Raw genomic sequence first — 131,670 nt, forward strand, 5'->3', positions numbered from 1 at the left:
ATGAGACACATGAGTAACTTTTTCAAAGTTTGGTTTTCTCAACTTCCGGATGAATATCGTCATAATATGTCCGTTTAGCGTTTTTACCGTATTATGTGGAACGTGTGCGCTGACAGCACATGACGATTTGTGTGCATAAATCAATCTTACGCACTGGGGACCCGTGCATGATGACGTACTTTAGAAAGTGGGTGTGTGACTGCGAGAGTTTAAATTCTTGCTTTAAGGCTAACCGACTGAGAACCACAGGAAAGAAACGCAAACGCGATTTACCATGAGGAGCAGCCAATGTGAAAGCGGATCATCTCACAACACGAGCGGCAGTCCGAGAGATCAGCACCACAGCGCAATGAGTCCGGTACACAGCTCCAGCCTGATGCTCGCACTTCTCTTCATCTCTTTGATACCAGTCACCAGTAGTAAGTAAACAAACATCTGGTTTTTATAACTTTTTGTGTGTTTTATCATCTCAGAAGTCTTTTTACAAATTTTCACTCAGAGAAACTTTAATCTAATCCAACCATTTTAAATAATGGTCATTCTAAACAACATAGTTTGTTAAATTGTAGTCTATTCTGTTTTTTATGAACAGGTAATTATGTTAAGCATTATGTCCTATTATTTTGCTGTAATTGAAAAACAGTACCTATTAAATGGTTAGAGGTGCAACATTGTAAAGGGTCGAAACATTACATTCAAAAGATTCTCAATATCACAAACGGTGTAAAAGACAATCAAATATGAACTGTATATATTTTTTAAAGGTTTGAAAAATTACGGAATTCAAACAGACAACTTTTGTTAGACAACCTAAAGCTTTGTATTTGTGTGAATGCATCTAAATGAATTGGTTTTAAGTCAATTTTAAATGATGTATTAAATAACATAAGATGCACTAACAAAAGACTTAAAATGGTTTAACATTTTATTAAAGCTGAGAAAAAAATGTGTTACAAAATGTGGGCTAACATCCTCATTTCCAATATGATACAGAAATATTTCTACAGATTTTTGATGATTTTGTGACCCTTTACTGCTGGCTCAGTCATTCAATTGGCTGTTTACTCATACAAAGGCTAAGTTTATCTGTCTATGGTTTCAACATGTGCTGCATCAATGTGTAGAGTACAAAATAGGCTTGGGATCTCATTCACATAATGCTTAAAACCAATTTAGGGCCAAGGCAGGAATGCATCACTGTGATGCATAAAACCAAAGTTTATGAACCATAGTGAGATTTGTTAAAATTTTTCTTTCTTCGATTATGGCGCATGCTCTCATTGTCATATAACCCTTAATGCAAATAAAAAAAGAGCAGGTCAAAATCTTTTGGAAGTATGTGAGAGTGGCAGAAAAAGCTGTCAAACCCTTATATTGAAACCAATGATCAAGAGATGTGTCCTACAATGAACTGCTGTGAGATTGTTTTGTGTGAGGCTTTGAAAAAGATTAAACAATACTTTCCAAAATGTCAGAATGAATTGGGGAATTATTTTATTGTTCTAGAACAAATTAAATGACAACTTGATTATCTGCAAAATGGCAATTAAGTGTTTGTTTTCAACACCCATTACTTATCACAAGAAAAATGAATTAAAGTGTTGCAGATTGTGATAGCACATTAATAATGAATTTTGATGACACTAAGGTGTTGAAAACTTTAATTGCTGTTTAAGAGTATCAAAAATGTCAAGAGAGATTTGTCAGATTAGCAGCCATGACAACTGTGACTCATTTGCTGTTAAAGAAATAGAATTATATTTTCACAACTGCTTTTAAAATGTCATTAGAGACCCAGAGGGTGAACCAGTTGATAGACGCAGCTCTTTAATAGCATGAACATTTGAAATACAACATATGTTTTTTTTTATTCTTATTTTAGTGCTGGTTTATAACCTAATACACTCTTTTCCACTAAATTTGTGACTAGTTGTATTTATTTGGTGAAGTAATGGAAGGTCTAATGACGGTGGTCCATAATTTAATCACATAAATCAATTACAGAACCTCCTTTTGGGAATACTGCTTTAAAAAGCTGGTTTGGTCAGGGCATCTACTCAATAATTCAATAAATGAACTTTAATGATAAATTACAGCTTGCTCCATTGAGAAATGCGGCTGAAAGCCAAAACAAGAAGTCTGACAAACACGAGTGATGAATTCAGAGCTGTAGAGCAAAACCTCGGCAGGATTACAGATTCAAGCCTCTCAGAATGATCTGTCTGTCTCGCAATTTCAAGAGACCTATGACAATGAAATATCTTTTGTCAATTGCATTTAAACCGAGAACTTTGGTAAACCTTTGATTTAATGAAATATTACTATTACACGCTAAAAATATACAAACAAAACTTTTGGGTTACATTATCTCAGGGACTGGTGTATATTTGACCCAACAATGGGTTGAAACAACCCAGCAAGGTTCATTTACAACCCAACGGTTGGGTTTGGCCAATGAAATAACCTGCAAATAACATTTTAAAACTGAAAAATTTACTGTATACCCTAAAAAATATCTGTAAATCTGTAAAAATATACTGTACTAATATAAAGGAATTTTCCTTTTTCATTTTAACAGTTGTTTTACCTGTATTATACATTTTGCACTGCATTAAATTACATTTTAGCATTAACGGAAATGTCCGTAAAATAAAATAAGATGTACTGGTTATTTTCTGCTGGTACTTTATCCGTTTATGACAGGGTTTTTTTCTACAGTTTATAGAATACAATGTCTCTAAATGAAACGGTTGTTTTATTTGTGTAATATATGATGCCAGTATCAATTGTTTGTAGATATTTTATTATGCCTACTTGCTAATAACATTTTTGCTGATTTAAATATAGTAACTTTTCCACATGAATTTCAGGTGCTCCAGTACTCTTGAATCCATCCTCAACAGAGGAAGACCAGTTACTTACCCAGGTGTGCATAATTCACTCACATGATTCCAAGTTGGCCAGGTATCGAGAATTTCTCAACAGTAAACCCTTTTAAGAGTTAACCCCTAAAGATCATAAATTATGTCTTTTTATTTAGATAACAACCCTCTGCTCATTCTACCTATCTGCAGACCCATCCTTTAGAGTGAGTAAAAGAGTATTGAAGTGTTGTTTCCATTTGCGTAAGAGCCACTCAACTATGTGCATGGCTTTGAGAAGGCAAAAGCATTTATTTGCTTAACTCATTTGGCTGAGTCTCAGACTTTTAAACTGTCTATTATCCATTTGCCTTTCTCTTAACCTCTGCCAGACATCTGAGGCCATGGAGGACCTGTGTATCCTAATGCTGGGATCACTGCAGAAATCTAAGGTGAGTTTCATTTGTATTGCCTGGTCTCCTTGTGTCTTTTAAGGCATTAAAGTATTATTCTGTGTTATTTGTAAAACATTACATATTACCATGCTACGATATTTCCATGATTTTTATGCTTTACTCTTTGTATCTGCAGGAGAGCACAGCTCGAGAGACCAGCAAAAGGGTGAGTATTCGACATCTACAGTCAAATGTGACGTCACCACAAAACACATTCATTTTAATGACAATTTGATCGCATCATAACATCAACATCCTTTATCTTTTTATCTGTTTATTCATGTATGTTCATTGTTATTGTTTCACTGCATTGTGTGATGAATCTGTTCTTTCTCACTGTGTGAATGTTGACGTATTTGTCTGTTGCGCTGTTTTGAATTCTTTGTTTTTTCTATATCTGTGTCTCTCTGTATCTGTTCATGTGAATTTTTCTGTGTTTGTGGATCTGGTTTTCTGTGTGTGTCCATGTGCGTGTAGTTTTTATTTCATTACACTAAACCGCATGGTGCTGGACTGTCAAATGGGATGGTAGGTTTGCTTAAGAGTTCATGTAGTAATGTCTGTTGCTTTGGAAACTCAACCACTCTTGCTGCGCCGCACCATCCTTAAATATGCGTTCTTTTTTAAGACTGAATACTGTAAAATGTCATTTTTTAATTTTATGTCGTTTCAAATTGAAGTCTGAGAGGTTTCCTTTAACGAATACAAACTAGATATAAATATGTACAAACACACACACATTTAGTTCCCAATTTATGCATGCTGACCTCTGACATCCTTTAATTCCATATTATTGACGGCATCCACACTGGGAAAATGAGGAGAACCAGATAAAAGGTGCATGAATGATTGTTTAGAGGAGTATCGTATGAGTACTAACATGTCTTCCTAAATTATTCATAACAAAACTTCCCTTTTAAAAACACTTTGCACTTGATATACCCCAGACACTTCCTCAGTCTCCATCTTCTCTAAATTAGAATTTCAGATATTTGGCACCGGCACAAATGAGAAGAAATCCTGACTTCATCTTAATATTTAATAAACCTTTCGTGTTGATGCTGTCAAAGGAATTTAACTATGGATTGTCTTTTCTTCATGTGAAGATCCTACTGTTTATTTCTTGCATGTTCACCACATAAAAACATCACCGCTTCAAACACGAAACACAAGCAACTTTTTGCTTATTTGCTGTTTAATCCTAAACTGACTTGCAATATTAAAATGCTCCATGTTTACAATTGATTGCTATGCTCCGAGACTGAACAAGACAATTCCAATACAAAATCCTACCTTAGCATTCCCTCTCATATGTTGTCTTGTGCTCTGGCATGGTCAGCATGTGATTGCAATTTTTTTGAACATTAGCGCTCATGTAAAAAAATGAACACTAAGTCACACTGAGGACAAACAAGTGTGTAATGGTCCGCTCTGCGACTGTGGTGTTCATGGTTTTCATATCTCTTCATGTCTGTCTTCATAATTTCTCTTTATATATATGTGTATGTGTCAGTCCACTGTGTTGCACCCTCTTCTGGAACTCATACCCCAGCTTAACAGAAGAAGAAGCAGGAGAATGAAATTAAATGTATGTATCCTGCATGCTTACAAAATTCATACTTCAGTAGTGCTGTGAGTATGACACCTGAGAAACAAGTGTATACACATGCAAGACATTTTGCATCAGTGTGTCACTTGAAAAACATTTAGTAATACAAAACAATTTGAAAGTCTAAAACTCAACTAAAATATAAATATATGTTATTAAATTCTATAAATTCTGAATAGGTGTCATTATAACATGTAAAATTGCAAAGCGGCTACATTACAACGTTAGGAATTTCAGTTCTCAGTTGAAATGATGATGTCACAAAATTTGACATTGTTATTTTATTTTTTCAAAGAGGTAAAACTGTATAGTCTTTCATGCAGACTGCAGATAAAGAATGAATGTTATTCACTGGAGACATTGTTCTCCACTCAGTTATCGTGTGCCTGCTTCATGAAATGCCATATGCTGTTTGATAACATCCCATCATGACTTGGCTCTGGGGGGCTTCTCTTCTGACCATCAGTAATTGTTAATTTAATTAAGTGTTAAGTGTGACCTATTAAAGTGATTAGTGTTAATTCATATTTAAAAAGAAAAAAATGTGTTTGCATAAATACCACACACATAAAAAATATATATACAGTACATACATTAGGGCTGTCACAATATCAGATTTTCACTACACGAAAGCATATAACACTATTTCTATTACAGTTTTTAAAACTAAATGATGGTAATTCATCTACATTTTTTATTTTTGCAGATTTTGTCAGATTCAAGAAGGTAATCTGATTATTTTTATGTGAGAAGACTAATGTTCATCCTTCCATTTTCCAAAGCAACTGCATGGGTTGATGCCTTTCCCAGCATCATGGGCCACAGTCAGGGTGCACTGGAAAGATGGCCAGTCCAGGGCATGGCAGTATACATTGTGTTTAAAAGCATTAATATTTGCACATGGAAAATCTCTGCATGCATGCGTTTGAAAATAGTTTGAGTGCATCTAATCCCATGTACACCATGTGAAATGGTTCAGCCTTAGTTTTATTAACGGCTCCTGTCCATTTGAGAGGTAATTGGACGCTAAAAATGCTATCGTGTTATAAGAGTTAAACACACAGCAGAACCACAGTAAATGATGGTTACATCATCCTGTCACAGGAAATGGACTTGACGTGGACTAGATAAAGCTTTTTAAACATTCACAACATAAAAGCCTTCACAAAACCTGCCATGGTGAACAGAATATATAGTGTGGGTCCATGATTTAGGAATTGTTCTGTAGGTCGCATTCAGTAGGAGTTTTGGTTTTTATTGTATTGTAGAAATCTATACCAATATTTTTTTTTAATGCACAGGAGAACCTTCAAGAGCAAGGGCGGATCCAGAACAGAGGGTACTTCCTTTATCGGGTATATTATATATGGCTTTTATTTAACACATACAGGAAAGTCAATTTCACACTTCCCATTACATTTCCAAGAATAGAATGTATTGTGTACACAGTGACGAAAATGGTTGGACAACACATGCTACAGTAAGGTCTATGTATTGAATAGGATATGTTACAGTATTTTCCGTGGGTTTTTCATGAGGGTATTTAAGCTTCCATGCTATGTTTAAACAAATATATCCTTCCGAAACCTCAGATGTTCAAATTTCCTGTTTTTCAGGAAATGGAAAAACACTGTATGATTAAATCCTGTATTGTCAAAATTGACAAGCACTTCTTATTACATTTTATTGGTAAGATATTTGCAAAACCTATAGAGTGAGAAACAAAAACGATGGCCAATAATAATGATTTATGGCAAATAATAAAAATCATGAAATATGGAGACACAAGGTTTCAGGACAGCAACAATATTTTACCTTAGAAGCTTTGCTTTAGAAGTATTTCTTTGTGGTAAAACACTATTTATATTGCAGCCACGAAATGGAAGAAGATCTGCTGAGTATGTGTAAAACAACAAAGAATTCAGGTATATCAGTTTTTGATCTCATATCCCATTTTGTTTTCTACAAATGGACTGGATCTGCATTTACATTCATTTATTTTTGTAGTTTGTAAACTAGAGGGTTTTGTATTTATTTAATACATTGTGATATCTAGAAAAAATTGTTTTTCCGAAGTTTAGAGTCTTTTCTTCCTTCATACTTTTAGTGCCAACAGACCCCATCCTACAGATGTGTGATCCAGAGCAAGATAACCTGAACGTCACTTCATGCAAATCCCTGCGACCTCCCTCTGTTCGAATCGTGATGTTGAATGTACAGTCTAAGTCCAAATAAACTCTTTGATTGGTCAAAATGTCCTGTTTGTGTCACCGTGCTGTGTCTTTTGAATTAAAAGCATAAGAAAATGTTTCCTCATTGTGGCATTGTGATTTTACTGTATATTTAAATTATTGTAGTACTACCAAAGAACAAATAATAAAAGGTTTTGTGCAGTTTTTCTTGAAATCATTGGGACATTGCTCTCTTGTTTCTGCATGAACTTGTGTGTTTGTCTTATCGTTGCATCTATGTTCAGTCCTATAGTATTAATTAGCCTTCACTTCCGACTACGCCTGTTTTAATATGATTGGTGTGTATAAATGAACCCATGGTTTGTTGACCACATCCTTTTCGATAAGCATCCTTTTTAGGGTTAGGGTTATTAGATTAGTAGAATGTTGCAAATGGTCCGTTGTTCTCATTAATACGCGTGTTTTCATTGAGCTGTAGTCATTCTGTTGATATGAATTGGGGCCTGTGAGAACTTCATTAAGTAGGTTAAGTCACTGATTCATCACAGTATTTCCGTTAAGAACCCATGAAACTTGTGACACGTGAAGCATGGGTAGACAGACAGACCTGGAGGGAATAACTCAAAACACATTAGTGCTGTAGTGGGTGTGTGTAAAAGGGGGCTGGGTGTGAAAAAGGCAGCTTCGGGGTTGTGAAAAGATGTCGAACACAATCAATCCAACATTATGAGAAAAGTTACAGAGTGGAAACCTAATACTCGGTCAAAGAGTATGAATAGCTTGTTAATGCTAGATTGTATCATAATACAACCGTTACCTTGTTAAATGGACGGTTAAAATGTGTTTTGTGCCAGGCAAGGGAAAACAGGTAGCTGATCCAAATGCAGTATATAATTCCTTAAAATAGTCCACAGAATAATATAACATTCGCAGAATGACAAGTAATCCACACACAAGCATGTGAAACATGAGAGCGTAACATTCAACAATGATCGACAACCAGGAACTGAACACAAAGGCAATGTATACAAGGCAGGAGGAGACCAGGGCTGAGCTGAAGGGAGAGACCAGGTGGGAACTCGAGGCAGAGCTGGAGCCAACTGAGCTGGAGGCAGAGTAGGAGGCGGAGCCGGCAGAGTAGGAGGCAGCGGCCATGGTGGTGGAGGCAGAGCATAGCGTCCAGAGCAGAGACAGAGCAGGCAGAGTGGGTGGAGTAGACTTTCCACCAGATGGTACCGCAGATGGTATTCTGGGTGGAGGCCCTGGTGGCTTCAGCGGAACAGACTCTTGGACTTGACCAGACTCTGGAACGAAGTTGTGGACTGGACTTGGTTCAGGGACTGATTCATTGTCTGGACATGGTACAGGAACGGGATCTTTGACTTGAATACATGTACAGTTAGTCATTTAGCAGATGCTTATCCAAATCGACCTACAGTTGAGGTAAACAATGGAAGCAACTGGGAAACAAAGCATAAGTGCAGTAAAACTGGTCTCATATAGCCTTCCACTGTATAAAAAAGCTTAGGTATTTTTTATTATTTGTGTTTTTATGGATAGAAAGGGCATTTACGAGATAGAAGTCAGAACTAGTCAGTCAGGTGCTGATCGGAAGAGATGAGAATTCAGCTGATTCTTAAAGATGGCAACAGAATCTCCTGATCTTGTAGCAGCGGGAATATCATTCCACAAATATGGAACAGATCCAGAGAAGGTACGAGAGAGTGATTTTTTCCCTTTTTGGGATGGCACTACAAGTAATCGTTCAATTGCAGACCGTAGGGATTTGGCAGGTACATAAGTCTGTATTAGCGAGTGAAGATATGGGGTTGCCGAACCATTGGTTTTCTTGTAGACCACGAGCAGAGCTTTGAATTTGATGCTAGCGACTATAGGGAGCCAATGTAACTTAATGAAGAGAGGAGTGACATGTGCTCACTTCAGTTCATTGAAGACCAATCTTGCCGCTGCATTCTGGATCATCTGTAGAGGTTTGGTTGTGCAAGCTTGAAGTCCAGCCAGTACCACATTGCAATAGTCCAGTCTGGACAGAACAGGAGGCTGGACTAGGACTTGCGTAGCAAGCTTTGACAGGAAAGGTCTATTTTTCCTAATGTTGTAGAGGATGAATCTACAGGACCGGGTGGTGCTGACAACATGATCCATGAAGTTTAGCTGATCATCGATCATCATTCCCAGGTTTCTGGCTGTTCTGTTTTTCAGTAGGGGGGTAATACAGGACTCTTTGAAGACTGTGGGAAATGTACCAGTGGGGAGATTTGAGTGGATAATGTGGGTCAGAGCAGGAGCCACCGCTGGAGAGATGGCCTGGAGGAAAGGATGGGATCTATGGGGCAGGTAGTCAAGTGGTTAGAAGAAATTACCTAGGAAACGTCACTTTCAGGTAGGAGAGCGAGAGTATGTGTTAGGGGTTTGGGTGTGTTCAGGAGATGGCAGCGCAGAGAACTGACTGCTGATGGTAGTTGTTTTCTTTATGAAGAAAGAGTTTTCGCAGAGAAAGAAGAGAGGAGAGACTGATAGAGACAGAGGTCAGTAGGATCTTTAGATTTGCGCCATTTTCTCTCAGCAGACCTGAGAGTACCACGATGCTCACGGAGAACATTAGATAACCAGGGGGCAGAAGGTAAGAGGCTAGGTTGTAAGAGGACATAAACTGTCTAAACAGGAAGTTAGTGAGGAGCAAAGAGTGTTGGTGGCACTGTTAGTATTCAACAGGGAGAGCTATTTAGAGGGAGGGAGAGTGGCGGAGACCGCAGAGAATAAGCGGGAGGGAGAGAGTGATCGTAGAGTGGAGCAGTAGCGTGTGTAGATAAGATTCTCTTAATAGGACTAGTTGTTATAATCCCACTATTTCAACACAGTTGAATTGCCCAATAGGATATTTCCCACGCCCTATGAAAGGGGAAGCAGTCAAGAATATGAACTGAGGAAAGGAGGTCTGAGGTTTCACTGGTTTGTTAGGTAAGCATCCTTTGTGTTTTGGGGGGATAAATTATTTTAGAAATACATAGCATAGTTGATTACCCGACTTATTGGATGCTGAAGTTGAAACTCGATTGAGGTCAAACAACGCGGTCAGGTTGTTGAAGTCTGCAGCCAGAGTTATTTCAAGGCAGACTCAGGAGCGGACTCTTGGGTTTGACTGGACTCAGGAGTGGATTCTTAGGCTTTACTTGGCTCAGGAACAGACTCTTGGACTTGACTTGGTTCAGGAATGGACTCATGAACTTGACTTTGCTCAAGAGCAGATTCTTGGACTTGACTTATCTCTGGAGAGGAGTCAGGGACTGGACTTGGTTCTGGAACGGGCTCTTGGACCTGAAATGCCACAGGAGTTGACTCTTGGCTTAAACTAGACTCAGGAGCAGATTCATGGGCTTGACTAGACTCGGGAACATACTCTTAGACTGGACCTGGTTCAGGTTCGTGGACTGCAGCATCCTCTGGGAAGACCGAGTAACAGAGTGTAGACCACACACACCACAGAGCTGTTGCCACAACAGGAAACACAGTACACAGGGGACACACCTCTACAATCTTGACTGCTGGAAGCCCTGGGATGCCCGCTGCCCTCACCGACCTCATAGGTGGGTCTGACAAGCTGGAAGACAGCCTTAAACGCCTCACATGCAACACTCAAGACAACTGGAATCTCTTGTTTCGTGTCCATGATGAATGGAAAATCTAAAGTCATCCATGACACCCGGGAATGCTGGTGTGATGTCCATGGTGGCTGAAGACCTTGGCATGGCTTTCGTGACGACAGGAGGCTCTGATGCGGGGGCCAACTTAATGGCCCCCTTTTAAAAACATTCTGGAGAAGCTTCCTCCTCCACCTTGCCCACAGTGAAGGGAGATCCACTCTGTGCCAGGGGCTACTCAACAAAGTTCAGAAATTGTATTTGAGGATCAAAACTGGTAAGCCGAGTTCTGAGATGTTCATTGAGTGACTTATCTGGGAAGTGAGTTTGGTGGGCTAGGTCCAAGAAGTCCCGTGTGTGATCCTCAAGGGAGCAGCAGCCCTGGCGAAGCATGAGTAGTCGGCCTCCTGGGGGAAGGGGATCTGCTGGATCCTTAGTTGGTTAATCGCTCGGTTACGTGCCAGGCAAGGGAAAACATGGAGCTGATCCAAATCCAGTATATAATCCTTTAATAAGATACATCCAAAGAATGACAAGGAATCCAAAACCACGACAGCGTAACATTCGACAACAGAGAACTGAACACAAAGACGATATACACAAATACAGGGACAAACAGGAAATGGGACACAGGTGAAACGAATAGACCATCAGAGGACATAATGATTGCCCAAAACATAGGCAGAAACACTGAGCAATATCTGCCCCCTCAGGTGGAGAGCCTAGCCGCCAACCACAGGACGTGACACAATGCTATAATTTTCCATTCTTCATTTATATTAATTATGTTTATAAACAATACCACTAGACTTGGCATGGACTTTGTGTAAAACCGAATAAAAATATTCCAAAAAGCATTTTGTGTGCTACAACGGAAGCAAGGCAATCTTACTTTTCATATAAAGTATATGGTCAATACGAGACTTTGCAAATTTAATTAGTGACTATGAAATAAAACAATATCTTATTTCTTCATCATTTATGTATGCCAAACTTCTTTAAAAAAAAATTACAAACGCCAAAAAGTTGTTTATAATTTTTATATCTTTATTTAAAGAGGATGCAGACTTTTGAACAGGTTAAAAGCTTTATAACCTTTTTTTATTTTGAAAAATAAAGCAACCACTTTCAACAAGATGAAGACTTCTCAGTTAAATTACATGCCTACTTTTTAGTATGAAATATTTTATTTTATCACACCAATCTTAGTGCTAATAAGGAATAGTTTTTCAATGCAACAATAAATCAATTCTATCACGGAAGGTGTATTTAGTGTGGTCATAGCGCCACCACGTGGTTACTTTATATCTTATGAGCTTTGTTCGCTTTTCAAAGCCACTAGATGTCAGAAGCTCTCCACTAATATGAAACCCATCAGAAATTTGATTTGTGTCATCAGAAAATGCGCGAGGTAAAAATATCACAGTATGTTATACAATTTTTTTTCTTGTGTTATTATTATTATTATTATTATCACTGTTTTAAAATTAATATAGCAGAAATACAGTAGAAAAGAGAAGCAATTAATACATACTGAAAAATACATGTTTAATAAATTCTTCTCAATTCTTCTGCGAGAGCTGCATTTACATAGTATACTCTAAACTAAACGCAAATAATTGATTGACTTTAAAAAAGATCGTTGTAAAAGCACACTTGACATGTCTCGTTCAAAATATAGTTAACTTTTTCTTCCACGATACAGAACAATCCCGTAACTTCTACAAATATTTTTGTCTTGCCTCCTCATATAAGCTCCTGGGAATGGAGAACAATTTACACTTGCATTTTTCTGAAGAGCTCTGCAGCAAGTCGTGCACACGCATCGTCTTTCTATTGGTCAGGAGAACTGTCATCCAAAGCGTCACGCCCAAAACTTTTCGCGCGCACTCTCACGCAATCAAGTTTGGCTGTAGCGCGTATTTGACCTAATTGGCATTCCGCCAAGAAAAGAGTGTCACATGTGGGGCAAAGATTGGGAACGTTTGTATAACATACAATTCGCACCGAAGCGCGCCCATTAAAAGATAGCAACGTATTTGCCGTTTTAACGTTACATGTATATTTGTAACGTGTTGGCAGCAGTGACAATTATAATTATTAATTAATTTTAATTTGTGGAAATGCTACAATATTAGAATATAGACCACATGCACATAGAATGATTTCAGACGATAAATGTCAATGTCATATGTCGATGTCATTTGTCGCTGTTTATTCCCATTAAAGTTATTCTTACGTCGAGGCACACACGACAAACAACAATGCACAGTGTTCAGGTAGCCTGCTCTCGTTGTGTTGCCAGATTGTGTGGGATTCTGCTCCAGCGCTACCGCGCATGCGCTTGGGAAGCCTGGGGTAGGCCCTGCTGTTTTTCTAACTCTAGTTCAATCCTACACTGCCATCTCAACCAAAACAAGGAGCAAGAAAATCCCCCTCTTGGACGGCAGATAAACGAGGTAAGGCTACAAGCGGGCTTGTAAAACAGCGTTATTCTGATTAAGAGATGCGCGACCGTAGTGTCGTATTTGGTTCCGATTTGACACGAGCGTACTTGCGGTGAATGTACACTGGTGGTTTTTTTTAGTGCTTGCTTGGGAAGAATCCGGAGGCCCGGTGACCCACATTTGTTCTACCCTAGTGAGACAAGGGGAGTGTACGATGTTGTGCTGCCAAATGTTTGCAACCGATTTAAAGCCAGCACATCTCTCGTGCCATGCATGATTTACTCGGTGCATAAACTAAATATCTTTGCGGTGCGCCTTCTTAAACTTTGTTTCTAAATGTATCACCAATGCACTTGGTTATGCCGGTGACTCGCGTCTGTCCGACTGTAAACTCGCGGTTCTTCGGGTCATGTTTTACCCTGTTTTATAAGAACGTCCATAGAATAAATAGGTCCGGTCGGGGATTTCAACCGTGATGCAGAATTCGCTTGTTTGTAATAATATGCAGCCGCTTGCTTTCGCTGGAATCGCGTCTGCGAGGATGGGAATTAAATCCCATTTAACCTGCCCGTTTTACCGCGGCTCTGGCAGAGCAACCTGTAGCGGGCTGGTCTGAATACACAATGTCCTGCTACTGAACACAACCTGGAGAATGAGTTAACATCTCGCGGACGTCGTGTAGTCGGAGATTTGACATGTATCGCCGCATTACGCGTTGCGCGGCTCGCTCTGTTTAATTATAACGCGACCGAGGACTGCGCGACAAAATAAGAAGATAACACCGGCATTCCACGTTTCATTTAAACGGGTGACAGTCTATGTTGTTTCACCTGCGGGGGTTTGAACCGTGCAAACACACAAAGGTAAATAATCTACGTTTTGACTCGAGTGAGAAATGTTTCGGTTTCAAGAAGAGGTGAAATGAGGCTTGGCTTCGAAGCTGGTGAAGCCTTTCTGGTCGCCCCCGTTTCATTTGATATTTTACATGTCGGTCTGTCCATAGGCGATTATGGATTTTTTTGTCGCCAAAAGCATATGTTGACAGTATGACGCGGTCTGTGTGAGCCGTCTGCGGAGTATTTTGGGCATCACAGGCGCGTGCGCGTTTATGGGAACGCACCGATAATAGATAAAATGTTGTCTTGGTATGCACTTGGTCTTGGGGTTGTCATTTGGCACGTCACATTGACTAGTGTTCTTTCTCAATGAGTTGGTCTCTTAAGCTTCTTTCTCTATTTTGAGAGTCCGTGTTACGCGTACATGTTTATTCTTGTTACATTATATCGCAACTAATGAACTGATTTAAATCGTTGCATGATGGACACTGCTGTCTAGAATAAAGTGTAACCTCCGCCGAGATAAGGCGTGTTTATCACCCACGTGAGTGTAAGTAACTCCCTGTAAATAAATTAAACGCCCCATTTAATTCCTATTAAAGGAAGCCATGAAAACAAGTTTTTTGGCATATCAGTTGTTGATTCACATCAGTTCTTCAGTTTAAAAACTGCACAAGAATGTTTTTTCTCTCGCAGGATGTAATTTCCCACAGGATCTTGTTCTAAAAACAGCTGTTTGCCAACACATTATTCCCTACATTACTTTCATTTGTTATCATGTTATGTCATTGGTTGCTGTTAGCAAGTTACTACATTATAGTGTAGTGTGTTAGTTTGGTTAATTATGGCTATTGAAGTTTTGTTGTAAAGATAAAGGATCCTGTGATGAACCTATAGGAGCATCAAATGTCCAATTTGCCTGGTTATATTGTTTACTTGGCCCTATTGTTGGTGTGGCTTGAGCCCTATCGGTAAATAAATCGATAATGCCTTTTGCCACATCCAAAATCATGCCCATCTGACTTAACAGGTTTGTCAATTATTGCTTTTGATTGCTTGTGTAAATGTATACCAACCTTGCATGCCTTGCTATGTTTGAAAGTGGGTCAGTGTATCACATATCCCTTGATTCTGATCCAATGGCTATTTTACAGGCAATCCCCTGCTGCACTTTTGTTAAATTTATTAAAAGTATGTTTGACATATGGTGACTGTGTACACTAATACGAGTCAAGATTATTATAAGAAGTAAAGGATGCGTGTGTGTATATATAGTTGAACTGTAAATTTGGATAAAAACATGACAATCTGTGCGGAGAGAGATGAGTCATTGAGTGCGTTATCATGCACTAAATAAACAGATATCTATCAAAAATAAGCTTCAAAAGAAGCCTGTTTACATGCATGGTAAGAAACCGGCTAAGCAGAAAACCGCGTTTACATGGAAGTTGGAGACTTGCCGGGTTTCTTGCATGCAGTGACGTCATTGTCGATAGTCTGTTTAGTTATAAAAAATGAAGCGGGAAAACAGTCAGCAGCTGTATTTTATACCTCTTCTCATGTCCGCAGTACCTGCATATGCAACAATAGTTCTTCATTTTGACGTTTCTAAATCAACTTGATGTTTCGAGAGCGGACCTTTATGCGTTATTTTACCATTACTTTCGTTTGGGACTTTTACTATTGCGCTGACATTCATGCGCACATTAACGAAACAGAGGAAAAAATGGTAAAGGCGTTTACATGCACGATGTAAAATATCGTATTTTATATTTCAAATGTATATTTTACATAAAAATATGGAGTAATGGGCAAAAAACTACCTCTGCCGAGCGGGTTTTGGTTACGCTGTTTATTAGCTTTCGTTTACATGACCTTACACGTTATTAGCTTATTAAGCATAATCAGAGTAAGATTGTGCATGTTTACACACTCATTGGTCTGAGGTCTCGCATCTAAAATGTGAAATATGTAAAGCTTTACATTGTTCTGCGTAGTACTATACCCGCATGAACCTATTTGACATTGTTGGCTGAAGTCATTTTAGAACCCTAGAGGTAGATCTCTAGAAGAGAGAGAGTGGTTCTCTTTAAATTGCCTTATACACAGCTTCTATTTAACTTATCAGTGAAGATTAAGTGGAGTTTATGGAGATTTTATAGTGGTACTATAGCAAAAGGAAACAAAAGATACGTTGGTCAGTGTTGGTGTTTACCGTGCTCCAGCTTATTGCCATGACACTTGTTGTACCACTCAGCTGGGGTTGACAGAAAAATGTCACGCATTGTAATGTACTGTATAAATTGCAACTCTTTGGTTAAATAAAAAAACAAAACACTGCTGTTTAATGATATGATTTAAATGACAGTCAGATATGTTAATAAACTGATAATACGATTGTAACTAAACGAAAGAAATGTAGAGATCTTGTTAATGCATATTGATTTGTTAAATGAAGATAAAACATAAAAAAACTTACTGAAGTAATTTCTCTTTCAGACCTAACACATACTCCTACTAGGGATGCTTATTTTGGTTAATTTCGCTAACCGAGATCCGACACTCCGAACATTTACCGATAAGATTGTAATAATAAATTGGAATAAAAAAATACATGTTGCATCTTATTTCGAAGGCTGCGTCATCCTTCGAAATGAGAACACAGCTACAGTCGACGAGGGTCCGTGACACGTTAAAAATACAAACATTTATTTCACAGATTTATTTTAACATGCAAACAGCAGGATAACGAATACATCATCAACAGCACCTGCATTCAAGTTTTATTACGTTTTGAACAATGGAGAAAAACTAAAATAATATAAATCTAAAGCATAAAATAAACAGGCAAGAAAAAAACTGAAATAATTAACAAATTATGACAAAATGAAAACACAGAAGGTTTTCCGTCAGAAAGTTTTTTCATCACATAAAATTAGCAGGCCTACCTCAATCAAAAGCTTGAAGTTTTTATTTAATAAAGTAACATTTTTACGTGTTGTGGTGACAGTCTGGAGCTTGTTAGACACAATTAGACCCGCGGCAGAAAACACCCTTTCAGAGGGCACGGATGTCCCGGGATGTAGAAATAACTCCTCGGCAAGCACGTCACATTTGCTTTCCACCAGCCAGTCTTAGCTGCTAATATATAAATCCGACCTGCTATACCACCCAAAATACAAACATTATTTTTTACTTATTCATATTTCACATTCGTATTTTTAAGTCATGTTTAAAAGAAGGCAGGGAAACCACCGGTCGCGCCATCTTCTTCTCCTTTCCAAAGTGCACGGGCAGCCAATGCTAAGCGTACATGAGATAAGTTTATGTAAAGGATAAATTTATGGCTTGTAACGATAGGTTAACGGTGAAACGGTCAATGTGAGCATCCTTAACATACGGTATACCTCTGTATTAACTTGCATAGCTTTATATTTTGCTTTCATTGAATACCAGTTTCCTTAAAAAGGCTAATTAACTGCTAATCAATCAATGAGCAAAACCAAAGAAAACTCTAAATTTGGACTTTGACCTATCCTAAATTTTCAATGACACCTTAATGTAAGGCATTTTTGAAAAGACAGCCAATGGCTTGATGTCATATTGACCTTGTTAGCTGTGTTCAATGTCAAGCTTTTTGATTAAAGTGTGTTTATGGGGCTGTTTACATCTGAGCAGGACTGTGATCTGATCTGTAAATTGTTTATTGCAGAAAAACATTTCTGAAAACAGATGATAGTACATGAAGGCCTATACAATTAAGCAACACTATGCCCCTTACATCCTCAGATTGTGCAAATAGCTTTTTGAAGTTGTTGAGGTTCTGAGAAATGGGGCCTGGCCAGTTCTTAGATAAAGTGTCATAAACCACTTTCACACAGACCACTGATCCCAGAAAACTGCTGTAAAATTGCCAGAGTGCCTTCTGTGGGAACACAAAGCATCCCGGATTGATCCGAAATCTGATTCCGGACCTAGTGATATTAAAGGTATCAGTCCTGGAAAGCGCCCTGTGTGAACAAAAGGCAGAAACAATGCTGTAAAAGCCGTGTAGTCATGACGCACATCTATAATAAATTGTAAATAATTGGACTCTGAAAACAAATATAGTTACGCGAGTAATGTTAATTTTAGTTTGTTAGAAAATTGAAAACAAAAAATAGGCCTACTCAGGGCTCGACATTAACGCTTGTCCGGGACAAATGTTTTGTACGGGCAAGTTCGAGAGAATTTTACCTGCCCGACTGGAAAACTAACTTGAAAAATTATCCAGTGCGACATATATGTAGAATAATAGGAATATGTGCATTAGACCGAGCTGCGTGTTTGTAGTGGTTGTGCTTGTTTGTGTTCGACAAAAATGAGTCCATGCGTCATTTGGCTGTTCTGCGTGAATTATGTGCACAGTTTAACTTACAACATGAGTGATGGTCGAGGTTTTATCTGCGTTTGCACTGTATGAAGTTATAAACACATGAACTTCATCTCCAGAGTTGTTCTGATAGTTTATTTTACGATCGTTTTAATGTTTGAGTGAAGCTATCTTTAAACAAGCGTCTTCCTGAAGACCCGTCAAAATAAAAGACCAGTTGAATTGAACACTCAGACAAAAAATACTGTAGTGTAGTATTTGTTTTTGAAAATGGAAGTGCCCTTGTAGTAAATTGATAAACACTATATACTATAATAAAGTTCAAAAACAATATAGTAAGAATTTTACTGCAGTTTACTATAGTATACTACAGTCATTTGTGTGGAAAAATATGAAAGTGACCTATTTGTTGGTGACCCATACACGAAATGTGACCTCTGCTTTTAACACATCCAGAGAGAAAGTGAACACACGTACCCGGAGCAGTGGGCACCTATCATTGCAGCGCCCGGGGAGCAAGTAGAGGTAAGGTGGCTTGCTTAAGGGCACCTCAGTTCTTACCCGCCGGCCCTGAGAATCGAACCAGCAACCTTCTGGTCACAAGTCTGACTCTCTAACCATTAGGCCACGACTGCCCCTAAATATACCACTATTGTATAGTAAAAAAGGAAAATCACAGAACTTAGAAATATAAAAAAAATAGGTAATCTAAAAATGATATGACCCTAATTTATCCTATGTATGTAACATTAATGTCTTTTGTTTAGCGTTGTCTGCTTCTAAACACAGTTTAAACTTGAAATTACTTAAATCAAAACTATTAACACGAAAATACACAGCGCTTCAATAAAATGCTTATCAACCTTTAAATAACGGCTGTGTGCACCTGCTGTGCTCGTGCTGCGGAGAGTTTCTTTGCAGACACTGTTAACAGACTATATCTCCAAACTTTTATGTGCTTATTTTTCATAACAATAACATTGTAAACAACATAAACATGATGATCATATACCGACTTAAGTGTTTATTTATGTTTTTTATAGCATTATGTACAATATGCTTTTTAAAGGGTTTTTCATTTGATATCGGTTACAAAATCTACATGCTTAAAAAACTTTTCTCAAACTTTTTTTTTTTAACTCCCATCTTTGTTCATCATATTACTGAAAAATCATTATACCGTGCCTTTTGTATTGCAGTTAGGCTATGTTGCAAAAATACTGGCTAATTTTTACTTTGCAGCATACTTTGTTTTTTCATTAAGGCTGTGAAAATTTGCACCGAACAAGCCTGAAATATGTGCATTTATTTGTTTTCATATGAATTTTAGCTCAATCTCGTTGGGCTATAGCCTACCTTGTGCCGCATTCATCTTCAATGTTTTGCATTTACCAATAAAAAATATAAATAAAAACGTTTGTTTTAAAAATGACGACTATTGCAAAAGGCAATAATATATGCTACAGAATAATAACCTCAAAAAAGAGAGATTATTTAGTCCTATTTGGCACTAAATAACGGAAGGCATTAATAATGGCAGTATACGGCATGGCAGTATATTATGTCACGTGTCTTAACAGGATGTGTGAAGGCACGCATAGATTCCAGAAAATCACTTGCAGTGTGAATGAACAAAATCTAACGATCCCTTGACGAATTCCTGGACACATTTATACTGACTCTAATGGGATGGTTTATTGCAGCAACCAATGCAGTGTTTCTGCTAGGATTTTGTGAAACTGGCACTTGATGACGTCACGAAATAACAAATTCGAAACTTCTTCATGTAGTTTTAAAACTGCGTTCAAGACACCTCTGAATTGGGATATTTCCCACCACAAACGTGGAAGTAACGTTGGATTTAGTATAATCAAAGTATTTAGTAACATTAATGTTACTAATGATTTAGAAGCATTTAAACATTACAAGTATCTTTTAACATTAAAAGAGCACCGTTATTTATGGTGGGAATTATCGAATTTCCGAGAGCATCTGAAGACTAAGAAGTTTCAACTCTAGTTTTTTTTATTCGCTTTCCTGTAGCTCAGTGGTAAGAGAATTGCGTTAACAACGTAAGGTTGTGGGTTCGATACCATGGGATTGCACATACCGATGTTAAATGTAAAGGATAATGCAATGGAAGTCACTTTGGATAAAAGCGTCTGACAAATGCGTAAATGTGATTACTATATTTTAGTTTGTGTAATTTGGCTTCTTTTTAGCATTGTTATTTGTGGAATATTTATGTCTGACTTAACATCCTCTGTAAGGTCAGTAACCAGTCTCATATGTTTGATTTTCATTTGAGAATGCTTTTGGGTCATAGGGCCATCGGAGCTGTTTTCTTTAGCAAGCCACCATTTCAAAAGAGTCTAAAGAGTGATTTGCTTTCCTGCCTGCCAAACGACATTCTGTTTAGCCCACACAGATGGAAAACAAAACAGCTCATGGACCTCAATTGAGAATTAATTTTCCATTTAGAGTGCTTTAAATGTCTATCGGCGATAAACAATCTGCTTATTTCAGTCAGAGAGAGGCTGCGATGATGTGAAGTAATTTCCATATAAACTTAGTTTTTAATGGCATGTGACAGTAACGCAGGAGGTTTGTCCTGTGTGCTAAGAGCTTCACACTGCTTCTCACACTGCAGCCGATGCATTTCATTCATTACTGATCTGTAATTGTTTAGATAGGTGGAATTTCCACTCTTGATGCTCAGATGATCCAAAGAAAACGAAAATTCCTTGGCATTTTCGTTTTTTCCATAATTATCCTACATCTCTTCCCTGTTGCTTTTAGTGACCAGACCTGATTTTGTTTCGGTTTGGGAACTAACAAATGCTGGGTTCCAGCTCTGTGTCCAGAGGGACACATGACTGCATTGTGGCTGTGTGGGTTGGAATGATGAATCTTTTTTGATGCCCAGAGCTCTTATCATCCTCCCACTCCACCCAACCCGGCATGCATTCGTCCATCTGTTCGCTCTACACTACCTTCTGCACTGGACTCTACGTCAGGGGACCGTGCCCGTGCCATGTGTGGAATATGAAGTGTGTTAGTAACTCAGAAGACCAGGTTTTTTTTAAAGGTAAAGTGTGTAGTTTCTTCAGCACTCGTTGGATTTGCACTCTGCGTTGGCCGGCGATATAGCAAGCAACATTGGCTCAACCATTGGCATGCAATTGGTGAATGGGTTTCCATTGGTCTCACCAATGACAGTTGGGAGTGTTTGAAAAAATCCAATTCATTTTGTGTTTACTGGCTACATTTTGTATTACAGAAATGTTAGTGTTGGATCTGAACAGCATAGACATGGTATTGTTAGAAGTGTTGTAAATGTTTTCCAATGAAGACTAGCAGACATGATGACCACAGAATGATCAGATTTTTGTGGTCAATATCTACTCAAAGTATTTTCTGTTTTTGTTGTGGCAATGTAGTGTATATATATATTTTAAAAAAATGCACTGTGCACTACTAATGCGTAACGGAAGTGACCATTGTTATCTAGATGTACATTGTGGTTGTCACAGATCACACACTCATAAATATAACACACATAAAACTCCGGAACTAGAGCACGAGCACAATACATCATCGCATTGATTCACTAAGGATGGATTAAGCGTGGGCTAGCTTTTCCGGCAGAATTGTCCAATAAGAGACTAAGAACCTAAGAACCAATAAGGGACTGGAACTAAGTACTAAGCTAGCACGTTTAACCATTTTAAGAATTCAGAATGCATGAATTGGTATGTAACCATAAGAGCCTCAGCTGGGGCATAACGTGAAATGAAACCTAAGCCAAAAAAAACCAGCGCTGTCCTTCTCAGATTAGAGATGAGATGAAATTAGTTAGATTGTACATCAAAATATTGAACCATGTATTTGTAACAATGAAGGAATGCGAGATGTCTATTTGATAGATTTATTGGGGTTCACTGAACGCATTGAATCTTCCTACTTGAGAAAGACATTGCAGCGCATTAAAACCGAAGGCTAGTGCAGCTCTTCTCTTCAAAGAGAAGTGAGCCAATAGTGTTTGAGTGTAAACTGTGACGGAGAATTTTTATTGGTTGAATTTACTGAACGAATACGCCCTTTTCAGAAGTCCATTGAGGCAAAACGAGATTGAATGAACTGGCCATTCTAATGGTCTAATATCATCTGTGCTGCAATAGTGCCCTGTCTAATTGGGTCACATTGTTGACATGGTTTAATTTAATGCCGACAGTTTTGAAAGTTAACTGTTAGTCTGTTTTTGTTAATAAATTGTATTTTAAAATATAATTAATGAACCCACTGGTTAATTTAGATTTTTGACATATCTCCCAGCCCTAGATGGAAATCCGTTCAGTACTGTTTCAATATGGGTGAGACCTTAAGAAGCTGTCTGATAAAATGCCAAGGTTATCATTTTGCAATTTTTAGGCAAAGTGGTAACTATGTTATAGATGCCAGAATATGACAGTTTTAATTTCTTTCAAATGCTTTGTCACAATTTACTTCCAACGGTTACAATTGTCCTACTCCATAGTTTTGTTAAGTTTACTATTATTCTTAAAGGTGGAAAATGTACAAATCCATTTTTATGTGGAAATCTGAGGTGTGGTTGCCTATGCAACACTTTTAAACTTTAATTTGTTGTTGTCTGCTAGAGTATCGTAGCTGGATTTTAGCGTTATTTCTAGAAAGAAGCATTTTTAGGTGCTTGCTTACCGAGCCAAGTCAACCACCTAAAATATATGTGTTCTCACTAATATGAGTACTTATACTTTCACTTCACTACATTTGAAAGACAAATATCATACTTTTTACTCCACTACATTTATAAAAAGGTCCAAACGTAGAAATTGGTTTCTTTGCAGCGGGTTTTCCTGTGTCAGGACCTTTTACTGGTGCCAAGCGTTTCCGTTTTTCTAAGCTCGCGGTTTTCCGGCAAGCTTTGAATGGCCATTTGGCAGATTTTTTTACGAAAATCTGCCAACTCTTAGATTTTTCCCTGCTTAACTAATGTAAACGTAGGCGCTGATACACCGTTTATAGTGCTCTAAAAAGGCAAATAGAACAATCAAAGAAAAAGGCACATGTTAAAGTGTGGTGTAATCATCTGTGGGTTACGATCATCCAAAGATCCTAGAAATATTGTCATGAAAATGATCAGCACAACGGCTAAACAGTAAATAAGCATAACATACACCTTGAGCTACGCGTGGGTGCTAACTTCTGATATGCTGCTATATTATTTAAAGCGATTTGGAAAATTAGTGATGTTTTAACTGAAGTAACTATAGTTAAGTATTCTCTTGAAATAAAAACAAAAGAACCCTGCCCAAAATACAACATAACAGGTAATGGATTTAATGGTTATAATGGGAATTGTACAATGGATACTTGTTGTCTGCTTGTATGTGATGGATTCTATTGGTGGGATGGTAAATCCTATTGGAATAAAACCCAAAACACACCACATAGAGGAATTTGATGTGAAAATCACATTCGAATTAAAAAGTTCATTGTTTTTGTCAGCAGGGATGGTATTTGCAGTAAAACCACAGTATCCACAAATTTACCATTTTCTATATATAGGAACCAGACTACAATTAATAATCTTTAGTAAAACCACAGTACTACAATAGTATCATTATACTAGCCATAGTTTATGTTTGTAGGTAAATTATGGTAATACAAATGGTAATGAATCCAACAAACACATGGCTTCTACACTTTACTATTCACAAGAACCTTACTACTTACTGGAAATTGCTGCTAAAACTGGTAAAGGGATTATACAAAATCATAAATACATATAGGCCTAGGGGGCTTATGAGTTTAATAGGCTAAATGATCATACAGCATTATATCTAAACTAAACGTATATGTGCTAAACATATAATGCTCTTGAAGGAGTTGCTCACTACCAAATTTGCCCCCATTGACTTTCCATAGTAGGAAAAAAAAATATTATGGAAAGTCAATGGGGGCAAATTTTGAAGGGAACTAATACAACTGATACTGTGAGCTACTCTGTGTATTCAGTAGGTTGCTTCAGAGGCATAAGGTATACGCCAATAAAAGAATGCCCAACTGACATAAAGGAAATTTACTTTTAATACTCAAGTACTTTTAAAAGCACGTATTTCTGTACTTTTACTTCAGTAAGAATCTGTCTTTACAACTTTTTCTTGTAGTGGAGTTAAATTTGAGCAGTAGTATCTGTACTTTCACTCAAGTAAGGAAGTTGTGTACTTTGTCTACCTCTGCCCCACACACACTGACATGTTTTTGGCAATATCCCAGATAGCACAATCCATCTGGTTTACGTCTATTTGTCGTCTGGATTTACATCTGCAAGACATCTGCAATACATAGTTTGCTCAGGTGTAGTCTGATTGTCAACTACGCTGGACTGCGGGTTTAAACTGTTGCAGCCATTAAAATAGTTTAGTTTTGTTTCAATGGTAAATTAGATACATTTCGTTTCCTTTCTTATTACATTAGTTTAGAGAAATCTTTAGAGTATTTCTTGTTTGTTGCACAAGCACAGAACCCAGTTTGATTTCATACCGTCCGAGACGTAGATTTAAACGCATGACGGGCATGAGTCTGTTTAAATTCCTCATTCAGCTTCAGCTGTCATCATAAGAAAAAAACTTTGGATAGATGCGACATAGTGACATGCAACCTGTGTCCTCAGAGGGTCTCAAACAGGTCCAAAAATTAGGTTTGTCGGACATATTGCAGCGCTGCGCAGAGCAAACAGCACACAGCATCTTTCATGAATTGCTCTCGTGTTGTCTTGATAACATAAGGAGATCTGCTCAACTCACACATGTATTCGAACACATAATAAATCACAAAGCATTTTTATAGACGTACTACTTACAGAACTCATGTGATTTTGGTAGGCCAGTTTCAAATCGCATATTTGGCACTCTGCCTCTGCCTTGTCCTTTAAAGTGTTCCCACACACCTGAGGTCTTCAGCATTTTTGTCTTCTCTTCCAGATGAACTTAATCATGACGTTCACTCATGGGCGATTCGTATTCAAACGTGGATGAGAATCGCTTCGCCGGGTGTTAGAAAAATCTTAAAATTAAGAAAATCGAATGCCAACCCACCGAACGAATATTTGAATAATCGAATATTTTGGTGCACAATGCACATTTAAAGCACGACCTGGTTCGTTGACACATTTTTGTGCAGAAAATTTCACTCAGCAAAATTGTGAAAAATGAGAAGCATGCCGATATAATGTTGTTACACAAGCCCAAAATCCTTACAGCAGGACCGCAAGGGATATTGTGTACAGCATTTTTGTACGTTTTTTTTCCCCTTTTGCTTTCATTCCTTCACTCTTCTTGCTGTTCAGATTTATTTTTGAAGTGTCAGAATGGCATAACAAAATATCTTATCCATGATACTATGTTTGTGACTTTTCCATGCAAGTAGGAAAAAGTGCCTAAAAATTCCTTTTTGCATCCACAGGGTGTTCATTACCATCGACTTGACTTTTCTGTTTGGACTTAAACGCTCAATGACAATCTACAGGCACTCTTTAAGACCCTTCCCGACCTAAAGAAGGTAAGACATACTTGTGATGCAAACATAATGAGTAACTGCATGCTGTTTATGTTAACTTATGTTCAATGTGTAGGACTGACTAAAGAAGAATATTCTGTTTATAAAGAAAGGCTTTAACATTTTAGATCATTCCCATTCTTCTGCTGTATACAGAATTAAGTGGCATTGGGAGCTGCAAAATATAAACAGTAGTAACTTGCTGACGATTTTTTGAACTAGCGCTGAACATGGAAATTGTGAATAAAATTACTGAACAGACTTGATTAAAAAAAGCAGCTGAACTAAAAACCTGTAACCTGCATGAAACATCTCAGAAATGATTGTGGTTACTTAGCTTTTCAATGAATAAGGGTTGAATTGTAGGTTGAATTGTTATTCCAATTTTGCCCTGTCGGTTTGCATAGTCTGTTTTTTCACACCTATTTTGCATGAAGAAGCTGTGGCTTATGTGTAGTAAGTGTTTTTTGAGCACAAAATATGCGTGTGTGTATATATTTTACTTGCAGATAATGAAAACCCAAAACTAGAATATTACATAAGATCGATTAAAAAAAGGATATTTTAAACAGAAATGTCAGGCTTCTGAAAACTATTTTCATTTCTATGCTCTTTTTTTATTTCTATTACTGCATCAATGTGGTGTGGCATGGAGGTAATCAGCCTGTGGCACTGCTCATGAGTAATGGAAGCCCAGGTTCCTTTCAAAGCGGCCTTCAGGTCATTTGCATTGTTGGGTCTGGTGTCTCTCATCTTCCTCTTAACAATACCCCATAGATTCTCTGCGGGGTTCAGGTCAGGCGGGTTTGCTGGCCAATCAAACACAGTACCACCATGGTCATTGAACCATCTTTTGGTACCTTTGGGAGTGTGGGCAGGTGCCAACTCCTGCTGAAATCAGCATCTCCATAAAGCTTGTCAGCAGAAGGAAGCATGAAGTGCTCTTACATTTTCTGGTAGATGACTGCGTTGACTGTAGACAAAAAACACAGTGGACCAAAGGCCTCTTTTCAGGTGAAAGTCAATTTTGCCTTTCGTTTGGAAATCAAGGTCCCAGAGTCTGGAGGAAGAGTGGAGAGGCACAGAATCCATGTTGCTTGAAGTCCAGTGTGAAGTTTACGGTCCGCTTAAGATTCAGGCTGCCGTGTCATCTGCTGGTGTTGGTCCACTGTGTTTTCTGAAGTCCACAGTCAACGCAGCCATCTACCAGGAAATTTTAGAGCACTTTTTAATTTATAACTTGTACTATGTAGATCTAACAGAGCATGAAACGGGCGAATATAACAATTCATAGTTATAAAATCTACTTAAAAAGTGCTTTGATGAAGTTCTGGAAGGCTTTTTGCTCATTGATGTATTTAAATAACGGAATGAGAAATTGCATTGTTGTACTGTGGTACCCAGGCAGCGCGGTGCACAGTGCATACACTGCCGGTGTGAAAGGACTATTGGCACAAACTGCTCACGCGTGCAGTTTGAAACGGACGTTAGACTCTCCGTTTCCACTGATCTCAGTGTCTTGGCTTTAGACCCCCTCACGTCTCATTACATGTCTGTGTTGACTTAGTGAAAGGAAAAATGACAAATGTGCACCAGGGAAACGTGAGGAATAAGCTGTATGCTCTTTGTATAAATGCCACGTCATTTCCTTGAAAATCACAGTTTTGGCATGTTTTGTTTAGAAGTCTTCATCATATTTTCTTTAAGCTGATTCTAGTTTTATTTCGTTGACAGTAACATGGATATTTACACTTTATTCACTATTTACATCATCTAAATGCATCTCTTATTGTATTTCATATCATATTGTCATGTCATTTAACTAGGAAAAATTGAAGCTAGTTGCACTAGAAATGATATTTTGCTTAACAAAACTTGACTTCACTTGATGAGGATTTTTATGATGAGTCAATTTGATATTTTTTGTTTACTGTATTATTCTTGTCTCAGATGAACATTCACTGCGCTACAAATGTGATAAGTTGACAATATGATAAATTTGTGTAATTTTATGTTTCCTAGAACGCAATCTTTACTTCTGATAAAGAGGCCACCTTTCACTTATTACAAAAGACTTGAACTAAACAAACACACCTCGGTAATGGTGACTGTAAACAAACCTCATGATGTAAAAGACTTCTGACTTGACCACAAAAACAATACCAGCCGTGATAACGAAAACAATTACAGTAGTTGAAGGAAGACAACAAACAGCAAAACAACAGCCGTAAAGCAGTATCAGTACAATTTATGTGAAGATGGATTGATTTACGGTTAATAGCTGAATGACAAAAATTAAACTCCAAAGACGTTTTCTGGTCACGTTAGGGACCCATTTATTCATTTTGGGGTAAATCAGAAATTTTGTGTTGATATTTCTAGAAAGAAAAATTTGCTTTAACATTTTAATGATTTGATTAAGCAAAAATATAGATTTTTCTTGCCTAGCCAGTTATATAAAAGAAGCTAAAACATGACTGATTTATATCAACTATTTATTTTACGGTTTCTCTGAAGTAGATGCTTTCATGAAGATTGCCACAAGAATGTTTTTATATGTGCTTTCATGTTTTAAGTCAAATATTATGACATTATTCTTATTTACTGTTTCCGCCTTTTGAGTTCTTTGTGATCTAGGGCATTTTTTTTAAGGCAAGTCTGATTCTGAATTTGCTCAACATTTGAAGGGCTGAGCTATGTGGCATTAAAAACAGCTTGAGGCTATTTCTGTTTTTTTTTTGTTACTATGTGCGTAGACTTTAAAGGAAGCCAAGGTTACTTCGATGTTAAATAAAAATTAAGTTGAAATATTTTAAATACCAAAGTTTGTTAAAATATTAAATATTTACTCTTATAGTCAGTATATAGTTTTGCTCATCAATTACACGCAGAATCTAAATATATTTAACATTTTGTTACCATCATTATTTTGGGGAGTGTGTGTAACAGCTTTCTATGTGGCATGGATTTAAGATCTGTTGGTCAAAAAAATCTGTTCAAGCTTTCGTTACTAATTGCAAAACGTCATGTGTGAACAACCAATGGTGGTTACTGGAGTAATAAAACAGGATTTACAGAGTGACTGAGTGTGGGATTACCTTTGTCCTGCCTAGACATGTCTGGTGAGGAAATGGATAACCTTGGCATATTATCTTAATGCTTTAAAGGAAAAAATGTCTATTGCATATATTTTATGCAATTATTTGGTTTCCTTCCATGTTCTGCACTTTGAGGCTTTAGCTTTGCTGGATCAATGAGATCTTGGTTTGCCGCTGATCACTAAAGCTACACAGGCAACACGTAACCAAGTGTGTGTAAACAACGGTATATTTTGAATGTGTCATTTTGATGGTACTTTGGCTTATGTGCTTAAATATATCTGAAATGCAGCTTATTCAGAGCAGTACATCTGCTTTTTTTCAACTATTTCAACTTTACAACATCACTCATGTAATGGTGTATGGTTCAAACCCTTGACTGATACCATCACTGCACCATCTGACCTTTTTCTTTTTTGGATTTGTTCCTGGAAAAGGTGGTTCTGATGAAAGAGGGAGGATGACAGTGTATCATAACTCTCATCCTGGTGCTTGTAAATCTTGCTTTATCATGGTTGGGTTCCATGAAATTGCTTATAAATGGAGCTTAGTTGTTTTTTAACAAGTTCAACACACAATAAATGAATGATTAGTGGCTAGTCTGTTGTGGATGTGTTTGCAGGCTTGTTCAGTTTTCACGTGTTTGTTTTCTATGAATCATACAGGTGTAACAGGCGAGTTAGAGAAAATGAGATACTTTTGAACTGTGAACAGTCACCTTAGACTGGGAGAGGCTCACGTGAGCTCTGTTAAAACGACATATAAAGGGCGGCACGTGAGGCGTTCTGACTGAATAACACAATGAGTCTACACATCAAACACACATCATCATGAACGGTAATGTGATATTCAACAATCTCAAAATTAGAAAATGTATTTTAGCTATTTCCATGTTTTTTATAGTGTTAAGAACAATGGTTCTGTGATGCTATGAAAACTAACTGAATGTTTTTTTGGCCGTCTTGACACACGGCAACATTGGCTCAACCAATAGCATATGCTGGTTTGGAGCGGGATCTTCACTTCTTTACTTTTCTTTTGGTTGCTGGTTCTTAACAAATCAAAATTTTCAGACATGCTCATAGAGTTAAATCAGACTATCTACTTTCTTAGTTAGTACAACCAGATCAGTTTTAAATGGCATTTTAACATGTATGTTTAACAAAAATGAAAAGTCTGTCATGAAATACTCATTACTCGGCTATATGGATGTTAGCAACTTAGATTTCTGGTGCACCATTGACCACCATAGTAGAAATAATTATTGGATTTTTTTTGTTCTGTCGAAAACAAAAGAAAATATTTTGAAGGATTTAGGAAAACAAACAGTTCTGGGGCACATTTTATAACCATTTTAGTAGTAATCTGTGCTGCCCCGGAAATCTCAGTTGCTTACATTCTTCCAAATATCTTTCTCACTGTTCACTAGAGCAAAGACATTTATACAGGTTTGGAACAACTTAACAATAGTAATTCATGACATTATTTTTATATATGGGTCAACTATCCCTTTAAGTGAAGTGCACACAAACATTTTTATTCATAGTGCATCAACTAGCCTATTTTCCTCCCCGACTCTACCTACAATCCCAAAATACAATCTCAAACTCGAGCGCATAGAACATTTATTTTATTATTGATCTCCACAGAACAAGTTTGAAATTGTTTGTAGTGTCTCTTATCATCTGCAGTGTTACTATAACACCTGTTGCATTCTGCGCCTTATTGCTGTTGAAAACTTCAAAGAGCTTGAGTACTATAGTGTGTGCTTGAGCCCAAAGTATAGTCCGGCTGTCCGCATCCTCTCGCCACCCGCATGACCTTATTTTCATCATCTTATTTTCGTCCTCATACCCCGTCAGCGTGCAACCCAATTTTTGAGACCCTGTGGACGGAACGTGTACAAATGAGCAAAGCAATGTTGAATTGGCCACTATGTCCTACTGCGCATGTGTCGAACTCGTCTATCCACGCTTAACTGCGATTGAGTATGCCCAAGAAACTGTGTGGAAATTTGTGCAAGAGTCGGACACAGATACGGAAGATCAAGTATACCCCGCTTAAGTCGTCTACATTTGCTTCTAATCCTTACATACTCCTGTGCTCTCTGTCTCCCTCTGGCTGATATCATGACTGACCCACTTGGCGCGAGGCAGTGGTTGGCTCCTTGCCGTTCCTCCGAAAGAGCATGCCAACAGCCGCAGCAACTTCACCACGGGGCCTCCTGCCAGCTGCTCCATGGGGCCCTGCCAGTAGAAAGCCGTATTGCACAGACATTTTCCTGTCTGTAGACCGCTGGATGTTAAGGGGGAACAAATGGAGCTTTTGTGAGACCCAGGCATAGGGGCTCGAGGCTGAGTACAAGCACACGGAAGGGGCGGTCAACCTGGGAAATCAGGACACAGTGATATAAAGCGTCCCAGAGGACAAAGTGACCTTTACTTTGTTATCATTATACACAAATAATAGACATTACTGATTAGCACGAGTACCCAGAAGTGACAGCAATAAGAGAGATAATGTGGTGTCGTTCATTTTCCACGAAGTTAGTCAGCTATACATGATCTTGCTGAAATGAACTTGTTTTAAAGTTGGATTGGTTACAATGGGATTCTGGGTTTAAAGTCTGTTTGGTAAGAAGGGGTGTGCTTAAACCATACACTTAGTCCAACAAAAGAAAAGCAATGCTCAACACTGTATGGTAGAGACAGTAATAAGGTTTTGTTAACTATGAGTTTTTATTAATCTTGGTTAATGTTACTTAATGGCAATAAAATGGTTCATGCTTTTGTGCATAACTAATGTTAAAGTGATAGTTCACCCTAAAATGAAAATGTTGTCATCATTTATTTACCATCTTGTCATTTTAAACCTTTATGAGTTTCTTTTTTCCGCAGAACACAAAAGAAGATATTTTGAAGAAAGTTGGTAACCAGACAGCACTGGCCCCCATTCACTTTTATTGTATTGACACAAAACCAGTGCAGTTAACAACATTCTACAAAATATATTTTTTGTTTTCTGCAGAAGAAAGAAAGTCATACAGGTTCGACATTATAAGAGGGTGAGGAAATAACAGAATTTTATTTTAGATAAACTATCGCTGTAACATACAACTTTTGATTTGAAAAATGTATTCGTAAAGGTTGAATTTAACATGAACTTAGATTTAAAATAGTTATCCCAGAAATGGAAATCAGTTATTCATGTCATACCAAACCATTGACTTTTATTCATCTACAGAACGCAAATGAAGATATTCTGAAGAACGTTCATAACCAAACAACATTGGTTCCCATTGACTTCCTTTGGATGGAACATTCCATTGTATAGCGTTTCGCAAAGTATCTTCATTTGTGTGCCATTGAAGAAAGTCAAATACAGATGTTGATTCACATGAGGATAAATAAATTGTCTTTTTTTGGAAGTGATCTATCCCTTTTATTAACAATGATGTTCATTGTAAGTATATTTTAGCTAATGCATTAATACTCTTTTTGTGAAGTGTTACACATAAAACAACAAAGGCGAACGTAAGGGTCTGTTAAAAAAACAACACAATTCTCATGCAATAAGACTAATATGAATAGATGGTGTAATGGCTTAACGGCTTGTCACTTATGCACATACCATCAATAAATAAAAAACAACAAAAAACAGAACTCGGCCCCTCCTCAATACTCAAATTTATCTGTTTAAGTACTCCAGTCATAACCAGAATCTACATCTCTAATACAGATAAGCTTGTCTTCCTATTCCTGTCATTTCAGAAGTGCGTTTGGCACAAACTCAACCCTTCTTATGAGTTCTTATGAAACTGTACTGGATTAATGGATAGTGGCATTTCAGTTATGTCAAGTTTTTGCTTTCCATTTAAATGTGAAAGATGTTTTTACTGCTCTGCCCTTATGGGTTTTGTCTCTCCTAACCTCTTACTGAACTTTATTGTCTGAAATTATTTATTGAATGCAGTGTGATTAAAATTGGCCACAGGTTTATGGGTGTGACCTTGCCTTGTTTTATGGCTACTGTCAGTGTTTATTTAAATGCCGGTCTCACATTTACACCCCTGCGCTCTGTGTGGATATTAGGGAACTCATTAGATAAATGTGTTTACTGCTTATGTCTACTGAACCGTTTCACTGCACTATGCCACCATGAGGTTTGTGTATGTGTGTAATTAAAATGAATTAAAATGTGAGCACTAATGATATCTGTATATTAAACATGCTTTCTTTGTGTTTTTCGACCTGAACTGCTATGCGTCCATTTAGCACTTATATTCATCTATTTTTAGTCTTTTTATGTGTCTTTGCCAAGTGTGAGCGAAAATGACTTTGTGCATTTTGACTACGCTTGTAAAGTTGACTTGGTTTGTAAACACAAATCTTTGCCCAGTTTTGAGTCAAAACAGGCAGGTTTTGCACACTATACTTGGTTAAAATTTGCCTAGTTGGTAAGTATCCTCACCACCAAGCCTTTGCTGGTTTTAAATATCGAATGTGGTTGCTTATAGATCGATCGTCATGGTAATGGTGACGCAGTCATCCACACCCCAGCCCTGTGCGTGACACTCGACAGCAGACTGCAGTCCCGGCTTTTCTCTGGAGTGCCACTTTTGCATTGTCACTATCATCACTATTGCAAGTGCCACTCCCGTCAACCATATTTGTAAAAGCTTTCAGATAGAATCCTTTAGTTTAATGGGCAAAAAAGAAAAGTTTTACACGAATAACCACATTAATAATCAGGGATGTTTTATTTAAACTTGGAAGTTAAATTGTGCTGGTGTATTGGAGATATCATAAGTTGTGTGTTGTTTCTATGTAGCTAATCAAATTTAAGCTTATTTTTTTGCCATTGTTCACGATAACTTAACTGTAGGGGTGTGCGATATTGAGGAAATATTCAATATGCGATACCATATTTATTTTTCTAAAATCAATTTAAATTGTATTGAAATATATTTAAAAAAGTATATAACCAACAAATGTTTCACATTATTTTAGGAAAAAGAAAGCATCACTACAACTTCTGAATGATTGCTGAAAAATACTGCCTTATTTTTGCGGTGCTTCTTCGTTTTGGCACTAAATCATCAGCAGCAGCTGCGGATGTCTCTGGATTGCTCATCGTTGCTTGCTATGAAAGCTTTGCGACGCCTATTGTTGATTGATTTGCGTCAGAGTACATGCACGCTAGCATTCGCACGCACGTATATCCCAACTAACATCGCTTGCCAGATAGATACTACTATCCCCTAAAACTTTGACCATACATAACTTTTCGAAGAATTGAATAGCTTATTTGTTGCAAAGCATTGTGATATGCACATTTGAGATAATTCGATATATTTCACAGCCCTACTTATCTGTGACGGGTCAAGTTTCTTTACATACGATGCTTTTAGATCATTCAAATCATGCGTAACATGTTTGAATTCATGCCAGATCCAGTACAATCTGTCAGAAAAGCAAATGATAAGCAACGTTTCAGATAAGAATTATAGCTATTTATATCACGCTATATTACAGTGTGGTGACATTTTGACCAGTGTTATCTATAGCGTAAGGGAACTACCCATGAAGATTACACATAAGTCATCTATTTATGAAGAACGTTTACATTGGTTCTAGTGAGAATGATTTTGCTGAGAACTATGAGGGGAAGAGGGGGAGGAGTTATAAATAGACACAGTCTTTATACCCAAGCATAGGAATCACAGGGCAGCACATTCGGGCACAAGGGGATTCCTTTGCCTGAGATGTATTTGGTGTACAGTAGCCATCTCTTTTTATAAGATGAGAATATATTGAACACAGATTTCTTTATTGGCTGAAAAATAGTTTCAGATTGATCGGGTTGGGTATCGTTTGGGTTTTTTCGGTACCGGTGCTAAATCAATACCTTTAAAATGGTACCGGTGCCTAAATTGATACGTTTAAAAGGAGCCAAAAAACACTGGTGGATGACATTGAAGAACCATATATTTTTATTAAAAACACAACACAACAAATTCACGATTAAGGCTTTATGTGAATGTGAAAAGAGCATGGACACTAATATTGCTAGAAAGATGTTCTAGTGTTTACCTTGTTTACCCGATAAATTTTAAACAAAATGTTTATATGCTTTCCAACTTATAAGTCGCTTTGGATAAAAGCGTCTGACAAATGAATAAATGTAAATGCTCACCATAGTTGTATGAAATGTGGGCAGAAAAGTCAATTTACAGAGAGCCTTCTAGGCTACATTATATGTGCAATATTAAAAAAAATATATTTATTGAATATGTAATTATATATGCCTAAACAAACATGCAGTCAGAGTTAAAAGCTTGACAGACTGATGTCTAAAGCAGTTTCACTGCTGTGTCTCGCTTGTCTTTCTTGTCAAATGCATTACTGTGTTAAAGAGTAAATATTTTGTGATTTTAAGGTCCTACTTTTGTTTATGGAATGTCGAACAACAACCTTACGCAGATCCAAGTTGTAAAAACACTTTAATTGTCTAAAAATAAGCAGTTATTGTTACCTTACTTGTAAAATGATTTGTTCGGCGATTCATCTGTCTAATCCACTCCTTTCTGTCAGCCTACTCTGCTCTGATTGGTCAGATGATCTAGTCTGCTGTGATTGGTCTACCGCGTTTGGTAACAAACAGCAGCCGAACGCCATGACGTCAGCGTCTGTGCATGAGGACAGCCCAGATAGGCAGCGTAACGGAAGTCTTTTTAAAAACAGAGACCGTCTTTGCAAAAACTAATCACATATTTCAAAACTATTATACTAATTTCTCGATAGAAATGCAATCAAAAGTTATTAAAAGTGAAAGCTCAACTTACATTTATACAAAACTATGCTCCAACAGGCATTTTGGCCGCCATTTTTACCATCACCTCAGTCGCATGTTGTTATGGAAACAACTCGCTACTCACTTGTCATTGGTTAGCTGTAAAAAAGGAGCTTGACGTAGGGCTCTTTTTCCCGAAAAGTTTTTTCAACTTAAAAAGAGCTGAGCTGCCGAAAATGACACTGGTGCTGGCGTTTAAAAAAGCCCTCAGGATTTTTTTGAAAACACTGTTTACACCATACACCGAAGTCAAGTCTGAAACATATTAAGGACATTGCAATAGTTACTCATTAAGAATATGCTCCACGACACACAACATGCGTTTCGTTGATTTTAAATACGTGCAACAGTTTAATTGTGATCGCTTGCATTACAGACGCGTCATGAGCGTGTCGAACGTTAGTTTCACTTAAAAACTTGCTTTACGTGGCTGTTTAAGTTAAAGACTGCGCCCGGTGATGAATGCTGAACTTGATGGAGGGAGAGAGAGAGGGAACGCGCACTAAAACAGTTTTTCACAAAGATCAATCCACGGGTCATGCGTGTTCTGATCCGTGGAGCGTGCGCGATCAATGCCCATCACAGATCATTCGCGACCCCTTTAACCATTATATATGATGTGTTGGATTTGTATTATCCGAGCTTTCCGACTTTCGTTCACTTTAGGGCCAATGTCTCAATCAACCGCTCAGTCAGCATTTAAGTGGCACAGGATTTCGGTAACCAATTATAGAGATGGAACACATTGAACATAATTCAATACAGTAAAAAACCTTTCCTGAGTACATACATTTTCTTTTCCTTTTTTTTAAGATTTGTTTTTGGCGTTTTTGCCTTTATTTGTGCAGTAACGGGGAGAGGAGAGGAAAGGAAGTGGGTGAGAGAGGGGAGGGGATGGGATCGGGAAAGGAGCCGGGGTAACCCGGAACGCAACAGCACCATATGTAGGAGCACTAACCATAAGGCTCTGACACATACATTTTCTTTAAAATATAATTATTTGCACTGCATAAAATGCTTGTATTACCTGTAAAATGTAATTTAAAATGACTCGACTATTGGACTTCCCGTGCATAGAGATCAGTTTAATCTAATTGAGAATGAAAATGATTGTCGATTATAGTTTTTACATTTTTAATAGATGTTACGGGATCATTTACCGATAGCCGTTTGCTTTGCATCTCTTCGCAAAGGGCTTTTCTGGTCGATTGTGTAGATTGCCGCATGAGTAATGGAGAAAATGCTGAAAGGGAATATGAGAGGGAAACTCTGCAGCCGAGAAATTCAGCACATCTATTTTTATCCTGCTTGGTGAGAGTGGTTGCTATGGTATTGCCAATGGGCACCGTTGTCACGGCGTCTCTGTGCGTGCAGAGCAGCACCGAAGATCCACGCTGGAGTGACTCACATCCTCCAAGCTTTACTGACCTACATCTAAGAAAACGCACACACGCTGTGTGTCTGTAGAGACTCCATCTGAGTGGGAATGTGTTGGCACCTTGCAAGAATCTATTAAAGATGGAAAGCATGTATGTGGACAGGAAGAGAAAATCTGCGTTTGGTTACCACTTCAGTTATGTTTGTGTTACTGTGTGACCAAGTTTGTATTGAGATTTTTGGAGACATTGAAGATGTTTGGTATATGCGATGCGGAAATCACAAGAAATAAAGTTGAAAATCACAATAACGTTTTTATAGTTTTGTTAAATTTTATTTTCATTTGTAGTTAAAAAAAAATGTATGTGCTTTTGTCATTTTCTTTCTTATTGATATATAGACAATTTCATCGGACATACTTGCCTGGCTCGCAGTTAACTTACAGTCTGCGTTTGGTTATAATATAACAATTTATTTTATATTTTATTTATCTTCATATTAATTTATGTAAACATTTAATTTTATATTAATTGTATCAAATTAAATGAAAACTACTCAACAGTTATTGATTCTTTGCGAAGGTCTTACGGAAGTTAAGTGTGGACCGCATTATATTTATTTATGTTGTTGCCGCTGAAACCTATTATAGATTTATTTTGTTTTAGTTTTTTAGTTTATAATATTATTTCTTTATATTATATTGTTATGGCAACCTTTCTCATTTTAATTCAAGTTTTTCAAATAATATTTATACTGGTATTTTGATTTCAATTAACAGAGGTTTTTTGAGGGTGCTTTATATACATTTTATACATTAAATGTACACCTTTTGCTAAATTTCTACCCTCAGTTTTAATATAAAGCACCGTTTTCTTTTTGGACAAATAGGGCAACCTGCTTGTATATTGGGGGTGTATAAAACCGAGCAAACCTTTTTTAGGGGAAGAAGTTATTGGTCATGAGCTTGTTGTATTTTAACCTGGCGCTTACAGGGCACAACTGTTTTGGCTCACTTGCAAATCTGAAAATGTTTCAGTCTTAGGAGCCAATGTCACTCGAGTTTCACGCCTGCTTCTGTGGTTTTGTTTAAACTCATGTCCTTCTGAGACACACAGACGTGTTTCGTTTTCATCCCCTCCCTGAGCTCTTCAATGCAAACTTCATCCTGCTCTTCTTTCTTTACACCCCCAGATTGCAGTCTTTCTTTCTCAGCATGATATTGGCTGGTGGTTACTTATGGTGAGCCAATCCTGACTCTCTGATTTGCTGCTAGCGAGTGTGTGGTGAGTAATGCCGCCATGAGATTGGCTGCAGCTGTGGCTGCCTGTTGAGCTGTGATTAAGTCGCTGTGGAGAAGGAACAGAGAGAGCTAGAAGCAAAAGTAGGTCACTGGGTCAACAGGTCAGTGAAGCATCTACTGACATCACGGTTACAAAACCATTGCTCACCCTACTGAGAACGACACAACTGCTGGACCGGAAATGCTAGGGACTGTCGTATTTCCTTTTTCTTTACTCTTACGCTTTTATGTCTGCTTTTCTTCCCCTTTTTCACAAGTACTCCCCCTGTTTTTTCTTCCTGCGCGCCGGTTTATTAATTTTTTTCATACCTTCTTAGTCTTGCTTTTTTCAAAGTTTATTTTCTAAAATTACTCATTTTAATTTACAGAAATAAAGGTAACAATTTCCTTGAAGCATATATGAATGATGCATTACATAAGTAATTTTAAAGCATTGTAATGCACCTTTTAATGCATTGTTATGTCTTATAAATAATTGTTATTACAGTTAATACATTATAACACTTAGCAATTCATTGTTACCCTACACATTTTAAATTGTTTTTAATTCTTTACAACTACATATCATTCATTACAACACACATTTTGAAGAATTATAATGCATTTTACCCTTCGATAACTCTTTATAATGTATTATACATACAGGCTCCAAGGAAAGGGTTACCAAAATAAATTATTTGTCTTTCCTGCATGCTTCCCCCTGAAGCCCCCCCTCTCTCCACATGTGCCCTTCTCGTGTTTTTTTCCTAGAATTCACCCCACCTTCTACTTCAAACATTTTTACCCGTTCTCCTCCCCATACCCAGAAATCCTCAAACTGGATTCTCAGTATTGTATGGACAAATGGCATGTTTACGTATTCATTGCAGAAAGGAATGTTAGGGGTTCACGTCCCTGAATGTTGCAGTGTGAGCTTGTTGAAGTAAACCTGTTACATTACAATTCATATGATTCCTATCTGGAAAGTGTCTTAATGCCAAAAATCTCAAAATCAGAGCACATGGTATTTGTAAAGGATTTCAATCCTAATTTGTAACCAAACCAACAGATGCTAATGGAATCAAATGGGAATATGATTTTACTAGATGAACTGAAACGTTTTAAAGTTTTCTTCTCTTTTCTTCAAAGGCCTTTGTAAAGTATTGAAAGTGAAAAAGTGAAAGTTCCCTATTAGTCAGATATGGTAACCCATACCCAAAATGTTACCTCTGATTTTAACCCATCCTGAGTAGTGAGCACACACACAGCAAGTCGTGAACACACGTACACCCGGAGCAGTGGGCAGTTATCTATGCAGCGCTGGGGGAGCAAGTAGGGTTGAGGTGCTTTGCTCAAGGGCACCTCAGTCGTTACCCGCCGGCCCTGAGAATCGAACCGGCAACCTTCTGGTCACAAGTCTGACTCTCTAACCATTAGGCCACGACTGCCCATTGCATTGAAATAATGTCTTGATAAAATGTGTGTATGACATGTCCTTTTAAAGGGATAGTTCCCCCCAAAATGATAAAATTCTGAATTATTATACTCACTCTCTAGTTGTTCTGTATGTTTCTGGTGTATATGTTTTTGACGTTTCCGGTTGATCCAATTTTGGATGGCGAATCGTGGTTGTGATGTTTATTTGAACTTCAAAGAATGTGTGGGTGCATTGAGGAATTTATGTTCATGCATTTTTATAGATACATTTTTTTTTAGAAAATGAACCGCGCCAGAACTGTTGCTCATAGCATGTGGTAGCGAAAAAGGCATGTAAACTTCTGCCATTAGGAAAACCTCTGTGATATTAGTTTCTTTACATATGTCTGAAATGGCCTTGAAGTATAAGCTTGTAAACAAGTTCAACTGCCAGCTTCTGGCAAGAGGGCAAAGATGGTTATGTGCTCTATCATTTTATGAGTAGTAATGAAATCATGTGTTCTTCTGTCGGAAGGCTTTTCTTATTGCACCGGTCAAAGACAAACAATGCTGTGATTACAGCAATTTTATCAGTGGTGTTGTGGGAGACACGGCACATTTGTGAAGCCTTAGCCAATGGACATTAGACTTTCTTTGACCTTTTGATTGAATATCTTCAGACATGCACTTTGAGCCATGTTCGTCTTATAAGACTGAACTTTGTTGAGCTCAGCTGGTGGTGCATGTCACTAGCAACACCATGAATGTGGGTTCGATTCTCAGGAAATACATGAATGAATAAAATTTGTTGGAATACAAATGCTTTTTAGTGGCTTTGTATAAAATCCTATGCTAAATGGAAATCGAAATAAACCAGCACATCCGCATGGAAACATAAAGGAATTTAATGAAAAGACCACACCACTATTGATATATATAGATTCAGGGGGTTGATCCTGTGACATGTACACTTCTTTGGACATGTCTTGGATATGGTCAGCGAGACATCATCTCCCATACATTCTCGTTTACTTTCTTTCCTTGTTCTTCACCATGTGTAACATCACATGAATATTTTCCACATCACACTGCTTATTCTTAAATCTGAATTCTGAAATGCACCAGACAAAGAGGAGCCGAGCCACACACTTCTTTTCCCATCAGATTAGTGAACCAAAACCCATTGTGGTAATGAATTTGATTTAGACCCTGAATATGATGCAATATTGTAGATTATTTCTTAAGGTAGAACAGTTTTGGCATAAGGTGATGTTTTGGTTAAATATTTTCACATGGTGTCAGATTTTTCTGACACAATGGAGACAAATTTTCTTGTTTTTAATTTAAGATAAATCATCATGTTTGGAATGGAAGTGGTTGTAAGACTTTGTGGTTTTGGGATTGCAGGTTTTGCTCTACTTTCCCAGGTTTTAGGTATTAGGTGGCATGTTCTCCTAAAACTAGAAAAACTAGCTTTGCATATTCTGATGCTCTTTATTTTTTATAAGATCTGTTTTGATAATCATTTTAATGTCATTGGAGCAATGTTTTGATAAAACCGTATGTTTCAAGAGAAGAGTTCTGTTGTTTAAAGGGCATTGCAGCTAAAACAGAAATCATGTCTTGAGTCAGCTTTGTTTCTTATGTCCAGTAGCCCACAAGAAAACTGTTCATGCGCAGATCTTCACAGGAACACATTTCTGAAACCCATTTGCAATGAATTCCGCAAAATCGTTTATTTGAAATATTAGTGCAAAAAACACAAAACTGAATTTTTTGCTGGTAATAAACCATATTTTAAGAACACTTGATAGGTCTCTCATAATACGTTTTATGCATGTTCAGTACCCTAGGGTGAAATCACCACATAATGACTGTACTCACATTTATGCTCAAGGGAAGTATTCCTAATGTCATTTTTCCTAACAGGTTTCCATTTTTGTTTTAGAACAGAGATTCAGCATGCATGATGTTTTACCACTTCCAGGCATAATTTCTTATTAAATTATAAATGTTCATGAAAAGTATTTATATCATATTCATATTATATCATATAAATATGTCATATAGGAGGCATACAAAAAATAAGCATAGAAATGATCAAATGTAAAATATGTGATCCTGATGAGCATCGATCTGTTTTATTTGCAGGCGGCTACTGCTAACATGTGGTACCTTCAGTCTCGCACCCGACGGAAATCACATGCACCCCACTGGGGACCACAGCAGTATTTCAAAACTTGACATTCAGGTGCTCCCAGAGACCTCTGACTGAACGCATACAACAATATTGATATTCCAACACATCTATCTAGTCCACCTGCCGACCCTACATCCCGTGACCTTACAACTCCTTATATAAAGAAAGCAGACCTGGAGGTAAGTTTGCTTTGGAATGGATCAGTAAATTGTGCTCACAGCACACTCATGCATCTTTATTCCTTTATTGATTTATTAGACATTAATATTCAAAGTGACCTATAAATGAGGACATGCAATAGCAATTTATCATAGCGGAGCCAATGGTACTAACAATACCACAGTGCAGAATACAGTAGTGTAAAAATCTTTTAATATGTGATCATGAGTGCCTTTCAAGTAAAATGCATTTATAGTTGATGAATTAAAGGCTGGTTCCTTTTGTCTCTTTGTGTCTAGGTTAATTTACAAATGTCTACCTCACGCTTAAAGGTCCTCTCTCTACATCTGCAACCTTGAACACGCTACAAAAATGACCTCCAGCATAGACCGGTGAGCACTCAACTAACCCTATACACTTCGTGTGAAATTTTTTAGGCTAATCCTGGGATTACCTCCAGTCTGAACAGAGCCGGAGCTCCATTTTCCTCTCTCGCAGGATTCAAAGTGAAGTAAATGGAGACAGCACCACCGGTCAAGAACAGGGATTTAAGGCACAGCCATATGGTGCTTTCACAATCTGTATTTGTGATGAATCTTTATATGAAACACTCATCTCTAAGGTTATGTGAACTGGCATGGGTCACACGGTCGTGTTTAGGAACGGCTAGGTGGAGCTCAATGGTTTAGTGCTTTTCAGTTTTGTTTACGCTTGACATGGCTTCCAAAACATGCATTGTGTTGTGATATGACCGAAGACGTGCATTTGGACAAAGACCAACGATTCTCCAAAAAGGCAGTAAATCCCCAGGACGGTTATAAAAACTGCTCCGTATTGATTTAACGGTCATGCAATTATAGTACATTTTATAGTAAACTGTAATTTTCATAAGTGCTATGTAATTATAATTGAAATCTGTGTTTACTTTCAAAAGTTTATTATAAGGTTAGTAATTATGCACTTATTTCTGCCCCTGCTGAAGGTGATGGGACTGGTCTTACCTGCTGTACAGTTAACCAAAGGCAAAACTACCAAACCCTTGATGTGCCATCAGATATATTTAGACTTCATATACGGTAGCTTTGGCACTTGATGTGATTGCATTTAATATCTGCAAAGACAGTCATAGTTTTAAAGTCAAAATTTAATTTCCATCACGTTTTAGTTACGGGATCGGGGTTGCCAGATCTGCATCATAAAAAACAGCCCAATGGTCAATCAAAACTAATTCAAACTAGTCCAATGTCCTTACTATACATGTTGAAACATGCCACTACTATTCTTAAAGGTCCAATGTGTATTTTATGAAGGATCTATTGACAGAAATGCAATATAATATACATAGCTATGTTTTCAGAGCTATATAAAGACCTCACATAATGAAGCGTTATATTTGTATTATCTTAGGAGCAATTTCCATCTACCGCGTGGCCCCATAACATGGAATTCGACATGTTGATTCTACAGTAGCCCAAGCGGACAAACTGCTCTACAAAGCGTTTCATAAATATGTTCTCTCCTTCAGCAAAGAAGAGAAAACATGATGACATCTTATTCCTGTGTCAGCCACCGTAGTGCTTCAAAAAAGAGGGAGGTGTGGAGTGAGCCGTTGGTTGCAATTCGCAACCTCATGACTAGATGGCGTTAAATTTAACATATTGGACCTTTAAAATAAACATAAAATTAAAATAAAATAATATTGTTTCATTAAAATGATCATTGATAAACCAAATATAATTCACTTGTAACCCACAAAGATAAAAAAAAACTTACAGACACAGTACAAAAGTAACCCAATTGTGAGGGTGCACCGTGGACCTGGCAACCCTTACAGAGTTTGATTGGGAAGTTCCAAGTTGGGTCGTTTATAGTGTTATTAATAAAACTGCCCAAAAATGCTTTAAATTTCCACATTTTGAGGTTATAATTTTTGGTGTTACTTCCAAATATGTCATTATGGGATTTAGTTAAGTCACATTTTTCCATCCTCTCAGTCTCCGCACACACATTTGACACTTTCCAAACACCATCTGACAGCAAGTTGGGCGAAGCTCCGCCTGTAACAGCGTGGCTCATTTTGAGTAATTATAGTTATAAATCTAAATCTTATTACTTACGTTTGCCAAGTCAAGCAACAAGACGTCAATATTGTGACTTGAGTCTCAAGTCCGCGTTTCTGATATCCACTGATAAACATTTCTTTGAGCATATCTAGGCCAAGCATGTCTTCAACAGTTCAGGGCTGCTTTAAAAGCCCTGGAATACAAGGTAGAACTATGCTTTGGCTTAGCAAACACATCTTTAATGGGCCATGCTGCAGCTCAATTGTTTTCTCTCGATAATTTTCAACCAGTAATTCACTTCTGTTTGTAATCCGAATTGACGTCCGAATCATCATCATTATTGCATTGTTTTGGTCACACTGTGTGTGTGTTTGCCCCACAGAAATAAAGAAGATACCGGGATAAAAAGAAAAAACTGTTTTCAGTTTTTCTCTCACAACACAAACACTATTAAAGTTAATGATAAGCCATCGATTGCCTTTGCACATCCTCTCTCCGTGCGTGTCAAAGAGAGCTGTGACACTGTAACCGATAAGCGCTGCATTGTTTCCATTGCATAAATGACACTGTAGGTGAGGTCCTTATAAAATGACACATTTTGTGTAATTTTATTTTATATAGTTGAATGTTGAGCTGTTACGGCGTAAGAGGCGTAAAGTAGTCAGATGGAGGTTAGAAGGTGTACTCTGTAGGCAGAAAGAAAATACCACGCTCCGCGTTTGTGGTGACTAATAGACCTGTTTGTGCCTTCACATCAGTCAAAGGCCTTCTTTTTCATTTTAACAGTAAATGTGCGAGTTTGTGCTTTATAACCCTGCGGAGGGTCCCTTAAATATAACTACTTTAAGCTGCAGGGCAGGTGTGAAATGGGGTCATTCGAGGTTGTTAGCCGATACGTGTGCTTTTATGGTGGCAGCTTGTCACGCACGAGGCTACCACGGATGATGCGGTGACGCATTTGGAGGACATTTATTAAACTCTGAAACTGCGACTAAATCAATGGTTGATTTGTGCGTAATTGGATGGTAGCTTCAGAGGGGACAAAGATGCAACGAATCTGTGCTCAAAGAATATTTGAACTCTTTTTGTTTGTGACTATGAATGGAGAGATTAGAACATGATACACATTTACTTCTCCATATTATCCATTATTAATGGTAAACTTCATGGGGTCAATCTTTACTTTTATGTAATTTTCTTGTCACTTATTCAGTTCATATTCCATAGTGCAGGGGTCTTCAACCGGTGGCCCGCGGCCCATAGGGGGGTCTGCTTATTTCTGTAAAGCATGGTTACAGACATATTACAACCAATGTTCTCTTTAAACTGCCGTGTGGACTCATTAAAGCTCCCGGGCATTGCAATGTTAACCTGCGTGCGTGCCTACAAAAACATCCATTCAGGCAGCGATAACAAGCAATGGAAAAAACGTTACATCTGCATCATGAAAACCGGTAGGGTAAGAATCAGTGCATTCTTTGTCTCCATTCCGATAAAAGTACGCTTGAAAAAAGTTGCGTGCAAATTAAGTGCATTCTCATATGTTTCAGAACTTCTGTTCAAATTTGTTAAAGCTGTAAAGTGCTAAGTTGACCGCCAAATGACACCACACCGCTTCTGCTTTGTAAACTCGGACAGAACTATCGTATGTGTTTAAATCAATGAAATCCGCACCGTGTAGTACTGATGGTGCAAGTTAAACAAATTGCCCCGAAAATAACGTGGACTCCTTACTTTATGTTGCTCTCCTTAGTCTGATATGATGCTCTGCAGAGAAAAATTGTGTTAATTTTGGACAATGCTGATCGACGAGAAAGACAACGGAGCTCAGATTTATGAAATAGGGGTGTGTTCTGCAACACACAGAGAAGTGGAACAAAGAATGACACTTAAAAAACAGACAGCCAAAATTCAAAGACAACCTCTACTAGAATAGTCTTTGTGCCATTCACCAGGGTCAATCATCTCATTGAAACCTTAATAAAAACTAAGGTTCAAATAAATGTTTAATTGTCCATCTCACAGAAAAATTAACATGTTTGATGCTGCAAATCCCTTAAAATAATCAAGCAATCTATATTAAAATCAAAAAAATACACAGAAAGTATTGCTATATACTGCTTATAGTGCTAATGTAATGTCTTAACATAATATTGCTGTGACAATAGGGTTGTTTCTATTTAAAGAGCTCTGTTAACACATTTAGTATAAGGGGGTCCCTGCGCCATACATCTCTTATCTATGGAGTCCTTGCCCTGAGAAACGTCGAAGACCCCTGCTATAGTGAATGTGAAAATACACTGATGTGAGAATTCCTTGTATTCCCAGCTAACAGGAACATTCTCAGGATTTTTGTTAATGATAGCTGTATCTGTATTCTTGTGTAAGGTGGCAATTTCCCTAGCACAACACATGAAACTTATAAAAAATAAAATGGCTTCTACCTTACTAACAACTAAAAAAGGCAAATCGCAAACTTTCAAAGCACAAATTTCTGTCAGGTATGTCACGTAAGGTCTCTGTCTTTGGTATCGGTGCATATTTGCGAGGACGATACGGGTACATTAGCATGGTATCGGGCCCGATACCGGTTGCATAAATCTTTTATCAACATTATATGATTGCAAATGTTACAAAAAACATAAGTATTAAAACATTTTACTTACAATGTTAGTGGAATGTTTAAATAATGTAGTGGGAACCCAGCTAGCACATGTACGTCTGTAAGATGTCTGCTGGAGATCTGTGTAAAAATATATCGGATAAACACAGTTTTACATCTTACAGACGTCTTCTAGATGTCTATATGACATCTGACAGCAGACGTCTCTGAGACTTATTGCAGATGAGCATAGTATGTTTTGCAGATGTGAATGCAGACGTCAAATAGGCGTTTGGCAGTTGGAGTGTCCTATCGTGGAATGTTTGCCAAGCGTTCTTGGAACATATTTTCGTTAGCCGGGTTTGTCCAGTTAATCGGCCGATCCTCCTCACATTGTACCGTTTCAAGCAGATGGCTGTGAATGTCACAGAGCATATATAAATATCTTTGTTCTCTAGCCAAATCAGCTGACGTCAAAATATTTCTGAACAGACATGCAGCATTTACTGTATATCTACAAAAAGCAGCTCAAACACATACTCGCACTGTCACACCATTTGCAAATGCAAATGGAGTAGAATAAATGCTATAATGTTATGTAAAAATGTTGGTAATGGACATCCAGTAGCAAAACAAAATGCACATTCATTTATTTGCCCAGGCTGATGTTTGCTCTCATTATCACTCATAACTTTGCAAATACTGTAAGTTTGACTTGCATGTAAACATTCATTTGTGCCTCAAGGTAACTGTTAGTCTGGTGTGATCTCTGCAGTTGGGACATACTTGGACCCGTGCAGAAGACGCATTATCTCAAGGCTAAATATAAAAAGACTTAATTGTCATGCAGTGTTACTATAACCTTTTAAGAACCTTGATGACTAAAATGGACATTTAATAAGAGAACATATTCATAGCAACTGTTTCTCTCTCCAGTGCAAATTGTTGACTAAAGAGAATATTCTAATGCACTCGGGTACATGTTATTGACCACCCGTGACCTGAGATGACGTCATGACATCATTCCTCTGAAATCAAATCCCAATCACAACCACCACAGTCTGTTCTCAGATCAGAACACTGGATCTAAATATAAACCTCACAGGCTTTTATTTTCAAATCACGGCATATCTCCTGCTGATCTTTTGCCAGTTTATTCTGTGATTTATCAAATGACATGATTCTGATTGAAAATGTGTGGCATTGAAGACAGTCTTCAGTTTGGAAACTTTCTGGCTCGAAAGGAAAGCATTTTGGGGTAAAATTTTACTCGCCCTCATGTCATTTCAAGACTTCTTTGTGTGCAGCACAAAGGATATTTTTATTCAAAAAAGTTATTTCATTTCATTGAAGACATTTAAAGGTGTAGAGAAGGAAGCTGGCTCTGATTGGCCTATTGTTGGTTCAGTTTATCTAATCTGTTTCGGTTTGGTTTGTTTTCAGGGATGACAGCAGTATCTTTGATGGGTTGATGGAAGAAGATGAGAAGGACAAAGCGAAAAGGTGATGATGCTAACAAAATCATGATCCTGGAGATTTTTTTTACCAAAATTCATACTTGAAGTCAAATTGAATCATGAGTCAGACATGTTTAGGTTAATTCTGAAGGTTTGTAAAGACTATTTTCCCGGTTTTCTCAAAAATGTTTCTGCGCCCAGTATTTATGCTTAACTTTAAACTCATATTGTGTATGATCACAGGATTTAATCTTTTCGTTATCACTTTGATAATTGTAAGCTGTATAGTTTTACATCAAAAAGTGTACGGCTGAGTACCATGAAGTATAAAGTTGTTCAGCTGTGATTCAGTACTTTCTCAAAGTTCAGTAAAAGAATATCGATGATCTCCGTTGGAGTTTAAAGAAAGCACCTATTCATTTTTCCGTCTACAGAGTTTCTAGGAACAAGTCGGAAAAGAAGAGGCGAGACCAGTTCAATGTGCTCATCAAGGAACTGGGCACCATGTTGCCGGGTAACACCCGCAAGATGGACAAGTCTACCATCCTCCAAAAGAGCATCGACTTCCTGCGGAAGCACAAAGGTGACTGTACTTCCAGACCAACAGTTTAATGCTTCTCTTATGCTGGGGCCACACCAAAAGATTTAAAAAAATCTTATAAGAGTTTTAAACGGTGAGAGATCACAATCATGAACAGAAAAAATCCTAGATTTGATCATTTCACTCCTATAATGTGTGGAACGCCATGATGTGACAAAGAAAGCACACCACACACCAACATTCAAACATAGTCCTGACTGTGAACACATGAAATCTCGCAAATTCTCTCGAGATTTCAGAATAAGTTATTTATTATTTCACTGTATGCTTTGTTTATTATATATGTGTTCAATATAAACAAATGTGTACATATAACTTTTTATGTCATTTATTCATCGTTGAGAAATTGCTCAGCAGAGTTCTTGGGCGTTTATGCTCGGGGTTTCCCCCACACATCAGGATTTCTGATCGGAAATATTTAAGATTTGCAATCGGGGCGGCTCCGATGTTCTTCCGATTAGGTTCATTCACTCTTAACACACATCACCCCTCAGGGAAATCTGATAAGATAATCTTTAGAGATGGTTAAGATCATCGGGACTTTACCTAGGACTGTCGGAAGGGGAGAGATCGGGCCGATTATCTTTTGGTGTGGCCCCAGCATTATTCGCTGTAAGCGTAGCCTTATTGTCTGTTTCGCATACCTTAAAACAATGCTCGTGGGAGGTATGGTTTATGTTAGGCTTGCAAGTCAGGTTTTTTACTGTTTGTGTATTATGACCGAGAGCAGCTGACATGGAAAGGAATGTCTTGCGACACGTATAACTGCCAACCGTTTACTCTTCAAACAACATATAGAAGCAGATGTTGCATCCATGCGATGCCCTTTCATTTCTGTTGTCAATGCCGTTTTGTTTAAATCGAATGATTAAATATAAGGATTATCTTGAGTTTGTTTATTTTCAGATATGGAACAATTTAATGCAATGCTGGAAGAAAACGCATTTAATGCATTTACTGAAGTAGATGAACGGAAAAGGAAATGAAACTAGTGTTTTCGTAGGATATAAATAACAATGAAATGAAGAATTTAATTTAAAATCAAAATATCAAACAAAACCCAGAAATGCTGTATCATATTTTGGAAACTCTGTTTTTGCCGAAAGGCTAATACCTCTCGTTCACGACTCTTTTGAATGCTTCATTCTGATTGGCCAGTCGCGACAATTGCAGGATTGTTATTCCCAGATAACAACCTCTTAAAACTGACAACACACGGTACACAACCTGTATGCAGCAAATCATTTTGATGAAAAATTTAACTTAAATATGTATTTTATTAACATATATGACATTATATGTACAGATGATGAAACCAAATTGCCTGTTCGTGACATTTGAACTTCATTTCTTACCTTAAAACCAAAAGTAAACGGCTTTTCCTCATGGAGGGTCTTCAATCGGTAAAAATTTGCTTAGGAAATATTTCAAATTCACATTTTAGTCCAGTTTTATTCCCATGTGCCCAGTATCCGTTTAATAAGCAGGAAAATGTTAACCAATTAATCAACATAATGTTGTTAAATTGAGAACTATAATTGAATTATAGAAATTAAACGTTATTCTGTATTGGAAGAAGAATCTTATTATTTGTGCTATATTCCTGTTAGAAATCGCTGCACAGTCTGAGTCCAGTGAAATCCGTCAGGACTGGAAACCTCCTTTTCTCAGCAACGAAGAGTTCACACAGCTCATGCTGGAGGTGAGAGAGGACTTGACATGCACATACATGCTATAACTTTATTTTCCATCTGTAGTGAAGTAAAGGCTTTAGTCAAGTCAATCCTACATTTTGTATTGATCTCAAACTCCGATAAATAAAGTTCCTGCTTTGTTTTATTTTTCTTAGGCACTGGATGGCTTCTTTCTGGCTATCATGACAGACGGCAATATAATCTACGTCTCAGAAAGCGTCACGTCTTTATTAGAACATCTACCTGTGAGTTTAAGCCCACTCCTGTTTAACGTGTACATTTGTCTATTTAGATAACGGTTACAATGTTTTTTGTTGTATTTTCAGTCTGATCTTGTGGATCAGAACCTGTTGAACTTCCTTCCGCTGGGTGAGCACTCTGAGGTGTATAAAGCCCTGTCCACACACAATCTAGAGGGGGAGACCCTCACCCCAGACTACCTGAAGAGTGAGGACACTTGTATTTTAAGTCTTCTTCATTGTCTAAAAATATTTAAAAAGGGAATATGGAGGATACGTTTTCTTTCTTTTCTGTTCATTTAAATGCAATTGCGAGATGTAGCGTTTTTAGCTGCTTGTTAAATTACGGATGAGTTTACTCATCAAATAAGATTCTCCACCAGATCTATCAAGATCAAACATATATGAAATGAGTTGTTAAAACGTCAAATTCAGTCAAGGAATTAGTTTAGCTCAAAGGCAAATATGTATAATAATCGTCATTACACATACATATTTTACAATTCTGATTAGCAGTATAGTGATACAAATCCTATATGTATTCGTCCAGCAAATGCATCAATGATTTATACACTAACGTTATCTCATGACCATAAGTAACGTGACTTTACCAAACAAAATTTAAGAGCAGAGGTAGCATAGATCGAAACACAGTTTAAGTGACCAAGTTTGTGAGCGTGAACAAAGAGAACCCATCACAAATGCCTTTATGGGTTTTTATTAAACTCTACTCTACATGGTAAACAAAATGAAGACAAACAAATACATGAAACACAAATGCGCTAGGATGCGCAGAGAGAGAGAGAGAGAGAGAGAGAGAGTGAGAGGGCATGGCCGCGAGGCCGGTAAAACATGTCTGAAAACCATTAAAATCATCTTTAACAAAGAGGCACGATCTTAACGCAGCTAATCTATATTTAGAAACGGATACTTGCAATATTGTTGTTGGACCAATATCTGTATGCGCGTTGATGGAAATCTTGAATGGTTTCAGAGTGCAGTCCTGTTGAAACGCTGAGTTTGGGTTCTGAGTCCAAAGTTCCATGGCCTAAACGGACTCCCCAGAGGGGAGTCCCTTGGAGTGTCTTCTCGTCCTCTTTCTTTTCCTTTTGTGATTCCAAAAGTTCCCCTCAAAACATGGTTCGGTGATGCTATTTTAAATGCATACCTGCCCTGCCCCCAGATGGTCTGCGGGCCAATGCCATGAAAGTGAAAAGGGGGCCTAAGAAAGATCCTTTGTTTCTCATGGCACCTCATTTGCATAGCTCTGACAGTTTGGTCAGTTTGCGTTTAATACCTAAACTTAGTTATGGGCATAGTATGATGTGTGCTATGTTTTTTATAACATAGCTCATCATATAGGGAATTCAAAGATGTGTAGTTACATATGAAACATGCAAGGCATTGAACTGTGAACGTATGAATACGTCAAATGAACCCTGAATCAAAACTTGCATATCTAACAAATACAGAGTATATAAAATAGCACGAGCGACAACACACAACCTAGACATTTAGATACATTTACAGAGAAGAATAGTTTAAATCAAATAAGTTCCTATTTGTCAGAGAAGTTTCTCTGCTTGGTCTCATGTCTTAAGTAAGAGATGAGACAGAGACTTATCAACAATGCTTTGAAGCGAAGGAGTCGTAAATATCCAACAGAGGAACCAAATGGTTATAACACTCTCTGTGAGAGTTCAACCTAAAACCAGACCCCATGGAGCTAGGTTTCCTTTGGTCTTTGAAGATGTTATCTTAATACCTAGACAAAAGGGAGTGAGAGGTTGAATGGCTTGATCCAGACACTACAGAGATTTTAGACCTTATCAGCTGATATTATTACATTTTTACATGGATAGCATTATTATTAATAATAAAAATATATAATTTACCAAAGTAAGCTTAAGGATCAATAAAAAAATATATTTGTTACTATTTTAAACGTTTAACAATATGATTACTAATAATAATGATAATAACAATTATTATAATATAATTTACCAAATTTAATTTAGGTAATTTATTTGTTTATTATGTTATATCAAATGTTAAGTAATATAAAAAACACTGTTAATAATAATAGTATTATTATTATAATATAATTTGCCAAATTTAGCTTAAGGAATTTGTTTGTTATTATATAATATATATATATTGCTTTTTAATTTTAGGAAACAAAATATCAAAAAGCTTATCCGCTTGATTCATCAATCAGAAACAAATATCCCAGATAACCATTAGTCTGCCAAATGGATAAATGTAAATGTGACTGGAGAAACTGTATCTTTCTTATTATTATGCCTCTGGCCTCTCTCTTTTCCTGTCTCTCTATTATTTCGTCTACATTACTGTTAGCACACAGACCCCAAAGGTTGGCTGAGACTAAAGCTCATAAATGTTGTTTTCTTGTTTTTGTTTTGTTTCCCTTTAGCAAAAAACCAGTTAGAGTTTTGTTGCCACATGCTCCGAGGCACCATCGACCCAAAAGAGCCGCCCGTTTATGAGTATGTCAAGTTCATCGGAAACTTTAAGTCCCTCAACACTGGTGAGTGTGTGAACGATCGCCTGCAGCCTCAGCCGGAGTCTTTCAAATAAACCTGTTTTATTGAATTATCCAGTCAAGTGCCTGATTGCTTAGCTTCTTTGTAGAGTAGATGGAGCCGGGGTCATTATTTCAGCAGGAAGTGGTGGGAAAAATGGCAGAGAAGGAGCTTTTAACCTAGATTTCAAGTTTTGGAAAGTTTGTGGGTAAAAGTTGTAGTAATTTCTGCCTGTGGGGAGTCAAACAGAAAGTCCCGCCCCAAACTTTCACCATTTAATGATTTAATAACGAATGGCATGCCTAGCTGTCACTGCATATTAAGTCAGTGGATCTCAACCTTTTTGGTTTTAAGGACCCCACCATTGACCACAACAATATTTAAAGCCCCCCACAGCTCGGCATAGCTGGAAAATGTACATTTAAGATCAAGCTGACCAAACGCTTAGTATTCATATTTTGAATTTACTTGAATTTGTGTTTAATTTAATTTGGTCTTAATTGTTTTACATATTAATATTTAGTCCTTTTGGTATGTGCTTTTTTAACTATATTGCTATATGTTTATCTTTTTAATTTTTTTATTGCAGTTTTAAATATTTTCAGCATAAATATATTTCACCTCACGGCAACATTTCTGATTGAATTCAACATTTTTCAAATATTATTTCAAATACGTTTATTTCATTTAAAATAAAAGGAATATTTTAAAAGTTTTAGTTGTAGTTAACAACAATAACAGTGGGCATATCTTTGTTTTTATTTGAGCTAATTTTCATACTTGTTTGTCGTCTTGAGGACTCAATCCCCTAAGAAATTCTGGATTCAGTGTGACATTAGAAAGCATTGGAGAGTATTACTAATTTAAGATTTATTACCCATTTTCTAGTAAAACGGCTTTGAAACACTATTGTATTATAAATAGCACTATACAAAGAAATGACTTTACTTGAATTATCATGTAATTGTCCATAATTTCAACGTGGGTGCTGCTCCCTAGTGGTAGGCCAAAAAAACAAGCTTATGGTAGCACAATTTGTATTTTCATTTAAAAGCCTTTATTTATTAGCATTTACTAATCGGTCAATTCATCTTTTATTGTCTGCAGTGCCTAACTCGACGCGTAACGGCTTCGAGGGAGTGATCCAGCGATCGCTAAGACCGGCTTTCGAAGACAGAGTATGTTTCATAGCAACTGTGAGGTTAGCCAAACCTCAGTTTATCAAGGTAGGCTGAGCTCATGCTTACTTGGCAGCGTCCCATTGGTCCTCCGACTCTTATCATTAGCCTAAAAGACAGTGAAAGTCTCCGCTTTGTAAATTTTCATCATGACATTGAGTTTACATGAGCTTGAGAGAGTCTGTGTGGGTGTTGATAGCTAATTCTTGTACAAACATGTTTTGCATCTCTGTTTTGGAGACTGATAAAATTACCAGCATGCAAAACAGTCTGTGTTGAGAACTAGGTCACTTGGTTTTTGTTTGTTTTTGTATGGTGGGAGTGCTTATAAGTACTTTAAGAAAGGTTATGTTTATAACCTCTACTCTGCAGGAAATGTGTACTGTGGAGGAGCCCAATGAAGAATTCACCTCCAGACACAGTTTAGAATGGAAATTCCTGTTTTTGGACCACAGGTACAAACTTAATTTATGATGTGTTTAGTGTTGCTGTTAGCTTATTTTTATGGACACACATAAGGTTCCTATTTATCTCTCCTACTGATTTTTTTCTTGTGGACTGTGTTTACACCTGAAGTGAATTAGTTTCGCTCTGGTGGTCAGACAAAAGTGCAGAACTTGTTCTTATTTGTGTTCTTAGTGGATTTTATCATTAAAAACACATGAGTAAAATAAGCAAAATAAATGTTAAAAGAACATTTAAACATTTCTCCCAAATTAACCAATAATAATTTAAAGTCATAGTTCACCCAAAAACGAAAAATTATGTCTTCATTTACTAGAGTGTCGGGTAAACTATCCCTGCAAGCACAAACTAGAAAAAAACAGTTTTTATAAAAGTTATTATTGGTTTGTTTTACAATTTTTTGCAGCTTTATTAATACTTGGAATTCGCTTAATGAAGAAAACACTGAAAATAAAAAAAAATATTATATATATGTTCATTTTAGTTTACTTTTTAGTTTTTTCAATTAATAAATAAACAATTTAAAAAAATATATATTTAGGCGTATATTTTATCTCAATTAACAGAAAATATTTATTAATTTTAATTATTTATTATAACATTGGCACAAACCTGATGTTTTTAACTAGGATTTCAAAAGTATATTTGCCAAGACAAAAAACTGTTCAAAAAATGACCCTGTTTTATAAATAACCACGAGTTTTGAAAAATAAAGTTATCTGTTTTTGTAAATGAACTCTTCATTTCTCTTATTTTGGTTCAACACTGTATTAAATGCTCCAGATCTTGTTTGTAACTGCATGATAATATCAGGTCTGTTATAAGTCTTGTGTATGTATTTATGACCTTTCCAAATCTTCCTGTCGATTGTAAACAGGGACATAGTGATTCTGTTACAACCCTCTACCTTTCGTCCTATTCACTCTCTGTTCATAAACTCATGATACATATTACATACGTAAATATTACAATCCTTTGTTTTGAAAAAGTCCTACACCTCTGGCTCTGTGAGTCTGTAACAGTCTCATCTCGATTAGCCGCGTGTTTACAGTACATGAGTCAGCTGACCCCTAAGGGTCTGTAGTGGAAGCATCTTGCATTTTGTTAGCGCACATGGTGTCGCTGAGCGTTCGATCAAATCTTTAGCCAACATGCTCAAATACATATACTGAAGTGGCGTGTTATATTCTGCAGGGCGCCCCCAATCATAGGTTACCTGCCCTTTGAAGTTCTGGGTACGTCGGGGTACGACTACTATCACGTGGATGACCTGGAGACCTTGGCCAAATGCCACGAGCATTGTGAGTTTAGTTTTTTGTGTGTGTGTGTGTGTGTGTGTGTGTGTGCACGCGCGCAAGCGTGGATCTGGGTTTAATTGATTGTGTCTTTGAGTCAAGTTACATTTTACAAAAACTACATTCATGCTTTTTTTAAGGAAATGATTCGGTGAATTGTTCATTTAATCAATGAATCATTTATTTACATGAACTATACAAATGGGTCAAACAAGTAGTGAACTTTGCAAGTGACATACAGTATAAGAGAGAGGAGCACGTTTAATATTGTGTCAATGTGTTTTTGTATTTCACGTCTTGTGTTTTAATGTGTCTCTTGGCAGTGATGCAGTATGGGAAGGGGAAGTCATGCTATTATCGATTTTTAACTAAAGGTCAACAGTGGATTTGGCTCCAGACCCACTACTACATCACCTACCACCAGTGGAACTCACGACCAGAGTTTATTGTCTGCACACACACTGTGGTCAGGTGAGACTTGCAGCATGTGTCGTACACACTGGACCAACTGTACACAGTAAAGAAACTAAACAGAAAAAAACAAGAGAACAAGCTTCATACGGGTAACCCTGCCCCTCATAAAATCTTACTAGTCCATTTAACTGTACGTTTAAACTTGAAATATTGTTCTATTGTTTGTGGATATGGTGCGCAGTACAACATTTCATATTTAGTACATTTATAGAGAATTGCATTTATACATTTTTCATTCCCCTGTTGTTAACAAGTAAATAACTGTTGCCTGTCAGTTATGCTGAAGTAAGAGCTGAACAGCGTCGAGAACTGGGCATCGAGGAGTCGCCTCCTGAGATCTCAGCAGACAAGGTGAGACATTACTAAATTGACTTTGAAGTCCAAATCCAATTTTATTTCTGTGGTGATCAGTATGCCACAGACGCTAATGGTAGATCTTCGCTCACATTGAACCCAGAGTATTTCTTGAATCACCTGTTTTCCTTCATTTCAGTCTCAAGACTCCGGCTCTGAATCTCAGTTGAACACCTCCAGCCTGAAGGAGGCGCTAGAGCGCTTTGATCACAGCCGCACACCCTCTGCCTCCTCACGGAGCTCACGCAAGTCCTCCACACACACAGCTGTCTCGGACCCCACGTGTGCGTATTACATACCGAAGGCAGAAGTCATAATTATGTATGTTTAAATATATTCTCAATGTATAGAAATGAATGCATGTGTGTCTTTCTTCAGCCACACAGACAAAGCCACAGACAGACCATATCACACCACCCCGCCAATCAGTCTCAGCCATTGAGATGGCATCACAGCGGAGGTCGTCCATTAGCAGTCAGGTTAGAAACTTTTATTATTACTCTCAAACTATACCTAGACCACTTCGGAAGATGTAAACAATGCGGGTCCACCTTCCTGTATTGATTTTTTTAACACACAACTAGCAGAACAAATTTTATTAAAGATTTTATATCTAAGCAAGATAAATAACAAATAAAAACTGAAACCGGAAGTGTTTACATCTAGCAAAGTGGTCTATAAGATACACTGGGGTCATAAAGTGTGAGAACACTTTCATGCATAGAGAGGTAACTACAGAGGACATAAAAGAAAAATGACAATAGTGTAAAAAATAATACAATTTGCATGCCATAAAATTAATATCTTTTTACATCATTACTTCAAAATCATTATCAAGGTCACTAACCAAATGTAGGCAAATTTGTGATGTTGACTATGCAACATCACAAATCCAGGAAGCCAGCATTGGCAAACGACATAAAACGGTCAACGAAGAACAACCAGACAAGATTAAAGGTGAAAAACAAGAAGAAAACAACAGACAAAAAGACAACAGCTTGTCCAGTAAATGTTTTCAAAGATTGGCTTAAAACAAAAAATATGTCTGCTGAAGAGGTAGAAAGACAGGGGGCAAACACTTTAAACAGCCCCCTGCGAGCTGTCTATGCAACTGTGAGAACTCCAGCTGGCACGGAATACTCTGTATCAAGTTTCTTCCTGTAAGAGGTGGTCTGAACAGTCATTAGAGAGTTATTCGGCTTACCCAAAGGTACACCAACCATTCCCAAAGAAGCACCGCAGTTCAACGCTGTCAGAGGCAGGGCTGGAGAGCAGGCAGATCAAGTCTGTCACAGGACACAAGAGCGAAACAAGCCTAAGAATCTACTGGGCACCTTCGGCAAAGGAACATAAGAAATGGAGCTTGATCCTGACGGATAACATTTCAGATGACACCAAAAACGAAGCCAAAGATCACAGATCAGAAGCAACAAACTTCAATGATCAGCACACTGCAATTGATCTGCCGTTTTCTATGTCCAACGTCACAATTAATGGAAACGTGCAGTTAAACCTTAACAAATAAAACAGAAATAATTAAACAAACTGAAAAGAATTAATAAATAAAGAATTGAATAGAAAACCGAATTAACAGAATAATTAAATACCACATGAATTTATTTGTAGCAGTACTAAACATTGATCTGCTTTTTTCACCTCATGCAAAGAAGAAAAACTAAATGAATAAATAAACATTGATTGAGTACTTGTTCCGTTTTTTTTTTACATCATGCTTATAACTATAAAAAATCAACAAAAAGTAATTTATACATTTTGACAAGCCTGCTTGTTCAAAGGTTTTTGTCATTACTGCAATCACATCTGCATGCACACTCTCTCTCTCTCTCGCCTTTAAAATGACGTCTTGGAATTACCATCAGCTTCGGATGAGAAAAAACTACCCCCACTCACAGAAGCATTATAAGCGCTTCAAACATAACAAATGTCTTGAGATAAAACACCTGCAATATTACTTGTAATGTGGTAGCGGAATAATTGACTCTACCCTCTATACCCGAGGTGGTGTGCGTTAGCTTTCTATAATTGAACAGCCCGTCGTCATTTATATATATATAGAGAGGGAAATAATTATTTGTTTATTTGATTTTGTAAGTTTACCTGCTTACAAAGAAATGAAGGAAATGAAGAATATCCTTTTTATGGTAGGTTTATTTGAACTGATAGAGATAAAATATAAAAAATCTGGGGAACAAATGTTCTATAAAGGTTATAAATAGATTTGCATTTCAGTCAGCGAAATAAGTATTTGATGCCCGAGCAAAACATAACTTTGTACCTGGTGGAGAAACTCTGTTGGGAAGCACAGAGGTCAGACATTTCTGGTAGTTGGTCACCAGGTTTGTGTCCGGATACATTTAAGTCCACTCCTCTGTCAATCTTTAAGGTTTCTTGGCTGTCGCTCAGCAAATTGGAGTTTTATCCTCCTTCACAGATTTTCTATAGGACTAGGGTCTAGAGACTGGGTAGGACATGTAGTATGCTTCTCCTTAAGCCACTCTTTGGTTGTCTTGGCAATATGTTTTGGGTCTTTGTCATGTTAAAGGCACATCCACGACCCATCTTCAGTGATCTAGTTAACGGGAGGAAGTTCTCGTCCAAGATTTTACGGTACAAGGGCCCGTCCCTCAGCCCCTCAATGTGGTGAAGTCATCCTGTACCCGTAGCAGAGAAAAGCCCTAAAGAATAATGTTTCCAACACTGTGCTTCTCTGTGGGATTTGTTTTACTTGGGGTCATAGTCAGCATTTCTCTCCCTTCAAAAACATGAGTCAATTTTGGTCTGAATCCTCTTGATATGCTTTCCTGTAGCTCAGTGGTAAGAGCATTGTGGGTTCGATCCCAGGGGATTGCAAATTTCTATGTATAAATGTATAGGATAAAGCAATGTAAGTCGCTTTGGATAAAAGCGTCTGCTAAATGCCTAAATGTAATGTAAATGTGATGTTTGTTGTCAAATTTCAGTTGAGCAAGGCAGGTATTCTTGGGGATTTCAATCAATTGTGGCACAGCGTGTTACCATTGGTTTGCTTGCTAACTGTGGTCACAACTGTCTAGAAATCATTAAAGAGTATCTTGCAAATGTTTTTTTAGGAACCTTTTGCTCATCAATGAAATAAAATATTACTTTTTTCTTAAAATACTGTTAATTCGTCAATAATACTATTATTTCGTCTTAACTGTGCGTTGTCATGGTACATAGAGCATTTCAGAAAGTCGACGTTATTAAAAATGATTGTAGTTTCACCCAAATATATCTATATAGGTGCACGTGCGGCAAATGTGTCAAAATGCAAAGTTGTTACAAACTGTAACACCCCAGAAATAACGGTACATGCTAATGTTAGCGTTATATGCATTAGCTAAACACAGACATAAGGTACAAAACTATTTCTTGAAGTTAAGACAAAAATGAAAAGTCACACTTACAGTGTGGAGCTGGTGGAGCTTACAGGTCCAAATAGAGTTGGTATTGCCCACTCTTTTTTTTGAATTGTAACCATTTTTCCCTCAGACGTTCTTCCTTTGGTAGTTGAAATAAGACGGTCTCAGTGTCAGACCGTAGAACACATGCTATAGACATGATACACACGCATCACGAACGAGCGACAGTGTTTGTGGGAAGAGAAATAAGTTAAATGAATGGTATTGACTTTGTGGGTAGCACTGAATGTTTCTATCTATTGTAATAGTTGTGTATGAGTCTCTTGATTGTTCTCAATGTAAAAAGAGGAGTCTCAACATCATACAGTTACTGCTGGACATGAGTCAGATATCCAGAAATGCTGAAAAAGCAAAGATTGTGGAGGACCTGGATATTTTTTCTCAAGATCAGCGGACAGTCTATATACTGTATATATATTGAAAAATAGCTCAACATTTGACATTCAGTATAATTTGTGATAATACATAATTAACTTATGGACCTCATTGAATACATCCTCCTCCTATTCAAGCCAGTTATCTGGAATTAAGTGTGATTTAAAAGCACATCTTTAGTACTGCTGTATTTTCATATCATTTCTACATGTTGCATATACTTTTATGTGTATACATGTGAGTATTAAACCGATGTGTGTTATCGCTTTCAGTCGATGAGCTCTCAGAACACGGCACAGACGATGGCAACGTCCCTCGTGTCGCAGCCTCAGCCACTTCAGCCCAATGTGCAGGTAATTCAACATCACAATGACTCAAGAGTGGAGGGGTCCTGATAACTGCTTTCAAATGCTCTTGTATAATAATGTTACACGCGTATGATGCTCTTTGAAGGTCGGATACATATTTCAGCCTTTTGTATTGTGCTGATGCTGTGTAATGTTGTGTACCCGGTGCGTCCATTTTCTACGCAGATGGATGCCATGCAGCATCTTAAGGAGCAGCTGGAGCAGCGCACGCACATGATCGAGGCCAACATTCAGAGACAACAAGATGAGCTGCGACAAATTCAGGAAGAACTGAATAGGGTGCAAGGACAAGGCTTACAGGTGAGAGAGCCCCCTAGCGTTGGAATATAAGCAAGCGGTTCTGTGTTTGTAAAAACGGCGAATTAAGAATGGAGAATTAAGATGAAACTGGGTAGGAATAATTCTATTAAGCTTGCGTGTTTTTTATTTAGACTGTTTAGGTCAAACAAATCAGACATTTCCTTGTATTTTAAAGGGATAGTTCCCCCCAAATTAAAAAAATCTTGCACTGTTAACTCTCCCTCAAGTTGTTTAAAAAAAATGAAAGGTATTTGGAAGAATGTTTGTAATCAAACAGTTCTGGGTCACTATTGACTACTATAGTAGGAAAACAATCTACTATGATAGTCAATGGCGACCCAAAACTGTGTAGTTTCCAACATTGTTTAAAATGTCTTCTTTTGTCAAAGAAATCTCTTCTGGTTTTAAACAACTTGTGGGTGAGAGAATGATGACGGAATTTTCATGTTTGGGTGAACTGTTCCTTTAAGATTTGAACTTTTGCTAGGTATTGAAATTTTAAAGGGATAATTTACACAAAAAACAAATTCTGTCATCGTTTATTCCACCTGTTGTTTTTCTGAAGCCTGTAAGATTGACCTTCTTCTGTTAAACACAAATGGGTGGAAGTTTAGTTACTGACAATCTGAGTCTCCATTTACTTTCATTGTTAGAAAAAAGTTGATTTTGTGTTCCAGATGTAAGTTTAAGTATGAAGCAATGTAAGTGGAAATAAATGATAACAGCGTTAGCATCTTTGGATAAACTAGCCTAGAAACACCTGCAACTACTTTGTCAGACTTGTTACATTATTAATACCATAGAAACACTGGGTTTGATTGAGTCAAAAGATTGTTGCTCACATTGACGCTCTTTTGTGTGTGTTCATGTAGATGTTCTTACAGCCAGGAGGGGGAGGTCTCAACCTCGGCTCAGTGCAGCTGACACAGGGAGCATCCGTGCAGGCAGGGGGCGCTCTTTCCATGCAGGGGGCGGTGGTGCCGACAGGGAGCCTGCAGAGTGGCTTACAGTCCACACATACAGCGACACAACTCGCCGTCACACAACAACATTCTCAGCAGGCACCACCACAACAGCAGACCCTTCTCAGAGATCAGAGCGCCACATTAACGCAGGTACACAAACGTGTAGAAGTCAGTTGACCTTATAATAAAAAATTATTAGAATCCCAAAAATGTCAAAGATCAGTTGCCTTTTAATAACTCTCTTCTCTTTTTCTCAGTCCCAGAGGTCGTCTCACACACTGCAGTCTCCTCAGACAGCACTGCCAGCATCTCTGTATAACACCATGATGATCTCTCAGCCCAGCCAGGGCAACGTCGTGCAGATCGCCACCAGCCTGGCCCAGAGCAGTAGCTCCAGCGGTGCCGCCGTCGCCACTTTCTCACAAGACCGACAGATAAGGTGCCTCCCTACAGCATCTCCGTCTACTGTACACAACATTCAAATCCATCACTCACCAAACTACCAAAACTAACTGTCCTGCCTCCCACAGGTTTCCTACTGCTCCACAGCTTCTTACTAAACTTGTAACCGGTCCAATGGCGTGTGGCGCAGTTATGGTGCCCACCACTATGTTCATGGGGCAGGTGGTGACTGCGTTTGCCCCACAGCAGGGCCAGCCTCAAACAATCAGCATCACCCAGCAGCCGTCTGCGCAGACGCAGGAACAGCAGCAGGCCCAGACGCAGTCCCAGACGGCTGCGGGAACGGCCCAACAGCAAGGCCAGGCCCAAACTCAGCTTGCCCAGCAACAAACACAATTCTTACAGGTAGAGTTCGGAGTACCGGGATCCTGTTAGCAATAAACTCAGAAAGAATGTGTTCATTATAAGGGGGGAGAGGTGGAGTGAGTCGTTGGTTGCAATTCGCAACCTCACCACTAGATGCCGCTACATTTCATACACTGGACCTTTAAATGACGTTTACTTTTTTATTTTTTACTTTAACATTACTAGGCTCCTCGACTTTTACACGGCAACCAGTCGACCCAGCTGATTCTTCAGGCAGCGTTCCCCGTGCAGCAGCAGCAAGGCACCTTCACGACCACGCCGCAACAACAGCAGCAGCAACAACAACTCCAACAGCAACAACAGCTGCAGCAACAACAACTGCATCAACAACATCAACAACAACAGCAGCAGCTGCAACAACAACATCAACAACAACAGCAGCAACTCCAACAGCAACAGCAGCAACAAATGGCAGCTCACAGATCCGACAACTTGTCGGACCGCTCCAAAGCGGCACCTCAGTAGCAGCGGTGGATGAATTCAAGGCGTGGACTGAACCGAATCTCTATCAAGCAGCTTTGCAAGAGGTTGTGCGATGGGAGTTATATGACAAATGGCAGTATTTGTACTGTACCCTCTCATATCCTTCTACTGAGGTTCAGGTGGGAGGCAAGACCTAAAGGGGGGTGTATTGATCTGCCCCATGCCCTCTCCAACCTAAATGTTGCTTGCACTGGATTCTGGTCTGACCACATGTCGCCGAACGTTTCGTTGGCAAGGGAAGACGCAAGGGGACCTGGTTTGTCTTCTTAAAGCCGTGAACTATCTCCACATCTACCTTCGCCACAGTAAGAAGAAAGAGAACTCAAATTCTCGCGTTCCTTCGTGTCGTACTGCCACCCCTTTTTAATTTATGCGGAACGCTCTGGTAAAAAAGGAAAACGAGACTTCAAAGAAGTCCGGCAGAACAAACAGCATCTTCGGTCTCCATCTCTTTTTTCCCCTCGATTGCTCTTTCCGTTTCGTTTGGCTTGTGGAAGTAATTATGGGTCATAAAATATTTTTAAGAATTTCACGCGGATTCAACTTTTACTGTACAGTTCACCTGTAAGATAATGTGTAAATATATGGACAAAAGGAAAGAGAAACAAATATTTTATATGATGCATGAGATGAAAAGCGTAGTCTGTTATTTGTAGCTTTGAATATACTTTTTTTTCTAATATTCAAAGGTAAAACGCAAACTTAGTATACATAATGGCTGATCTCTTCACAGACTTCCTTTTTCCAGTGGGATGGGGTGAGCGTGAGCGTGTGCGTGTGCGTGTGTGTGTATATATATATGTTTGTATGTATGTGTGTCTGCCGAGCAGGCAATGCTGGATCCAGTTTGTCACAGTTGGTTTAAAAACGACCTTCATGTTTTAGAAGAACTTATTAGAGCTTAAATACATATTGCTTTATGTTACACAGTAATTATACAGCTTTTGCACACATGAAAACATAGTTATATTTGGAGAGATATTCTACATTTGTAAATACTTTAAGAAGTTATATTCTATCCTTATATAGTATAAGGATATCAGTATCTTGGTTAGGCAAAATATCCAAATGGTGCTATGACTGTAAGGTGCATTTGTAAAATGGCAGTCAAATGACATCCGCTTCAAAAACTCAAGCTGATGTTTTTCAAAACTTAGACTGATGAGGACAAATATATTCACATAGAGTTGCATATTAGGGTAAAGATTGCTTAGGCCTAAGCCATAGTGCTCTCTAGTTTTCTAGTTGTTTTGCCCTTCCACAGAGAGTTACGATAAACAGAAATATATAAATATAATATAACTTCCCCAAACCTATTTGATATTAATCACATTTGCACAATCGTATGAAAATAAGCTTGGTCTTGATAAACATTTAAATTTATCTTCCAGGGCCTGATTTTGCTGTCTTCCAGACATCTCTGGAGAAGCAGGAATGTATAGGTTCACTGAATTACCTCTAACACTGACACATGTCAACAGCTGCAAGGAAATTATATTAAATGTCCCAAAAGAGGATACGTAAACTCTGTTAGGCGTGTAAGATCCGACAGAGCTTATAAGACGAAGCGAATGATCAAATAAAGGTCTACACCCAAAGCAATAGATTTTTTATAATGAAAACTCCAGTGTTGACAATCTGATTCTAGTTCAATTTAACTCAATTGAAAATATGTTGATGCTTATTTATGCCACTAATGTGGCTACTAGAATAAAAGTCTGCTTTAGCGAATCGGTTACAAAGGAAATTTCACCATGGTGAATTTTCAAATTCAAGAGATAGGTTTTTCTATATTTAAAATAGTTCCCTGTACTTAGTAAATAATCTGTAACTGTATATAGCAATGTAGACAAAAATGTTTTTTGAAAGCTGAAAAGCAAAATCGACAGATAGCACTTATGATCTTGCGACGAAGTATCATGTTATTGTTTTATTTTTTGTAATTGTCACTGAAAGTAAATTTCACCAACAGATAGCACTTACCGTGGTCTTGTGAGGAAAATATCACATTATCAGTTGTTTTAATTATTTTAAAAGTTCACCCAAAAATTCTGTCATCATCACTGACTTTCTTTCTTCCGCAGAATACCAAAGATGATATTTTGATGAAAGTTTGTAACCGCACAGCAGTGGCTCCATTCACTTCTATTGTCCGGACACAAAACCAATGCAAGTGAAAGGGGCCAGTTAACAACATTATTCAAAATATCTTCTTTCGTGTTCCTCAGAAGAAAGTCATATGAATGAGTTTAAAATGAGAAGAGGGTGTGTAAATGATTGCAGAATATTTACTTTTGGGTGAACTATACCTTTTACTGTCTGAACTTTATGTTAGTAAGCAATATTGCCTTTTTCAGGTCAGTACAAATAAACAGGTTTCATTAAAGGATCATTTACCTCCAAAAAATTACAATTCACTCATCATTTACTTGCCGTCATTTCATTTCAAACCCTTTTGATTTTTTTTAATGTGTACTGGTTGCTTTTCTTCATGCAACGGGGCATTTTACCCTCAAAATGATGCCATAGAAACTTGGAAAATAAAAAGGTCTTATCCACTAGTCCAACAGTGCTAAAGCTATACAATAGCTTAATAAAAGAAACCAACCAAAAATTTGAGTGTTTTTTCACTGTGACTTTGTTCTAGTACATTTATAAAAGAATTTAGTACGAGTATGAAAACTCACGACTGTGGGTAAAACATTTTTATATTTTTATTTCTGAGTGAAATAATCCTTTAACAGGATACTCCACCCAAAAAAATAAATGTGCTCATCCTAAAGTTGTTCCGAATCTGTATACATTTCTTTGTTCAGTTGAACACAAAGAAATATATTTGGAAGAATGTTAGCAACCAACCAGTTTTTGGCCATCCTTGACTACCATAGTAGGAAACAAAAATGTATTTTTTGTTCTGTTGAACACAAAAGAAGATATTTTGAGGATTTAGGAAATCTAGATGGCGAGTTATTCATGACAGAATTTTCCTATTTGAGTGGAGTATCCCTTTACTGTATTCATATCAGACCTTCCTATGTATATATTACGAAGCAAGTCAGAATTTCTGGCTTGCTTGAGAAAAGCCAACCACACTCATCCAATCAGAGTTCATATTGCAGTTTCCCCCCAATAGCGGAGGACCCCCTTAATCTTTAATAATGCAGTATGTCATCAGTGCCATCAGGTTTCTTTGATTCAATCCACTTAGCCCAAGCCAGCAAATCAATCAGAATATGAATCCATGCCTTTCATGCGCTGGTTTTGCTTTATGTGGTCACTTGTTTAGATATAATCTTATTTATCCAAAAAAAATAGCTGTTTAAATCCCACTAAAATTTAATGTAGATTATGTCTCAGACGTAACCCAACAATATGGCTAAAAATGGGAAAAGCAGGATCACTGACTGAATGTAAAACCCTCATTAAGCTTTATTATACAGTAACAGGTACTGTATGCTGACGCACACATAATAAACATTTGAATGAGGAATATATATATATATATAGAGAGAGAGAGATAGATAGATAGATAGATAGATAGATAGATAGATAGATAGATAGATCGGAATTAGATTTTATTATTTTTCTACAGCAAAACAGAGTTTATGAAAATATAATTATTGTTTAAAATATCTATGATTCTTTTGCTAGGAAGGCATATAGACGATAATGTTTACTCCATATAACCTCAGATGAAGGGTTTTTATACAAACTGTGACGCACTGGTGGACCAGTTGAACATTCACCCCACATTTGGATTCAGGAAATGGTTAAGGTCTTGACTGTTTGAAAGAGACCTCAGTGATGTATGTGCTTTAGGCCCCCACTTAAGTTATTAGGTATGTTAGGTATTTTGGAGTTAATTTTTTTTTTTAAGAATTACCTATACAGTTTCAGGCTGGGTCGAGAATGACCTCATCTCCAATGCTTAGTATCGATGCCAGTGTGCGACAGTGGTTATGTTTTGGAGTATAAGGGGGTTGATTTTTTTCCTGCACTGATTTGTATCGTCAGCCCCAAAGTAACATTGGCTTCCTCAGGTTGGATCGGAATATTCACAACCCGCATCACTTTATACCTCTCTTCTGTCTTCACTCTGCTTTATCTTGTGATAGTGATATCTTCAATAATTTATGTTCTTCTGCACTCAATGTAAACACAATAAACAACTGTTTTCCCCAGATTACCGTTACAATATTCTGCTCCTCTGAAGGGTCTTTGTCATTCAATGAAACCTCAACGGGTGTTTGGTGTTTATCCCAAAAAGCCAAAGGCAAAGATGAGAAATGTTGATGAAACTTTTAATGCTCGGCTTCGCAACATGCCCATTGGAAAAGGTGGTGAACCATATTAAATGTTTTGTAGTTCTGTATGCACTAGAAGTTCAGAATGTCTACCAGTGTTCTCTCTTGCTATCATTTAATCTCTGTACGTGTGATGTTCTCTAAAGAGTACTTGCCTTTGGCTCACGAATTTGATCTGGTCATCAAACGTTAGATACAAATATTAGACGCATACGTCGGTTTGAACACACACTATTTGTTATATTCGTTCAGAGCTCTCTGGGGTTACTAGAGCATTCTGGATTTTTCTAAAGCTAAATTCAAGAATATCAAGAAACACAAAGTGTGCTGTATTGGGTTGATTTTGTGAGCCGGGCCATTCATACAGTTAAAGAACCTTTTTAAACAAAACAATGCTGTTAACTCCCCTTATTCAGTTTTGAAAATAAACATAAAAATACTCTGGTTTAATGTTTCTTTGTGTTTGTTTAGTGTGGTTGATAAAAAACATGTATACTTGTATTTATAATATGTGGTTATTTCAACATCGCATGTTCCGACATTGACACAATATTGCCCTTTCATGCCCCCACAATTATTGCATATGCCTTTTGGTTTTACATAGCCTAGTAACATGAATAACCACCACAATGTAGAGACTGGCTTACATTTTTATTCAATATTTACAGGAATCATGGTTTTGTCATTAATTCCTCTTCAACGGGTTTTCCTAAGTTGAGGAACCGCTGTCAAATATTGACAAAGTCACCCTGACAATGTTACAAAAAACCAGCACATCACCCCCTTTGATTTACAAACAAATAAAAATCTTCAACTTTGACAAAATCAGGTTTTTGTGCCTGAAAGGAAATAATAGAATAAATGCTAACATTTTACAATAAGGTTCAATTCGTTAACATTAATTAATGCAATACAATAAAGAACTATAGCTGTACAGGATTTCTGTATATTTACATCTGCTAATACTTCTCACTTCACATTTCAAGTTAATGTACAAACAAGCGAGTTAATAAATGCTTTAAAACAATGGTCATTGATTGTTCATGACACATTAGGCATTAATGTTAGCGAATGTAACCTTATCATAAAGTGTAACCCAATAAATAAAATCTGCTTAGAAAAGGCAAAACTAATCAAGATTAGACATATTTTGAGGGAATTTGTGAAAACATCTTACAAGTCAAATCATTCTAAACATCCCATGCTATAGAGGGTCTAAAATTACACAAATGTGGACTTCTGGTTAAAAGCTGCAAATCTTCATGTCATTGTTTGTAATTGATGAAGATCTTGTGGGTGTTTTATTACTAAATTCTCCTGAGATTGACTGCTGTGAAAGATGAAGGGCTGCTTTTTGTGGCTGTTCTAGCCTTAGTTTTACAGCCGTTCTTGAAATGAGAATACGATGGACTGGATCACTCAAGTCCAAAGGGACAGGATTTACCCATAATGCACCATTTAATCAGTGTAAAATGATATAGAAAAATGGTTCATTGTTAATTAAAATATCACTCTGGACCATGACATGATCTGAGCAAGTTCAATTAAACTGTTTAGTGGCATACTGGAGAAACATGGTGAATGTCTAAAAACAGAAGATTGGGTCTGGTTGAAAGTAAAGAGAAAACAATTAAAGGATTAAGCCAAAATGAAACGCTCATTATGTCATGAGCTGTGAATTGTCCTCATTCATTCATAGTTTCACTCACACAAATAAACCACACACCCAAAACAAGCCATCCACGATTCACAGTATCTCTTTAAACCAACTCGTCTGGGCTTGTACTGTCGTGATTGTATGTACAAAAGAATACCAAACGTCACTTCAAAATCAGAATCCAGAGTCTGGGTTGATAAAGAGGGCGGAGAACGCAAAGGCCAGGAACACGATCCCTCCGATTATTGTAACTGTAGAGATCAAAGAAAAAGCATATCATTAACAATCAGATTATGCCTTGAGTAAGAAACAAAGCATATGTTAATAATTCTCACCGGTTCTGACAGAGATCTTCTGAGCTACCATCCTTCCTCCAATCACAGCCAATCCTGTACACAGGCAGTGTCCCAATGTTCCACCAACTGCTACTCCACATGGATCCTTCAGCACATAACGTTCCAGTTATTCCAGGTGAATTACACTTAAGTTAGATTCATACAGCTATTAACGTTAAAGATCGGGTCTCATGCTATGTCATGCATTCTGACTTCTTATCACTGTTGAACGTGCTGGCTTGTCATCCTTAACATGGTCAATTTATTTAAAAACGAGTTGGACGTGTTACGCAGTATTTCTGTACTTTATACACCCCCCCCCCAGCACTCCAACTTGTTTCATACAAAGTGTTTTATAATTCTGGATCCCTGTGACGTGATTCCATTTATAGGACATTCTCCTGGAAAAGAGCGGCAAAGTGGAAGAAAGAGCCCGTCTACGAGCCAACCCACAATCGAGACCCGCTAACCATCGAGATTATCTCCACTGCGTCAAGATGGGCTGCGCTGCAGCTCTTTACTCTTGCGATAGTGAAGTTTAGGTGTGTCTGTTTGTTCACGGCATTTCAGTGATGGATGTTTTATAAACGGTTGACATATCTGGATTTGGAGATGGTGCGGTCCAAGTGCTAAAAGATGCCGGACATGAACTACACGGAGTAAGTCAAACCAAGTCAAATGTATGTGTTTTGTTGGCAATATGTGCATGCATAACGCACAAAACACGAAGGGATTAATGTGATAATGTGTTGCTTGCTTGTGCAGTAGTTGCATTCCACTTTCCTCACTAGTCTCACCTCTAAAAGCTCATGTTTTTCTGGAAAAATCATACAGCTGTATCTCTCTTATATACATTTGATCAAACTAAATACACTTCGACGATACGACGTATGCAATACCACTGTATAGGCACTCAAGATTAATATATGATTGACAGAAACTGCCTGTGATACGTGATCTGTAAAGAGAACTGAATTATTACAATCAATTTGAAAGCCAGCAGTAAAATGACATGATTAAGTTGCCCACGATTTTACACAACATCTACCATACCTCTCTTGCAGCCAGCACAATGGTGGCGAGCTGAGAACGGTCACCCCACTCAGCAAGGAAAGTTAGTGTGAGCGCCTGTATGAATATGGGTGAAATCACGCTGTGCCACTTCCTCTGAGGCAACATGGTCGCACCCGCTTCCACATCGGATGCGCCGTTGGCCATCTTATAGCGTTGAAGCTGCAGGTGAAGAGAGAATCCATCCAATCAGAGGACAAATGCTTGAATAATACATGAGGTGTAATATAACCTCACCACTACTGAAATAAATGTGGGCGTATCTGCGTCTCCTCACCTCCTCGTCTTTCTTCTTTATATCGGCTTGAACCTCCTCCAGCTCCTCCTGACCTTCATCAGGACTCATCCTCATCCCCTCTCTCAGCATTCTCAAACCAAAGATGGCAAACAGCGCGGTTGATATGTAGTAGGTGTAGATACGTGGGATAATGGTGGTGGCATAACCAAACAGGACTAATGGGAAGAGAAATGTGTCATAGGTCTTTCAAGCATTCTTCAAGCATTAAATTGAATGAAAGACAGCAGAAAAGCACTCGCTACAAACACATTAAGAACTTTGTGGTTTTCTTTACAAGTGAAAAAACAACAACGACGTCTACAACCAGCTGTTGATTCTCACAAAAGTCATTGCATGCCTCTTCTCTTGCATTTTAATGACGGTTGAAAATAGCGCGTGCCTCAAGGTGCATTATGGGTTATTGCGGTGCATTATCGGATTGAATGAGTGCACTCAACAATGTCCTCTATAATTTCAGCAACCACTACAAGTGTCCCCTCAAATAGTCCACAATATTGGGGTTTAGGGGGCTATTTCGGACACAGCCAGTCACTATAAGACTTTTAAAGCAGCTGGTTAGACATTGATATGATAAGACTGTTTACTTCAGACAGTCAAATTATAGCACAACAAATTAAATATTTATATCTAGTATATAACAGAAACACAGTGAATATTAATGGCAGGTAAGAAAAGAACTAAAATGGAAAAGCTTAGCGAAATGTAGCAAAGCTAAGCGAAATGTAGCACATAAACAAGATCATATAAAAAAAACCTAGTTTGATAGTGGCAATCTCTGATTTGATATTGTGGGTTATATCCAATAAGACTATTTGTCATATTAGTAAGACTGAACTACGTAACAGAGACACAAGATAACATTAGACTAGTTTCCTTCAGAAACCAATGTTAGAAACTAGGTCAAGACTAGGTGTGGGGTATGGCAAAAGCCTTATTTTTTGGGGGAGTGTTCTCACCGAGAATATTTTTTTTGATACAGATGCTTTAAAAGAAAAAAAGTGAAAAGTGCTGTTTCGCTGGAAAGTGTTGGGTGTGGTTTATCTGAATCTTCACTGAATTTGACAAACAAGTTCCACTTACCTGACAGGCACGTCATGAGTCCTAAAGCCAACATGGCTCCCACCAAAACCGTGAGACGATTGTAGCGCATGGCCATGATGGCTGCGATGAAGAACGTCTTGTCTCCCAATTCCGAGACGATAATGACAGAAATAGCTGCCACGAAAGCATGAATGAAACCCATGTTTCCTTTATTGGGCTCCGTTTCACTGATCGCCGGGCCGGGTGCATGACCGGTGGATGCCTTCTGGAGCTGGACAAGTGTTTCAATATCAGAAATAGTGACAAGTGTATATTTCTTCATAGGCAAAACAATTCATGTAGAATTTGGAGAATAAGGTTGGAGGTTTCAAGGTTAACAAACACACGATTTGAGCTATTGCTTAGACTTAGAGAATCCTTAGTTGGACATATTCAAACTAATAAAATCATAATGTGTCAAGGGCAGTTGTGTTTTGATGTCTGAAATATACAGAACAAAATGTGTGAAATATTAAATGTCTAGTCTACAAACAAAATACTAAATGTATGGATCACTGTTTTGGAGGCCAACGTACACTCTAGAAAGATTAATAACAATAATGTAATGCTTCCCATCAATATTCAGCCATTTTCATAATTATTTACCAATTATTTAGGCAATGTATTAAACGAATGAATGCAAGTTTGAAGCCTAAGACCACAATATCACGTTACATATGTAAAGAACATGAAGCACAATGTAAATGAATGGGACATATTCTTATTCGTTTGTCCTGCAAATGAGCACAGGAATGTGAATAATTCACTGAGGTTATTGTTCAACCTTCTAATACCTACTTTCTTCCTCACAGGCTTTGAGAAAACACAAGTTAAACCCTTCATTTTATCTACTCAAACACGTGGCAATAACGCGGGTGACTCAATGTTTCGTTCCAGTGCCACAGTGACTCATAAAACAGGAGAAGAAGGAGTCTGTTTTAGTATTATCATCATATAAAATACACATCAACACACCCAGCATGAAGAAGAGTATCAGTGTGTATGATTGTAATTCGTAGGTTCGGCTTTATTTATCAACACGAGTACGGTTAACGCATCAAATAAACACAAGACTGTCTACATCCAAGTCTCAGCATCCCCTCTGCTGTGTGCGTTTAGTGACCACTTGTCAAATCACCTGGGTGTTATTATATGAGAGAGAACAGTTAACCTAGTTTTCCTTAAAGGATAGCAATATGACCGGATACGTCCACCACTAGTCGTGTTTCACGAGTAGGTCATATTACACGTGTGTTTATTGTAGAAAAGTACACTGAATGTTTGATATGTACCTCCACGGGCTGTTCTTCATTGGCGAGGACTTTATTCTCTTCTTGAGTTGCTGTAACTCCAGCTGAGAACAACACGACGTTCAGCAGAATAAGGAAGCATATAGACCTGCCTCCGGCATGCCACTCGCCGGCCCGGAAAGCCATCTTAAAGGCTGCCTTACGCGGCTATAGTACGGTTTTACTATGCAAAGTTAGATGAAAAAGTTAGAAAAAGGTTCATTTAAATACATCCGCGTTTCCTTGTTTAAGTCTGACTAGCCCACCGTGGTCATCTTCGTGAAGCGGCTGATCCGAAGGCGAATAGGAACCTTGGTTTCAAAAACTTTCTGTGATTGGTCAGTTGAAGGATCAAGGCGTGACAAAGAGCAGTACGTCACTTCATTAGTGGAACACCATTGGTTGCGATGTCGCTTCCTTTGACGTATTACGGACTGCTTTCAAGGTAGGTTGAGCTGCAAAGCGACAGTTTATCTGTTGCAAGTGTCAAAAATAACCGCAGCTGACTTGTTAACACCCGGTTCACATTCGCCGCTTTTCCGGGCGCATATTCTTTATATTAAATGAAGACGCGCGGAAATACTACACCAGAGTGCCGTTTGGACGAGGGGCGGGACGACACGTTAGGCGGAAAGACTGTCGCCCCGCCAACTTCATCTTTCATTGGTTCATGATTAGGAACAGCTTATTGGGTTAGACAAGTGTGACGCTTTGGACGGGTTGAAACGAGGAAGTAGACAACAGCGATAATATACAACATAATAACAATAAGAGAACGAACGAGGATAATATATGGAAAGTTCAATTTAGTATAAAATGTCAATAAAGCAAAGTTTGGGTTCCTAGCAAAAATTTTAGAAATTCATGCGCACGAACACAAACAGTGATCTGGTTATATCAACGAGCTACCGCAACGAAATTGCTAATAGACCATTCTGTATATATATATTAATTAAAAAAATCATGTTTTTAAATTGTGTTAGTTAGCTGTATTTTCTGAGTTATTATGGCTCAAATTTAAAACAAACCAACTGCAGTTGTATTCATCCATCCATCCATCCATTTTCTACCGCTTATCCGAACTACCTCGGGTCACGGGGAGCCTGCGCCTATCTCAGGAGTCATCGGGCATCAAGGCAGGATACACCCTGGATGGAGTGCCAACCCATCGCAGGGCACACACACACACTCACTCATTCACTCACACACTCACACCCTACGGACAATTTTTCCAGAGATGCCAATCAACCTACCATGCATGTCTTTGGACCAGGGGAGGAAACCGGAGTACCCGGAGGAAACCCCCGAGGCACGGGGAGAACATGCAAACTCCACACACACAGGTCGGAAGCGGGAATCGAACCCCCAACTCTGGAGGTGTGAGGCGAGTTGTATTCATATTAATTGAAATGAAAAATAAAAAACATGAATTTAGATTTTTTTTAAGTTCCAAACCATGCATATGTTCTCCATCTGCATTTGACAGCAACTTCTGCTTTGTGTCCAGACATGGTTCAGTTTTTGGCTCAATGCGTTATAATAGACGAATAAAAAGATGCAGAATTTAAATAGTTGTTTAAATAGCTATTATTTGTGATAGACATCATGAATAACACAGATATTGCAGGATATGTTGTTCATAATGTACATGCATAGTTAACAGGATTTGTGTGATACCGTTGCACAGTGGTTGAGAAAAAGATCGTGGGGTTCGGTTCCACGAACTCACAAACTGATAAAAACGCATAGCTTGGATAAGCTTTGGATTCTGCTAAGTGCGTACATTTAAATGTTAAAAATGTAAATAGCTTATAACAACACATATTATAAATAGGCACAGCATACGGTCACAATGTTGTCAATAAATGTAATGTCCTAATCAGGAGTAATGTGAAGAGAACGTAAACAAAAAAAGTGGGTGTAAAATTAAAGAAGGTGATGTTTTCTCCGTCTTTTACAGATTTGTTATTTTCAAACAATCTGCAAACATGAGACACTGTTGTAAAATGACAAAAGGGCACCGGGCACAATTTAATTGATTTAAAAAAAACAATCTGTGGTTTATATGGTGTGGTGCTTCTTCTTGTTTGCTGGAGGTAGTGGACATTTTAGAAAGTGGAAAAACAAAGAACATTTTAATCTTATATGTTAAGAGAGACTGATGTATGAGCTGTGACGCTGCGGTATGAGCTTCGTCCTGTTGCTTTGCTGCCCTCCTGTCACCCAAAGACTTTGGAGAAAGTGTATGTTAAGTAACTGGCTAAGCCACATTACATTCTCGAACATCATGCTAAACGTTAAAATATAAAGTTAAATAAATAAAGTTAAAAGCATCAAACTTCTCTATACTAGTAAGCACCTTCTGATCATGTACCAATGAAAGGTGAAGTGGGCGGGGCGACATGTGGCGCTCCTTCCAAATTTGTTGCATCTCTGCACTAGTGATGGGAAGTTCGGATCATTTTATTGACTCGGACCTTTGAGTCTCGATCAGCAAAATGAACGAATCTTTTTTCGAGTCATATCGTTCCTTTCGTTCATTTTAGCAAAGTATAATTAAAATGTTACAAGTCACTTTCCTAACAAATCTACTACTTATGCAAACGTTGATCACATTACATCCAATACAAAACTATAATGCTATAATAAACAGAAAAGATGAATTACTTGTTTACCTTGGTATTTAGTCTATGATTAGCTCACCTCACATCTTGATTAATTTGTCATTTCAATGTCTTTGTCTATCAATAAACAAACACTCGGACTAGGCTATACACCCGTTTGTTAGGAAGGTTGTAAATTAGCTAATTTGCGTGTCCAAAGCTGTCACGTCACATTACAAAAGACCGAACGACTCGAACCCGAAGACTCGAGAGGTGAACTAATCAATTCTCTTTCCGGCTCTGATTTTCCGGCTCTGATTGGATTGGTTAAACGTCCGGAGCATGTTGCGCAATGCGCATGCGCGACTGAACGAATCACGTCCCATGACGACTCTTCTTCACGAGTCACATTTAAGATTCGAATCGTTCACGAACGACCCATCACTACTCTGCACACTATTTTTCAGGTGCCGCATCCCCATGCAAAAATCTCAATTTTTCATTAAAGCACAAGTGCGCCGCAGGTCAAGTGACAAGAATCAACCAGCCAATATAGACAAGCTCAATGAAGATGAATACATAGATGATCACAGCATAACTAAATCTAGTAGCAGTTATTGCAAGGTATTTTCAGTGCATACAATCCATACATCCTTTGTTTATACCTCCTAGTCTCAGCGGCTATCGTGGCCCATGTTTACTTAGCCAAGAGAGTGCAAAGTCCAGGTGCTTTGGAAAAAGGAGAACGCAATGCAGCTCCCGTTTTCAGACACGAAATGTGAATCGCGCCTTACACTAATCTAAATAATGGATGCATGAAAAGGATCTTTAGGAAGGAGGTACAAACCACTCTTGTTGTTTTCTCACCTTCTGAGGTCAGTCTGTCAGGTCAACAAGCTGGTCAATTCAATAGCTTTATTCATGTAGTTCCATATAAAAGAGATTTTGCATTAAAAAAAATTACAGGATAAAAGGAATAAAAGCTTTCCGATGACGTGGATAGGTTTCAAACTTGCTCCTGTAGTAATCGTGACAGAGCTGGGCAGCCAGTGCCTGGTTACAGAGTACATACAGTACCACCAGCCAACAGGTAAATGAGCTGCAACCACAACAAACACTCATGGCAGTGTAAATCAGAAGCTCGGCCAGGTAATGTGGACAGGAGACCCGCTCAAACCAGCCCCCCTGTGGCATCTTGTGGGCCAAGGTCTCCACTTTACCTATACAGCATACAGAAACAGAATGGATATGGTTCAATGGCTGTTGTTGCATAACTAAAAAGACCCGTTTTGTACTTGTACTCACATACAGATAGCAATTTGAGTTGTTGTCTTTCATGGATATGCATGTTTTATTATTTTCTACTTACTATACTTTATATTATGTAAATAGAAAAGTGCTAAAGACCACATGTAAGGGGAAGATTTCAGCTGCAATATAAGATTTGTGGGTGGCTTAATTCTCTTCCCAGAAAACTCCAAGATTCTTACCCGAGTGGTCAATCCTCAGGTTTGCCAGCAGGGAGAGGGACCGGTGTTGGAGGAGTGATGCCCAAACAAAAAGTAGAGTCCCAATGACATGATGCCACGTGAGCTGATAAAAGAACCCAACTGATTTGACCCCTGGCATGCGGAGGGACAAATAAACAAACAACATAGTTAGTACATTCAAATGACATCATCTGGACACATTTGAGTTGCTTTGCTTTGTATTGTAGACAAACATAGTTAACAGAAGACTATACTAACCTTCTTGTGTTGAAGAGGGATTTATGCACAGGACGGTTAGACCAAGTAGGACATAGTAGGCCAAACCAAAAGCATATTGTAGAACATGGATCACACCATTAGAAAAGACACTGACAAACAAGCACTCCAAAAGCCGTCTAAGGGAATGGATCCATAGTAGGACTTGTAATAGTAGAACAGAAAACTGTAACTCTGAAAAACAAATAAATATTGATATTAATGACAATGATGGTTACTAATTTGTCAGATCTGTACATATTTTATAAAACAAATGTTTTAATTTAGTAATACAACTTATTTAAACAACCTTTCCATGCATCTCTTGATCTGCCAGTCAAACACCAAAGCAAGTCCATCAGCCAATCAGGAAACATCTCGCCAATGACGATAGACCGGAGGGAGAAGAGTAGGAGGAGTCCATTCCACATGACCGACACCGCATAGAAATGATAGAAACATCTACAGAGATACAAAGATGTATTTAATAACAATGCAAAACCGCAGATACATGCACAAACTGTAAGACCTTTACAAAACATCGTACGACATATTTAGCCCTCAATCACCTCTTAGACACGTCAAAAACGAGCTGCCAGCTTTGGCGCTTGATGTTGTCTTTAGTTTTTCCATATCGAATTAAGTCCTGAAACACGCGATCGAGTTTGTAAGGTAGTTTTAATGGAAATTTATAGAGGCAAAAAGCTACCATAAAACATAACGCTAACGAAAACCATATGATATTAACTGTTAGGATAATGTCAAACATAACAGCATCATAATAGGTCCGCCCATTTAAAATACCGGGGGAAACCAAATACTGGATGTTTTAGGTTCCGCTTACAGCAGTCGACCCCAGAGGCTCTGGTCACACAACGCAAAATCCAAATAAAATATATCAATGAACGCTCATGATAACGTCACCGTTTTAAGAATGCTTGAAATAAATGCAGATGTGCAACTTGAGATCTACATATAAACACTTAGGGGCAAAACACTTACTTTTGACTTTGAAATTAAATGTTTTGCTGATTTATTAGATAGATTTCAGTCCATTTCGTCTACTTATATACACTATGAGGGAATTATCTGTCAGAATGGGTTATTACAAAGCACTTCTTTGCTTTCATACAGACATTTACCATCGAATTACTTAAAATTTAAATTCTGTACCATCAAAATTAGCTAAAGATTATAAAGTGTTAATAGCACGTAATTAAGTTTAAATAGCAGTTTGTGTTTTCTGTGCTTAAAGTACATTGTTTGGGTAGCTGGCATGACATTTTTAAGCAGAAAAAACTTCAAGCAGGATAGTTCTTCTAGAATCCTAAATTTTGATCTCATTTTAACAAACCTTTTCTAATTCTTGTACAAATGTTGTCTGTTTTTTATGTAGCATTGCATCTAAGACATGCAAGTAGCTGAGTAAAACACTTTAAGAATGTGACACTATGGTAATCACAGATCTAATCTTATCAGGTTTTACTGCCACTTTAAATTTTGTTCACTTCAAACTATATCAAAACACCCAGATACATCCTTTGCTACATCCATCCATCCATCCATTTTCTACCGCTTATCCGAACTACCTCGGGTCACGGGGAGCCTGCGCCTATCTCAGGAGTCTTCGGGCATCAAGGCAGGATACACCCTGGATGGAGTGCCAACCCATCGCAGGGCACACACACTCACTCATTCACTCATTCACTCACACCCTACGGACAATTTTTCCAGAGATGCCAATCAACCTACCATGCATGTCTTTGGACCAGGGGAGGAAACCGGAGTACCCGGAGGAAACCCCCGAGGCACGGGGAGAACATGCAAACTCCACACACACACAAGTCGGAAGCGGGAATCGAACCCCCAACCTTGGAGGTGTGAGGCGAACGTGCTAACCACTAAGCCACCGTGCCCCCCTCCTTTGCTACAGTACATGTAAATTTTATTTTATTTTATTCTTCAGTACATGTTCATTTAGTCCTGATGTGCATAAGTTCCCAAGGACCTGTGGGGCATGTATTGATTCATGACTTAGCTTAACTTTTTGTTTATTTGGGCTCATCTTCTGTCATCTTAAATAGGAACCGTGAGACTGTATGCACACTGAAGGATCTAGCTGTATGTGTTTTTTAGAACTAAGGAAGACATAATCTCACACAAGACTTAACAAACAACGTCATTAAAACCCCCTATTCACAACCAGGGAAACTGTAAACACTTTAATTAATTGTTGCATGAATGATTGAAAAATGACTGATTCCCCATTTTTCTTGTAAATTTCCTGCAATTTTACAGTTTTTGACTGTATTTTCAAAAATACATGAAATCTGTAAAAAATAGTAAAATAACATAAAATTACAGTTTTTGAGATTATATGTAGAAAAACGGTAAAAAAATGAAAAAATCAGTAAAACATGTCTTACATGCGTGGCTTATTCTCTGCACTAAATCCCCTTTTTTCAATGAATTGACGAAAGCAAGGTTTTCAGGCTTATAAAAATCTTACCGTAATTCACTTTAAATAATAAAGCCGTAATGGGTTTCTGATTTACAACAGGAAGTAAAGTAATAACCAGACCGCACAGTATGTGTTTGTCTCTTTGTCTGCCAATGTAAGGATATCTCATTCCCCACCTGAGCTATTAACTTTACCATTATTGTTCAGTCAGTAAAAGAGAGCATGTGTGTTAAACCTCTGAAGTATTTGACTCCAGGATGTTTCATAGAAGAGTCAGGTTTCCTATCTGGATGTGAGCATAGTTTCCTGCCCCCTCCCGATTCCCCTCTGAAAATCTCATTGTCCCTCCTCCCCTCTTTCCATCCTTTTATTCCCCTGTCTCTCCATATACCATTCCTCTCCACCCATTTCTCCATGGCCTTAGCTGGATGTTCTGTTTTGTGATCCCCAAACACTAAAAAACACATTTTATACGCTGGCTTTATTTTTCATTGTTCTTCACTCCTTTACTGTACTGCTACACACACACCTTGTGAATCTGCAGAATTTTAGATATTGCCTCTCATAATTGTATGTAAATGAAGGTGGTTAAAAGGTTCTTCACAGCGATGCAATAGAAGAACCATTCTTGATTCTTCAAGGAACCATCTCTTTCTTATGTAATAACCTTTTTCCACCACAAGAACCTTATGTGCTACAGAAAGGTTCTTCGGATGTTAGAGGTTGTTTATGCAACCTTTAGAAACTTTGAAGCAACTTTTTTTAGAGTGTTATGTTTTGTTTATCTAACTGTAATCTAGCCCTCTATCCAAAGAACCACTGCTGGAAAATTGAAATTAAGATGTTACCAAAAAATATAAAAATGATTTCATCATTTTCAACAGCACTTCCTTTTATGCATTAATTTGATGCGTTTTTCCGAAGTGACCAATAGTGCATTCAAGTTTACTTGCTATGTACATTTTTGGAACTTAAACCCCTAAACTATACATGCAGCTTTAGAATTACTTCTGAAGTCACAATGCATTAATAACTCTCCAAACGTAGGCTACATTTTTTCAAATGTGCAAAAGTTACAATGTCTAATTGTGCTATTTTAGCTCTGTTTGAAAACTGTATGAACCAAACCATTTATCAGACTTGCTCTCTTATAAAAAGTGCTACAAAAGGTTCATCACAATGTCATCAGAACCATTTTTACACACAACAAATAACTATAGATAATCAAGATTCTTTATGGAACCATTCAGACAAAAATAGTTATTCATTGGCAGTGTGGAGAACCTTTTGTTGATTGTCAACTGTCAACTTCGTAATACATGATATAACATAATAATTATTGTGCATTTGATTTTATTATATTGAATGTGTCTCATGATTTTAAGTTCACGTGTGGCTAGAGTATATTGGTCATGATCTATTGTCTTGTGCTGGCTGTTCGTTTTCCATGGTGTTCACTGTTTTCTTTTCCAGCATCCAGCCCTGATGACAGAGCAGGAACTGACACACCTTGACTAGGACCATTGGGATGTGGGTCTCAATAGTGAGGTATTCTTATCATACAGTTTAAAATAAGAAAATGAAAAAAAATGTTATTTTATATTAAAGAGTACCTAGCATATGGTTTTTTATGCCCTACTTTGGTTTATGGAGTGTCCAACAACAGGTTTATGTTAATACAATGTGTTTAAACACTTTAATGTCGTAATAATAGGCAGTTATTCGTACCTTACTTCTTAACTGACTCTCAAATGATTCGTTCCGCGATTCATCCGTCTAGGCCCCGCCTACCCGCTAACCTTGTGTCATGTGATTGGTCAGATGGTGTAGTCTGTTGTTATTGGTCAAACGCGTTCCCAAATAATTTGGCGCAAATGGATCCCCACCACCTTCATTACAGGATTACGGTTTACATGTGGTTGGATGTCATGTATATTATATGTGTAGCTAGAGATGGCGGCGATTTAACCGTACCAATTTGAGCCCGAGTCTGACGAGGAAAAAGACGCTAATCCACAACAAACTCCACCACGACTGGAGCAGGATGTTTGTCAGTGGCAAGTGTGAACTCTTGTCATAAAAAACTCCCAGTGTGACAACATGCATGTTGTGCTTTTGCTCATCAATGTAATAAAATATTTTTTTTCTTAAAATACTGTTAACACGTTAGTAATACTATTATTTCGTCTTAACTGTGCGTTGTCATGGTACATAGAGCATTTCAGAAAGTCGACGTTATGAAAAATGATTGTAGTTTCACCCAAATATTTATATATAGGTGCACGTGCGGCAAATGTGTCAAAATGCAAACTTAATAGCAAGATAAACAAACTGTAACACCCCAGAAATAACGGTACATGCTAATGTTAGCGTTATATGCATTAGCTAAACACAGACATAAGGTACGAAAATATTTCTTGAAGTTAAGACAAAAATCAAAAGTCACACTTACAGGTTGTGATTCCGTGGAGCTAACAGGTCCAAATAGAGTTTGTATTCCCCCTCTTTCAAGGATCGTCGTTTCACATACCCTGCAGTGAACGGGCCAAGATTATTAAAGAAATCTTCGGTAAAATGACGCGTGCAGTTTTCGCGTTAGTCTCCGCAAATCGTAGGCGGGGACTATGTATAGTGACGTAGATACGCGGGTGTACTAGTCCACGTCTCCTTTGTGTGATTCAGAGTCGACTCCCATTTTTACAAGCAAATAACTTTGTTATTTATTCACCTTCGGACTTAAAACTTGGCAGACAACTTACTTTAAACACGGCAACAGAACAGACTGCATGAAATGTCATTTTCATGATCTCATGCTACCTACTCTTTAAAGCATATTTACACTCACCTAAAGGATTATTAGGAACAGTGTTCGGTATAACTAGTTACTTAGTAATTAGTTACTGTAATTTAATTACTTTTCCCTTGAAAAAGTAAAGTAAGGGATTACTCGTATGTTTTCTGTAATTTAAATACTGTTACTTTTGATGTAATTAAACTAAATACTTTGTTAAATATATGCGTGTGCAATAGCCTAATGACTTCAAAATTCAAAGTCTTACTTTAAAATCTGTGCTTTAATGTATAATTCTCACATTTGTAATACTTTGGTCAGTTAATAATATTATTTGAATGAATTCAATAAGCCGTTTCATGTATATTCTTGAATCACTTAACTAATCAAGGTTGATGTAGGATATAGAAAGTAATTAGTAATGAGTAACTAAATACTTTTTAGACAGAGTAATTTGGACAGTAATCTAATTACATTATTGAATATGTAATGAGTAACTAGTAATTAATTACTTTTTCAGAGTAACTTACCCAACACGCATTAGGAACACCATACTAATACTGTGTTTGACCCCCTTTCGCCTTCAGAACTGCCTTAATTCTACGTGGTATTGATTCAACAAGGTGCTGAAAGCATTCCTTAGAAATGTTGGCCCATATTGATAGGATAGCATCTTGCAGTTGATGGAGATTTGTGGGATGCACGAAGCTCCCGTTCCACCACATCCCAAAGATGCTCTATTGGGTTGAAATCTGGTGAATGTGGGGGCCACTTTAGTAAAGTGAACTCATTGTCATGTTCAAGAAACCAATTTGAAATGATTCAAGCTTTGTGACATGGTGCATTATCCTGCTGAAAGTAGCCATCAGAGGATGGGTACATGGTGGTCATAAAGGGATGGACATGGACAGAAACAATGCTCAGGTAGGCCGTGGCATTTAAACAATGCCCAATTGGCACTAAGGGGCCTACAGTGTGCCAAGAAAACATCCCCCACACCATTACACCACCACCATAATTGCATTAGTGAGAAATTGAACAGGTGTTCCTAATAATCCTTTAGGTGTGTGTATAACACCAACAATCTTAGAGGCCACCTACAGTATCTACAATTTGATGTATTAAACTATTCTATATTTCGTATTGAATTACTAATGTGTCAAAGAGAAATTTTATTGTTCAGAAGTTGATTTTTTTGATTCAGGAGATTCACTATGTCTTTATATTCATTATGTCTGTATATTTCAATATGAAGTCTCATGTGATTTGATGCGATGTGTAAAAACAGCCGTTGCATTTTGAAGTGGAACTGGCAGCAGACTGACAGTTAAAGGGCAGGAGTTGCTCCGTCCAAGCCGTCTATCATAGTCATCTAAGATGTCACTTCAGGACGGAAGTCCATTTTCACATTTTAAAGGACCCATTCTTTAGCAAATTTTGAGGCTTTGATTATGTTTTTTGGGTGTTTAACATGGATGTTGATGTTTCTAATAAAAAAAACCCGCTTTATATTTCACATATTTCAAGTCTATTGTTAAATTATTAAAATACTCTGCTCCAATAAAGGGAATGCATATGCAATAAGGTTAAACTACAAATATCCCTATCGATGCCTTTTCATCACATCTTCAGTAAACCCAGCTAGTATTTCTTTAAAGGGCCGCAATCCCAGAAAATGCACTTTTAAATGTTTATCTACAAGAAATTGAGTCGGCAACATGAGTGCAGAAACACCCTGTAAGTATACAAATACATCTATTCTTCTTTTTGTAATCTCCTTTAAACCACAAAAGTGACACAAAACAGGCTGTTGGTGATCCACTAACATTCGGATGTCATATTGATTTATGCTTGCCCGTGACCGCCTTATGAGCGCATAGTTCCACCAGAGACAAGCTGTCAGCCATTTTCAGGCAAGAGTAGATGTAGCCTAGTGGCTTGTGCCAGAGACAAAAATGTAAAAATTATTGGATCTAAAAAGAAAATGACATCACTGTCTTACACATCATGTCTGTTTTGTCTGTTAGTAATATGCACGCACATGATTAATCATCAATGGCCAACATTTCATAGAGTAAATGGTCAGCAAATGTTTTTTTATCTATGTTTTTGTTTTTTCCATTTAATTCGTATTTATGAACGAGGCATTAAGGTGATTTTTATTGCAGTTAGTGTATGGTTTTGGTTGGGCAAGGCTTAACAGATCTAATTGCTCTGTCCACCATATTACTTGTCTTGATGTCATCCAAAGCACATGTGGAAGAACTTTACCTCCTATTATGCAAACGGGGAGGGGAGCAGAAGCTAATTTGCATTTAAAGAGACATACACAAAAACGGCTTGTTTTCCATTGCAGCCACAAATAGCCATGTTCAACATATTGTAATGAATGATATGTGGTGTATTTTGAGCTGAAACTTTACAGAGAGGTTACCTGTGGATACCACTGACTATTTTTACATTGCAGAAAAACTCCTGGATTAGCGGCCCTTTAAAACTTGGGCTAAGGTAAAGCCAGGACTAGTCCTTAGTAAAATTTAGATGTTTAAGCATCTTTTAAAAACATGCATTGGGAAAAGAAGAAACTAGTTTATATCTTCACATAAATCAATGGCACTGGCTTAATTTTACATCTCTCAGCAGAAACATGTGTCTTAGTCTAGGACTAGCCTTAAGCGTTTTCTATGAAACCCAGGTAAAGAGAGTTTGCACTGCCACATGTATATACTGTTTTCATGCCATAAGCCATTTTAAGTTAATGTATTTCTTTACAAAAATATACCTATCTTAGTTAACTGGTATTTTCAAAGTATTCTCTATGTGCACTTCAACAGCGTGACAGTAATACTGCTATAAATCAATCAATGCAAATCCTAATTAAAAAGCAATTTTAATGTACCTTTACAAAATACATCCAAAAATCAAGGCAACATGCTTGAATAACATTTCCTAGGAAAAGTCATTATTCAGAACTCTTAAAAATAAATAAAAAAATAACACTGGGCCTGGATACTGATTATCCTGAACACGTCGCCGGGGAATACAAATACTTTTTAAGGAACAAAAAAAGTCTGTCCTATTCTTCATGAAAGATGTTTCTGATTTGCAACATTCAGCCAAATTTTCTACACTTTTCTGAATGGCGAAATCTGTGGGGACACAAACAGTTATAATAAATACAAATAAAAAGAAGGGCAGAAACAAGAACAGGCATTTACCCCACAGTTCACACAGTCACAGTTTATAAACCTAACACTTAAATCACATGTATTCTAGTTCCTCATAAAAATATTTACATTTGGTGCAGTTTATCAGCAAGTAATGCTAAACACGTGAAATTAAGCAAACCACTGCTATGTATACGAGACAACATAGAGCTTTGATGAAAGCTATTGATGTTGCACCGGGCTGAGCAAAGAGTTTTGACATCTCCTGAGGAAAAGTCTCAAAGCAGGCACAACATGGTGCTTTGGCATTCCACACTCCCATACTCCACTCCCTGGCTCTGTCAGTCAGAAGGGTCAAGACGTAAGTCACCTTTGCCTTATCCTCAGTTTAGCGCCATGGCTGGAGCAATAAGACCAGAGCCTTGGGATCCCCATCATAAGCTGGCGGATAAATGGCATGGGGTTCAGGCTCAAGAGACAGGGAGCGGCTCTACGACCAGTGGCCATCAGCTGAAGTTGTTCAAGATGGGCCATGAGCTCGACGACTCGAGAGTTAAGGGCTCCTGTTTCCTGGGCAGTGGCATTGAGTGGATAAGTCTGATGTCCCAGCATGGCACCCTGGTGCTGCCGTGCAGAACAGAGGGGGTCCACCACCGCTGAGTCCATAGTGTGGTCGAATTGTTCTGTCATGAAGGAGATCGGACTCAACTATGCGGGTCAATGAAAACGTCTTGGTAACGTCTTTAACCTCAGTTTCCTGATGGAGGGAAGGCGATGTTGTGTCGAGACGACAGATGGGGTTCGCCCTTGAGAAACCAATCAACTCTGACAACGATAGAAGAGGCCAATGAAATTTGCCGAATGAAATTTGCATGCCGGTCTCCGCCCCCGGATATCCGGTATAAAAGGAAGGCGGCGTGCAGCATTCATTTACCTTTTGTTCTGAAGAGCCTGAGAGCCTCTCATGACTACAGCACGCTGTATCGTGTCACAATCTCTAGCGAAGCGACGGTAACAGGCCTGGGCGTGTCAGCACAAGGCTATCGTGAAACTGTAACCTACCAGTGTGATGGTCGGGGGGTCCCAGTGCTTTCTTGGAGAAAGATGGGTACAGCCCTGACCAGTAACCTTTCACGGACGGAGGCCATAGCTCTATACTGACGAGACGCCATCCGGATCGGGTTTACACCGGGTAAGCGCAACTTCCTTCTTATGGGTATGGAGCGGAGACGAGGCGGATTCCGCCTTCTTGCGCCCTTTAGGAACCTGGTGACCAGGTCGTGCTGCCTTAGAGACTTTCCATCAACTGAGTCGTGACGAGTGGCGATGGCGGCTACATACACTTTCAGTATGGAGGGGGAGATGTTTTGTGTCGAACGACACCCGATCGAGCACCTCCGTGGGTCTATTCGTTGAGAGAGACACCAGGACGAGAAGAGGCACCATTTATAGGCGTCTAACCTTCTAGTTGATGGAGCCCTTGCCTGAGCAATGGTTTCCCCCACAGAGGGGGGTAGCCTGCTCAGGATCTCCTCTTCCTGTCTAGAGACCAGACATGGAGGTTCCAGAGGTTGGAGGTTCCCCTCTCTCAGGGGAATGGGCCAGGGGGGAGTTGTTATCAAGAGCATCAGCTCCGAGAACCAAGTGCGGTTGGGCCAATGTGGCACAACCAGTAACACTTGGTGCTCCTCTTCCCTGACCTTGAACAGTGTCTTTGCAAGGAGGCTCACTGGGGGGAAGGCGTACTTCCGCTTGTACCGCGGCTAGCTGTGCGCAAGGGCATCCGTGCCGAGGGGGGCCTCGGACAGGGAGTACCAAAGCTGGCAATGGGTGGTGTCGAGGGAGGTGAACAGGTCTACCTGGGCCTGCCCGAACAGCATCCAAATGAGCTTGACTGCGTGGGGGTGGAGTCGCCACTCTCCGCGAAGCGTATACTGACGCGCGTCAGCTGTCTGGTTCAGTTCGCCTGGGATGTGTGTGGCCCGCAGGGAGCGTATCACCTGCTGACTACACAGGAGGAGGCGTCAGGCAAGTCCTGTTAGCTGTCGTGAGTGTACGCCACCCTGGTGATTGATGTACGCCACGGCTGTAGTGCTGTCCAGGCGGACCAGCACATGCTGGTCTTGCATGAGAGGCTGTAGCCTCCTCAGTGCAAGTAGCACAGCCCACAACTCTAGGCAATTGACATGCCAGCGCAGGTGGGGGCACGTCTAGCGTCCCGCTACTGCGTGCCCGTTGCACACTGCACCCCACCCCTGCAGGGAGGCCTCCGTCATCACCACGACGTGCCTCGTAACCTGCCCAAGAGGGACCCAAGTCCGGAGAAAGGCCATGGAAGACCAAGGGATTAGGGTGCGTCTGCAGAGGGGCGTTATCACCATGCGCCTGCTGCCGGTGTGCCACGCTGTCCTCGGAAATCGACTCTGTAGCCAGTGTTGGAGCGGTCTCATGTGCATCAACCCGAGGGGTATCAACCCCACCGAGGATGCCATGTGTCCCAAGAGCCTCTGAAATTGTTTCAGGGGGACTGCTGGCTGCCTGAAATGTTACAGGCAGTTCAACACCGACTGGGCGCATACTGCGGACAGTAGCGCCGACATGGTAACAGAGTTGAGTTCCATACCGAGAAAGAGGATGCTCTGCACGGGGGAGAGCTTGCTCTTTTCTCAGTTGACCTGTAGTCCCAATCAATCTAGGTAACAGAGCACCAGGTCCCTTTGTGTATACAACAGATCTCGTGAGTGTGCCAAGATAAGCCAGTCGTCGAGATAGTTTAGTACCCGCACACCTTTCTCCCTGAGGGGAAGACCCGTGGAGACAGGGACAGACCGAAAGGGAGGACTCTGTACTGATATGCCTGCCCCTCGAACGCGAACCGTAGGAACGGCCGGTGTCGAGGGAGGATCGAGACATGAAGTAAGCGTCCTTCAGGTCGATTGCCACGAACCAATCCTGACACCTGATAGATGTCAGGATTCGCCTCTGCGTGAGCATCCTGAACGGCAGCTTGTGTAGGTGCTTGTTCAGGTCACGCAGAAGAAACAAGTGTCTTCTACCATCACAAGTAAGTGGTCTTGGTCATTTTTGAAATGGGCAAGCAGCAACATCACTGCCCCACAAACATGACCTCCTCAAGCTCTAATCTTTGTGAGGATTCTCCATGCTCTGTAGCTTTGTTCTGTACATTGAAAGTGAAAGTACTCTCATATTCTTCTGAACTTATTGGTAGTGGCTTCTTCAAAGCTGTCGTTCATGTCAATGCCAGGGAGCTCTTTTAAGTGTGCTTTCATTCCTGCTGGCAGAAAAAGATATGACCACTTATCAAGTGACTCTTTGGTTTCCTTTCCAGTCTGGATGTCGTTTCTTTTGGATGTGTAAGTAGAAATCATTAAGTTGTTGATTGTCTTCACATTGCTTTCATTATTTTGAAACATTTCTACCAATTGCTTTTTTTCTGCCAGCTGCCAGCTTCATTTCTCTAACTGGCAGCTGTGGATCAGAATTTATACAACCATAATCCACTTTTCATTTCTTTGTTGATACTTCTAGTCTAGTAGCATTTGTTCTGTTCAAATGATCAATTTTTCACACCAGTTGCTTAAGGAGAGATCATATCCACTTCCTATGACCTGGGAATTAATCTCATCTCTGAAGAAAAGTCAGTAACCATAATATTCCGTATTTATTTTCCGTATATATATCTTTCTTTGTTGGACATTTACTGACTTCCAGGAACAACGAAAGCTTAATGACAGTCATTGTCATACATCAAAGTTTCAGAGCAAGTGTCACCCATAAAATTAACCAATGTAAACAGGTTACAGGGTGTACACTTTCATGCACCATTCAGTTCTCAACTTTTCAGTTACCTACCAATTAGCTAGCTGCAACAGTCAGCACTACTGCTTTCTCACTAACTGAGAATTGCTAAACAAATGTCTTCTTCTTAATTTTACAGCCTGCCTGTCAACCAAACAGTGCAGTTCAGTTGCATTTCACAATTCGTTGTCAGAATGGAAAAAGCTGATGGCCTATTATAGTTTGCTAAATGGCCTCATTACTTTGTTCACGAAAACGGCCCTCGTTGTGGCATGTTCTTGTTCCACTGTATTGAGGATGCATCAAGAGTGATGCACAAAGTTGTTTGTCGTCCCAGCATTCAAAGCGACTGTAGGGCCACAGTGCAACAAATCACCAGCAGCTAAAACAGTTGATATAGCAATAGCCAACATCGCATGAAATGGGCCCCAGATCTTCAAGACTGGAGCAAAGATGACTGGAAGTAATTGGAAGTCTGACAAATCCAGATTGATCTCGAAGATCATGGGCCCATGTCATGTGTTGCTGGAGATTTGTTGCATTGTGGACATTCGGTTGCCTTTAACAACGTGCAACAATCTCCGGTCTCCACTGGCATTAAATGACCTGAATTTATGTTATTAGTTTAATGTCAGATTAATTTATATCCCCATATTCTGACTGCCACCAAAATGCAGGCAGGGGAAGGGTTAACCAAAAGACTTCATTATTATAAAACACAAAAACAAACCCCCTCGATGGGGAAAAGCATGATAAATAATAAAAGACTTCAAACTGATATACTTCCCGCAAGGGGAACAAAAACCAACCAGGCAAAACGGTAATCCAAATGATAAATCCAAAAACACGAAGGGAACAGGAACAAGGTAATCCAACATGTAGACACGATGAGGCTTAGATAACAAACAATGAACCGACACAGGACTAGGAACACACAGGGCTTTTGAAGGGGAACACTAATGAGGGATAATGACACAGGGAGAGCGACGGGCAGGTGACAAGACTTAACATTAAGGGATTTTGGCGGGAAGAAGAATGGACAGGTTAGGGAGATGAAACACCAATGGGACACAAACGGAGAAACAAGGGTGCAGAGCTAAACCAAAGACAGGAGGACACGCGGCGAAATGTCAAAATGCCATGTGTCTCCACACAAGACGAAACACACACACAAGACATGGTATTGTCATGGCCCTGTCCCCAAGGCACGAAATCTTAAGACAGGGAGGACAGGACCCTGACAGGTAATCTTGGGAGCATACACTAGCTCAACCAGTTATTTCAATTTAACAGTCAGTTGCCATACAGGGTCTTGTGAATCTACTTTGTGTCATATTATGACAGGAAGAAATCTAAGGAGAAACCAGTTCTCAGCAGCTTGACCACCCAACTTTCTGCCTTTTTCACATATCTGTGAGGGGCCAGAACCAGCATCAGGATCCAGATATTTAAACTGTGTAATTCTTCTGATCAGCTATGTATAGGAAATCCGTTTCCTTCTTACAAAGTATGGCAAGAAAATGGCAAGATCAACAGTTACAATGCCTTCAAACAAGTCGTGGCCAATGGATGGAGGAAGCACGGGCTGAGCAACGTGAAAATTTTAAGCGAAAATGCAGTCACACCTCAACCCATGGTAAACATTGTGTCGTCTTGTGAGTTTCCACTGCTTCCTTATAGGACTCAACCGTGCGAATGGGAAAGTATACACTTACATTCTGAAGTTCAAAGTGTGCTACCAAGCAATACCTGCAGCAATACTTTGCAGTATCGAAGTTCTGTGAGTAACCACTGATGCAGTGAGCCCAAATTATCACCAATAATGGCCACAACTGTTGAACGTGCTATGTCACATGAAGATTTCGCAATTCCATGCTATTCAAGATCTTTGACAACAACTCAGAAAAAATCTTGGTTTGACCAAAATAGTTAAAAATCTCTCTCATAACACATAAGTAATAGCTGAATGTTGTCAATGCATAACCTGTAAAATTGCTCCAAGTTGCCAAGTGTAAACACTCAAACCATTTTGCGGCTCTTTTTAGCTGACCTAAGGGGGTTTACTATCTCAAAGGCATCCTTGTACAAGATAATTTGGATTGCTATCTCAGGCTGCTTAAACAAGTCATTGGACTTGAACACAGAGCCATCAGAGATGTCACAGATCACATCACACAGTGTACATGCTGAGGCTTGGCACACTGCTCCCATACAACTGGGTCTTTCAACTGAGTTGTTTATACACAATGTAATAATCCATTGCCACCTGTTTGCAAGTAACATTCATTAACATTGGATTACAGGTCATTGGAATGAAAACAGAAAGCGGGTTTTAAAAAAAAAAAATGTACCATGCACGACTCGACATCAAGGTCCATGGTTGATTTCGTGCACTTCGTTTTGCAAAGGGTCAATCAAAAGAACAATCTGAATTTGCGAAATTTGAATAACAAATGTTCAAGTTCATAAATATTGAATTTTAATTGTAGATTTGGAGACATTTGTGAAATGTCTTGGTCTTTTTCTTTGGAGAAATATCTTAGACTCAGAGGACTTATGCAAAAGTTTCTATTTAGTCACCATTTAATTTCATTGATGTCTTTAATTGAGATATTGAAAAGATCTCATCTTTGATTTTTCTTTCTCATAGGATGATATGATGCTATCGAACATTATACTCTCAAAACTCTTCAGTTTCAACTCCACATTCATATGTCTAGCGATATAAAATCAACTTAATTGATGAAAAGAGTGTTTTGCATCTATTTTGGTATCTGCACATCACTAATATTTTCCATACTTGGCTATTGGCTAAGTAGCATGCTAGAGAATAGCACACATAAAGGACAAACCAACACAAAAGTTCCCTTTGGGGTTCTTTTCCATGCACGCTGTTAGCACTGTTCCAAAAGATAGGAAGTTCTCTACTTTTCCTGATGTCCTGCTCAGAGGAGGAAGTGTTTAGATGCAGTGACTCCCAGTAGAAATGACCAGGACAGGAAACATGTGGTGGTTGGAGACTTAAACTCTAACCCTTTTGATCAAAGCCCCACCCGAATCATTTAGGCTTTCTAAGACCATTAGCACAAATTCTGCCCGAACACATCCATTACGATAGAAATGTAAAGTTCAATGTACAATGTAATCAGACTGTGACATTTTTCAAATACATTTTGTTTTACATTAACTTTCCTGTTCTCTGGGTGGACTTCAAAGAAAATTGGCTCTTTTATATTTCTTAATATAATATTTAATATTATGGCTTTTATTTTTATAGAATGGCTGTAAGTTTTATTTTCCTGATTTATGTCGAAAGCTTGGATCTGATAGTTTGCCTCACATTGTAAACGTCAAGCAAATTATCCAAAACATATCATTGTACATCACTCATACACATTACATGACCTTTTCTACTGCATTGTTTGCCTTGAGACGTCCCATGTCAAGCTTACTGTTACACAACAAAAGGTGTCCCCCAGCATTATTTTTTCGATCCACCCATATCCCACTGGCAGAGTCTCTGGGACATTCTATCTCAACTTGCTGGAAAAACAAGGGAGGTTACCAGTACTCAGCCAACCTTCTTACCTCCAGAGAGAAGAAAAAAAACACGGTTAATAAATGGAGTCCTGTAACTTTACAGGACAGGAAACATGGCCGCCCAAATTGTTTACAGACAATGGAGTGGTTAAAGGGTCTTCCTCTGCTGTAAATAGTGGTTTAGACAGAAAACATTATTTAGTCCTTACCATTTTTTTCAGTTAGGCTAGTTCCTGAAATGCCACAATATTCAATATCTAGTGTAAAGGCATCCACAGTGTGAAAAGTAATATGTTGACATTTGTTGTCAGTGTTTCATTTTTCATTTAAGAAAAGAGAAAAACTGTTGGTCTTGATGACAGCTTGCTTTCATCAGCTAACAAATATGATCCATAATCTCTCCATACAGTATGTCCTCTTAAAAAAGTCTGTCATTGATATAGTATTTTGTAATTGCCAATGTGCCATGAAGGTAGAACTAAAGAGCATTGAATAATAAGAAAAGCTTTAAGTAATAAAATAACGTTCTTATATGTTCAGTTCAGAAACCAGTCAGTTGCATTTGGCACGGTGTGCGTAATGGTGCGTAAATGTACGTCAAACTTAAGACATTGAAGACATAGATTGCAGTTTAGACAAACTAAAGCCCATATCAGATCAATTTAGAGCAAATCATAATTTAAAGTATTTTGTTAAGTGCTACGGATGCATTTTTGCATACTATCTGTTGTTTTGATTGAGTCAAGTTCCTATCGTAATTGATCTCTGATAAAGTCAACCAGTCTGTTTGTTTGGTCCTTAAGATCTTTATGTACAGACCTTCGGCCTGTAAATATAAAAAACGGTAATGTGTGTGGCGTGTGGAATTCATGGCGCTCCTCCCTCCATTAGCGCACTTCCAGTCGCCCGTCCGTCCAGCGCGAGTCCATCAGTGAGCGCGCAACAGTTACTGTCAGAATTGATCTGCCTCTCTCACATATTTGCTTTTATTCATTTCTACGATTTAAGGACCATCGAAACATATCTGAAAGAGCACATCTGTGCTGTGCGATCGTGATGAGGAGCTAAGGGTTATCTTTTTCTCTAAACTTCTTAAGTTTGGATGCCGGGAGGCTTTAGCGTTACTGTCGGGCGATGGCAAAGACATCTCACGTTCTTTCTCTCGTCGACTTTTTTCTCACCATCAACGTGGTTATAGGTAGGACCAAAACTTTTCGTTGAATATGTTCACATTAAAATTATAAAGGAAACTCATTAAAAGTTCTAATTGTATCAGACTTTGTCAATTGGTCCCTGTTGCTGATCAGTCTCGAGACTTGTCTTTATGATGTCCAATATAAAGTGTCGATTAAAATCCAATTCTTTGAAGTAATTACTGGATGAAACAGCCATAATCCTTTAGTTTTTTGCAAATTTTGCTGTTATATTGTATGAGTAGAAAGTTATTGGGTATCTTATTATTATCATACTTTATTATGACCACTATATTTTGTTTATTAATAACGTTCAATATACTATCGAAATAAAAGTTTCCAGTCATTTCAAAGCTATGTGCCTAAATAGACTACAGGTAAGAAACAATAAGCAACATAGTTTTTCCCATGTCCCAATCAATTCCAACACTGGTTAAATTGATTTAATACAACTTAAACTTGTTTTTTTGTCTTGTAAGAATTATTTCTGTTGCACTATTTCTTTCTTTGTATTCAAAAGATACAATCAGACCTTCACTACCATTGTTATTTCAGTACCAAGCAATTCAAAAATAATATATTTTTTTAAATATGTCAGTCTCTACGGAGTGCATGTGTTTTATCATTGATTGTGTGTGCATAAAATAGTGTGCTGGTTCCTATGGACCAGGCTATGGAACGCGGGCCGCTGGGCCATTTAGCCCGACCCCAGCCAATCTGCCCCGGCTTCCTGTTTTGACACATTCAGTCCGCTGTGCTGTGCAGATCCAGTGGAAAATTATTCAGTGCCATGCTTCTTTGTGCCACAATGTACTGTGCTGCATAATACACTATATACATCCCTTTCCATACAACCAGGCCAGGTTGTAGACAGGATTTCACCTTTTTCAAACCTGAATTGCGTTGGTTGACAAACCTGGAGGTTGGGCTAACTGCTTGTACTTTGAAAATGTCTTAATCACAGTTGATGTACATATTTCATATGTACTATGCTGTCACTATGGTTTAAATATATACAGTGTATGCATGGAACAAATTATGCCTCATAATTTCAAGATAGTGTACAAAATTGGGACATGTTGTCTGAATTAGAAATAACAGTGAACATTCAGAGCTTTTTAAGGTTGTTCTTTTCTGTCTGTGTTGCATGGATCTTATTTTTCTATTTTCAAACAAGTTTAAGTTGTTTTAATATAATGTAACAAGATAAACAGCCAAAGTGCCAAACTATTTAAAGTATTGATATTCTTCATCTAGCATAAAATTAGCAGTAGGTGAAAGCAGGTAAATGACTTATATCACACTCTAAAAAAAAGAGTAAAATATTCAGATTAAATTTGCAGTTTGAAATTAGGTTTTGTTTTAAATTTGTTTAAATTTATTCTTAATGTTACATTTTTTACCCTATTTCAAAATATTTGGCAGTTCTGTAAATTCCCGTAAAATATTTTTTAAAAGGAAATCCTAATTACAATCCATAATTGAGTTAGAATTTAAAGCTCCAAATCTCTGTGACGCGATCTGTGTTTGAATCATAAAATGATGTCTGTTGAAAAACAACTGACATTTCTTGAAATGATTATTATACCCTTACCCTTGTGATCATGGGTAATTGTACATGCTGTTTAAGAGCATCTTGTGTGTTTTCTTTCAGCGATAGAGCTCAGGTTTGTGTCTGATCCTCCAACTCTAAACATGACTGAAAAGACTCTCAAAATCAATGCCTCAGATACACTTCAGATCACCTGCAGGTAAACCTCTGTCCCTGTCAAATTTCAGTTCTGTCTTGATATAAAATCAACTCCTTTCTTTCAGCTTAAGCTTTTACATTACTAGGTTGGAAGAGGACAACCGATACTGTAAAAATAACAATGCATGTAAACAATATGAAAAATTATTATCTGCCCGACACACAGGGGGCGCCAGATCCTGGAGTGGGCTACACCTCACAACCGAACCCCTTCTGAAACCCGGCTCACCGTATCAGATTGTAGTGGTGATGGACTATTCTGTAGCACTTTAACCCTCTTAAAGGCAGTAGCCAATGAGACGGGAGAGTATCGCTGCTTTTATAAAAACCTGCCCATTGAGGATGGGAAGACTTCTGTGGAGGTTTATGTCTTTGTTCAAGGTTGGTACAGTAATATCACACGTGTAATAGTAACCATCAATAAATATTATTAATGGTAAAACGTAAAGTGTATAAATGCAAAGCATAAAAATGCTACCAATTTTTTTTATTGTAAGTTTTTATTTTTTGTTATCCTTCAGGATAACCTCCTCACCTCCTCATTCTTCGTAACCTCATTTTGGTGTCACCCTCTGTATTTTGCTTCCTGTTTTAACCATAACATTTTACATAACTTGTACATTCCTACCCTGTCCAGACAGACAAAATGGAGGAAATTTCTTGGTTGTTTTGAGTTGATTGTTTAAGGCTTAGTCAGTGTACGTGTAGTTGCATGAACTTGCACTTAATCAAATGTTTTTAACCATCTGAAATTGCATGTCTTACAGAGTGATTATAATTTTAAAATGTATATTTAGTTTCGTATTTCTGTTTTATTTTTTATATGTGTGTCTCTTCAATTTAATTTCAGCATTTAAAAGATTATGTATAGCACTTTCGTAAACAACACTGCTATAATTTCATCAATACAGTCCAATACTTGTCTATAGCTGAGAGAAGAAATATTATATTATGCAGTATATCACATGGTCTGTGTACTGTTGTAGTTGTTTCTGTGTACTGGATGCTCCTGTCACCAAAACAAATTATTTGTATGTGCAAACATACTTGGCAATAAAGCTCTTTTGATTTTGATTTGATTTTTACTACCTCATCTTTTCTGCGTTTTATTAATTGTGTACGTTTCTGGTTATAGATTATCGCATGCCGTTTGTCCGAATGGCTCAAGGTTATGATGTAGTGTTTATTCGAGAAGGAGAACGAGTGGTCATCCCTTGTGTGGTATCTGTGGAGGACTTAAACATCACACTTTACACGGTTAGTATGCTTACACATACCATACCTCAGATACACAGATGGATGCACACAGAAAAGTATACTTGATCACTCCCTTACTGCCTTTAGCACACTAAGTCAATTTGAATGTGTTCCTTACATTACACAAACTTGTTGGATTAATTTTAATGTAATTTTGACATCCATTTCCAAGTAATTGAATTGATTTATCTGAACTTAAACTAAGTACGGATAAGTAAGAATTAAATTAATTTAACTTATTTTGTTTAATTTTAGCTGAAGTAATTCATTTGTGTTAAGTCAACTTACTTTAAATTCTTCAGTGAGTCACTTTTGCAAAAACAAACAACTTTATTTTTAGCATGTGTATTGTATGGTGCTATAGAAAGTCTCAGACTTTACTGCATGAGCATGTGCACATATTTATTGACTAAGTAAAGCTGTACACAGTACATGCAAGAAGAGGGATGATGTGTTTTTCCTTCACCACTATTCACCGCTGGTAATCTACACAAATTTGCACACAACAGAATATCTTGTCAATTTTAACATCACAAAACAAGAAACATTGTAAAGTGTCATTATCTCTCATCCTGATTTACTACAAACACAATGTAACACTTTATTTTAACATTTACTGTCTAAATCCTGTAATGAGGGAAAGCATACAGGAACTCAATCCCTTTGTCTAGTTTCAGATAGTCAATGAAAATGAATTATGTTGTCCAAATGGATTAAAGTATGTTAAAAAGTCACCTATTTATGTCAGTATTAAACATCTTAATTGTGTTTGAAGAAGAAACCAATACAAATGTGTTAGATCAAACTATATTGCTTATGCAAAATAAGCAACCTTTACAAATATTTTTTGAGTGTAGACATGTTGTGTCTACTCAGATTAACTTTGAAATGCATTGTGGTTCTATAGTATGATGTGAAGTATATATCTATATTATTTTCCCCGAACAGAAGTATCCAGTAAAAGAACTAGTCCCTGATGGGAAAGAGGTGCTCTGGGATAGCAAGAAAGGGTTCATTATCCAAAGTCATATGGTCAGCTATGCTGGCGTGGTCTACTGCGAAACCATTATTCAAAACGAGACCTATCAGTCCTCACCTTACATTATGGCTGTTGTAGGTAAGGCAGAACCTTTATATGTGCAAACATTTATGGATTACATTGAATGTTTTATATTATATACGATTTCTAATATTTTTGTTATATTATGTAATGTTATTTTCAATATTCCATTTTTCCATATTCCAGTTTCATGAGCAAGAAAAAAAGTTAGAGAACAGAATGTTCATCTAATGTTGCCAGTCACAATCTACAGCCAGTTACATCATTGATGTGATAACTCAACTGGCATGCCATTATCAATTTTTTTTCCATAATATTACAGCTTTTTAAAGAAGCACTTACACACGTCCAGGAAAGAATATGGACCTTGCAGGCATATTAAATACTTAAAGTTATTGGCAAATTGTCAATTAGGATATATGATTGAATACTATATTCATTTTTTGAAAAAAGTGCTTAAACCCTCCATCACTGACCATGCCTTTAACACATGTAAAGATTTTTTGACAATATATTTAAATTTCGTAAAATCTTTTTGCCTATTTATTTCACTTATTTCTATTTATTTTTACTCTTTTGAACAATCAAAAGATTCTTGTGTTTTCGATTAGACAGCATCGCATGCTTCAAAGTCATGTTGTTGAGTCTATGTGAGATCAGCTGCCCTGGTCTCAAGAGAACAATGCTCCACCCGGCACGTCCCTTACACCCCTTTCCCTCTTCCGCAGGATACAAGATCTATGACCTCACCCTGAGCCCGGCTCAGGAGAGGCTGACGGTAGGGGAGAGGCTAGTGCTGAACTGCTCCGCTCACACTGAGCTTAATGTGGGAATCACCTTTCAGTGGACCTTCCCTGACGAGAAGGTCAGTAACTAAAAACACTGAACTCCAGCTTTGATACAAGTTCAACTTTTAACGGCAGCATGCGTGGCATTATCTCATCTCAGTTTGCTGTATATGTTCACGATGATCAAAAACAGGGGTGTGTCTACACCAATGGAGGGATGTTATATCTCCCAACATGTCCATTCACCTTAATATTTAAAGCAGGTGTATTATACCAACATTATACTAATAAATATTTTGATAAAAAATAATAAGCCATTTCCATAAATCACAAATTCCACCTCAAAAGACAATTAATAGTAGACTTTACTACTAATAATATTTAATGCAAAAATAAATTTATAACGGATTTCAAACCCCATTCCCTTTATAGAGAAGCGTCAACAGCTCAACAGCCCAGTCACGATACATAACTAAATCCAACAAGAAGAAACTCTGGAACTCTTTAGAGCTGTCCAGTACCCTCATTGTGGAGAACGTGACCATAAATGACACAGGAGAGTATGTATGCACAGCCTCCAGCATGCAGATGCAAAAGATTGCAAGTGCCTCCCTCATCGTCTACGGTATGTCCAATATCCCTCTGGTTTATGAGCAAGAGAATTGTTTTACTCAAGATCTCAATCAAACTAACTTATATGACGGTCTGTTAACACATTAAGACACATTTTATTTTTATAGCAAATTGTTCGCCAATAAAGAATATGGTCACCTAAAAGACTTAACAGTGATAAGTAATATGAGCAAATACGGCATGACTCTTTTTCAACTCAAATTCTTTTTTCATCTGTAAGGGCAATGACATTTCAACAATTTTTTTATTTATATTTTCAGAGAAACCTTTTATTGCACTGAATGATCAGATGTTTCAGACTGTGGAAGCAACTGTTGGCCAGCCAGAGGCAAAAATCCTTGTTAAATACTACGCTTATCCAGAGCCCTCTGTCAAGTGGTAAGTAAAGCATTTTGGGTGCCTAGTATACAATAAGCCAATCTATTTATAAACATTTAAACATTATCACAAGGTGTTCAAAGGTTTCATCATTCTAAAGAATGGATTAGGACTGTACAGGCAAGTAAGACTGTACTTGTTTTACACTTTTTTTAATTCAGGTATAAGAACGACCAACCAATATCATGGAAGGATGAGTACAGAATGAAACCTGCCCGAGGATCTCTCACTATATATGGTGTTACAGAAAAGGATACTGGAAATTACACTGTCGTCATGACAAATAAAATCACCAGCGAGGAGCAAAGGAGAACATTTCAGCTTTTGGTTAATGGTAGGGTACTTTTCTTCTCAAATTTCTTGTCCTCTATACATTTTTTATCGCCTTGTCTTCAACTGTTCTGAGACAGTTATTGTGTCTTCATTTTTACAGACCATCCTAGGATTTTGGAAAAGGAAGTGCCTATGGATCGAGATGTTCATATGCATGGAAGTAGCCCTACGCTTAGGTGTACTGCCAGCGGAGGATCCAGCCCTGTGACAATAAGATGGCAGTGGATGCCCAGAGAGGACTGTCAAATCAGATTTCAGTAAGTCATATGCCATATGGTTTGATGGAGCTAATACTCTTGTTTGGCTTTAAGTTTCAGACTTTTGTTCCACGTCTTGTTACATTACCAACATATTATCTAAAACATTCATATTGACACCCTTTTTTCAGTTGATACACGGACAGATTAATCAGCATATATTAATACTTATCATCCTGTACTTCATGTGATGCTCTGAGACAGAACTATTTAGTAATGCATTCTTTTTCAGTCATTCAAAATTGTAAAATAATGGCATAGTATAGGGATATTCCAACTATTAAGTTGTTTTTTCTAGTTAACGGTATTATTTTATGAATATTTTAATAATACAGTAAATGAATGTGTAAAATGTTTGGTGGTTACGAGCCATATTTCATTATGAACGTGCTGGACCTCTTCATATCACAGCAAAAACAGGATTCCCCTCTGGCCCCACAGCTTGCTATATAAGGAAACCGTAACCAAACTATTTAGAAACCTTTGTCTAAATATCATAAAATTATTGTTCACTTACCAGAAAGTTGCAAATGACTTGGAGCTGTCAAACAATTAATCACATCCAGAAAAACGTTTGTGTTTGATATTTGTCTGTGTGCTGTACATATTAATTTTATATTTTATAAATATATATATATATATATATGACGTGCAGTACATGTATACATATGAATGTATGTATGAATTTATATTTACCAATACTTTTAATTATATATAAATGTTTATTAATTTGTATATTTTATATGTGTATGTTTTTATAAATACTAAAATATATGCACAGTACACAGACATATTTATGTAAAAAAATATTTTTATTCTGAATGCAAAAATGCCGTTAATTGTGTTGTACTTTCAATGTGTTCAAGCACATTGTTGCTGAGAGTATATTTGAGTTATTGCTTACGTCCTGTTTTGTTTGTTTATTGCACAGAATAAGAATGTTTACAGGCTATGTTTTTCTCTTTTCTGTTGTGTATTTGTGTGCTTGGATTTTGCATTTCATTTATTTCTTATCACATTTCACTTCACATATTTTCTGGTGTGCAAATGCATCTCAGAGTGCAGTTCATTAGAATGCTGTGTTCTAATTGGGCATTCATCCTGAAATATCTTTTGTTATTGGGCCACTCACAATAGCTTGTTTGTTTTATGCCATTATGCTAAGAATCCAGCACCAGTGAGTTCTGGTTGACTTGTAACTTTGATTGTCAGACTGTATTCACAGAACACCTCTTCCACGGATGTTGTGATGGTGTAATGAGCGTTCAGGGTCAGGCATCATGCAAACTTTATCTGCAGACTGCACCCTAGTTCCGTAACCCTCATCACAACTTCCTGTTGTTCTAAATCTAGACGAATTCAAATCCTCTGTCCTTGATCAAATGAGACAAAAAACAATGTCTGTTAGTACATGTTGCAACTGTTTACCCTGGACAAACTTCTTAGCTTTCTTTTCAATTTTTATGGGTCCTATTTTTGTATTTGTGCTTTTCCATCTATTGTTTATCCTTTCTTTCTTTGTCTCATCTCACATGGTCTGACCTATATGAGGAACTGGTGTCTAGCCCACATATAACCCTGCTGTCTGTTTATTAATAGCTGAAGTGGTTGTTCCAAATCTGTATACATTTCTTTGTTCTGATGAACACAGTATCTGAAGATATTTGGAAGAATGCTCATAACCAAACAGTTCTTGGCCACCATTGACTATCATAGTAGGAAAATTACAATGGTAGTCAAACTGTTTGCTTTCCTCAATTTTTCAAAATGTCCTCTTTTGTATTCAACAGAACAAATAATTGTTCCTACTATGGTAGTCAATGGTTGCCTAGAGTGGTTTAGTTACAAGCATTCTTCCAAATATCTTTCTTTGTGTTCATCTTCTTACTGAACGTGAGGTTGAGTTAATGATGACAGAGTTTACGTTTTTGGTTTCTTTAACACTCTGGCTCAGGGTTCCCACAGTCAGGGAATAAAAAAAATGATTTCCTTCATCTGTAAAACTATGAAATGTCCTTAAATGAAATAAAAAAGTCAGTTAAGCTGCTATATTATTATTAGTTTCGTTTAGTTAATATACATATTTAAAGTTTGACTCCGCTATAAAATCAGATTGTTCTTTGTCAGTTCAATGTCTATAAAATGTGATATGTTATATAATATCTATTTTTTATATCAACAGACCTAAGGCAGAGCAGAATGTGGTGAAGTGTGACAGATGGAGGGAGATATTAAACAGCACAGGGAAGAATTCCATCAGCAGCCCCACATCAGTTACTGATCGATCTCTCAAGGTATCCCCATGTCTAGCAAAGTGTACATTGCCTGTAATGTGTTCTTCTCAAACACACAAACTATTCTAATTGTACTTTTCTAATTATACACACATATGGGTCGAACAAAGCATTAAAGAGAGTATTTAAGAGTTCTTAGTTACTAATCAAATAAGTTTAGAATGCTGATACTGTATGTTACCCCTCACTCACCCTGATTTCGTCCATACCTGTTAGACTTTTGCGGAACAAAAAATAAGATATTTTGAAGAACGTCAAAATCCAAATGACACTAGCCCTAATTGACTTCCATTGTATGGAAAGATAAATGGATTCATTTATCATATTTTATGTCACATACAGGTTTTGAATGACATGAGGGTAAATCAATTGACAGAATGTTTTTGGGGGTGAGCTCTGCCTTTAAAGGAAAGCAAAACATTTTAGTACAATTTTCATACTAAAATTGTAAAATATATATTGTAAAAAAATTATTCTGGCCTCAAGCCAGACCGATAAACAAACACAGACTGGAAGTTCATGGCCAGGTGCGTGCATCCAATGAAACCATCTATACCTTTAAGCCCCCTTATATTTATGATGAAAGTGTACTTTTAAAATCATCCTCTGCCCTCTGATTCTATTTTTAATGTACTAGTATATTTTTCCACAGACTATCAGCACACTGAAGATCCAGAAGGCAGTTGACCACGCTCTCTACAAGTGCATTGCCACCAACAAGATGGGAACTGATGAGAGAGTCATTGTGTTCCAAGTAACCCGTAAGTGCATGAGTCAAATCTCCAATCCGTTTTATTTTCCGATGCAAATTTAGCATTAGTTTATCTGAATTACATACTACCAAACATAGCTTTTTAGAGTCAACATCCTGTTTTTCTTGCTCACAGGGTTCCTAAGTCTAAGTGTGCTCCCTTCTAACGTCCCTATCGAGGGAGAAGACGTAGTGATGCGCTGCGTAGCCGATCGACTGCTCTATGCTAACTTGCACTGGTATCGGGTATTAAACGTAGCCAACCCTGATGCTCTTCAAGCGGCCGTGCCTTGTGACACCCTTACTCTGTCACCATTCCCCCAGCCCAACGTTACCATTCCAGGCCTGCAGGGCAGCAATACAACACTGGACCTGCCTATACCAAACACCACCATAATGGACCAGGGTCTCTACACTTGCCAGGTGGAGAACGTGGGGACCAGTGAAAGAACCTGTTTACTTCACAACCTCAGACTAAGAGGTGTGTTTTGGATATTTACAGTACCTTCTGCCTCCTTCACAACCTATAACAACCTATAACTTTGAGGATGCATAAAAATCGGTCACTGAAATAAAGCAGATCATTTGTGCCAATAAAACAGCCCCGTCATTGGGTTTTAATCCTTAGTGAATTCAACCCTCAAGTCCTACTTGAGTCTTATGGTCATTCGGTTCTGTATTGTTCTCTCCACAGCTCTTGAGATGTCCAGAATTGTGACCAATCTGACTGACCAGAGAGTGAATGTGAGTGACTCCACCACTTTAGTGTGTGACGTGTCTGGAACACCGACCCCCAGTGTTTTGTGGACGAAGGACAACCGCACTGTCATAGAAGGATCAGGTGAGTTATTTTTTGAAATTGCAAAAAATGATGATAAAAATGTATTTAAAGATTAGTGCCAGTTGTCCAGTTTACTTTAGTGTTCTGTAAATTCCTGTCTACCCACTATCCCAAAAATATGAAGCTATAAAGGCGAAAAACAACTAATCATATTTTGCAAGTTCTCTGTTTTATTTTGATCTGTGAAATCATTTAATTATTTTGCTTTTCAGCTTTGTTTAGAATAATCTATAAAATGAAACTAAATCAGTGATGTCCCTATGGCTGCTTTTACAGCTTGTGAAAATTTTACTTTAACATTTTTTGTAACATTGGTAACATTTATGTCGGCGTTTTCTTTATTGTCAGGTGTGATTCTAAAACATTCAAACCGTGTCTTGACCGTCCAACGTGTGAAAAAAGAAGACAGCGGTCTGTACGTATGTACAGCGTGTAACCAGCAAGGCTGTGAATCTAAAGAGGCCCGTATCACTGTGGATGGTGAGTCTATTAACAAATTAGACTAACAAATAAAACTCATTGTTTTGGTTTGTTTAGTGCGGTTAAAACTGCCTTAATATCTAAGTTAATTCAGTGAAAGTTCAACCCAAAATCAAAACATGTTATCATTTACTAAACCCAACAAAATCACTTAAAGGGACTGTGTACCTAGAATAATTTGATTTGATCAATTTGATTTTTTGTATACTGTCAGAAAATAGTAATCATCACAAAGTGTCACTGGGAAGATACCTTTTAAAAAAAGCCCCAATATGTACCATTTAGGTTAAGATATGTATACATTTCCAATATGTACCTCTGATGTACCAATATGCACTCTTTAGTTGCAAAGGTGTCCTTTTTTAACACTTTAAAAATAAATTGTGTAGCGCTTTTAAACAATGTGCATTGTTGCACAACAGCTTTAGAGAAATGTATACAAAAATACCGATATAGAAAAAAGTACATGCATGCATTTTGTATTATATAAGACAGGTAATGACTTGTGAAAAATATGGCTACTAAAAATGTCTAATTTTCTCATCCCAAAACCGTCGCATTGACCAAAATTTTCTTTAAAATATTTTAATGTCTCTAACACTGATTTTTCATTCACTTTCTGTTACCTTTGTTGGAAGTGATAAATCATAACCCTCAACATACCAGAGTGGACACAGCTTTAAAGACATGGTTTTAGAAGAGACATCACATTTCATGTCAAGCTTGTTCTCCCACTGACTCGTATCCTGATATGTGTAGAGATTGTGTTTTAATCAAGGCTCCGTGTTAAAAATAGCTCTATTTAGTCAGTCAGGAAAAGGGCTCTGTTAGCACACATCCTTTTACGAAGTGCTAAAAAGAAAACAAAGCAAAATCCCAGAGCACAAAAGAAGAGTAAAATAACCCGCCCTCTTTAATACTGGTCGAGAGACTTGCATCTTGGCATTCTTTCACTCTCTCACATCACAAAACAGTGAGACACATAAATAGCAGCCAAAAACAGTGAGTACGTGATTCATCTCTCAACATCACTGTTTCAGCCGTATTCAATAAGGCCCGCTAACAAGGAGTCTATTCCCCACGCCGAGAAAGAGTGAAACAGCGGGAGGGAATGAGAGAGAAATGAACTGTGTCCTTCATATCTCCTTTGACCAGCAGTATGCTTGTATAGATAAGAGAACATTGCACTTTTTACCTTTTCATACGAACCTGCAGGTTGATTTTGGCTTCGTGTCCACTGTTCAGGCTTATTTTGGTTGGATTAAATATCAGGTCAGAACACAATTCACATTCCTTTAAGTGTAGCCATAAACGCCCAAATACAAATATTTCCTGGTAGGTTGTTCCTCTGAATTGATGTATTTTTTTGCCTGCAATACACAGTCCAAAATAAATATTTATCTGATTCCATCATAAACCTCTTAATAAACGATATGTACAATATTTTAACTAATCATGTCCTCCAATGATAATATTTTGTTTTCTTTCTGTCTTATATACAGCAAGTGTTCAAGTCATCTGATAATGTGATTCAATCCAACAGGTGCTGAAGAAAAGATGAATGTGGAATTGATCATGCCCATCGGTGCTGTGGTCATCGCCATGTTCCTCTGGCTCCTCATCGTCTTTGTCATTCGTAACAGGAAACGGGTAACGCTCCACTCCATCCTTCTTCTTGTTTCCTCTCTCTTCTTCTGTACGCTCACAGTCAAACTCTGCTCTTCTCTGACTGATTGGAAGTGACTGTCCAGGCCATCCCTATTGTGTGCTCAGCCCACATTCTGCTCTGGTGTGTCACGTAGACCACCAGTCTCGAGCCCCATTCTGTCCCTGTGGTACCCCAGCCTTAATTCTCTTTACCAGCTTCCAGTTATCATTAATGGGGGTTTTATAATGAGGGAGACTCCAGTCTCATGTGGGCAGACACTTGACTTGCAGGCAAGGGTGAAGTCAAGAACCGCCCACTTAGACCGGAATGGAAAAAAGGCAAAAAAAGTTTTTCCAAAATGCATACAAATGTTTCCATTTTATTTTAAAAAGGTCTTGTCTTAACTGAAATAGATTAAAAAAAAATAACACTTTCACTGACATAAATCAGGAATAAAACTACTATTTAAACTCTCCTCCTTCACAGCCTAATGATGGAGACTTGAAAACCGGCTATCTGTCAATCATCCTCGACTCGGATGACATGCCGATCGACGAGCACTGTGAGAGACTGACCTATGATGCCAGCAAGTGGGAGTTTCCTCGCGACAGACTCAAACTTGGTGAGACTGGGCCTGGTAGATGCACCACACATGTTTAAAACAGCATTAAAACGATAAAAAAACATCCAGACACTCCAATGTTACCATGCATGTTAATATTCACAAATGTGGTACATTGTTTTTTAGGGGAGCAGCTGGGAAAAGGAGCATTTGGTCAAGTTGTAGAGGCGGCTGCATATGGTATTGAGAAAGTCACCACCTGTACTACAGTAGCAGTGAAGATGCTCAAGGGTATGAAGCTTCTTTTCGCTTATCTTAAAACTGTATGTGGTTTACAGTAGGGCCCAAATTAAAATGCATTTAGTATTTTCCTGTAATTCATTCGTTATTACTTAAACAAAGCATTTTGAAAATATTGCAGAAGTCCCCTTTAATGTATATTGTACACTCTATAAAACTGTAATTTTACGGAATTACACAGTATTATTTTACAGAATTTTTACATATTTTTGAAATGCGGTAGAAAATTTTAAATTACAGAAATATAGTATCAGACAGTTTCAAATTTGGTGTAAAATTACAGGGAAAACTTGCGATTTTACTGTACTAAAATTTTTATTGTCTTTTATTGTCTCAAATTTGATCTTATAGACCTTATGCTGTCAACGTCTCAAATTTGCTTATTTGATTAGAGAGTTCACCTGTTGATATAGTAAAATACTTGATTTGGCAAAATATAGGTGATAGAAATTAGAGTATAAATAGGAAATACAGCCAAACTAACAAATATTCAGACACCAGATATAATCTTTTATATTTTTTTACGGTTGCAGGACACTATAGTTCATCTATGTAACTGAGGAGAGTAAAATAAAATGACAAATTTTGCAAAAAAATCTTCATACAGTGGACTACCCGTAAAATAGAAACAAATTTGGGAACCTTTGCTTTGACCTGACCATGTTAAGGGATTTTTTCTTTAATTGATAATCATAAACACCCAGACTGACCAGCATAAAGTATTGCTTGGTAATTGATTGGTATTCTTCAATGTACACAGCTGACCGCTATTCAACCGAATCCATTACTTTCTGGGGGATTGCATATACTTAGAAAAACATGTATAGTATAATGCAATCGAAGTAGCTTGGGATATAAGCATCTACCATATGCATAAATGTCTATGTATACTTCGCTTTTAAACACATCTGGCTGCAATATTCCCAAACTCCAACAGAGGGAGCCACTGCCAGTGAGTACCATGCTCTGATGTCTGAGCTGAAGATCCTCATCCATATTGGGCATCATCTCAATGTGGTCAACCTTCTAGGAGCCTGCACCAAACCAGGTGAGTTCCTTATTTTCTTCTATAAAATCTTCATTTCGTTTTAGTAGACATGTTGTCTTCAATAGGATGTACGTGTGTAACTGTTTATGACACTCTCTTGCTCAATTTTCAGGACCCTTGATGGTGATTGTAGAGTATTGTAAAAACGGTAACCTCTCCAGCTATTTGAAAAGCAAGCGGGGAGATTACAGCCCATATAAGGTAATAAGCCCATAGCACATTTGAGTATCTGGACATTTTTTGCCACAATCCCTTGTTAATTTCTGACCCATAAGGCCATAACATTAACAATACTCTGTAATCCTTTGATGTGCTCAATTCTTATACAAAAGCCTCGTGTGAGACCTTGAGCAACAGCCAAAGATCCGTCAGGCCTCTGTGTTGTTCAAGGTTAAAACTGTTGTTCTCGCACACAATGAAGTGTACCCGGGACTGCATTAGTATTTCTGTGACAGTCACATTTCTGACGCGTTGGTACTGTTTGACCCTGACGACCATGCTAACTTAACCTGACAACAATGGAAACTGATCCACCTGTGTCTCAAAAGCGCACAGCACAGCAGTGCCAGAGGGAGGTGCTGCAGGAAGAGGATTTGCGTGAGGGGGATCTGGGTCTGGGAACCAGTACTCGCCTGGACATCTGCACTGGCACTGCGGTGTGTACCAGACTGAGTGAAAAGACCTCCATGAACCATGAACAGCATGAGCAAGGTACAATGGACGTCATGTTAATCTGTACTTTTAGTTGGTTAAAGGTGCTATGTGTAATTTTTTTTGTAGGATTTATTGACAGAAGTGCAATATAATATTCATAACTTTGTCTTCAGAGGTATATAAAGACCTTATGAAGTGTTATGTTTTTATTACCGTAGAGAGAATTATTTCTATCTACATACACCGTGGCTCCCCTTGCATGGAATTGGCCATATGGTTTCTATAGTAGCCCTAAATGCACAAATTGCTTTACAGAGCACATTTCGTAAATAGATTGTCTCCTTCTTCAAAGAAACGAAAATGTGATGACATCTTAGACCTGTGTCAGCAACCTGTGTCAGTGCTTGGATAGGGAGGGGTGAGGTGTGAAGTGAGCATTGGTTGCAGTTTGCAACCTCACCACTAGATGCCGCTTAATTTCATACTGTGGACCTTTATCTCTTTTAAATTGAGAAAGGGGTCATAGGGGACACTGAAATGATTAAAGAAATTTCTTTTTTAACTTATAATTAATATGCTTATGTAGAGAGTTCAGACTGGGATCAACTGACATTGGAGGATCTCATCAGCTATAGTTTCCAGGTGGCCAAAGGCATGGAGTTCCTCGCCTCCAGAAAGGTAATATAGACCTTTTTGTGGACACAACACAAAGGTTTTACAATACATTATCATTTTGAAGATTTACTACTGATTGAAGATCTTAAATCATAATACTACTTCATATTTGCCAGTGTATTCATCGTGACCTGGCAGCCAGAAACATCCTTCTCTCTGAGAACAATGTGGTGAAGATATGTGACTTTGGACTGGCCAGAGACGTTTATAAAGACCCTGACTACGTCCGTAAAGGAGATGTGAGGGCCGCGTTTATAAACATTAACACTTACTCAAATCATTTTATTTGTAAACTTGTACTTGATCACTGCCTCTTTCTCTCGCTCATCCCGACAGGCTCGTCTTCCTCTGAAGTGGATGGCCCCAGAGACCATCTTTGACCGCGTGTACACCACACAGAGTGATGTGTGGTCATTTGGTGTGCTCCTTTGGGAGATCTTCTCACTTGGTAATAAAACCCTTTTTATGTCATGATTCACATAGAAACAAAAGGGACGTTCTAGCAATTAATTGTGATAAATCGTATCCAGAATAAGCGTTTGTGTTTACATAATATATGTTATCCTGGGGGGCACGGTGGCTTAGTGGTTAGCACGTTCGCCTCACACCTCCAGGGTTTGGGGTTCGATTCCCGCTTCCGACTTTTGTGTGTGGAGTTTGCATGTTCTCCCCGTGCCTCGGGGGTTTCCTCCGGGTATTCCGGTTTCCTCCCCTGGTCCAAAGACATGCATGGTAGGTTGATTGGCATCTCTGGAAAATTGTCCGTAGGGTGTGAGTGCGTGAGTGAATGAGTGAGTGTGTGTGCCCTGCGATGGGTTGGCACTCCATCCAGGGTGTATCCTGCCTTGATGCCCGATGACTCCTGAGATAGGCACAGGCTCCCCGTGACCCGAGGTAGTTCGGATAAGCGGTAGAAAATGGATGGATGGATGGATGGATGTTACCCTGGATAACAAAACCAGTCTTAAGTAGCACGGGAACATTTTTGGTAAAAGCCAAAAATACATTGTATGGGTAAAAATGATAGATTTTTCTTTTATACCAAAAATCTTAAGGATATTAAGTAAAGATCATGTTCCATAAAGATATTTCGTAAATTTCTTACCATAAATATATCAAAACTTTCTCAATTCTAAAAAATACAAATTTAATTTATTGATAGATAAATATAAAAAAATTATTTAAATTTTTCATAAACATAAATGTTTATTCATTGTTTAAAACAGACAAATGTTATGTAAACAGAAACTTCTATTCTGTATGCTATTAAGCGTGATTAATCGTTTGACAGCCCTAAAATAAACAGATTTTTTGGACATTTTTGGCATGTAGGTCATGCTGTGTATTCAAAGGAAGTGCCCAATTATGGGAAACCAGAAGCTTATAAAGGTTAACTGAAGCTTGTCAAGGAAGTTTAATATTGGGAGTCATTTTTAGTGATGTGATGCAAGAGCTCTACTAACATCACTTACAGCTCCTTTACGCTTCTTAAGTGTTAATCTTCAAGACATAAAATCAAGATATAACAATAGATCATCACAGTATTAAGAGGATATAACTTCAATGTATTGAGCTCGGCTTGCATTGTCTCATCTCCTCTGGTGCAGGTGCATCTCCGTATCCAGGTGTGTGTATTGATGAGTCCTTCTGCAGACGGCTAAAGGAAGGAACCCGAATGAGAGCTCCAGACTACGCCACACCTGAAATGTTAGAAACATTTAGAAACAACAACATTTCTACACTCTATTAGGGTTAATTCACACAACTGTCAAAATCAGCATACAGTATTAGAAACAGTAAGATGTGATGTATCCAGGTTTTGGCACAGTTGAATAGGAGAAGCCAGTTATAGTTTGTTGTGGGATTTGTTTCTTTGTTTAATTTGATTTATCAATAATATCAAAATTGTGAATTCTTTGGGCAATGATAATCATGTAGAGAAAATTGCATATTGTGACAACCCTAGTAGAGTGTACAGTACAATTCTGTTAAATTTTCTAGAAATACTGAATAATGTCATATTCTTTTCAGATACCAGATCATGCTGGACTGTTGGCTTGATCGACCTAAAGAGAGGCCAACTTTTACTCAGCTAGTCGAGCATATGGGAAATCTGCTACAAGTTAGCGCTCAACAGGTTAAACATTTAAAAAAAACTGTATGGACTTAAAATCTCTAATTTGAGTGGTTTTTTTGTCACGCTCAAAATGTCATTCATATCTGCCTTGTGTTTAAGGATGGAAAGGACTACATCCCATTAACAAACGGAGAGGTGGACGGGTGTTCACAGTTCCCTCCTCACATTGCTAAATCTAAAGTAACAATATGCGCAAGCAGCGCAGAGGCACAACTCCACTATGATAATGCTCCTATTTTGGGGTTTGTTTCCACTAACTTTGTTGTGGTGTTTTTGTGATGTTTTTGGAACTCTATTTACCATTTCCTTGTAAGCACCCAGTTGTCTGACTTTTGCGCATTGGTCTACCCGAGCTTGAAGACATTCATCTCTATTCTAACAGGTTACCACAGCAGATAGATGGTTGTGGTGTGCCAAAGAGTATGGCAACATTTGTGGATATTCCCTTGGAGCACACAGCAGTAATGGTAAATGAGCTTTACAAAAACACTTGATAAGATTGATATTAGCCTTTACTACTGACTAAGAATATAACTGTGCAGTTGTACGCTTAAGAAGCTATTTCTGAGCTGACCCTTAAAGTCATCCCAAAATGTAAATTCTGTCAATATTTATTCACCCACATTTCATTTAAACATGGAGAAAACATATCTTATTTTGAGAAATATCTCAGCAGTTTTGTGTCCATACAATGGAAATCCATAGGTGTCAATGTTGTTTGGTTAACAACAGTTGCGTAACTTTGTTTTGAAAAGTGGTGGGGACGGAGATGACAAAAACAATACTTCTGTCATGACAACTCTAGGAGTGTTTAGCATGGTAGTGTGCATGACATATAATGTATTTGGTCTTGGTGGAATAGATCTGCCACGCTGCTGCTGTGGCGGAGCAAGTACAGAGACTTGCTGCTGCCAATATATCCAAAACATACTGCTGTGTGCATATAAGGAATGTTGCTGTTGCACATATAACATATGAATCACAGGTTACGTGATACTTGCAGTAGATCTATACAGGTGGAGCTGGGGAAGGAGGAGGGTTCTGAAACGTGCTGCACTGCTGCAACAATCCCTAACCGAGATTTAAACGTAGACCAGCAAGCTCATTGGCTGCGGATAAGGAGAGATCACTTCACCGTGTAGTAGTTATTATGTCGTATAGGTTTAGACTTTAAGACGTCTAGAGTTTCACGGCAGAACTATTCATCTTTATTAATTATAACTTGTTGGAAATATTTATTATATATAGTGGGCGGTCCGTCTGTTGGCTATCATGGGGAAAGGTCACTTTGCTGCTGTCGTGCATTACACTTAAAATTTGTTTACTTGTTCATTGGTTAAAGGATTTTTGTGATTGGACACTGGATGCGCCGCGAGTGAGGATGATGCATGCATTTTTACTGTATACTGGCAGTATGTCTGAACTCGCGGCTCTCTGTCTTCCGCAAATATAACTTACGAGTGTGAACAATGAAAAAAAAGCGACGCATCCTGAGCTTTCCACAAGTTTTAGATATTGAGGACTTTCCACAAGCATTTCTTAAATTCTTCCAAAAAGTGGTGGGTACATGTCCCGCCGGTCCAAATCGCAAATTATGCCTATTCTTCAAAATATCTTCTTTGGTGTTCAAAAGACGAAAGGAAGTCATACAGGTTTAAAATTAAATGAGGATGAGTTAATGACGAAACAATTTGCAGTTTTGGGTGAACTGTACCTTTGAGAACTACTAGTGGGTGTAACTTAAACCAGTGTTATTACCTGCTTATTTTAGACCCTACCACATTTATATTTATGCATTTGTCAGGCACTTTCATCCAAACCAGCATTAAATTTTAACACTAAACATATTCCCTGAAAACTGAACCCACCACTTTTCCGCTCTTAGTACTATGAGCTTCAGCAATGGTCAAACTTGGGGCCCCAAGATGGATCCAGGGGAGTCACAGATTTTTTGGAATTTTATGAATTATAGATATTAATCATACATTTCACGCAATCAAACATTAGAAAAAATAAGACCACCGACACAAAAACTGATGTTCCAGCATTGTTTAACTGAAGTAGTTTTTGGTATAATTAAAAGTCTAAGTTTCAGATTAGTCTTTATGGGGGGGGGGGGGGGGGGGGGGCGCAAAGGGATACACTCTACACAAAGGGGTCTTACAACCAAAAATTTTGAGAACCACTGAGCTAGTGAAAATTACATATACGTTATTTTGTCTTCTGTATATATTGTAATGCTAAAAACAGTGATGATTTCCATACAGAATGGTCACATGGACTGTGGAGTGGCCTTATCACGTGAACAGATGAAAGCTTTGGATCGCCATGAGCAAAGAACCTCCAATTTTAGGTGGATTGTAGCAACATCACATTGATCTTGATCCAAGTACAGGCTTAGAGACTGTTTAAACACATGTTTGTCTGTATTCTCATCCTTAGCCCACTTCTGCGGTGCAAGAGTAAGGAGTCTTTAGCTTCGGAGTCATCCAATCAGACCAGCGGCTATCAGTCCGGCTATCATTCAGATGACGCAGAAGCGCCCATTTACGCCAACGAGGAAATGATTCTGAAGAGAGACTTCCATAAGAAACCTCCACTGCCTAAGAGATATGAGAAGTTCATGACAGATGTCCGTTATAGTGCACCTCCGGTTTAATATAATTTTTTGTTCCATATTAGGTTATTCCTGTCATTAGTTATAATGACTCCACATGCACTATGTCATCCAACAACAACAAACTCTCGCTTAATCTTTTGAATTGTATGTGTAAGGGAACCACTCACTCATTTAAACGTTTTCCTTTCATTATATTCAATTTTTGAAATAAATGTAATATATTGTGTTGGAACAGACTGTTTTGGAGCAGATAAGATGTATGTTTTAGTTTTATTCTTCTAAATGTCAGGGAGATTTCGAGAGAGAGAGAGAAAGCCTTAGCAATACAATCATGTTTACTCAGATGCAGAGCAAGTGGCCTCTCAGTGTGTCCACGCCACTTCCTGAGCAGAGTCACGCCATCTTCCTGCCGAACAGGAAATAGCAACTGGAATGTCAGAAAATTGAGTGTGTGAATGTTTTCCATTTTTTGTCTTCATCTTTTGCATTGTCTTCCAATGAATGACAAGACTTGTTCTCTCTCAAGCAACAAACTGCCAGATTTTTCTCCTCCCTTTTTGTTTTCTCATCTTTGTTTCTTGGTTGGCCTTTTGATTGTACAGTTTGTTATGAGGGTCTTTTTGTAAGAAGAATGTCAGTATTTTGCCATAAAGACTATTATTTAGTAAAGCACATTCTTGTTATTAGTTTTTTTAATAAACTCTTGCCAATTATAATTCATGTGTATGTGGTTGTGAGAAAAAAAAGAGTGCATCTTTGAAGACCCAGCTCTTCCTGTATGTGTTTATAAATGACAGTAAGACAATGCAGTACCACGCAGCATCTGGGAAAACAGAACAATGAATGCTTGTCCCTGTGGATAACACTTTTTTGCAACTGAAATTTATATTTTGGGTTTTGTCCATTACTATTTTGTGTATTTTTGTGGTTGTCAAGAGACCCGAGGAAACAATGCCGACACAGCCTTGGGTGTGGTGGTCTCAATATTGCCACCCGCAACAGCATGCACAAGGCCATCAAAGTGAGCTCTGAATCCTGGGCTTAACTTTTAATTGTTTACGTATATTGTTGTGTTATTGATAAGAAACTGGGTCAGTTGGATTCACACCATGACACTACCAAGGCAGCATCATAACAACAAAAACATGATGACAACTAACGACATTTCATAATCAAGTAAGCACATCAGAATAATTTCACAGGGTTTTTTGTGTTTATGCTTTGATGACGTGTTGACACTCCTGCATCAAACAACTATGTTCTCAAACATACATAACCTCTGTGTGCACTTGATAGCTAATGTAGAGAACATCAAAGTGCTGGTTAAATCCCAACACAAAATACAGTGTGAATTTACTTTGGTTGTTCACACGCACGCACACACACACACACACACACACACGCACGCACACGGATTGCTAGATAGAGACAGAAGATCAAATAAGAGAAATACAAGTAATATTTTATGCAGACTTCCTAAAGCTAGCTGATGTCAGCAGCAATATGAGCAAAACGAGTGCAGCCAGTGTGCAAACACTGGCGAGGAACCCAAAACTTCAGTGGAGAAAACCAGTTCTCATATGGCACTGCTGCTCCATCCCTACAAGTTCGACAGTGCTTGCACAAATAGGCTAAATAAACAAACAAAAAATAAATATAAGGGGTGGATGAAAGATTTTATATTATCTTAATATTCAAATAGTTAATTGCAGTTGCAATTTTGTTGTGAATTGAGGATATGTCAGGTCGCTGCCTCCCTCTTTCAGCTCCACCATCTAGATTTATTACAGACCTCGGAACAATGAGAAAAGACACCTGAGAGCAGAATAGTATTCTACAAGTGCATAAATTGTTATAGGAATTGGTTCTGGTTCCAGTTTATCTTAATAATGCAGCCTAAATATTATGCAAGTCCTTAAAGGACTTGTATTATAGAAGTGTTGTGTACACAAGGTAAAAGAGATGCGTCTTTAATCTAGATTTAAATTGATAGATTATGTCTGCCTCCCGTACACTATTCAGAAGACTGTTCCAGAGTTTGGGTGCAAGGTAGCAAAAGGATCTACCACCTGCACTCGATTTGAAACTCTTGGTATTACCAACTGTCCAGAGCCCAAAGGACTGTACAGTATAAAGTCCACCCAGGTACTGTGGGGTCTAATAACAGCCACTTTACAAGCTTTAAACCTACAGGAATTGGATTCTACATGGATAGGCAATAAAGTCTGCCAAAGATAACATTACTGGCCGAAGTAGTAGCCATTTTTATTTGATAAGATTCAATTTTTTCAACTATTTATATGTTAACAGTCAACAGCACTGGCTGTTTGCATGCAATAAAAGTCCTAAAAAGGAAAGAAACAAACAAACAAACACACAAGCAATAAATAAACAACGAATAAATAATTAAATAAAAGTAAGAATAGCAAAATGATATATTAAATACGCAAACATCCAATTTCAGTATTCAGGAGACAGGAGTGAATTATATTTTATATAATTCAAATGTAAACCAGCAATTTATTTCTATTCCACCTCCCATATATTTGGCTGGATACAAAAAATGATCTGCAAGGCCTGGTAGGTCCTTGAGGTAGACACAGGTTGAGTGTTTGTCTGTGCATTTGATACATTCAACTGATTTTATCTCTCTTTCTCTTCAAATGCCTATTGCTGTTATCCCCGATTCTCTGTCTTTGCCACAGTAGCCTAACACATCTGTGTCGTTGAGTTTATTTTGTTACAGACTCTGTCTTTAGGCTAAATGTCTGGATAGTGGAAATGGTCTCGAATCAGACTGGAACAGAGAACTGGTTCCAGTTTGAGGGCTTGATCGATGTAAACCGAGTATGCATGTGGCCATTAGACCTCTAAAATGATGCTATACGTTTATGTAAAATATAGCCTAACAATTTATGAGTCAAAGCAATCAGAATTCAAAACTTTTGAAGCAACGTGAAATACTTGACTAGAAACGTTATCACCATATGTCAATAGCACACTCACCTTAAAAAGTGACCAGTGCAGTTTTACAGGCAGACGTTAGGTGGCGACAGTGGACTTTGGTTAAAAGCGTTTGTCAATACAAGGCTTTAATAGTCGTTGTTAACCGGTTTAAATTGTCTGTTTTAGTTAATCATATCAAAACTCTTATTATTAATAATTATTAATAAAGCCATTCTCTGTGGCTCTTTGCACATACTGTATTTAAAATATTTTGTCTACTGTACTGTATACTGTGGAAGGCTTTGTGAGAGCAGTTTTATTGCATTTATGCTTTTTGTACCTCATTTGAAAGTCGGATAAAAGCGTCTGCAAAATGACTAAATGTAAATGTAATTGATCAGAAACAAAGATAGCAGTTCACGATTTTGCATAATGCAACTAAAAATACAAATTTGTGAAAAGGGCTCAAACCTGTGGGACAGAAAATGCTGAATTTGCACATTCAGGGTAAACGAGTAGATTTATCCATAAGACCCCCATTTCGTTGAATGGAGACATATTTCTCTTCAAATCTCTTGGTTATACAGAGGTTTAAAGCTTATTGCATAGACAGGGACATTCAATTAAGTTATCCTTGGCTATTTTGTATTGTGTCTAGTGGTGACTTGACCCCGCTTAATGTACTCCAACTCTGCTAGACAGGGTAATGGAATATGCATGATCAAAAAACAGGCCATACATAATTCTGAAAAAATGGGGAATTGGGATGCGGATCCAGGGTAAAGCGTCCATGTGACTCCAAATCCATCCAGCTAATTTCATTACAGTATGTAACTGATTAGCTATTTTGCCAACATGCATCGAACAAAGCTGTGCATTTCAGAGATGCACGATAAAAAAGCTCTGAGATGCCATTAAAGAGTGTATAAAATTCCAAGCACCGAAATTCCTGTAACAACAGGTATAGAAACCAAGACACTTATTTCTTGTTTACATTGTTTATTCAGAAGCACCTCACAAGAAATTGTAAGAACAAATGCAGAGCACCACCAGCACAAAAAATGCAAGAGAAATATTTATATAGGGTTATACATTTAAGCCCAAGGTACAGTATGCCTGCATATAAGAGGCCAAGCAGTTAAACCGGTTAAACTGATCTGTGGCCTCAAGGGGGAGTGTGTACATCACGTTTAAGAGCAGGCTTCTGAAGTAACAGTAAGAGGCTTTTGCCCTTCAGTAAATTGCTAGTCTTGCTCTCCTGAATTCCTCTGGTTTGCTAGCATCAGGGTTCCACTGGTACAGAAGAGACACTTTAAAACCTTCAGGCAGACTTGACCCGAGTTCTTGTGGGCACTACAACACACAAGAGACAAATTTGTGTGCAACTTAGGCCATTGGCAAGTAGTCAGCCCCAGGCCCACAGGCATACATTTTGCAAATGACCCCCCGCCCCCTCTGTCCGTTTGCGATCGATTCCCCTCCATCCAATATACCTGGATGTGGGTCCCCAATCCCCCCGGGCCCGTATGCACCTGCATACCCCATATACCCAGATGCTACACCGGTGACTAAGGCTATTTACGTGACTCTGAACACTACTGAATTGTATTGTGCTTTAATACTTTGAAAAAAAAGTTGACTTGCTCCTGGGTTGTTATTCTCTTAAAAATCAGAAATTGTATATGTTTTGCAATCTAAATCATATTTCAATCCAAGCAATATTAAATTTCAGGTTTATCAGCAGCAGACTGACAGCTGCCCTAAATATTTGTAAAACAGTCTGATAGACAGCAGAATAAAAAACACAGTTTAAAGCCTATTTTATATAGTGCTCCATATTCATCAGAGATTCACGATAACCTCCAGTAACAACACTTGAAGAATATACAATAAACAATTTGACCATAATGAAATATAAAAGCATCCAAGTTCTCATATCAAATCATATTATTTGTATAGAAAGATTTTCTGTAACTAAACCGGTTGAGCATGCAACTTGCAATGCCCAATGTAGTGCCTATGTTTGATTCCCAGAGAATACATGTATATGATTAAAATGTCACTTTTGAATGCGCTGCAAGTTGTCTTAAATAAAAAGATTCTGTACGCCACATGCATACATGTAAATGTAAAGAAAAGTGATCACTTTTACTGAATATTAATATGACTTACTTTTAAAATAACCTCTCTTCTTCCTTATTGTTGAAGCCACAACAAAGAAAAAGCTGAAAAGCATGTAATATTTTGTCTTCGTTTTCCTTACAAATGGCAAACCAAACAGATATACAAAGGTATAGTCAGTTTTTGAGTCGCCCATATATAAAGATTATCATTAATTTGGCTCATGGTTAGAAACGTTAAAGGGATTTTTCACCGAAAAATGAAAATTCTATTATAATGTATAAATGTCTTTGTTTTTCTAAACACAAAGGAACAAACAGATCTCATCCCTCATTTACTGCCATTGTAAGGAAAATAAATATTATGGGATTCAATGGGGGATGAGATCTGTATGGTTACTGACATTCCTCCAAATATCTTCCTAGGAGCTTAGCAGATCAGAGACGTTCATACAGGTTTGGAACAATCTGAGGGTAAGTAAATGATGACATCATTTTCATTTTTGGGCAAACTATACCCTTAAAGATAGAGAAACAAAAACTAATAGAAACAACTGTCTATTAGCTGAAGATATGTCACAGAGGTTACATTTCAGATGCCATCAAAAATCCTTAGCTTTGTATACGGTGGTAGGCTGAGACCAATTTTTCTACGCTTATGCTTTTTGTTGTCCTAATGTTGTGCCAGTTGCTTCCATTGTTTTCCTCATTTGTAAGTCGCTTTGGATAAAAACATCTGCTAAATGACTTAATGTAAATGTGGCATAATTGTTTTAAGCATAGGCCTGCATGAATCAGACAATCATTGAATAGAGTTCAAAAGCCAAACTGCAACAGATATCACTTTGGTAATTAAATATTGAGCAGTGAACAAATGATCTCAAAATCCAAACATTAAGAATCATTATGAAATTTGGTTTTACCCTGTAATAGGCTGTGCTGTGATGTTTTGATGATGTTTTTAATAGTGGTTTCACTCACAATTCACATTTCGATTTTTAAAACACAAAACAATAGCTAGACATGGATTAGAATTTATAAATAGTAGCAGAAAGCAACCACAATGGTAATGATTTTATAAATAGATGTCACTATACTCGACTAATGAGTTGCTTATAAACAGTTTGTGAGCTTTAAGCAGCTGTGATCTGGGGATTACCTCAGTCAGACTATTGCAACGTTCAACAAACAATACAAAATTCCCAGTGTTACAGTAAGTGCAGCGAGTTGGACAGGATGTGTCCTCTCTCTGCTTCACAAGTGTGTTGCCACAGCTGGCCTAAAGTGGTCTGTTAGGAGTGATAAGAGTTCTCAATGATAAGACTCGGTAACAATCTCATCTGTGTGATGTCATACACCTGAATAACAATTTAGAGAACTGGAAAGGGTTACAGAAGTTCAGGATGTTTTTCATCCATAAATGCATAGCCCAGAGTCAACCTCCTCCTTTCCGTTGTCACCGAAGACACAGGGAAGTTATGGATTTTTTGAAGATACCTGTACGTGTGTGTGTGACTGTACAGTACCGTCCAGCTGTACAGGAAGTGGTAGCTCTTTGGGTGTCAGTTCCACGAGTTTGATTCTCCAACGTCACCTTCAACTTGTCTACACAGCTGTGTTTAAGAAAAACAAGCAGGAAACGGAAGAGACCAGCCAACTAATGAGTGGACAATAGTCCACCCACACACACTGTTTTGGCCCCCTGGTTAGCGTGGACAAATCTGATACCCAGGTTCACTGATTTTACTTGGTACCACACATTGAACATCCAAATTCATGTCTGATGTGTTTTTCAGTTGTGTTTGCCCTCAGTGTTAAAAAACAAATTTCGTTCAACTTAAAAAAATAAGTTACATTGTTGCCTTAAAATTTTGAATTAGGTTAATTTAAAAATATTAGTCAACTCAATGAGTTGAGTAAACTCAACATTAATATGATGAATTTACTTTTTTTATGAATGTATATTTTTTTCTGCGTGTATTTGGACCTATGGCATCTCTCAATTGTCGTTGTGTTAAAGGTGTTGAGGAGTTAATTGCTGTCAAACACAATCTATTTGTCTTTAACAATAATTACAATCTTACTGAGCAGACAAAAGAGAGCTTGTTCTTTGAGGATGGCATTGTGGGATGTAAGTTGTGAGGATGGGAACCGTCTCTATTTGAGAGTAAATGGGCTTGATAACAAAAAGATTTTTGTTGCACGGTTGTAAAGCTGAATGTGACAGCTAAGAATTTGAAGTGAGTTTGTGAGACAATTATATTGATTTAGCTTTGTTACGGTGCCGAGATTTCCAGGATAATTTGAAAAACTTCCTGACATCTATAGACTGTAACCCTGTAATTTTTGTGAAAAAAGTCTTTTTTGTCTGTGTAAAGCTTTACTCGTGTGTGCGTGCGCTTTCAAAATGAGCAAGCGCGCTTTTCTTCCTATGTTTGTTTGTGCGCTAGTGTGTGCGATGGTCTACTGTTTTGGGTTGCGAGCTTGTGAATAGATTGTGGAGGAAGGAAAGTTGATTTCCTTGTCCTGTGCAGATCCAGAGAAACAGGATGTTTGTTTGATGTCTATAAGAATGAGTTATATGATAAAAGATGAGACTTACTCTTATTCTGAATGTGTTTGATGGTTCTTGCATTTACTGTGCTCATCCTGTAGCCAGGATGCTTTACAGGATGTTATTGTGTATTTTCTTTATCTCATTGGAAGAATGTAATTGATTCTTGGGACGTCATTATGCGTATTTACATTGTGTTCATTTGCATGGATGAAATTGTGTTGGCCCAACAATAGAACTTAAGATGCATTAAAGTAGCATAATCTGATGTCAACACTGGATTTTTGGACTTCGATGTACACAAGATGTAACTTCAGAAAATTTGCTGGATTTTTAAGTAAATAGAAGAGTAACAACACTGAAAAACTGCGACATAGCGAGAAAGCTAGAAAGATAGAGAGAGAGAGAGAGAGAGAGAGAGAGAGAGAGGAAAAAATACAGTATATAATTATACTTGATGGCTAAATTGATCAGAATCATGTGTTTCCAGAGAGTGATGAAAAAACAATATATTCATAAATTTGTACTTTGTTAACAATGCAAAATAAGGTTTACAGAAAAACTGGCAAATAACTCTCTTGAAGTGATACTTCACCCAAAATGAAAATTGTATTATCACTTATTCACCCATGTCATTTCAAGCTTCTGCAGAACACAAAAAATATGTATTTTGGAGAATGTTGGTAACCGAACAATAGCATTAGCCATTCACAGCTATTGTATGGACACAAAACCAATGCAAATCCATGGGTACTGCTGTTGTTATGTTACCAACATTCTTCAAAATATGTTATTTTGTCTTCTGCAACGTTAAAATGATGACAGAATAAAAAAAAAATTTTGCATCATCCTTTTAAAATAATCTTGTAGTTGTTACGAAATGGGAGTTGATGATTTCTTCAATGTAGTTTTCTTCCAAAATGTGTCACAGCTTCTTAAATGTCAACAATTTAGGGCGGTGCTTGATTTCATCCTTTGGGAAATGATTGGATTGTTGGAAGCCTGCGATCATTGGACAATCAATAAAGTCCCGCCCTCTGACTACCGCGTACGTCAGAGAAGAGATGTTTCATATTGATTGTAATCTCTGAGATTTTAGTTTATGAACAAATACTTTGACTGGATATGGAGTTCTGCATGTGGTCATGGCAATAGTGTTTGCACCTTTTAGCTTCTCAAGTGATCCCTTAGAGTTCCAGAGAGCATTCCTGACTAAATCCTGTTTTAATTAAAGGATCTCTCATTGCCCAGCAAACAACATTTTATTAGAAGTACCATGAAAGGGGATACCCTGAGCAGAAAACTAATAAAGAGAGAGGTCCCATAGACTTAACGAAAGAAACGAAAATATTTTGAAAGTTCAGTTCCTAGAGATGTATCAGGATGACTTCTGGTGTGTAAAATGAAGTATAATGCAGATTTTACATCCACAAGGAATCACTTTACAAAGAAAATGACAAGTGGTCTTTTGGTAAACACATGTAGGTTCGCAGGGTTGCTTTACACAAAGATTGGAAACATATTGTTGAATCCATGTGAACTGCACGACAATTGTCATTCTGAAAACACAAAGACAGGAAACATAAACTGAATTATTTTAGTTGGAAATGCTGAGAGTGAGTTCATTCAACATAACACTTGACAACATTGCGTAAAAAATAGACAAAGAAAACGAGAACAAATGTATTAGGCATTTAAAGTGATAGTTCACACAAAAATGCAAATTCTGTCATTATTTACCTTCTTGTCATTTCAAACCTGTATGAAACACAAAAGAAGATATTTTGAAGAATGTTGGTTAACTAAAACCATTGGTCCCCATTGACTTCTATTGTATATACAACAAACCAATGAAAGAGAATGGGTGCCGCCGCTGTTCGGTTACCATCTTCCTTCAAAAGATCTTCTTTTGTCTTCTGCAGAAGAAAAAAAGACACAAAGGTGAGTAAATGATGACAGAATTTTCATTTTTGCGTAAACTATCCCTTTAACAAGCTGGATGTGAGGAACCAGAATAAAAGTTGAACTGAAAGATGGCTGTAATACCCATGATTTAGGGGCTTTATTCAGGCAGGTGAGGACTAGATTTAAGATCTACACGAATCATTTGCTTTTTTAATAAATTGTATAATTTCTATGGTGTGATTTAACATCTTCAATGCTCGACAGATCCAGTGACACTCTGTCGTTGCCAAATAAACAAAAGAACATTTATGAGTAAAAATATTAATAATGGAGCTTTAAGTTCAGTTACAGATGAGAAATTGTCGTGAAAGAAAGAAGCCGAGAAAATGAAGCACGCACCCTCTTTCAAAATCGCTGCTTTTACGTACAGTATGCATGCCCCATTTGAAAACAATGCTGAAACACACACATTCTCTGACACCTGCCATGATCTAATGCTCCAGTCCGAGATCACAGTACCAATTTACTGAGCTTATGCGACACAAGCCCCATTTGAAAACAATGTACTGGTACGCATTTACTGAGTTCAGGTAATAGTACCCTGCCTGTAAGCTATGCGACATCTTGTGTAGACCTGCAAGTAATTGATCATCAGCTTTTTTTGAGCAGCAAGAATGTGAGCTTTTAAAAACATTTTTAACACTCTGTTGATTTTGAAGCCATTCCTCCAGACGCTTCCTGTCAGCATGGCTATCATTTCCCATTAACCTGCCACAAATGCTCTACGTCTTCGTGCGTGAATAAAGTCTGACGTGTTTTGAGGCCATCTGTTGTGAAGGTTTCATGCTTGTTTGGTCTGGTCAAGTCAATGTCCGGCGACACGTACAGCTTTGGGCCTAAACTTTATCAGGAACCATAGATCCCAGAACAGCTTTTTCCCAAAGCTGTTTTTGTCCTCAAGGAAAATTCCATGATAGATGACCTGAGAAATACCTTACCAAACCCTGCTCCCATCCGAGACACCATCTGGAGATGATATGGGAGCCCAGATGGGACAGACTATCTGAATGAAACAGTTGCTTGACAACACAATATTTGTGTGTGATTTATAAACACTTCTTGATCATTTTTATAGCTTTTTAGTGTTCATGTCACTCACACAATCAGCTTTTACATACGAGAAAAACAATTATTTTCCATCCCTGAGGAGAAATTAATGAATGTGATAAACGTTCACTGCATCGTATTGAAATAACTTGAGGATATTGTCATGCACTTTAAAATAAGCAAGTGAGAAGTGCCTTCTCTTCCATCATATTATGTACAGAACATGTTCTAAACATTCCGGGAATATTGTACATTTTGTGAATAATTCTGTGTGTTTAGTGTATAATGCATTCTTGTACACGTGATGTGAGTGTCTGCAGTCGATCCAAACAAGACAACAAGACAAAGTGAACGGAGGACAAAAATGAAACTCAATATCGCGTTCTTTGTGACTCCTTACACCTCCTGTTGCATATTTAATAAGCAGACAGCTGATAGTCCCACACCCGGAATGTTCCGGGACCCAACGCTTGAGCATTACACCAAGATTCCAATGGTGACCCTGTGATAAGCAGCGACGCTTTTGTTTTGAATGGTGAATTATTTATGGCTAAAGCATGCAGGAGTGATTAGTTGTGCTATGATCATTTTAGGACAATATGGGGTCATTGAGGCCAAGTTGAAGCAATTGTGTATACAACAGTATGTGCAGGGTATCTGGTTTATTAGTGTATTGTTCGTTTTTCATAATTGTGTAGCACGTTCTGTGCGGTAGGCTGAAACCGTATGCTTTTGTAACCAATGTTAGCACATTACAACACTAACGTCCAAAATCTTGCTGAGCTGTTGTGTAAAGCATTCTGTGCTGCTGTATAACAGACTTTCAACGAAGTGATGCACAAATCATATTACCATTCAACCTTGAAAGAATAAGGAGCAAAATAAAATCATAATTTATATCAAAACAAGCCTCATGCAACATATTGTCACCCTTATGCAAAGAAAATATATATTTTACTTTATATTAACTGTCAATATATTAAAAAGCTCAATTTATTATAATTTTACATGTGACAATATATTGAATAATATGTTGTGTTGTATTTAAATATTGTATTTATGTATTATTTAATATAATGCAATATTTCCCCCCATACATTTCCCATTATTTCTCCATATATATTTTCATAAGGGTACTTTCTTGTTTTAATGTATTATCTAATACATTGCAACATTTTCCCAATATATTTCCCATGGCTTTCTATATTTATTTTCATAAGGGCACTGTCAGGAAGAATACATAGATATTTTGTGATTTTTAATATTTGTTTTCTTTTTTCTTTTGGATTAATGTATTATTTAATATATTGCAATATTTTTCTCTTTATATTTCCCACCTATTTTTGCACAGGGAGAGAGAAAGTAGAGGTTTCCTAGATGACAGACTTCCACCAAACAGCAACAGTATATAGTAACAAAAAGATATTCACAGATTCTGCGTTTGACACATGGAAATATCACTTACGTTCAAAAGCAACCCAACTCTTTAAATAATCCCCAAAGCAAGAAGAGTCAGAGTTCACTCAAGGCTCCTGTGAGGTCAGACAGAGTTGAAGATATTGACATCACATATTCATTTCCTGCCTGTTGCTCTGTTTACTTTTGGCTGTCAATATGAGCAGCTTGTTGGCCATCTCTTAATCAGAGGTTAACGGGGCTCTCGGGGTTGAAACTTCTAGGGCTGACGTTGGTCTTGCCCTGAATTGTTAAGAGTTCAGAGCAAGTAGATTCTCAGAAGTGAAATACGAGAACGTTTGTGTGTGTGTGTGTGTGTGTGTGTGTGTGTACACTTACACACCTCTGTTATTACCACACCGCTGTGGTGATGTTGAAGGAAGTTCGCTGTATCAGAGATAAACCAAGCACACATTTCCCCCACTCTACCTCATCTAGCTCTCCATCCTCTTCAGCTCTCTGCTGTGGTTTCTTGGCAATGCACATGGGTGTGTGTAATTGCTTAAGATTGTTTGTCTGTGTAATTGTGTGATTGTCACTGGCCAAATGTGGGTTGTGGTGTTGTCCTGCGCTGGCTTCACAGTGGCTCTTGTGGTATTTATGCCCCCTAATATATATACACACACACTTCCTCGGCAGCTGGGAGAAAACAGGAAGTGGCATTCGCCTTGTTATGGCCTTCTCTGCCTCACACACACACAGACACACACACAGACGTGAGTATAATAAACATATAGACATGGACCCTTAACTCTGTATTTCACATATGGGTTAATCGCGTTATGACCAACAACCCGAATTCACTTTGTGTTCCCTGCTGATGTTCAAACTGCATTCATTTACCCAGGGTTAAACTTCTGTATTTAACTGCTCAAACAGAGCCAGAGGCCACCCCTCCCTGTTTACACACCCTCCGACATTCGTTTGGGGTTCTCCTGTACAGTTAAACTGCTGGCAATCTGCCGCCCAAAGCAAACGAGATAAAACAGACAATAAATCTCACTCAAAGAGAAGTTCAGCGCAAGAACAGCTTGTTCTCGTAGGTTGAAAACGGTGTTCCAATGACACCCCTAATACAGCTGAATTTCTTTGTTTGTCAGGGTTCAAAATGAAACCAAGATGAAAAGATTCAGAGGATTCAGACTGCATGAAACATAGCCGGGCAGATCACATTCTTCCATTCCAAACATTTTTGCTTGAAGGTATCTGGTTCATATCTGCCGCATCATGACCTTCATAAAGGAAGACAGGATTCCAGCCTCACCGTCTCAATCTCTACAAAATAAAAAAAAGAAACTTCTTATCTATGTATAGCCATGTCTGAAGTTCAACTTTTCATTAGCACTGGTCTAGGAATGCGACTGGGAATGAGAATGAGTACATGAGCGCAAAAAGGTCTAGAGACTGTTGTAGCCATTCAAAGGACTTATTCATGTCACATGTTGGCAAAATTGGATATTTTTCTTCCAAGCATAGTGTATGCCTTTATGAGAAACAGTTTATTCAAGTGAGTCAAAACTTTTGACTAGCAGTATTTCTGGCTCCAGACTTGGGATTTTAGACTGGAACCTGTTGGGGATTTCCTCTTGTTGGCATTTACAACCTAATACTTGTTCATTCGTTTTTTTACTCTTTCATTTCGTCCTTTTCATCTGTGGTTTCTGCCCATGTGTTTTCCGCCCACTACATTCCATTCCCTGTTTACTGGTTACTGCAGACATATAGACAGTCTGGTTGTTTGTTGTGAAGAAGCATGTGGCAGCATGATGGCTGCAGGTGTGATACTGACAGAGTTTCTATGCTCTTTGGGAACTGTGGGTTGTCAAAGTTACCCACCAAAAAATAAAGGTCTTACACAAAGTCACAGAAGAACCATTTTTGGATATGGGTTCATTAAGAACATCCTCAACCTTTTCTGTTGCACAAAATATGGTGAATAATGATTTTACAAACAACAAAAAGCCATCCTTAGAGGGATAGTTCCCCCAAAAATGAAATTTCTGACATCATTTACTCACCCTCATGTCATTTCAAACCTATATGACTTTCCTTTTTCTGCAGAACACAAATTTTGAAGAAATATGGTATCCGGACATTGCTGGAACCCATTCACTTCTATTGTATGGACACGAACCTAATGAAAGTGAGTGGGGGACAGGTAACAACATTCTTCAAAATATTTTTTTTTATGTTCTGCTGAGGGATGATACTCATACTTGTTTGAAATTACACGAGAATTAAAAAAAAAACGTGTTTTTCTGTGTCTTTGGTGTGTTATACTTGTTGCCCATGCATGTATAAGACACACGTAAAATTGCAAAGATTTAAAATGTCGGAACAAGAGACGCATAATTTACCTAAAAGCAAATGATCACCCAGAACTGCCTGAAACACCTTGTGTTACCACAACCCCACAAATCTAACAGTTTGTGGTATGATTTGACTAAGATCGCCTAAATGTATACTCATGTAAGGGGGTGTACCTTCCAGTACAATTGCTTTGGAACCTGATGTTCCAAAATATGGTGAGAGGCGTTACTTTTTTCTGTCACACTCCTGCAGTATTCGACCAATCCCTTCACACTGGTTAACTGTCCATCATAGCACACCTCGCTTTGTTGATTAAAAGGATGATTAAAAATCTTCGCATTTCAGAGAGGCGGGGTAAGGGGAGATACAAACATGCACGGTATGTGGAAAATACAGCATTTGTTAACCTTAAATCGTGTATACACATTGCATAACATCTCAAACAAACAATAATATTCGTTTTAGCCATGTCATATCACCCCTTTAATTGGACTAGGTGTTAAAATTGCACTATTTCAGCCAAGTTTAATTGCCCAATAGGACATTTTCCATGCCTTATGCATGACAGGGGAAAGCAGTCAAGAATATGAATAGAGGAAAGGAGGTCTGAGGTTTCACTGGGTTCCTCGGGTAGGCATCCTCTGTGTTTGGGGGATAAAGGATTATAGAAATATACAGCATACTTACCTTTCCTTGCTTGTTAGACATTTCATGAGTTGTGTGTCCGATCCCACTTTCATCACATCCATTATCCTGGGTGAAAGATGCCTTTTGGTGAGGTGCTGATGATAAGGCCTTTCTATGGTTCCTATCAATGCGTCAGCTGCGCATTTTAGCCACATTGGCTGTTTCAGCCTTTTATCACAAGACACCCTCAGCCAAGGTTGATCAGACCTGGGTGTGTTTCGCATTTTTACAAGGTCGTCTGGCAGCCCATGCTGTGTCCATCAGCCATTGGCTTCTTCTTTCCACATCACTTGCCAGTTCTTCATTATCCTCCACTGAACCTGTCCTCTGAAAGTGACCTAATGTCAGCTATGGGGACCTCTTCATTTAACCCGTCCAGTAGTGAGTAGTGAACTCACGCACTTGCAAGTCGTGACCACACATACATCCGGAGCAGTGGGCTGCTATCACTGCACCTCAGTCGTTACCCGCCGGCCCTGAGAATCCAACATCTGTTGAGTCACTTGCGCAGTGGAAAGAAAGAAAGTTTACCTTTAAAAACAGGTAACAACGACAAGGAAAATTGTTATTTAATAGAACAAGGTCTTCGACATGAACTTTTAAAAAATATTTTTGTGACCTCAGCT

The 131,670-nt window shown here is 38.0% G+C and overlaps 5 protein-coding genes across 6 annotated transcripts; 3 read left to right on the forward strand and 2 right to left on the reverse strand.

Annotated features, from left to right (window-relative positions):
* Positions 1-274: 274 nt before the first annotated feature.
* On the forward strand, positions 275-7,143 carry nmu (neuromedin U). Its single transcript, XM_056763752.1, has 10 exons — positions 275-419; positions 2,871-2,926; positions 3,041-3,088; positions 3,254-3,313; positions 3,453-3,482; positions 3,794-3,844; positions 4,830-4,904; positions 6,227-6,280; positions 6,798-6,850; positions 7,033-7,143. The coding sequence occupies exons 1-9, from the start codon at positions 275-277 to the stop codon at positions 6,831-6,833; spliced, it is 555 nt and encodes a 184-aa protein (XP_056619730.1). The 3' UTR covers positions 6,834-6,850; positions 7,033-7,143.
* A 5,747-nt stretch (positions 7,144-12,890) lies between these two features.
* On the forward strand, positions 12,891-68,889 carry clocka (clock circadian regulator a). Of its 2 annotated transcripts, XM_056763955.1 has the most exons (24): positions 12,891-13,238; positions 25,923-26,018; positions 29,779-29,950; positions 42,189-42,416; positions 42,696-42,788; positions 48,505-48,564; positions 48,953-49,101; positions 50,730-50,821; positions 50,969-51,058; positions 51,140-51,260; positions 53,487-53,600; positions 54,703-54,821; positions 55,146-55,228; positions 56,433-56,539; positions 56,857-57,004; positions 57,283-57,358; positions 57,501-57,645; positions 57,740-57,840; positions 61,470-61,550; positions 61,731-61,865; positions 62,738-62,980; positions 63,088-63,269; positions 63,361-63,637; positions 63,824-68,889. In XM_056763955.1, the coding sequence occupies exons 5-24, from the start codon at positions 42,769-42,771 to the stop codon at positions 64,121-64,123; spliced, it is 2,643 nt and encodes an 880-aa protein (XP_056619933.1). In that variant the 5' UTR covers positions 12,891-13,238; positions 25,923-26,018; positions 29,779-29,950; positions 42,189-42,416; positions 42,696-42,768; the 3' UTR covers positions 64,124-68,889. The 2 variants fall into 2 exon arrangements, with proteins under 2 accessions (XP_056619933.1, XP_056619932.1); XM_056763954.1 differs by lacking the exon at positions 29,779-29,950.
* Positions 68,890-69,077: 188 nt separating this feature from the next.
* Positions 69,078-74,767, reverse strand: tmem165 (transmembrane protein 165). The gene is made up of 6 exons (XM_056765187.1): positions 74,179-74,767; positions 72,887-73,118; positions 71,786-71,961; positions 71,491-71,670; positions 70,438-70,543; positions 69,078-70,353 (listed from the first exon to the last, which is right to left on the reverse strand). Exons 1-6 carry the CDS (start codon positions 74,320-74,322, stop codon positions 70,277-70,279), a joined length of 915 nt encoding a protein of 304 aa, XP_056621165.1. The 5' UTR covers positions 74,323-74,767; the 3' UTR covers positions 69,078-70,276.
* A 2,912-nt stretch (positions 74,768-77,679) lies between these two features.
* Positions 77,680-79,307, reverse strand: srd5a3 (steroid 5 alpha-reductase 3). The gene is made up of 5 exons (XM_056764752.1): positions 79,093-79,307; positions 78,834-78,985; positions 78,527-78,718; positions 78,269-78,400; positions 77,680-77,998 (listed from the first exon to the last, which is right to left on the reverse strand). Exons 1-5 carry the CDS (start codon positions 79,290-79,292, stop codon positions 77,739-77,741), a joined length of 936 nt encoding a protein of 311 aa, XP_056620730.1. The 5' UTR covers positions 79,293-79,307; the 3' UTR covers positions 77,680-77,738.
* A 15,908-nt stretch (positions 79,308-95,215) lies between these two features.
* Positions 95,216-116,676, forward strand: kdr (kinase insert domain receptor (a type III receptor tyrosine kinase)). The gene is made up of 30 exons (XM_056764440.1): positions 95,216-95,499; positions 97,149-97,245; positions 97,411-97,625; positions 98,380-98,501; positions 99,450-99,618; positions 100,290-100,426; positions 100,782-100,974; positions 101,243-101,360; positions 101,522-101,694; positions 101,794-101,950; positions 104,133-104,244; positions 104,897-105,005; positions 105,132-105,476; positions 105,690-105,836; positions 106,185-106,316; positions 107,860-107,966; positions 108,451-108,586; positions 108,713-108,817; positions 109,764-109,874; positions 109,987-110,075; positions 110,423-110,585; positions 111,115-111,206; positions 111,320-111,442; positions 111,540-111,651; positions 112,811-112,910; positions 113,235-113,340; positions 113,440-113,582; positions 113,723-113,807; positions 115,608-115,693; positions 115,783-116,676. The coding sequence occupies exons 1-30, from the start codon at positions 95,436-95,438 to the stop codon at positions 115,997-115,999; spliced, it is 4,065 nt and encodes a 1,354-aa protein (XP_056620418.1). The 5' UTR covers positions 95,216-95,435; the 3' UTR covers positions 116,000-116,676.
* Positions 116,677-131,670: the final 14,994 nt, after the last annotated feature.

This window comes from Triplophysa dalaica, chromosome 13 (assembly GCF_015846415.1).
Source record: "Triplophysa dalaica isolate WHDGS20190420 chromosome 13, ASM1584641v1, whole genome shotgun sequence".
In the NCBI taxonomy this organism is placed as follows: Eukaryota; Metazoa; Chordata; class Actinopteri; order Cypriniformes; family Nemacheilidae; genus Triplophysa; species Triplophysa dalaica.

Bases quoted from the DNA above. Each gene is read 5' to 3' on its own strand.
- nmu (XM_056763752.1), top strand. From the start codon at position 275: ATGAGGAGCAGCCAATGTGAAAGCGGATCATCTCACAACACGAGCGGC. The intron at 2,927-3,040 runs GTGTGCATAATT...CTTTTTATTTAG, and splicing joins AAGACCAGTTACTTACCCAG to ATAACAACCCTCTGCTCATT. The intron at 6,281-6,797 runs GTATATTATATA...TTTATATTGCAG, and splicing joins GAGGGTACTTCCTTTATCGG to CCACGAAATGGAAGAAGATC.
- clocka (XM_056763955.1), top strand. From the start codon at position 42,769: ATGACCTCCAGCATAGACCG. The intron at 42,789-48,504 runs GTGAGCACTCAA...GTTTGTTTTCAG, and splicing joins ATGACCTCCAGCATAGACCG to GGATGACAGCAGTATCTTTG. The intron at 50,822-50,968 runs GTGAGAGAGGAC...TATTTTTCTTAG, and splicing joins TCACACAGCTCATGCTGGAG to GCACTGGATGGCTTCTTTCT.
- tmem165 (XM_056765187.1), bottom strand. From the start codon at position 74,322: ATGGCTTTCCGGGCCGGCGAGTGGCATGCCGGAGGCAGGTCTATATGC. The intron at 73,119-74,178 runs GTACATATCAAA...ACACTTGTCCAG, and splicing joins ATGAAGAACAGCCCGTGGAG to CTCCAGAAGGCATCCACCGG. The intron at 71,671-71,785 runs GTGAGGAGACGC...CTTCACCTGCAG, and splicing joins TAAAGAAGAAAGACGAGGAG to CTTCAACGCTATAAGATGGC.
- srd5a3 (XM_056764752.1), bottom strand. From the start codon at position 79,292: ATGTTTGACATTATCCTAACAGTTAATATCATATGGTTTTCGTTAGCG. The intron at 78,719-78,833 runs GTTGTTTAAATA...TTTGTTTTTCAG, and splicing joins ATCAAGAGATGCATGGAAAG to AGTTACAGTTTTCTGTTCTA. The intron at 77,999-78,268 runs GTAAGAATCTTG...TATGCTGTATAG, and splicing joins CCTGAGGATTGACCACTCGG to GTAAAGTGGAGACCTTGGCC.
- kdr (XM_056764440.1), top strand. From the start codon at position 95,436: ATGGCAAAGACATCTCACGTTCTTTCTCTCGTCGACTTTTTTCTCACC. The intron at 101,951-104,132 runs GTAAGTCATATG...TTATATCAACAG, and splicing joins GACTGTCAAATCAGATTTCA to ACCTAAGGCAGAGCAGAATG. The intron at 111,207-111,319 runs GTAATATAGACC...CATATTTGCCAG, and splicing joins AGTTCCTCGCCTCCAGAAAG to TGTATTCATCGTGACCTGGC.